Raw genomic sequence first — 144,179 nt, 5'->3', positions numbered from 1 at the left:
AGTGCAGGAAAATAGTGTTGAGCTACATCAGCCATGGTCATTGAAAGCAGGTGACTTCAGGGACTTTAATGCCGCTCCTATTTCTTACATTATTTTGAAAATGTCTGATATCCTTTTATCCTTTTGCAAATGTTTCTGGGCCCTGGTAAAATCAAACCTGAATACTGTGTAAATTTAGTCACCTCAGGAAGGATACATTTGCGACAGAGGTTGCAGTACCACACTAGATTGGAAAAAGGAGGGAGAATAATAATCAAATGTACAGAATATGTCTGTAATTAGCGGAATTCAGAAGTTATATAATTAAAATGCAAGAAAGCAACCAGAAAGCACGGGAAATACTCAGCAGGTCAGGCAGTATCTGAGGAGAGAGAAACAGAGGTAATGTCTCAGCTCATTGATCTTTAATCAGGACTGAAAAAAAATCAGAATAAAGCAGGTTTGGGTGGATAAATGGGAGAAAGGGTGGGGGGGTAGAGAACAAATACAAGGTCCGTGGCAGTGCAGAGGAGGTTGAAATGATAAACATGCAATGGTGTGCCTTGGAAGAGGATGGTAACAGTACATGTAGTGAAACAAAACGCCAGTCTAGAGAAATGGAAACAGAAGGAAATGCTCATTGTCTGAAATTGTTAACCCATCGTTGACTGTGGTGTGCCCAATTGGAATAGAGATGCTGTCCCTCAGGCCTACTTTGGGATTTGTTGGAGAAGTGTCGAAGGCTACCCACTGAGAGGTTTGAGTGGGGGTGGAGTTGAAACTTAGAATGATTGGTGACTGAAAGTCAGCGTCACTCCATGCTTCTTACCCTGTCCTCTTTGTTTTTACAATCCATGAGATTTGTCACTCTTTGCTCTTCCATTTCCTCATTTCTGTATGTGACCGTTGACTCCTGCAATCCAACCTCAACAATCAACACGTGCATTTGAGTGGCAGTGCCACAAAAAACCCCATCAAACCTCAGGGTCACAGACTCAAGGAAAACACAAGGCACATCAGGCCATTTTGTGTTCTTGTGTTCTTATTTGTTAGTGTCAGTTGAAAAAGCACCCTTCAGCTTTAAAGCTGATTTTAACTTTTCAAATACACACCAAAGTACTGGTTCAGTGTGATGAAAGTCTACCGCCACCCCCTTTCAGACAGTGAGTTCCAGACACCCACCATCTTCTGGGTGAAAACATTTATGTCACATCCCCACTAAAACATCTACCTGTATCTTTAACTCTCTGCCTCCCTGGATTTTGACACTCCAGCTAAGGAACAAAGATCCTTCTTAGTTATGCTATCTGGATTCTTGAACATTTTTGATTATGGAACCCATCAGTCCTTCGGGAGAAGCAGAATTTCACATGCACTGGTCTTTTGGTGATCATAATGTGGTCTCCTCTAAACTGGAGAAGCCATTCACAGATTGGACAACCGGTTTATGCAGCACATGTTCAAAGGTGACCTTGAACTGCTAGTGGTGTGTTGCTTTATTTGTCCAATGCACACTCACTCTGACCTCTCTGTCTGTGGCCTCCTGCACTGTTACAATGAAGCACAACTCCAAGATGAGGAGCAACTCTGCCTTGTCACATTGCAGCCCTCCTGTGGCAACACACTGTCCCTGCAATGTCTGTAAATAGCACGTCATCCAAGTATTGAATCAGTAGAAACTCTTCTAAATTCTGAGCTGCTTGTTGGCATGGAATATAGATGTGCTATTATGGAACCCTTCTGGTCAACATAGCAAGGTGTACTGAAACCAAACAAGAAGTCAAGCAGCATCTGCGGAAAGAGAAAAGAGTCAACATTTCATGACCTTTCCTCAGTAGTGGAGAAAGAGTGGAGCGTTTACAGTTTAATAGCAGAGCTGGAGCAGGAGTGAGATGTCAGAAAAAAGAAAATGTGGAGACGGTTAAGAAAGATCAGATGTTGAGAAGTGTGAGTACTAACTGTTGGTGAGGCATTTTAAACAAATAAGTGAGAATGCGATAGAGCATGATGATGGGAAACGATGAAGGAGCAATCTACCTGAAGTCTGAAGATTTAATGTTCATTTCCAGAAGGTTGCAAAATGTTATTCCTCTATTGGACCTCATTATGCAGTGGAGGGTGTCAGACGGAAAGGTCAGAATTGGGGTAAAATGGAGAATTTTAATGGCGAGCAACTGCAAGCTCAGGGTCACCCCTGCAGACTGATCACAGGTTCTCCACAAAGCAGTCAGCCTATCTTTGCCCATTTTTGCCCAATGAAGAGGAGACCACACTGTGCACATTGAGAACAGTACACTGGATCAGAGGTGTGAGTGAATCACTGCTTCGCCCGGAAAGAAGGGTTCTGGGACACTGGGAAAGGAAGGGGTGAAAGGAAAGCTGTGGCACCTCCTCTGATTGTGGATGAGGAACAGGGAGTGATGGGACAGCCGACACATGAGATTTGGTCGGATTCTCTTCTAGGATCCCTGATTGATCTTTCCCGCACCATCCTTTTTAATAGTGCGTTCCACATCATATCACTCTGCATAGTAATGTTTTCCCTATCTTTTGCCTGTTATATTAAGTCTGTCTCACTTGATCCTAGAAACATCTGACAATGGGAGTAACTATTTCTATTTACCCCATATGCACCCCGCTTCATCTAGCTGGGTTCATATGGGATAAATAGAAAGCTGTTCTGCTTCAATCAGACATGACAATACCATTCAGTGGCATTTGCATTGGTTTTCCCAGGAGGCTGCATGAAGTTGTAAAGAGATATGAGGGGAGGCGGGACAATCAAATAAGCCCAAAGAACCTCAAGTGAAGTCATTAACTTGAGTTGAATCTGATACCTGTATAACTACACTTTGTTGATAGAAAAATGGGTTGGGGTTGAAATTCCTCTCAGGCAGTTGCTCCATTGTGGCACAGTGCAGAGAACTAAAACTGACTGTCTAGGACCACACTTGAATGGAAACAGGTTTTGTTTTGCAGAATCTCTTTATTTGTACTGATGCTTAAAACTTTTTGCAGAAGCGTCTGATAATGGTGAAGAGAGCAGCACGGAAACATCAGGTAATTAAGTTTTGTGCTGGACTCGCTGGGCATATAGCCATGTGCTTGGTTTGCTACACTCCAGGCATGGCATGCTTACATTTAATGGTCCAGATTTCATAATAGTAAAAGCACAATAAAAACATAAGAAATAAAAACTGGTTGAAGATGTAGGCTCCTGATATTCATTAAGGTCCTGCCACTTCTGAAATCTAACACATCCCAGTGCAGAGGTGGTTCACCAGGATCCTGCCTGGATCAGAGGGTAATAGTTCTAAGAAGAATCAAATCCAAATATGCTTCAATTCTCATCAACTGTCATTTTCTTCAGTTAACTAACAGAAGGCAGGTAGAAGTTTTGAGAATAAAGTCTGTAGCTTAATAAAGATGTTTAAATAAAGTTATTATCAACACCTGAAGACAGCTTCTCTCTGCATGTTTTTAAAATGTTCGGCTCAAATGCAGATGTCATCATGGCTCATGAAATATAAACAGAAAATGTTGGAAACACTCAGCAGGTCATGCTGCATTTGTGGGGAGAGAGAAACAGAGGTAATCTTTCAGGCTGATCACTCTTTATGGTAACTGAAAAAGGGAGGACAAGTTTGTTTTAAGTTGTGGAGGAAGAAGATTGGGGAAGATCTGGATAGGACAAAGAGAGTTTCAGTGATAGGATGAGGTCAAGATTGCCAAGGGAGTGGGTTGGAGGGGTCCTCCAGTCAAATGGGCTTAATGGGGACAGTTAGTGAGTGATATTAGGAAGTGTAATGTGCTTTCCTTTGTCTCTGTTTCATGTTCCTTTGTTCATCTTCTCAGTATTTTCTTTTAAGATTTCCTCAATCTATTTTTAGTTTTCATTTGGTTTGTGGTGGTTGAAACAAGATGCTGAGCTGATAGCCTTAGTTGTTTCAGTATGGTAATCTGTGCTGGGTACATTATAAGGCATGCGATGTTTCTCACATCTCACGGTGAACCTATATTGTCTGGTGCACTGTTGTACTGGGGTAGCAGGTTGGCAGAACCATTGTCTCTGAGCAGACACTATCTCTGTTGAAGTCCTGAAACGCAGTGCTGAAGAACTTCAGTTACAAATCCATAACCTTGTCAGCCACATCTGAGAAGAGATGAATACTCCAGATGTGCTATAGTCATAACCACTTTCATGACATGGGCAAGGTCCAACAGTGATATCTATGGGGGGTGGGGGGGAATATCCCTGCTGCCTTCCAGGGAAAGCCATCACCAGAGACCTCCAGTGCAGAATGCAGAAGAGCTACTCTCTCAATTGTAACGTTGATTTGTCTATTGAGAAGCAGAGTGGACATTACCTTCACATGCAACAAGTATGAGAGAAATACATGGAGCGGCATGACCATGTGTTTTTTTTCAATCTAAAGTCTTTGATTCCATCAGTCAGGAGCAATTGTGGAGCAACCTCCTAAAATTCAGTGACCCTTTTCTCCTCTCATCTTAATCCTGTGCCCTCTAGTGCTTCATTCCCCTACCCCTGGGAAACTAAAGCAGTCATCTATGTGTAGGTCCTCAATGAGTATCTCTCCTCTGTTTCTACCTATGTTATTATAGATTGAATCGAGTTGTGAATGATGTTGGTTGAATCAGGTGTGTTTTTCCTGTAGTTTGGGAATTACATGTTTAGGCCAAGAATGTCAATAGGATGAATAATAATAATAATAATAAATTTTATTTGTCATATGTAGGTTGGTAGAATTGGCTCAACATGAAATGTTCATACTGTTTTCATGACTTCGAACTGTTCTTGGTCCACAAAACTCAACCTCATAATTCTGCTCTACCTTGTCTTGCGGCTGTTAAGGGAATCCAAGTACTGTATGTGGACTAAGAGAATGGTGAATGGTTGGAAGGGGTTTTCAATGGAGGAGCAGATCTACTCCTGTTCCTACTACCTATTTTCTTATCACAGCATTAATTTTCTTGTTGTGGCTCTAGGTCACAGTACAAACACTTCCTAAAATATCGCACATTTAGCGCATTTATATCCATATCCATATTTTATCTAGATCTATATATTTTTTAACGTAATCTATAATTTTTTTAATTTTAATCAATTTTCAAGTCTTAGCAGCACTGGAAAGGCCAGCATTTATTGCTCATCCCTAATTGCCCTTGATAAGGTGGGAGCAAGATGCCTTCTTGGAGTGCTGCAGCCCCTCTGGTGAACTTGCTACCATAGTGCAGTTTGGAGAGAATTCCAGACCCAGAGACAATGAAGGACCAGAGGTATATTTGTAATGTTAAGCTATTGAGTGACTTCGAAGGGAAACTACACTGAATGCCCAAACCCTTTTGATTTTTAAGTTAGTGAGCATGAGAAGCCTGGCTGAGCAATTGGAGTACATTTTAGTGGATGGTACACATTGTAGTCGCTGTGCCATTGATGGAGGTAAATGGTGTTAAGGATGGTGGGTGGGTGCCATTTCAGGTGTGCTGCTTTGTCCTTGATGGTGTCCAACTACTTGCTGCATTCATCAATACAAGTGCCAAGTACTCCATCTCACTCCTGACGTGCCCTGCAGATGGAGGGAAGGCTTTGGAGTGTCGGGAGATGATTCACGCGCCACAGGATAGCCAGCCTCTGACCTCCAGTTGTTGCCACAGTATTTCCAATTGAGTTTTTGGTCAATGGTGATCACCAGGGTGTTAATTGGCAATATGATGATGTTGAACATCAAGTATAATACACCTGGGAGCAGTCAGTATCCCAGCTGAGATTCCTGTTGTGTGGAGTAATGGGCTGTCGACTACTTAATGAAGCCTTTCCCAACAAGCATCAACGTAATTATCTGAGCTCATTTCTCATAACCACTCATACATGATCACTTTCTCTGACAATTAACCGTTGCATTGTTTTTCCAACTGATTTGAAAATATTGCACTGCAAATGTGCACATGATTAACCGATAATTTTTAATACCAAATAACAAATTATTATTATTGTTTCAGATAGAGAAGCAGACAGATATCCTGAGAAAGAAAGGCGCCCGGATAAAAGCAGAAAGAGAGATCCAACAAGAGGTAAAGAATATTTATGGGGTTATGGAACCAGTTCATTTTCTTCTCATTGATACAGAAAATTAAAAATTGTTGAAAGGAAAGAGACAGAACTGACATCTAATTAACTATTGAACTGCAGTGTAAAAGGAAATACACTTTGAGCAGAAAACCATTGACTGGACATTAGGTACAGATGGTTCTTACAATCATCAAGTTCGTACTAGTTTGCAAGAGGACTGGGAACAGTTTCTCTCTATCTACTCTGTCCATATCTTCCTGACTAAAGCCTCTCTGTAAATCCCTTCACAACCTCCTCTGTTCTAAGGTTAACAGCACTAGCTGTTTCAGTCCATCCACAGAACTAACGTCCCTCACTCCAGAATCATTCTAGGACTTAGGTACCAGAACAACATTTAAAAGACATTTGGATAACTTCATAGATAGGAATGGTTCAAAGGGATATGGGCCAAGGACCAGAACCAGGGGTCACAGTGTAAGAATAATGGGTGGGCCATTTAGGACTGAGATGCGGAAAAACCTTTTCACCCAGAGAGTTGTGAATCTGTGGAATTCTCCGCCACAAAAAGCAGTGGAGGCCAATTCACTGGATGTTTTCCAGAGAGAGTTAGATATTGCTCTTAGGGCTAATGGAATCAAGGGATATGGGAAGAAAGCAGGGGTACTTATTTTGGATGATCAGCCATGATCATATTGAATGGTGGTGCTGGCTCGAAGGGCCGGAAGACCTACTCCTGCACCTATTTTCTATGTTTCTATGTTTCACTCTAGAGCTTTCACATGTTTCCCAAAGTGTAGTGTTCAAAAGGGGACAAAATACTTTAGATGGACACAAACCAATATTTTCCAAACAATTCTCCAATTAAATGTTATAATCCCAACTCATTCATGACAAAGGATCCTGTGGCAGTCAAATGAATCATGATGACAACACACATAAAGGTCGACGATGCAAGTGGCTTGCTAGGCTTGGTCAGAACTCTGTGAGTCAGCTACTTTTATATACGTCTGGAGTCACATGTCTGACCTAAAACAAGTCTGTGATTTCATGGTTTCATTACTGATATTGGTTTCTCTAATTCCAGATATATTTAATTAATAAACCATAAAGTTCCCAGTTGTTATGTTCTGTATTGATCAATAAGATAGATATTAATCCAGTCACATAACCGTTAGCTTCCATGACAGTATGACTGTCTTTGGATTTTGAAATGTGGACTACCCCAATCAGAATAAGGGAAGATTCTGCTAAGGCAGTTTCTTAAATTAGGTTATAATGTTTGGCACTTGAGAAACAGGCAATATTTTAAAGCAACAATTTATAATTCTCACAAAGTATATTTCATTAAGCAAAAGTCTTATATGAGAAAAGTGATCCATCTGTGGCCATCTGAGAAGAATAAAGATGGTATCAAGCTAAAATAATTATTTACATCATTGTCAGAAAGGAATAGATTGGCAAAAAAATAAGTTGAGTTCCTTCAAAGTGGAGACCTGGAAATTTCTTCTCACAACACTAGTGGACAATTGAGTGTAGTTTATTAACTGACAATGACCAGTCTGCCCATGGCCAGATCCCAGGGGAGCAATTCCATTAGTCCAACTCCCATTACTTCCCTGTACCCCTGCAACCTCTTCTCATTCTCTCCTCCTAGGTTCCTTGCCCACTCCTTCATCAATGGACAACATGCAGCAGTCAATGAACCTAACGCTACATCTTTGGGATGTGGGAGGAGACCAGAATGCATGGGGGGAAACTTGCTCACTGACAGAACAGCCATCTTTCACTCGTGCTGATTGTTCTGAAACTGTGCTTTGTTAATGGTCCAGATATACTCTCAGGTTGTGCTCTAGCCCACTATGCTTTAGTCCCCAGTCCCCAAAGTTCCTATCTTGAGTCCAACTCTTTTTGTGATATTTGGTCCTTGTCAAATGAATAATTAAATATAAAATGGATTTGTTTCGAGCCTGGAGGAATCCAATTTCTAATATTCTTAACTGAAAGACAATCTTTGACACACATTTATTCAACATAGAATGACACTACTTGAGATTGTTTGGTATGTTTCAATCAAAATTCATTGAACAACTGAGATTTTTCTTGAAATAGAACTATACATCCAATTATTTATATTAACCAATTCTTTATATTAATCAGTTGTACATTAAGTTGTAATGAAGATGAATAATAGAAAATAATTGAAACTATTTACAGAAATACAGCCACAAGCAACAGAAAATGCTATTTGGCCTGAGAGAGGTAAAAAACATGTGGTGTTTGCTTGGCGTTGCTTTGTTTGGTGTGTAAATTGTACAGTGGTTAAAGGGAATCATTTAAAAGAATGTTCATCTGTGCCCATATTACTGTAAGCAATACAGGCAATGGGCATGATATTGCCCAATCCTAGTTACTCCTGGGAAGGTGGTGATGAGCTATCTTCTTGAACCACTCAGGTCCTTCTGATGAATGCACTCCCACTGTGCTATTGAGAGAGAGTGCTGGTTTACTAGAACCAACAATAATGAAGAATCGGCAATATAATTCTAAATGGGGATGGTTGCAACAAGGAAGGGGGAGTGGGGGGGGGGGGGGAGAGGGGAGAATCTTCATTTAGTGCTACACCATCCACCCTGCACCTGTCTTCTTGGTGGTAGAGTTGTGGGTTTGGAAGATGTTGTTGGAGTAGCCTCGGGAAGTAAATATACCGTATGGATTTGGAACTGGCTTATTGATAGAAGAGGGTTGTGATGGAAGGGCAATGTTTAGGCTGGACATCTGTGACCAGTGAAGTTCCACAGGGATAGACACAAATTGCTGGAGCAACCCAGAGGATCAGGCAGGATCTCTGGAGAAAAATAATAGTTGAAGTTTTGGGTGGTAACCCTTCATCACTCCCATAGGGTATGTTCTGGTACCTCTGGTGTTTGTGATATATAAATGACTTGGATGTAAAAGTAGATGGGTTGTTTAGTAAGTTTGCAGGTGACACCAAGTTTGTTAGGGATATGGGCTGTGAGGAAGGCTGTCTGAGTATAGAACAGGATATAGATCAGTGACAGAAATGGGTGGAGAAATGCCACGTGAAGCAAATGTGAGGTATTGCACTTTGGGAGGTAGAATATAGGGCAAATTATATAAATTAATGGCAAGAATCTTAACAGCATTAATGCACAGAGGGATGTTCCCATACTTTATCTGTCTAATGATACTACAGCCTGTCACAAAACAGATTTGCCAAATAGTTGAAGAAGCTTTATAACTGATGATATATGACACCTTTTACAGGAGCGCAAGCTCGAAGAACAGAAAATGTGCCTCGCCAAAAACCCAGAGGTAAGAGGGGCCTGTGATATGACGTGAACTTTGTCAAGCAGTAAGCAGGACAGAATTGGATAGGAATTCAAAAAAATCAAGTGAAGTTCTGATTTTCATTTAAAATAAAACATTGAAGGCAAACTGACCCATTGAATGATGCGTTGAATGAACATCGGTAACTTCGGTTTCAGTAGGTTCTAGTGCTCAGTAGCTACAGCTTGGTGGATGCTGTTGATAGCAACTCCTTGCATCAATATTGCACCATTCAATTCTCACTTTTTAAGGGTTAAAATGAGGTGCCATTCAAAGCCTTTGGTGCAACGAATACTTCATCCATTGCAGCTTTCATCTATAGTTTAGAGATACAGCATGGAAACAGGCCCTTCGGCCCACCGGGTCCGTGTCCACCAACGATCCCCGCACATTAACACGATCCTACACACACTAGGGACAATTTTTACATTTACCAAGCCAATTAACCTACACACCTGTACGTCTTTGGAGTGTGGGAGGAAACCGAAGATCTCGGAGAAAACCCACGCAGGTCACGGGGAGAACGTACAAACTCCGTACAGACGGCGCCCGTAGTCAGGATCGAACCTGAGTCTCCGGCGCTGCATTCGCTTTAAGGCAGCAACTCTACTGCTGCGCCACTGTGCAATGTTCAGGTTAATGACACCACTGTCCAATATCATGTTGGTCAGGGTACCTTATCAAACCAATATTCCAAAAGATAAGAAGAATATCTTTATAGAATGAGCATTAAGGAATGTTCTGCTTTGGAATATTCTAAATTAAAGATCAATCTTTAGGCTATCGTTGAGGTATGTTCCAATAATGGACAAACTGCAAAGAATGGTCAATACACCATGCCCATATTGTTATTGTACCTGCTCACCATTGTTGAGGCAGATATAATCACAACATTTAAAAGACATTTGGATGGGTACACAGATAGGAAGGTATTAGGGATATGGGCCAAACACAGGCAAAGGTAATCATCTTAGGTGGAGCATCTTAGTCAGCATGGATGAGTTGGGCCGAAGTTGACTCTCTGAATATGGCACCTTGAATCAGAAGCTATATTTCAATTCAGCACAGATAAAGTTTGGGGATGGAACATAAACATATTTGGCTCTGTTGACAGTCTGTCACAGAACTAATTTGGAAAATAGTTAAAGAACTATATAACAGATATTAATTAAAACATTTAACAGGAACACACGCACGGAGAACAGAAACTGCCTCTAGCCCCAGACAAAGAGGTAAGAGAAACCTGTGATATTCATTGTAAGTTTCCCTCTTCGGGACGTAAGCTGGACAGTAGTGACTGTAAAAGGGAATTAGACAGGACATTATAAGACAATAAGTTGATCTTTAAGATTTTCATACCATGAGAGTGTTAAGCATTTAACAAACTCGTTCAATATTGATTTGATGTCAACTGAATTTTGAACCCATATAACTAAGTATTGTAAACACATCTTCAGGATAAAAAACACTGTGCAATTGAAGATTGACATACAGTCAATTCTCGTTAATGCAACATAATCCATTACACCTTGCATATGTCACATTATTGAATTTGACAGACTGTCGAATTTTACAATCTCAGAGGTAACTGACATCATGTCGACTGACGTGACAAGTGGGGAAATTTTGAAAACATCAGATTCTCCTTCATACATATTTGTCTTGGAAAATCTCATGCAGCCACCAATGCTCTAACACGTGCTTCTATCGTTTTCCCTGACACTAATTCTTAAATCCCAGTGCCTCCTGTATTTATCCGGTACCTCGCTTATATCAAATTCCCGGTAATTCTCCAAGCACCATCACTTTACGCATTTTGTTGCCTGTTTCCCTGACCTATTTCTCAATTATTGGTTTGCGTTGATTTGCTCGTTACAGTCTGTGGGGCTCAAAACGGAGACCCAATGTGATCTGTTCTGTGCAGCGCAGCATAGGACACCGCGTTGCTCTCCTGCAGAGGGCGATATTGAGCAGAACTGCTTACCCAGCCAGACAACCAGATTTAATGCATGGCCACTGCAAATCCAATCGCAGTAGATGATGTCCTTCTCTGATAAACAGAATATAATGGGGTATTCAATATCTTCACTTACTTAATGCGGGTACTGCAATGTATCAGCCAGTGGTACATTGAGAAATAGTGTTTCCTCACATTTCAAACCTATTGCTGAATAATGCTTTTTGAAATTTCTGACCAGATGTATTCAAGAGAGAGTTAGATATAGCTCTTAGGGCTAACGGAATCAAGGGATGTGGGGAGAAAGCAGGAACGGGTACTGATTTTGGATGATCAGCCATGATCATATTGAATGGCGGTGCTGGCTCGAAGTGCCAAATGGCCTACTCCTGCAGCTAATTTCTATGTTTCTATGTATCTATGGTTGACATGGGTGTCACAGTCTCGCAGCTGGTAGAGCTGCTATATCACTGTGCCAGAGACACAGGTTCAGTCCTGACCTCAGGTGCTGTCTGCGCGGAATTTACACGATCTCCCTGTGACCACGTGGGTCTCCTTTGGGTGCTCCGGTTTCCTCCCATATCCAAAAATATGTAGGTTTATAGGTTAATTGGCCTCTGTAAATTGCTCCCGGTATGTAGGCAGTGGGAAAGTGGGATAACATAGAACTAGTGTGAACGGGTGATTCATGGTCGGTGTGAACCCGATGGGCCAATTGGTCTGTTTCCATGCTGTATCTCTAAACTAAACTAAAAAATTGAACATCCTCTGGACCTTTTTTGATCCCCCATTACAACTCTTCTATTGTATAATTTCTCCTGCTTTCCACTCGAACTGCACATTTCCAGCTACTCTTCTTCCTCACTTATTCCATTCCACAATATCTTATGCTCGACCTCTGTATTAGACTCTTGTTAGCATCCACTCCCCAGCACAAACTTACAAAAATCTTCTACAAATCTCTCCTCAAACATGATAACTGTTTACTGAACTTAGAACATACGTTGAGGACGGCACAGTGGCGCAGTGTGGTAGAGCTGCTGCCTCACAGTGCCAGAGACCTGGGTTTGATCCTGATTATGGGTGCTGTCTGTGCAAAGTTTGTACGTTCTCCCCGTGACAGCATGGGTTTTCTCCTGGTGTTCCAGTTTCCTCCCATATTCCAAAGATGTGCAGGGTTGAAAGTTATTTGGCTTCTGTAAATTACTGCCAGTGTGTAGGATGCGAAAGTGGGATAACTCAGAACTAGTGTAAGGTGATCAATGGTCGGCATGGACTCAGAAAGCCAAAGGGTCTGTTTCCATTCTGTATCTCGAAATGCTAAATGATAAAACATAGAAGAGTACAGGTCCTTCAGCCCACAATGTCTGTACCACACATGATGCCAGATTAAACTAATTTCTTTGCCTGCACATGATCTACAAAAAGGTTCTCACTATCGACCCTATCAATGCTTCTCATGATTTGATATACTTCTGTCAGCTCTCCCCATGCCCTCCGTCACTGCAAAGAAAACAATTTTAAAAGTCCAACAACTCCTTATGGTTAAAACACTCCATTCACGCAGCATTCTGGTAAACCTTTTCTCCACCCTTTCCAAAGCCTCAGCATCCTTCCTGTAAGATGGCGATTAGAACTGCACGTAATACTCCAAAGGCAGCCAAACCAAAGTCCTACAAAGCTGCAACATGATTTCCTGACTTTTATTCTCGATGCCACGGCTGATGAAGGCAAGCAAACTATATGCCTTCTTATCTACTCTATCTCCTTATGTTGCCGCTTTCAAGGAGCTATGGACTTGGACCCCATAATCACTCTGTACATCATTGCTGTGAGGGTCTTGCCATTAACCATAAACCTTCCCCTTACATTCGACCTCCCAAAGTGCAACACCTTACACTTGCGCGGAATGAACTCCATCTGCTTTTTCTCCGCCTAAATCTGTAGCAGATCCATGTCCTGCTGTATAGTTTGACGACCTTCCCTGCATTTAGGTTCAAGTTGTTCTATACAATCACGAACAATAGAGGTCCCAGCACAGATCCCCATAATCCCTACTGGTCCCAGACTTCCAGCCAGTATAACACCCTTACACCACAACCCACTGTCTTCTATGAGTAAGCCAATGCTGTGTACAAATCACCAAGTCACTGTGGACCCTACACATTTTAATCTTCTGGATCAGCCTACCATGTAGGACTTTGTAAAATATGACCGGCACATTTTCAAAGCCATGCTGACTGTCCCTAATTAGCTTATTCCACTGCAAATGTGAAAACAAAATTTATCCCAACAAATCCTCTCCATTGGCTCTCTCTCTCTCTCTCTCTCTCTCTCTCTCTCTCTCTCTCTCTCTCTCTCTCTCTCTCTCTCTCTCTCTCTCTCTCTCTCTCTCTCTCTCTCTCTCTCTCTCTCTCTCTCTCTCTCTCTCTCTCTCTCTCTCTCTCTCTCTCTCTCTCTCTCTCTCTCTCTCTCTCTCTCTCTCTCTCTCTCTCTCTCTCTCTCTCTCTCTCTCTCTCTCTCTCTCTCTCTCTCTCTCTCTCTCTCTCTCTCTCTCTCTCTCTCTCTCTCTCTCTCTCTCTCTCTCTCTCTCTCTCTCACCTGCGCAAGATATTACACGCTGAAATCTTCAGGAAGCCCACCATCTCTATCCATGGATTCCTCTTCCCCAATGGTCTCTGCTCAAGGAAAAAGGGAAATTTTATTTTCCATAAGGAGAAAGAATCATTGACACACCCAATCCAATGATGAGAAGCAAGCTGGGAAATAGGGACAGATCATCACCTGCAATTGTCCTGGAAGAGAGCAAGCAGAGCTGTCCGTGGCTGCAATTCTGCCCACAGTTGCCAGTATTCTGACACCACTGATTGAGAAACCTTTGGATATGTTGCTCTCAGGAGAGATGTGGATGAGAGTGCACCTCCGTGAACTCGATATGATCCTTTCTCATCCTTCTCCCCCTCTACCTTCTTAGCCCCCAGCAATGTCTATCTGTCCTGGAGGACACACCGTGGGACCTTCATAAAAATGCAGAGAGGCATTAAAAATATTGCAGATGCCATACATCCACAATTAATACCAACTACTGGTTATACTCAACTGGTCAGACAGTAACTGTGGATAAACAGAATCAGCAGTGAAACCTTTTTTCTTTCTCTACAGATACTTCCTGACCCTCAGCATTTTTGTTTGCACAACATGGAGATAATAACCTCACTCACTCCACTGGGGCAGATTCCAGTGACCCTCCTGAGAGCCCCAACAGTCTCCAAGGTCCAGTGTCACGACTTGAGAAGCTCCGTGACTAAATAGTGCCTGAAGTGAATAGAGCACTGAGTGATTACCATGCCCTTGTGAGGGGAAGGGTGGGTGCAAGCAATGATCTTAAAACAACAGAGAATGACCCAGATTCCGCTGGAGGATAGCATACTTCCTATGCTCTGAACATTCCAGTATGTATTATTACCAGGAGCGCCACCTTCAATATCTCAACAGTGCAATCAATACAAAATGAATAGATTTCTGTAAATGAGGCCTCAAATCATTAAAAGGAATTCAGTGGTGCTGAAGACTATGCATCTCAATGTTTTGGCTGCTCTGCTCTGGAATATTCTGATTTGGAGAGCCATTCTTGAGGCAAGTTTATAGATAGAGAAACTTCATCAAATAATCCATTTATCCACCTGACCAGAGGCTATCTTCCAAGCACACTGAGATGACCTCTGAGTTAATAAAATACAGCATTTAGTTTATCAAATGATGTGTATACTGTCACAGGTACTAATTCACAGAATAGTTCAGAGGCTAAATAACAGAAAATGATTGAAAACTTTTCACAGGATTGCAACCACAAGAATCAGAAGCCGTCACTAGCCCCAGGCAGAAAGGTAAGACAAGTCTGTAATACTTATTTCTAGGCCTCTCCGTGCGGCTTGCAAGTTGTGCACCAGGGTATGTGAAGGGGAAATGGACAGGCTATTTGCAAGAAAACTAAATGAGGGTTCTGATCTTCCATCTTGAAGATCAATGAAGCTTTGAACTAACTGATGGAAGAGCATCTGGTGAGTTCTCACCTAGCAGAAAATACTTGTAGCCCTGCAGCATCTGGGAACACCATCCTGCCAGTCTCCAAAATACTTGCTCGTATGTACAGCATGTGCGGAGTATGTAACTCAAGAGTAACTCAGAGTATGTTTCGCATGTAACTCAAACTTTGTTCACATTGATGGAAACGCCTTTACACTTTCACAGGTGATTGCTGAAACAGGAGATGTTTGGTGATTCCATAATCAGATAAGGCTATACTCCTGGTTTGGTCTTCTGCCTCTGTGGAGGTGCAGGTCCTCCCCAGCTTACAAATACTCTACGAATATAGGTGGATTCACCGGCTGCTGCAGGGTTCAGGCATCTTCTGCTGGGTGGAAACTCAGTTCGCAGCCACATTTCCGACTTGCAGACTTTTGAGGTCACAAACTTGTTCTCAGGAACAGAATCCTGTCTTAACATGGAAGGACCAGTACCTGAACTGCTCTTGCTTTAATGGTCTGGTGACAATTTGGGGTATGGTCACTTTGTCAACAACCCAGCCCCAAAATAACGAGAACATTACAATTAAATATGAAAGGCAACATCAAAAGTCTCAGGAATCAAAATTATTTGCTGGTAAGAGCATCGTGCACAGATGACAAGACCCCTTCTGGCCCAACAGCTAAGGAATCAAAGACTTGAGGTGAGCTTGTCAAGGACACACATGTCCCGACAGTCCATTAAGCGCAGACCAGAGTCACATGGTCATAGAGTCATACAGCACAGGAACAGCCCTTCCGGCCCAACCTGTCCGTGCCAACCAAGATGTCCCTTCTAAGCTCGTCCCATTGGCCCATGTCACTCTAAAACTTTCCTATCCATTTCCTGTGAGGTAATAAATTTGTCCCCTCCCTACCTTTCCATCCCACCCATTTATGTCCTCATCATGTCCCATGACAGCACACAAAAGAGAAGGATGGCACCAATCATCTTGAGTGTCCTTGACAGTATTTAGAAGTCCAATGAAAATGATAGAAGAAGTACATTTCCTGCCACACCACTCAGCCTGTCCCATCGTGGCAGCCCACGGGACCCTCTGTGACCCCAGCATCCATCTCACAATCCACACAGCTGGAGTGGAAGCCATAGAGTTATAGTCAATGAGCCATGCAGCAAGGAAACAGGCCGCTCAGTCCAACTTGCCCATGCCAGCCAAGATGACACATCCACATTAGTTGTAGCTGCCCGTGGTTGCCCCATATCCCTCTGAACCTTCCCTATCCGTGTATCTGTCCAAGTGTCTTTAAAATGTTATTATAGTACCTACCTCCCAAGTACCTCCTCTGGCAGCTCATTCCGTATACATACCAGCCTCTATGTGAAAATAATGCCCCTCAGGTTCCCATTAAATCTTTCCCCTCCAACCTTAAGCCAACATTCTCCATCTTGATTTTCCTACTCTGGGTAAAAGATTATTTGCATCTACCCTATCTATTCCCCTGATGATCTTGTACAAATACCAAAAGATCTTCCCACAGTTTTCTGCACTCCAAGGAACAAATTCCTCGCCTGTCCAACCTATCCCTTGAAGCCCCTCAAGTCCTGGCAACACCATCGTAAATCTTTTCTACACTCTTTCCAGCTTAAAAACATACTTCCTACAGCAGGGTAATCAAAACTGAACACAATACTTCAAATGCAGAAATTGAGTCATCCCCCATCCCAAGGGACTGCCTGAGAGAAAGAGGCTGTTGGGAACACAGCAGAGCACTTTGTGCCCTGCAAACTTCTAGAGACATCACTGTGACAGTGGGTAATGTTGTTGATGTTGTCCAAGGACCATCTTCCCATTCTCAGATTGCACTCTTGGATCTTTCATATCCATTCAGGACAGAAGGCCTGGATAGAGTGGATGTGGAGAAGATGATTCCTCTTGTGGGTCAGAGCCTCAGAATAAAAGGACGTTCCTTTAGGAAGGAGATGAGGAGGAATTTCTTTAGTCAAGAGGGTGGTGAATCTGGAGAATTCATTGCCACAGAAGGCTGTGGAGGCCATCAATGGATATTTTTAAGGCCGAGATAAATAGATTCTTAATTAGTATGCATGTCAGGGCCATGGGGAGAAGGCAGGAGCTTGGGGTTGAGAGGGGAAGGTAGATCAGCCATGATTGAATTATGTAGTAAACGATGGGCCAAATGGCCTAAATCTGCTCCTATCACATGAACATTGCAGGGCCTTGAAGCTTCTGAATTTTACTGTTGCTTTTCATTTGAGAATGCAAAATGCCATGTATTCATTTATTGCTTTTGAATACATATATTAATACTGGTGACTAGAGAAAAGAAATAGTGGTCGATTAATTTTATTTCACCCCTTGGCTGCAGTAAACAGTTCAAAGGGACATGATCAAACATTCCTTACAGTACGTGTAAGAAGGAGTAACTCAGCGGTACAGGCCACATCTCTGGTGAGAAGGAATGTTTGGGGTCGAGACCTTTCTTCAGACGTGTGGTGGTCCTGAGTTCAGGGAGATTCAGGAATCTAGTAATCAAGAGGGGTTCCAAGTTTGAGATGATTGACGGATTCCAGGTTTGAGAGGATCAATGGGACAAGGGGCCTGCAAGGACTGTTATGTTCTGCCAGGTAAAATTTGAGGTTAAATTCACAAAACAAAATCATGGAAAATGATTGAATTTTTACAGGAATGCAGCCGAGCAGAAAAGAAAGTGCTGATATCTTAAATCAGGCAGGTAAGAGAGACTGCAATATTTACTTTTAATGTATGTAGGTTCGAAGAATAAGGGATTTGAATAAAATAATAAACCCCAATTTTCTCTGCAGATCAGGCGACATCTGTGGAGAGAGAGAAAGGGAGCTAACATGTCAGGATATTTTTCAGACTAGGCATAAGTGTTCGCTGAAACAGTCTAAACTTGTTCTTGTCGATCCACAGGAGGCCACATTGGGAGCACTGAATGCTATGTCCTGCATTTGGGCAGCACAGTGCCACAGCAGTAGAGTTACTGCCTTACAGCACCAGAGACCCGTGTTTGATCCTGATCACGGGTGCTTTCTGTAAGGAGTTTGTACGTTCTCCCTGTAACGGCATCGGTTTTCCCCAGGTGCTCTGGTTCCTTCCCTCATTCCAAAGATGTGCAGGTTTCTAGGTTAATTGGCTTAGATAAATTGTCCCTAGTGTGTAGGATAGAACTAGTGCATGGGTGATTGCTGTTCGGCGTGGACTCGGTCAAAGTGCTTGTCTCCATGCTGTATTTCTAAACTAGACTAAACTAATCTAAACTACTCCAACTCTCCAATTTTAAATAATTCTTCCCCTACACCTCTGGTTTCCCTGTGTCCCCCTCCCCTCCCCTCCCCCCTTTCCATCCATTTATCCATTTTCTCATGATTCCCCTTGATTCTGCTCCTTGTGCTGTCCCTAGCTGAATACATGGGCTGGGAAAATTCTTCTCTTCTTTGATTCACTGAGCAATGTCTGAAACAAACATTGAACTTTGTTTTCTCAGCACCATCACCTCAGATAAAAAAGGTATCCCAGTCATCATTGAACAAGTTTCTTAATGCTGGTATGAATGCAAACTAAACAGCAATATCGACTCTCACTAAATGATCAGAGGCCATTCAGCCCAACATATCAATTGCAACCTCGTTGTGAAGGTCTCCAATTTGTTGCACTCAACTCCCACACTCTGTTCAGCTGTTTATCCAATGCATGATTACTTAATCTCTATCAATTACCCCTCTTCCCAACTGTCAGGCAGAGCAGTCCACATTTCTACACTCCCCCCTGTGTAGGAAGGAACTGCAGATACTGGCTTACACCGAAGAGAGACTTCCCCCTCCTCTTTTACTCCCATGTCTGTTTCGCCTATAGCACCTGTACCCTGGAATATTAAGCTGCCAGTCCTGTCCCTCCCTTAGCCAGGTGTCCCTAATGCCCATAATATCCCAATCGCATGTAGCTATCCATGCCCTGAGTTCACCCGCCTTTCATGTCAGTTGTCTCACATTGAAATTCATGTAATTTAATCCAACACTCCTTCCTTAATCCCTGCCCTGCTCCTGCCTATCCTGTCTACTGAACTTGCTGCCATCGCATTCTCACCTGCATTGGAAACTGTCCTCCTACAAAAATTGGTTTAAGCCTTCCTGAGGAGCACTTGCAAGCCTGCCCGCCAAGATATCATTTCCCCTCCAGTTCAGGTGTAGCCATTCCCACTTGTACACATCACCACTGCCCCAGAAGAAATCTCAATGGTCCAAAAAATATAATCCTTGCCCCCTGCACCAACAGTTCAGCCACAAATTCACCTATCCTAACCTCCTTTTCCTACCCTCACTTGCACGGGGCACTGGAAATAATCCAAAGATCACTACCCTTCAGGTCCTGCTTTTTAACCTTTTCCAAACTCCCCATATTCACTCGGCAGAACCTCAGCCCTTCTTCTACCTATATCATTTGCGTCATTGCGTACACGACTTCTAGCTAATCATTCTCCCCCTTGAGAATGCTCGACAGCCGCTCTGAATCATCCCTGATCTTGGCATCATGGAGGCAACACACCATCCTGGAGTTTCGTTTGGTGCCACGGAATCTCCTGTCTGTCCCGCTAACCAGCGGGTCTCCGATCACTATGGCTCTCTCTGACTTTTCCCTTCCCCAATGTGTCTGAGAGTCAGAACCCAACACCACAGCCTGACTGCAGCTGCTGCTGATCTCCCTTGACCAGTCATCCCCCCAACAATGTCCACAGAGGCATGTCCACAGGGGCACGCCTATGATACGGATATGGTTGGCAGGCCCTTAGGGTTGAGGATGCTCCCACTCACGTGGGTGCTATGGTGACTGATGAGGTCAATGTGGGACTCACAGATTCTGCCACTGCTGGAGAGTGGTGGCAGGTTGTTGCATGTGGGGCTGTGTGAATGATGGATGGGGTAATATTTGGGGAAACTGTCCGTGGGAGGATGAGGGGTGAAATGTATCTTGGCTGGGATGGGGTGGGTGGGAGGGACGGTGGTTTTGATGGGCATGAGTCCGTGTGCATCAGCTGATCCAAAACCCCAGCTGCTACACTGTGCCTGCACTGTACTCAAGGCAGAACGGCAGTGCTGCTGCCGACTGCAGCCGTTCAGAGCTGATCATCTGTGTGGTCTCTGCCACAGAGTCACAAAGTCATACAGCATAGAAACAAGCCATTCAGCACAACTCATTCATGCAACTCATCCATGCCTGTCCATGCTAGTCCATAGAGTCCTGGAGTCATGCTGCACCAATAAAGGCCAATGCCATCTCATCCCCTCTCCTGGTTCAGGGGAACCTCAAGCTGGACAATGACCGTTCACTTGCTACTCAGAGAAATCGGTCTTGGAAGAACCTGCACTTCCACAGATATCCCCCTCCTCTGTGCTTTTCATGCCCTTTACCCAAAGTTAATAACATCTGAAACAAACATGTTTCTCACAGTAACTGGGCAGCTGGGCTTTCAGAAGTCAGCTTCACTATTTGTAAATGTGGTAAGGTGTAGCTGAGCACTTGCTGGTTAGCATGTATTTGGTGGGCTGAAGGACCTGTTTCTATGTTGTATGACAATGATTCTGTCACATTATAGGCTTGGGAAGGGACAGGTTTCAGATCAACTGGCTCATCAGCTCCTCAGCAAGCCCCACCCACGCAATCCCAGCCACCACACCTCTGCTTCACACACATTTCTAAATGTTGCCTCCTTGACTCCCTCTCCCCTTCCTCCCATTCATCATTTAAAGCTCGTGAGAAGGTGCAAGGATCCCAACCCTCACCCTAACAGTGACCCCCGATCCCTGACCCCTACTGCCATGCTGTCTTTCATCACTGGGTGGAACATGGAGTCCACCTCCTCCACAACACGGCTGAGAGGGGGTCACGTTGTGCTTTCCCAGAGTGTGCAGAGCAACTATTGAACAATGCAGAGCTGCCACTTTAGCATCCAATCTTTCTCCCCAGGCTTCGCCACACCATCTAAAAGAACACTTCACCTTATGTTTATTGAATTGTCATTTGAACCCCGCAGCCAGGTATAACCTCACTCTACCTGATTTCTGCTTCTGTTTCCTGGGGATATGTAATCAGCCAGTTCAGTGCTTTCTAAAGCCCATCCAGCAAGGGCTGCCTATCTCTGTCGCAGGCACTTCAGTGTCTCAGGCAACACTTGGCTCTTGTCATACTGCACTGAGAGAGGCAGGAATAGGTCTGCACCCGTCGTGTGAAATTAGCTCAGCAAAACACACCCTCTTGTTATCTAGATTAATTTTCTATCAAAATCAATGAAGACAGTTGGCATAATGTAGTAAATGAGTAGCACAGAGATGCAGCAGATAGAGCTGCTGCCACGTAGCTCCAGAGACCTGGGTTCAATCCAGATCTCTGTGTGGAGTTTGCACATTCTCCCTGTGACTGTGCAGGTTTCCTTTGGTCTGCTTTCCTGCCACCGCCCAAAGACGTGTGGATCAATCAGTTAATTGGCTGGTGTAAAATGCAGGGGCTGCCAGTTTATCAACCAGGTTCTTCCACACCATCTGGGACCACACATCGCCTTTTGTCTATTGAGTGTTCCCACTGCCAGGTGTGGCCTCACTGGACCCGATTACTGCTTCTGTTTCCTGGATATATGTCCGTTGGACCGGCAATCAGTGTCCGCCTAGCACGTAGATGGGTGGTAGAATCTGGGAAGAGTTGGCGGGAATGTGGGGAGAATAAAAGTGGGATCAGTGTCGAATTAGTTTTGATAGGTGGTCAACAGCCAGCATGGACTGAAGAACCCGATTCCGTGCTGTGAGTTATGACTCTATGACTTTAAAGTGCCAAGAAACTCAACAAGTCAGGCAGCATCTGTGGTGAGAAGAACAGAGTTCAGGTTCCAGGTCAATGCCCATTCATTAGGACAGGACAGGCAAAGTGAGAAAACACGTCTTCTAAGTTGCTGAAGAAGACAGAGGTGGAGGGACCGTGTTTGAGAGGGAGAGAGGCATCCATTCTCCACCGCTTAAAGCCCACTTCTCCAAGTCAGATCAGCTCATCGACCTGACCCCCTGACTCTCTCCACGGACACTGCCTGACTTGCCGAGTGTTTCTGCCAGTCTTTGTTTTCATTTCATATTTAAAGCAGTAATTTGTTATTCAGTTGACACAGTGAGAAATGGCCGACACTTCATCATGAGTTCTTTTCACCCTCATCGATCTAATTAAAATGATACAATCATCATGTGCCCCAGTATTGCCTCACACTGTTTCCTAATTGCCTCTGGTGGAATCTCTTGCAGGAAAACATTCTAAGAAGAAACCCCAAGCATCAACATTCGACAAATCCGATCAGAAAGGTTTGTCCTGCTCAGCATTTAACTTCCAAGTTTTCCACATTTGACCAAGGCATTTGCCAGAGTGTTCATTATTCCAAGTATTTACCATTTCATGAATCGCAGAATGTGGTCCGGGGTCAATATAAAGAGAATTTAAACAACTGCGGGTAACTCAGTGGGTCAGGCAGCATCTCTGGCGAACATGAACTGGTGCCGTTTTGGGCTTGGACCTTTCTTCAGACTAATTGCAATGGGAGGGTGGGGAGAGAGGGGTGGGGGGTGGGGGGGTGGGTGGCAAGAAAAAAATACGAAAGCGAGGAAGAGCAGGACAGAGCATGGCCGTAATAGGTGAACACAGGTGAGGGCAGACTGTTGGACAAAAATCAGAGAGAAAAAAATAGAGGCGAGCCCAAAAGGATGAAGAATTGCAAATTGCAAAGCTTGAGGATAGAAAAGTTGCAAATTGTGAAGGGGAGAAATTTGCAGGTTGAGCTGGTGGTAAGGAAGGCAAATGCAATGCTTGCATTCATTTCGAGGGGACTAGAATTTGAAAGCAAGGATGTAATGCCGAGGCTTTATAAGTAGACACTGGTAAGACCACATTTGGAATATTGTGAGCAGTTTTGGGCACCATATCTGAGGAAGGATATGCTGGCATTGTAGAGAGTCCAGAAGTGGTTTAGGAGAATGATCCCGGGGATGGTTAGGTTAACATATGAGGAACGTGTAATGGCTCTGGGCACTAGAGTTTAGAAGGATGAAGAGGGGATTTCATTGAATAAGGCCTCGATATAATGAATGTGGAAAGGGTGTTTCCAGTAGTGGGGGAGTAGGGCACAGCCTCAGAATAAAATGACACACCTTTAGAATGGAGATTAGGAGCAAGGGTGTCAGAGGTTATGGGGGAAAGCAGGAGAATGGGGTTGAGATGGAAAAATAGATGAGCCTCGATGGTAAGGCAAAGTAGACCCGATGGGCCAAATAGCCTAATTCTGCTCCTATTTTTTCTGGTCATACGGTCTAATTACCCCAATGTCTGTTGCCAGAGACAACTAGTGGATTTGTGAAGGGTAGATCATGCCTGACAATCCTTGTTAAATTTTCATTAGTTTTAATTAATGAAGTAGAATGGGTTAATGTTTAATATTTCTGATGTTATTTTGTGGGCAAAGATGTTGTGACAACTTTTGAGAAAATCTTTCAGAAGAAATTGGAAGCTAAAGTTGAAGCTCACAGACTGAGGGTGGATTATTGACCTGGCAAGGAAACTGGTTAAGCAGCAGGAGGAATCATGAATTGGGTATTGGCAGGATGTTACTGATGAGGTCCCGCATGGTTCCTTATCGAGTTCCAATTAATTACCATACTGATAAATGTTAACGATGGGATAGAAACTACCTTTCCAATTCTGCTGTTGGCACTGGGAGAGCCGGCACTGGTGAGTGGTGCAGATGGAACCTCTAAATTGCAAGATAATGTTGAGAGAATAAGTGCAGCTAGTAGAGCTGATCCTCCCAGAAACCTGGATTTGATTCCCACTTCTGGTGCTGGCTGTGTGGTGGCATGTTTTCCCTGTGAAACCATTTGGATTTTGCAAGGTGTCCTTGTTTGCTCCAGTATATCAATGGTCAATGGTGAATAGTGCTTTATTGTCAGTGGAATTCTTGTTTTCCATACAGTTCAGTAAAGTACTGCCATAGCCATGCACAATCTGCAATTAGCAAATGTAAAGTCATGGTCCACTGAGACCACCTGCAAGAAGCGCCAGGTTTTGGTGCCATTTTCAAAGTCTAGGTGTAGGTGTTATGAGCGGCGCCCGATCCAGGCAGCCCTAGGCTGCTGCTGGGCCTCCAGCCCTCGCCTGCCTTAGACGTCTGGATTGCCCAGTGACCCTCTCCTCACTCATCCATCTTTGTGTCCCGGAGGCGCCTCCTGCATCCAACCTTGAGGACACAGAAGTCCAGACCTCGATTCCCTCTCTTACCAGCCTTGCTCCTCAAGTCCGCCATTGCCTGCTCTCTTCTCTCCAGTCCCTGGTCTTCAGGGGACAAGCAGGGGCCGGCTCGGCAACTTCCCCCTAAAGGCCACGGCTCACCAGGTCTTTGTGAGTTTGTGTAAAGATTTTAAGAACTCTACCTTCAGGCATTGAACACAAGCGTTGTAGAGCAGCCATCTTGCTCAAAGACAATAGGGTTGGTAGATTCATTGTAAATTGTCCCTAATGTGAGGATTCCCCCAGAATTGTTGACACTAATATGGGGAGAATACATTACAGGGAAAATTGGTGGAGAATGAAATTGGCTTGTGAGCCAACATAGACTCAATGAAAGAAAATGACATCCTTCTGTATCATAAGGAGATACAATATAAATAGTTGCAACTATGGTGAGTTGATTTCATTGTGGGCAAAGATGAAAAGGCATTTGTTGTTGGAATTCCTGGAGAATTAGGAATTGTTATAAATCTTATGAAAAGATGTAAAAAGTAAACAATGGGGCGATGAAATGTGGCCTTCAAGTCCAGGAGGCAGGAAGACATATGAAGAGAAATTATGGTCACTTCTGAAGATTGTCGGCAGCTTCCGCTTTGCTCCTTGGGAGGAGACAGTGGTCCAGGAGGGTTGTTTTGCCCGAATATACCTAGACCCCAAGGTTTAAATTATGAAAGTGAAATTACCCAAACTGAAATTGAAGGAAAACAATTGCAGATCCTTGGAATTTGAAATCAAAAGAGAAACTTCTGGAAACACTCGGCAGTTCAGGCAGCTGCGGTGAGGAGAGCACAGGGTCGACATTTCAGGAAAATTACCCTTCATGAGATCATCAACATTTTTTCCTTTTGTCACATACAACTGGAATTTAGAAAGTTGCTGGGAGTTTACATTGTAACTTTCAGGGAACTGTTGGATTATATCGAGAGAAACTATTTCTGCCACTGTCCCAAATATTTATTGGAGACTTCCTAACCAAAGACATTCAGGGATGTGGGGGGAAAGCAAATGTGTGGGGTAAGTGGAGAGACCAGTCATGGATGGTCAAACAGTCTCAAGGAGGTAAACAGCTCACTCTTTTTCCCACGTTCCCATCCAGAGTTGTTTGGTTCCAAAGACTTCCTTAATGCCAAGAACTGACAAGCGCACCTCACCATTACAACTGTTCTTATTTGTTCATGTTTGTGCCAAGATTGCAATGATACTGCAGGGTGAATGAGCCCAACAGGACATCCACGACCAGGTTATTGACCAACTGGGAATCTGCCTGCATTCACAATGCATCACAGTGAGTCCGTATTCGTACAAAGACCAGAACAACTTACAAAGTGGTGGTATGCACCAGGGTCTCACATAAAGCCATACAGCATGGAAACAGGCCCTTCGGCCCAGCTTTCCTGTACCGTCTAAGGTGCCCCATCCATACTAGTCCCACCTGCACTCATTTGGCCCATAATCCTTGAAACCTTTCCTATCCATGTACCTGTTCAAATGTCTTTTAAATGTTGTTATAGTTTCTGCCTGTAGTGTAAATGGATGATTGATCTTTGGCGAGGACTCAGTGGGCCAAAGAGCCAGTTTTCATGCTGTATCTCCAAACTAAACTAAACTAACTAAACGTGGATGCATTGCATTATTTCCACGGTCTTCCCAGGATTTGGTTTAGTTTATTGTCAAGTGTACCGAGGTACAGTGAAAAGCTTTCGTTGCGAGCCATGCAGAAAGACTATCTGTGATTACAATCAAGCCATCCACAGCATAGAGGTACAGGATAAAGGAATAACATTTAGTGCAAGACAAAGTCCAGTCCAATTGAAGATTGTCCGAGGGTCTCCAATGAGGTAGATGGTAGCTCAAGACCGCCGACTTTGAACAGTGTTAAAATTAACGAACCTTCCCCTCAAGTACAAGACGCAGAATTGCTCAGCGTAAATTCTAAAGCTGTATAAATATCTCTTTCACAGGAGAAGATGTTTTTACACCAGAAGATGAGGGTGTCTCGGGCCAAGCGAAGAAAGCAGGTTGGTGCAAGCGTGTGCTCACCTGGTACACCTTCACAAGTCTGAGCAATAGCAATGGAATTTGGTATTATGAGCAACATTCCTGAGAGCATATCTGGAATGCCAGAGATATGGTGTTTGCATTGTTCCACAGTAGTCTGTCAGTTTGTACATTGCCAGATGTGAGTGTATCAATTTGTACACTGCTCCCTGGTAATGGGTCAGTTTGTACACTGCTCCCTGGGAGTGTGGTAGTTTGTACAGTGCTCTGTGCGAGTGTGTCACTTTGCATATGGCTATCTGGGAGTATGTCTATTTGTACACTGCTATCTGTAAGTGCGTCAGTTGGTACACTGCTGACTATGAGTGTGTCAATTTGCACACTCCTATCTGTGAGTTTGTCAGTTTATACATTGCTATCTGTGAGTGGGACAATTTTTGCATACTTCTCTCTGAGAGTATTCAGTTTGTACTCTGGAAGCTGGTATGGCAGTTATCAAAGTGCTATCTGGCAGTGTATCAGTATGTACATTCTCTCTGTGAGTGTGTCACTTTTCACACTCCTATGTGGGAGTGTGTCTGTTTAAACATTACTATTTGCAATGACTCCGTTTCTACACTGCCGTTTGGAGTGTGTCAATTTGTACATTGCTATATGGGAGTGAGTCGGAATGTATACAGCTTCCTGGAAATGATTAGGAAGGAACTGCTGATGCTGGTTTATACCGAAGATAAAAAAGCTGGAGAAACTCAGTGGGTCAGAGAGCATCTCTGAAGAAAAGAAGCACGTGATGTTTCGGGTCAGAACCCTTCTTCAAACCCAACCCGAAAGAACAGGTGACGTTTCGGGTCGGGTCTGAAGAAGAGTTCTGACCCGAAACGTCAATTGTTCCTTTTCTTCAAAGAGGCTGCCTGGCCCGGTGAGTTACTCCAGCATTTTGTATCTATCCTGTCTGTGAAAATCAGAGTAGAAAGTCAGCAAATTGAAGGAACTTTGGGAAGGTAGAGGTTATAACCATGTCTGAAAGAAAAGGCAGGTATGAAGTATTGAAACTGATGGGCTGAAATATGTTTTCCTGCAATGCAAGGAGTATTGTGGGTAAAGCAGATGAACTTAGAGCCTGGATCAGTGCTTGGACTTATGTTGTTGCAAGAACCACTAGCAGTTCAATATTCCAGGGTTTTGATGTTTCAGTATGTCTGGAGAGGAAGGTTAAAAAAAAGTGCGTGGAGTTGCTTTACTAATCTGGGAGGACTGGATGGTGCGTCCACTGAGGCAATATTGGTAGAACTCAACAATAAGAAAGGTGAACTCACTAGCAGAATTGTACCAGAGCCTCCCAATAGCCAACAGGCGATAGAGGAACAGATATGTACAAAGACTCACTAGATTTGGGAGTGGTTCCAGTGCACTGGAAAATTGCCAATGTTACTCCACTGTTCAAGAAGGGAGCAACGCAAAAGAGAGGAAACTATTGCCTGACTTCAGAGGTTGCTAAGATTTTAGTATAATAACGATTGAATTTTTTGAGGAGTGAGAAAGAAGATTGATAAAGGTAGGGTGGTGGATGTTGGAAACATGGATTTTAGTAAGACATTTGATAACGTGCTTCATGGCAGGCATATCCAGAAGATTAAGATGCACGTGATTCATGATGACTTGGTTGTATGGATTCAGAACTGGCTTATTCGTAGAAGACAGAGGGTGTGATGGAAGGTAGATATTATGGTTCGAGGTCTGTGACCAGTGGAATTCTGCAGGGATCTTTGCTGGAACCTCTGTGAGATATATGAATGACTTGGATGTAAATATAGATAGTGTGGCGCGTCAAAAGAGGCCCGAAATAAAGCCAAGGAGCCGGGTATTTCGGGAGGTTTGGTTTTATTACAGTTATCAGACCGGTCAAGTCTGCTGGAATGACTTTGCGCCCAAAACCTCGTCCTTATATCCATAGCAAAGGACCGCCCCCCTGGACTGGTCCCTTCCCGTGCTGAGCGGTCGGTAGGGGTATGGCCCGACCCTTGGGAGCCGCCACAGGACCCCCCCCCAGAACCGGAGGCACGAAACGCACTGGTGGTCGCACAACCCGACCGGACCGCGTATGAAAATCGGTCTACAGAGGGGCCGGCGGAGGCACAGTTGGAGGGACAGGTGGTGGGACCCACAAAGGGGGGCGACCTCGTGGGCGAGGCTGGGCAACCCGCACCGGTTGGTCAATGTCCAAGTGGGCCAGCTTCAAGCGGTCAATTGACACGGCCTCCGGCCGGCCCCCCATGTCCAAGACAAAGGTTGTCTGTCCGTGCTCCAGCACCCGGTACGGGCCCTCATAGGGCCTCTGGAGTGGCGTCCGGTGGGCGTCACGGCGCAGGAACACAAAGGCGCAGTCCCGGAGGGCCGATGACACGTAAGGGCGGAATGTCCCATGGCGGGACGTCGGCACCGGTGCGAGCTTGCCAACTCGCTCTCAGAGGCGCTGTAGGGTGGATGAGGGCGGTTCCTCTCACCCCGGCAACGAGGGCACGAACTCCCCGGGCACCGTGAGCGGGAACCCGTATATGAGCTCCACTGATGATGAGGCCAGGTCCTCCTTGGGCGCAGTCCGGATGCCCAGCCAGACCCATGGTAGCTCGTCCATCCAGTCGGGGCCGGAGAGTCGCGCCTTCAGCGCTGTCTTCAGCTGCCGGTGGAACCTCTCCACCAGGCCGTTTACCTGCGGGTGATAGGCCGTGGTGTGGTGCAGCCGCACGCCCAACAGGTGGGCCATGGCCGACCACAGCTCAGAGGTGAACTGTGGCCCCCGGTCCGAAGAGATGACCCAAAAGCGAGCAATCCAGTGCGCGGCCAACGCTCGAGCGCATGTAGCTGTGGCTGTGTCGGCCAGCGGTATGGCCTCCGGCCACCGCGTGAAGCGGTCCACCACCGTGAGGAGGTGTGTGATGCCCCGGGACGGCGGGAGAGGGCCCACAATGTCCACGTGTAGGTGGTCGAAACGCCGGCAGGGTAGACCGATCTCCTGGAGTGGCGCCCGGACGTGGCGTTGAATCTTCGCCGTCTGGCCGATGGCTCCCAAGGGTCGGGCCATACCACTACCGACCCCTCGGCACGGGAAGGGACCGGTCCAGGGGTGCGGTCTTTTGCTACGGATATAAGGACGAGGTTTTGGGCGCAAAGTCATTCCAGTAGACTTGACCGGTCTGATAACTGTAATAAAACCAAACCTCCCGAATTACCCAGCTCCTCGCCTTTATTTCGGACCTCTTTCGACGCGCCACAATAGGTTGGTAAGTTTGCTGACAACATCATAAATTGGAGGAGTTGTGGACATTGAGAATGCTGTCAGAGGATACTACAGAAATGGGTGGAGAAACGGCAGATTGGGGTTTAACCCATGCATGTGTATGGATGTGCACTTTAAGATTTGAATGTATTGGGAGAGTATACAGTTAATGGCAAAACACTTAACAGCATTGAAATGTGGAGCATCTTGGAATCATAGCTCACTGAAGGTGGCAGCACAAGTGGATAGGGTGGTAAAGAAAGCATATGATATGCATGCCTTCATTGCTAGGAGCATTAAATGTAAGTCAGAATGCTTATAGAAATGCTTCAGTTAGTATGCTGGAAAATGTAAGCTTTCCTGCTGTATGTGGGTCTGTATTTTTCAAATTTTCTGAACTGGAATTAATTATTCATTCACAGCCAAACAACCATCCCCACCAAATGAAGAGAATAAATCATTCCAAAGTGAAGATGCAGGTTTGCTATATTACATTGGATTCCTGTATCTTGTACCAGAGCCTCCCAAAGTTTTGACTAGTTGCAAGTGGTAGTCCCTTACATCCCTTGTTTGAGTTCAGTCTGAACAAAACCCATGGTATTCTGTAAGCTATCTATAAGTCTAGCTGTTCAAGCAAACATCCCCAGGATATCACATGGGTCAGTTACAAATAGTACAGAGCAACATTCAGAGTATTGTGTTAAGTTCTGGGAACCATGTTATAGGAAAGATGTTGTCGAGTTGGAAAAGGTACAGAGAAGATTTACGAGGATGTTGCCAGGACCAGAGGGTCTGAGCTATAGGGAGAGGTTTAGGCTGGGACTTTATTTCCTGGAGCGCAGGAGGATAAGGGGTGATCTTGTAGACGTGTATAAAATCATGAGAGGAATAGATTGGGTAGATGCACAATCTCGCCCAGAGAAGGTGAATCGAGGACCAAAGGACATAGGTTTAAGGTGAAAGGGAAAAGATTTAATAGGGATCTGAGGGGTAACCTTTTCACACAATGGGTGGTGGGTGTATGGAACAAGCTGCCAGAGGAGGTAATTGAGCTTGGGACTATCCCAACGTTTATGAAGCAGTTAGACAGGTACATGGATAGGGCAGATTTGGTGGGATATGGACCAAACGTAGGCAGGTGGGACTAGTGTAGGCCGGTGTGGGCAAGTTGGGCCGAAGGGCCTGTTTCAACACTATCACTCTATGACTCTATGACTAACATCCAACAGTCTCAGTCATGAGTGAAAGGATCAAGTAGGTTTTCAGAGGAACAAAAGGAGTAGTGCAGAGGGAGCACAGTGGTTGTATAGGGAGCATCAACAGTTAGACTGAGGAATGAAGGGCAAATTTCCAACAGTGACCTAGAGTGATAAAGATGATAATGGGCCTCCCACTATTGTGCAAGTCAAGATGCCTTGTGCTGCCACTATGATTCAAATGTCAAGTGTGCTGTTGATATTATGCCATATTAACTATTACAATCTCTGACCAACACTCACCTCACCTCACCACCTGCACCTCCCCAATCACATCCCCACCTCACTTAGAGGGGACATGAGAAATGGTCTCAAAACTCTGAGCTTTTTAGTTTGCAACAGAAGTAGCCAAGAGTTATTATAAAGTTCAGGCAATGATCCGAGACTTCACTTAAGCTTAGTGTTTAGTTTAGTTTAAAGATACAGCGTGGAAACAGGCCCTTCAGGCCCACCAAGTCCGCGCCAACCAGCGATCCTCGCACACTAACACTGTCCTACACACAAGAGGGACATTAGCATTTATACCAAGCCTATTAACTTACAATCCTGTATGTCATTGGGGTGTGGGAGGAAATCCATAGCTTCCTGGAAAAAAACAGATGTAGGTCACGGGGAGAACGTACAAACTCCATACTGACAGCACCCACTGTCAGGATCGAACCCGGGTCTGTAGTGCTGTAGGGCAGAGCAACTCTGTCACTGCCCCACCGTGCCACTCTTTAACTTAACTGATGGGGTTAGAATAGCAAGGGGAAAGATATCAAAGCAGAAAACTCTGAAAATCCCGCAGTGGAGAGAGAAAAAGGGATACAGTTTCAAGTTGAAGACACAGAGCAGGAGGTAATGAGCGGCAACAGTGCTGTCTGAAAGAGTGGAGTAAAGGTGTGTCTGGGGGAGCTGTGAATGGGTCATCTACTGTACAAGTGATGGCTCCTACTGATTGTCGCCGGAAGCTGGCATCCTTTTCAGGACGGACAATGACAGTGATGTAACATTTGAAACATGGACTCGAAAGAAGAAGAAGATGAGTGAAATCTGAAACACCGGAAGAGTAGAAAGAAGTCCTGGATATTGAAAACTGGACAAAGCTGTAATGGCTGAATGTTGGAAATTGTTGAGCTCACTGAGGGCTGTGACGTGTCTAGTCATAAGTTGACATGTTGCTCCTCGAGTTCATGTTGACCTCCATTGGAACAAAGTCAGACGCCAAAGGCAGAGAGGTCTAAAAGAGTGTGGGATGGAGAATTAAAGTAGCAGATAACTGGAAGCATCGTCACCCCTGTGGATTGAGTGGACATGGAAATACATATAAATGAGTGATTACTACATGTAAGAATGATGTCAGTGTGTTCAACACAGGATAAATACCAGCAGACAGAATAGCCATTGGTAAGAGTGGCACAGTGAAAACAAATGAGATGTGGCAATCCAAGTGTGAAATCAAGATTAGCTTACAGCTTTCCCCACAGAATCTGGTAAAGACCTAACGCTGGCATACCATGACAGCATTAGTCAATATGTTGTCTCTTTACAATGTTTCTAATTTCAACGTCACCTCTGAAATTAAAACTTTGTGCACAAAATAAAGCAAGGAAAGAACGTGAGGATTCTGTGGCTAGTAGGCCACCTGACTTAGATTCAAAGGGTAACAGAGATGATTTGGGGAGATCAAATATAAGACAAAAATAAACATGGCAAGACCCTTAACAGCATTGATGTATAGAGGGATCGATAGCTCACAGAAAGTAGCAACACCAGTAGACAGATTGGTAAAGGAGGCAGACACAAATGCTGGAGTAACTCAGTGGGTCAAGTAGCACCCCAGAGAAAAGAAACGTGAGGTTTCGGGTCGAGACCCTTCTTCAGACTGAGAGTCAGTCAGGGGAGAGGGAAACTAGAGGTATGAAAGATTCAGAATAAATCAGAGCCGGCACCGATGACCAGGGAAAGGTGGAGATCCAAAATGGTGGCGCTGCCCTAGCAGCTGCGGCTTACCTGCGGTCCGTTTGTCTTTGTGTTTTGTGTTTTACGACATAGTTATTCCACGATTACAGAAAATGTATACATATGCTTTTAAAGAGCAAAGCTTACCTGAAACACTAGCAGAATCAACGATTATATTAATACTTAAAAAAGATAAAAATATAGAAGAACCAGGATCATATAGAGCTATTGCTTTGTTAAATACGGATCAAAAAATAATAGCGAAAACACTAGCCAGTAGACTAAGCAGGTACGTTAGTAGACTAATAAATGAGGATCAAACAGGATTTATATCTAAGAGACACTCATTCAATAATTTGAGACGTTTGCTTAACATAATGCACTCACATAAACCTCATGACCAAGAGTTATCTATCATCTCACTGGATGCAGAAAAAGCGTTTGATCAAGTAGAATGGGATTATATGATTAAAGTATTGCAAAAATTTCAATTGGGAGAGAACTTTATCGCATGGATAAAATTATTATATAACAAACCTACGGCTAGAATATTAACGAATAATATATTATCCTCGAAATTTGAACTATCAAGGGGCAATAGACAAGGATGTTCATTATCACCGTTGTTATTCGCTTTGGTAATTGAACCCCTTGCTGAAAAAATAAGAACACACTCGGATATTTATGGTTATAACACAAAATATACGAATAACAAAATATCCCTATATGCCGATGATGTACTACTATACATCACAAAACCACAAATTAGTATACCAAACATATTAAATTTAATTGAGGATTTTGGATCCTTTTCAGGATATAGAATAAATTGGAACAAAAGTGAAATTATGTCGATAAATCCAAAAGACTCAACACACCTCCGGAAATTCCCTTTTAAAATAGCTACAGAAAAATTCAAATATTTGGGAATTGAAATTACTAGAAATTACCAGGATATGTTTAAAGCCAATTATAATCCCTTACTTAAGAAATTAAATAATTTGATTAAATTCTGGAAAACACTTCCGATGTCCTTAATAGGCAGAATAAATGCTATAAAAATGATTTTCTTACCACAAATCCTATACCTATTTCAATCAATACCTATATATCTCCCTAAAAGGTTTTTCAAAAAATTGGACTCAGACATTACAAATTTTATATGGGATTATAAATCCCATAGAATACAAATAGCACACCTTAATAAACAAAAAGAGTTGGGGGGTCTAGCGCTCCCTAACTTTATGTATTATAATTGGGCAGTAAATATTAAAAATATGATTCACCTGCTGGACAATTCTGCCCATCAGGCGGCTTGGATCTTAATGGAAAAAGGGGACTGCTCCCCGAGTAATATAGGAGCGACTATCCTCTCACCAATAAATCTGAATAATAAAAATTATAATAAAAATCCAATTATACATAGCACAATTAGAACATGGAAACAAATAAAACAGAATCTAAAATTAAGAAACTTATCTCTTTTAATACCAATAGTCAATAATCCATCGTTTAAACCATCAATTATAGACAAATCATTTATACAATGGGAAAGAATGGGAATCAAATCGCTCGAAGATTTGTATGAATTGGGAAAATTACTATCATTTCAACAAATACAACTGAAATATAATTTGAAAAATAACCAATATTTTAAATATCTTCAAATTCGTGATTATCTGAAAAAATATACAAAAGATTATTATAATATGCCTTCCGACTTACTGGATGAAGCAATGAAGACAAAGGCGGAATCAGCTAATCTAATATCGTATTTATATAATATCATTTTAAACATAGCAATACCCACAACAGATGGAATTAGAAGAGACTGGGAACAAGATTTAGCTATAAAAATTTCAAAAGAGAGTTGGGATAATCATTCACTACAGGTGCATAAATGTTCGATCAACGTACGACATACGCTCATCCAATTCAAAACATTACATAGATTATATTATTCAAAAACTAAATTAAATAAAATCTTCCCGAATGTTTCACCAATTTGTGATAAATGTCTGTGTCAAGAAGCTACTATAGCGCATTCTTTTGTGTTTTGTACAAAAATCCAAAAATTCTGGTATGAAATATTTGATATTTTTTCAAAATTAATCAAAATAAAACTGGTACCAAAACCAGAATGGATCATTTTTGGAATATCGGAAGGTAACCCTGAATTAAACGTGTTTCAGAAGAATTTATTTAATTACGGGCTAATAATGGGAAAAAAGCTCATACTGAAATTCTGGAAAAATGCGCCCACACCAACAATAAAAATGTGGATATCAAATATGTTTGAAACACTACATTTGGAAGAGATGAGATTCCTCTTAGCAGGTAAAGCAGACCAATTCCAAAAGACGTGGTCTACGTTTTTGGACCTATTACAAGCATGAGGTGCAATAGTAATTTTACAAAGAAATAAATAAATAAATGGTATCAGGACCTGGTAACGGGAGGTAAAACAACAAAACAGACTTGGTTGGTAGTCCCCTTCCTGCGGAGTTTAATGTTATAATAGAGCGATTGTTTCTACCCCTTTTTTTTTTTTTTTTTTTTTTTTTTTTTTCTTTCTTTTCTAGGGTCTACTTTCTTACTTTACTTCCTTCTCTAACTTCTTTTCCAAGGGGCTTTCTTTTCCCAACACTCTCTTGCACTTCACGACTCTTGCGCACTTTCTTTCTTTACTTCTTTACTTCTATCTTTTTCTTAAAGCTCAAAAAAATGAAGCGGTATAAAAAATGTATTAAGATATATCTGTTGTATTATTGTAATTTACCGTACTTTTTTAAAAAATAAATAAATAAATAAATAAAAAATAAAAAAATTAAAAAAAATAAAAAAAAAAGAAAGTAGCAACACCAGTAGACAGATTGGTAAAGGAGGCAGACACAAATGCTGGAGTAACTCAGTGGGTCAAGTAGCACCCCAGAGAAAAGAAACGTGAGGTTTCGGGTCGAGACCCTTCTTCAGACTGAGAGTCAGTCAGGGGAGAGGGAAACTAGAGGTATGAAAGATTCAGAATAAATCAGAGCCGGCACCGATGACCAGGGAAAGGTGGAGATCCAAAATGGTGGCGCTGCCCTAGCAGCTGCGGCTTACCTGCGGTCCGTTTGTCTTTGTGTTTTGTTGTTTTTCTGTCTTAATTGTAGATGTGATGTCGTGTTTTTGTGTTTGTGTACTATGTGTGTGTGTGTGTGTGGGGGGGGGGGGAGGGGGGGGACTGTAAAATTGTAAATGTGTCCCCTCCGAACGGAGACCCGACCTTTGTTTTCTGGGTCGGGTCTCCGTTCCTGCTGTGGCCTACCATCGGCCCAACTCCTGGAGCTGGCGGCCTCCAGGGCTCTGGTTCGCAGACCGGACTCAACATCAGCGGAGCCGACCGGACTCACCATCAGCGGAACCGGCCGTCCTCAGAGGCTGCGGGAGCGGCTGCGACTCGCCTTAGGCTCGGGCCGCGTGGATGCCGACATCGGGAGCTCCGGCAGCGGCAGCGTGTTCGCCCGCCCTGGATCGCGGGGCTTGGGTCGGCCAGCCGCGGACATTTCACCGTCCGGCGCGGCCTGAAATAGGCCGCGGGATTTTTCTCTGCTCAGCGGGGGCTTCAGTGTCGGGAGCCACGACCGCCCCGACGTGCAGCAACAGCGGCAGTGACAGCGTGTTCGCCCGCACCGGATCGGGGGGCTTGGGTTGGCCCGCTGCGGACCCTTCGCCGTCCGGCGCGGCCTGGAACGTGGCAACGACACCAGCCTGGTCGCGGGGGAAGACGGCAGGGGAGGGGAAAAGACATTCTGGCCTTCCATTACAGTGAGGAGGGGACTGGAGGAGACTCACTGTGATGGATATTTCTTTTTTTTGTGTGTTGGTTGGGGTTGTGTAATTTGCTTGTTTTATTGCTTTTATTGTTGGACTGTGGGTGACTAAATTTCGTCCAAAAAACTTGTTTTTTGGATGACAAATAAAGATATCTTGAATCTTGAATCTTGAGCCCACAATGGTCCATTGGCAGCTGCGGAAGAGGTGATAACGAAGAGATATATGGATGCGAACAGTGGAACCGGCTGCACCACTAGGGTCGGGGAGGGGCAGAGAGAGAGAATGCAGGGACTACCTAAAATTAGAGAAATCAATATTTGTACCACAAGGTTGTAAGCTGCCCAAGCAAAATATCAGGTGCTGTTCCTCCAATTTCCATGTGGCATCACTCTGACAGTGGAGGAGGCCCAGGACAGAAAAGTCAATGTGGGAATGGGAAACCATGCAACTGGGCGAATGCGTAGGCCAAGGCGGACTGAGCGTCGGTGTTCAACGAAATGATCACCCAGTTTACCGACATATAGGAGTCCCACTGAGAACAATGGACACAGTAGATGAGGTTGGAGGAGGTGCAAGTGAACCTCAACCTCACCTGAAAGGACTGACGGGGTCCCTAGATGAAGTCGAGGGGGAAGGTATAGGGACAGGTGTTGCATCTCCTGTGGTTGCAGGGAAAAGTACCTCGGGATGGGGGTGGTGTGGGTGGGAAGGGATGAGTGAACCAGGGAGTTGAGGTGGGAACGGTCTCTGCAGAAAGCAGAAAGGGATGGAGATGGAAAAATTAGAAAATTGGTAGGATTCCTTTGGAGGAGGTGAAAATGTCGGAGGATTATGTGCTATATGCGATGGCTGATGGGGTGAAAGGTGAGGACTAGGAGGACTCTGTCTCTGTTGCGATTGGGGGAGGGGAAGCAAGAGCGGAGCTATGGGATACCGAGGGCAAGTTGGGCAGAAGGGCCTGTTTCCACACTGTATGACTATGACTTTATGTAGAGGAGACAGAAGAGATTGCAGATCCTGGAGCAAGAGATAAACTGTTGGAGGAACTTAGCGGGTCAGGCAAAATCTGAGAGGGGAAATAGACTGACAATATTGTGGGGTTGATCCTTCTTCACACTGCAGGATTATGGTAGGACTGGAGTAAATGAGGGCTCGATGGTGGGCTTATTCATGCCATGAGAGCCGATAAACTTTGGAACATGAGTCAGCTCTAGTTTTTAGTTTAGTTTAGTTTAGTTTAGAGATACAGCGCAGAAACAGGCCCTTCAATCCATCAAGTTCGTACCGACCAGCAATCCCCACACATTAACACTATCCTACACAAACTAGGGACAATTTACATTAATACCAAGCCAATTAACGTACAAACCTGTTTGTCTTTGGAGTGTGGAAGGAAACCGAAGGTCTGAGAAAACCTACCCGATCACGGGGAGAATGTACAAACTCAGTACAGACAGCACCCGTCGTCAGGATCGAACCTGGGTCTCTGGCGTTGTCAGCGCTGTAAGGCAGCAACGCTACCGCTGCGCCACCATGCCTCCCTTGCATCCAACACCTGTTATCTTCACCCAGACTGACCTCTGTTGCAGAAACATAAGGTTGGACAAATTTCGATTATTTTCTCTGAAGCATCAGAGGTTGAGGGGAGACCTGATAGAAATATATGAAATGATGAGAAGCATAGATAGTGTATACTGTCAGAAAATTTGTCCCGGGGAGAAAATGTCAAAGACTAAAGGGCATAAGTTCAGAGGATGAAAGTTTAAAGGAGATGTAAATGGCAAGCGTTATACATAATGGTGGGTACATGGGACACACTGCCAGGGGTGGTGGTGGATACAATGCTGACGTTTAAGATACAATGGTAACACATTGTTATGCAGGAAATTGGGAATGAAGGGATATGGATCATGTGCAAGCAGAGATGATTAGTTGAACTTGGCATCATGTTTGGCTTGGACATTGTGGCCCAAAGCGATTGTTCTGTGTTCTGTCTCGTTCCTGTTGCTTCTGAATCAGTGAGGAGAGTGAGCCTTGGCTGACACTTAAGGTGCACCAGAGATGTTAATGACAGTCATACAGCGTAGAAACATAGAAACAGAAAAATAGGTGCAGGAGTAGGCCAATCGGCCCTTCGAGCCAGCACCGCCATTCATATGATCACGGCTGATCTAAACCCATTACCCCATTCCTGCTTTTTCTCTTGATTCCTGGATCTAAATCTAACTCTCTCTTGAAAACATCCAGTGAATTGGCCTCCACTGCCTTTTGTGGCTGAGAATTCCAGATTCACAACTTTCGGGGTGGAAAAAAATTTCCTCACCTCAGTCGTAATTGGCCTACCTGAAACAAACCAGTTGGCCCAAACTGTTCACGCGAACCAAGATGCTCCATCAACACTAATCCCATGTTATGTTGTCTCCCTCCAAACCTTTCTTATCCATGTACTTGTCCAAATGACTTTTAAGTGCTGTTACAGTACCTGATCGATTCCCCTCATAATCTTCTACACCTCTATAAGTTCTGCACCCCTGATCATCCTGCGCTCCAAGAAATAAAGTCCTAGCCTGCCCAACCTCTCCCTTTAGCTCAGGCCTACAATCCTGGCAGCATCCTCACAAATGTTCTCTGCAATCTTTCCAGCTTAACAACATTTTTTCCATTGATAGACACAATGAGATGGAGTAATTCAGCGGGTCAGCCAGCAGGGTCTGGAGAAAAGGAATAGGTGATGTTTCGGGTTGAGATCTTTCTTTAGACTTTTCTATAGCAGGGTGACCAAAACTGAACACAATACTCCAAATGTGGACCCACCAACGTCTTGTAGATCTGTAACATAACATTCTAACTTTTATCCGAAATGCTCTGACTGATGGCCAATGTGCCAAAATCCTTCTTGACCACCTTATCGACCTGCGACGCCATTATCAAGGAACTTTGTACCTGCACTCCAATATCCTTCTGCTCTACAACACTCCCCGGACCCCTGCCATTCGCGGTGAAGGTCCTGCTCTGATTTACCTTCCCAAAATGCAACACTTTGCACTTATCCAGATTAAACTCAATTAACTATTCCTCATCCTACTTGCCCAATGATGAACATGCTTCTGTAATTTTTTATCTTTGCTATCTACTATACCATCTATTTTAGTGCCATCTGCAAACTGACTAATCATACCTTGTTTATTCTTATCTAAATCATTGAAATAAACCATAAGCAGCAATGGGCCCAACATCAATACTTGAGGCTAACCACTAGTCACCAGCCTCCAGTCCACCATCACCATCTGCTTACTTCCATAAAGTCCATTTTTCATCCAGTTGTCTGGCTCTCCCTGAATCCTCCTTGGAATGAACATCAGATGCTGTTGGAATTTATCTTCCTCCAAACGTGACACACATCTGCCTTCAGGGTGGCACGGTGGCACAGCGGTAAAGTTGCTGCGTTACAGCATCAGAGACCTGTTTTTTTAATCCTGATTACGGGTGCTGTCTGTACAGAGTTTGTACGTTCTCCCCGTGAGCTGCGTGGGTTCTCTCCGGGAGTTCTGGTTTCCTCCCACATTCCAAAGACGTACAGGTTTGTAGGTTAATTGGCTTGATATGATTGTAAATTATTCCTCGTGTTTGTCGGATAGTGTTAGTGAGCAGGGATCGCTGGTCAGCGCGGACTCGGTGGGCCGAAAGGCCTGTTTCTCTAAACTAAACTAAACTAAGATATGTCTGCATGTGACATGTATTTGTAAGTACTCTTAGTGAAGAATAGAAAACTTGATGATGATGCAAATTCTCCACAGGTAGCAAAGCAGCAGGAAAAGTGGCTGAACCTTCCCTGGAAAGCAAGGACCAAAAAGGTTTGGTATATTGAGTTGTCATAGGTTTCGGCCATGTGGAACAGTGGTAGTCTTGGCTCTCCTAGTGGGGGAGTCTAACACTAGAGAGGTGTGAAATTAGAATTAGCGCCTGGGCATTGAAGATGGATATCAGGAAATATTATGCACAGCCTGAGTGGGGAAATCTGGAACACTTGCCTCCCAAATGCTGCCGGAAAAATGCCTGTGGAAAATCCCAAACCTAAGGTTGATGGAATGGTGTTAGTTAAGGGTCATGGAACCATGGAATTGAAAAATTGATCAGCCAGTATCTAACTGAATACTGGAACAGGCATGATGTATAGCTTCTTGGATCACTGACCATACATTTGTGGGTGCATTGACGTTACACGCACATAAGGAGGGCATTTGGTTTAATGAGTCTGTGGCAGCCGAACAAGAACTAACAAGTCTACTTCTTGTTCTATTCTCTTATGGGAATCCAGTTACTTTTGAGGTATAAGATATTGAAAAATTGTTCATCATTAAAAATAACACGACGGGGACCTTACTGATTGAGGTAGAAGCTTATAGCACAGTGACTGCACTTCTTTCTGAGGCTGTTGACATGGAGAGTGACAGACTCTCTAGAACTTCCCACACAGATATTGTTGCCACAACATGGACAGCAGCCAATCACCTCACAACCCAAAGTGGTTCAGCCGGTTAATACAACTATTACCGCATATTACAATTCTCTTTAACAATGAAAAACAGAAGATAAAACATCCACAAAAACTTTTTCCTTTGGGTTGATGTCTTCCAGTGACTCGGGCCAGCAAACAATTCCTCATGACCTGGTCCTAACTCTCCCTGGGACCTGATACTCAGCTGTGGTGTTCACACTTTCAGGATTAGTAGCACATTCTCTGGTACCTCTGGGAGCTTGTTCTGAAGTGCTGCTTATTCCTAGGATGCTTTCTTCTTTTGCATTTCACATGGTCTGCATGTGGTGAGTTTCAAGTAATTCCTAGACTTCATCCTGACCATCTCCCTGAGTGGAGACACGTCTTTGGCAGTTCTGTTGAAGCAGTGTGTCCTCTCCCACACTACTTTGCACAGGTAGTTTCCCTCATCCAAAAACAATGCCTGCGTATTCACCTGTCATTTGCAAAAAGGAATTAGTGACCTTTATTGAGGCAATCTTCTAAATCTAACCGTGTCTATCTTTATCAGTTTCCCAGGCTGTAACACATACCAGTTGTAGGTGTGACATCCTTCTGGATTACCACAATGAAGGCCACATCATAGCTCCCTTGATTCTTTAGGTTTGTCACCATCTCTGAGCACCATTACAGTCTTATACTTGACAACATTCAGTGCACTGCCTTGAACTAGATGACTTGCTTCAGGAGAACGTAACACCTTGCTCTCAAGCCTAGTTGAAACGTCACTTATTGTCCTTCTTCCTACACCTTGGTGGGTTGGAGATGTTCATTCCTCTGAATTTCCTTCATTTGGCACCAGGCACATTGTGCACAAATGATGCTCTGAATTGAACCTTCTCTTTTGCTGTGGGCTCACCAAGTCCACTCTGCTGTTTGTCGGAGTCATTGTTCGGCCCACATTGTGCACACTCCTTTCCATGCACGGATCTTTCTCTCTCAGTCACTCATGCTGCTGCACACAGTGCTTGCAACATTTATGCCACCACAATGACCAAATAAAAATATATTCATCTGAAACGTTAACCTGCAGGTCCTGCCTGACCTGCAGTGGGTTTTCTGTTTACCTTTTTGATTTCTAGCTGTTTTTCTCCTTTGCTCTGGTATTTGTGTCCAGTACTGTAAGCAGCTTCCTGTTGCTAATTGAATGCAAGGGCTGCAACGACTCAGATTGCAAGATCAGGAAATTCATCCCAGAATATGAGTGGTCCATTCAAGAGTCTGATAAGGGTAATAAAAATCTGACGGTGTCATGACAAAACTGATTTGGTTCAATCTAAAACCAAGGTCTTAAATCTACACAAAGAAATCTATGAAGGTGCGAAACATGATAGATTGGAAAACGTTATGGAAAGCTGTGATCGTAAAGGAGCAGTGGCTAACATGTAAAGAGTTAAGACGTAATTTAAAGCAAATGTATATATCTCATCATCTATACGTGCTCAGAGATGGCAACGTTTTGTCAGGATGTTAGACTAGTCCTTCTCAAGGTCAGTATACTTGGTGGCATAACCAGGTGTAGCGGCCAGCTTCTCATCTATATCAATTAGCTCCCAAGCTGCCACTTGCATAGACCGGGTCAGCGATAAGCATAACTCAAACAAATAATAACAGACATCCTCCTTGGCGTTTAATAGTTAGTCTTCTTTATTTGAAGGTGCAATAAACATATCGGCATATCTCTTGTCATCGACTGGTTATTGATTTGCTAGGTAAAATTCTATATCTTACCACAGTCTATGCGATCGATACGAATTGCCAGATATAACTTTGTGGTTTGTATTAATCTTTTGCTAATAAATCTTTTGGCGGAGCGCTGGCTGAGCCTCTGTCAGCATCTCCTTGGGTCACACACACTCTCCCTGGTACCCAAACTGCCTGCAATCTAGCTCCGCCCAGCCCCTACGTAAGCATCGCATTAACTCTATGGTGTCCAAACTACAGCAGGATACAAGGTAATGATATTAATAAGCAAAAATAACTAATAAATGCAAAATGGCTCCTACACACCGGCCCCTAATTGTTATAAGTGTATAGCGCAACAATTACTAATACAAAAAAAAGGAGGAGCCAAAGAAAAAAAACTTCATATGTAATCAAAGCATGCACTATACATTGGCATCTAATCTATTACAGTAGTTAATCAACAAAATCATCAGTCCATGTTAAGTCAAGTATCAGCTTCCACTAGCAGACATATCTTGGTTATCGGTCTTTCCAAGATATTGTTCTTAGTCTGCAGCCGATCGGTGCGCAAGTGCCCACATGCGTCCGGTACAGTCTCCAATATTTTGCCCATCAGCCAGGAGCATTATAATCTACCACCGGAACAATATCACCTGCGACAAAGCTTCTTTTCACCTTAGACCACCGTTGCTGTTCTTGGATCAAAGGCAAATATTCTTGTACCCATCGTTCCCAAAAAAGATCCGCCATGTATTGTATTTGTCTCCATCTACGTCTGATGTACGAATCTTCTTTGACAAACAGACCAGGTGACAATATTGGCTTGCCTTTTAGTTGAAGAAGGTGGTTTGGTGTAATGTGCCTCCGAGTGATACTTTGGCCATTCCCTCTCTGGTTTACGGAGAAATATCTGGCCCTTGAATCCATCTCTCGCAGCTTAAAAATCGGTTAATCCTCTTGAAGCTGCATCAGCAGGATTTTCCTTTGTGCTAACATATCTCCATTGCGATACGTCAGCAACATCCCTCAAGACAGCGATTCTGTTAGCTACAAACGTCTGAAAGCGTTTGTTTTAGTTGTTCATGTATTTAAGCACTGTTGTTCTATCAGTCCAGAAAACTGATTTGTCTAGCTGAAGTTGTAATACTTTTTGCAGCATTACATTGACTTTAACAGCTTAAGACTGCAGCTGTAAGTTCCATTCTGGGAATCGTCATCTGTTTTAATGGTGCCACTCTGGCCTTACCCATTACAAATGCAACGCACTTTCTTACTGTGATTTTCCAGTCTCAGATATGAAACAGTGCCGTAACCACTTTCACTTGTGTCTGAGAAGTGGTGTAGCTGTACATTTCTGATTTGACCAAGGTCGGTAGGCTTCATGCACCAGTCCACCTCAAACTCTTCAATCTTGTTAAGATCTGTCAGCCATCCTGTCCACTTCTGATGGAAAGTTTGGGGTTTATCGTCATCCCAACCAAGCTTCTCCTTGCAGAGTTCCTGCATAATCAACTTAGCAGGCAGAGTAAATGGTGCCAAAAATCCTAGAGGATCGTAAATAGAGCCAACTACTAACAGGATGCCACGTCTGTTTGCATGGTCGTTCCTGTACAGCAATTTTGAACTTGAACCCATTGGTTTCCACGCACCAGTACAATCCTAGTGCTCTCTCCATCGGCAGATTGTCCTAATCCAAGTCCAACTCCTTGATCTCTTTAGCTCTACTTGCTTGAGGAATGGATGCTAGTACAGCACGGCTATTACTGATCCATTTGCATAGCGTAAATCCTCCCATTTGGCAGATGTCCGTCAGGTCTTTTACCATCCGGACTGCTTCTAGTTCCGAAGACATGGACTTCAAACAGTCATCCACATAGAAGTTTTCTTCACCATATCTATCACCTCTTCCGAAAATTGTGCTCTGTTGTCCTCAGCAGTTTGCACAACTTGGTGACGACACGGCTCCGAAAAGATGTACCTCCATCCGGTATTCCACAAGATCTTGCTGCACATCACTATCAGGCCACCACAGAAATCGCAGATAGTCAACATGCTTTTCCGATACCTTGAACTGATGAAACATTGCTTTAATATCCGCCATCAAAGCAACCAGCTCTTGTCTGAATCTGATGAGAACTCCAATGAGTGAATTAGTTAGGTCTGGACCTTGTGGCAGCTGGCAGTTAAGTGATGTCACTTTAAAGACTGCCGCACAGTCAAAGACCACTCTTAAGGTTCCTTTCTTCGAGTGATACACCCCGTGATGAGTGATGTACCAGAGTTTCCCATTGTAGCTCTTCACTTGCACTGGTATGATCGAGAAGATGCAAGTTTCTTCACCGGCCCCGATATGTCCACACATCGGAGAAAGAGGAGTGGCGTCACTCTGGCTCGCCTTTTCCTTGGCTGGTTGCTCAGGTTTCCCTTCTTTGTCCTTAGAGTTCAAAATGAAGTATCTCAGGGTGCTCTCCTTTGCATACAGCACAACTCAAACAATTCTTGCAATTTCTGCTCATATGACCTTTCAAATATCCAAAACAAATTCTATTCTCTTTTATAAATTCTCTTCTCTCCTTTAGTTGCTTCTTTTTGATCTGCCGACACTTCTCCAGTGTGTGACCCCTCATGTTGCAGAACAGACAAGGATCTTGTGCTTGCCGATAGGTGAGTCAGCTTTCTCTCCTTTAGTTGGCAGCCATAACAAAACTGCTTTTGGTCGTCCTTGGCTTCTCTCTTGACTTACCGAAGGTAGGACCTTTAGCAGCTGCTGGTGTTTTAGCCTCATCAATATTCCCATAAAGTGGATCCGTCAGTACCTCCACTTGTACCTTTATGAAGTTTTCCAAGTCCGGAAATGTAGGCGAATGTTTCTCGGTTCTTTGGATTTCATATGACCAATCTCTCCACCTTTCTCTGAGCTTGTAAGGCAGCTTTCGAAGAATGGTCATCATATTGGAATGAACGTTCATTTCATCCATGTATTTAAGCTGCTGCATTGCATTGCAACAACCTTTGAGGAATAATGAAACGCTTGTAAAGCCTTTATATCACCTGGCTTGATGGTTGGCCAGGCCAATGCTCTGGTTATATAAGCAGGTGCAATCTTCTGCTCATGGCCAAAATGTTCTTCAAGCAATCTTCTTGCCTCCTTATAGCTCTAGTCGGGATGCAAATGTTGACAGCTACAAACTAATTCTCTGGCTAGTCCTCTTGTGTATTGTTCCAGAAAATGATAACGATCACTTTCATCGTCAGTCTTCCTTTCTACTCCTCTCTCAAATGCCTTGATAAAATGTTGACATTGCAAGGGATCACCATCATACATAGGAATGTCTCTTGCTGGTAGGGTAGAAGAAAGATTTTGTTTAGCCAGAAGTTCGGTCGCTAAATTTTGCTTCCGTAATAGCTCACATAAATAACGTTGGTCTCCATCATGACGTTCCGGGGATTTATTTCGAGCACGTCCCTGCTCATCCCTTGGTTCATGAAACCCTGTCGTCCGTCCTTGAAGAGGGTGTGGGGTAAAGTGTGCCGTACCACTAGCTTTAACTAATGGTCTCCAGGTTGTTTGCTTTGGTCTAACAACCTGTGGCTCCCATTCATGCCAGGGTTCAGTCATGGATGGTTCCCGTCCAACTGGCAACTGGCTTAGGACAGCTCCTCGTCCTGGATAAGAAGTCATCCTATCGGATACTATCAAGCTGCTTCTTGATCTTGGAGCGCTAAGTACACTGAGTTTTGTCTTGGCTGCTGCCATTTTAGACTCCAGCTCCAATCGTTCTTTCTCTCTTTTTAATTGATCACTCCTCTTCTTGTAATTTAATTGTCTTCTCATCTGTTCTTCTTCTTCTTGCAATTGTTTTCTCTCCGTTCTTCTTCTTCTTCTTCTTCTTTCTGTTCTTCCTCCATTTGGCCCTTCTAGCTTCTCAATCTTGTGCTTCTGTGCCATGAACGCAGCTTTGTTCAGCAAGAACAGCCAGTTCCACCTCAGCCTCCTTACATACAGAAAGCGTCGAAGATGCACGAGATTTGATGCTCAACTTAGAGGTCGAAATATTTGAAGCACTATGTCCAGGTTTGATGGAGTCTGCGTCATCACCACCCTTGCATAAGGCGCCCTCAACATTGGAGGGTGCGGCCTCATGACCTTCTTTGCTTAGCCATCCAACATCTTGGATAAATCCATCGAAATGTTCGTCCACCTGCCGTATCCATTTCTCATGCTTATCCTGTTCTTCTGGTGCTAACTGTAGCTCTCTCAATGTTCCATGGATACTGTAGATTTCGTCCTTGAGGTGGTTAAGTTGACCCAGATTGAGCTCCACCTCTGCCTTCTTTCCTGATTTTATTAGCTCTTTGATGCTTTCCGTGGTCTTCACAGCCATCTTATATTTACGTTTCTTCAGCTTCTCATTATTTTCATAAGCCATGTACTTGCCAATCTGAGTAAACTTACTGGCCCTTTTTGTCACTTTAGGCCGTGTTCCACTATCGCCACCTTGTGACTGAACATCGGATTTAATTTCAGACATTCTGATATTGTTAACATAAGCCAGATATGTTTTATTTTCCACTCTCTCTGAGGTATGTCAACAAGACTTGGTAACCAGGGACTCCCAAGGTCGTTGCTACGCTATCTGCATTTCAAGCTCTTGATCATTCGAAAGTAGCCTTTGTTTTCTCATTCAGAAAAACCAATTTAAAGCAGACTACGATTTCTGCAGATTTTTCCCACAGTCACTTTTCAAGAGCTTATTCTCTTCAAATAAGTCTTAGAGACAGATATAATGCTTCAGCTTTTGGCAATAAATCTCTCACTGGTCAGTAAGCTCTCGTAGCCTTCGTCTCTTGCGAAGACAAGCTTTCTGAACTTTCCGAAGAGTAAATTCCAATAAATCGTTCCAGCTTAGGCAGATTTCACGATGAATCACTCCAGTTCAGATAAGACCTCACACTTCGTCTCTTGCGAAGGCAAGTTCTCTGAACTTTCCAAAGAGGTGGATTCAAGCTGATCGCTTCAGCTAAGAAGGAATTTTACGCGACGTAGCGGCCAGCTTCTCATCTATATCAATTAGCTCCCAAGCTGCCACTTGCCTAGACCGGGTCAGCGATAAGCGTAACTCAAACAAATAATAACAGAGATCCTCCTTGGCGTTTAATAGTTAGTCTTCTTTATTTGAATGTGCAATAAACATATTGGCATATCTCTTGTCATCGACTGGTTATTAATTTGCTAGGTAAAATTCCATATCTTACCACAGTCTATGCGATCGATACGAATTGCCAGATATAACTTTGTGGTTTGTATTAATCTTGGCTAATAAATCTTTTGGCGGAGCCTCTGGCTGACCCTCTGTCAGCACCTCCTTGGCTCACACACACTCTCCCTGGTACCCAAACTGCCCGCTCCGCCCAGCCCCTACGTAAGCATCGCATTAACTCTATAGTGTCCAAACTACAGCAGGATACAAGGTAATGATATTAATAAGCAAAAATAACTAATAAATGCAAAATAGCTCATACACCAAGTCTAGAAGTGTATAGCTGCAACAATTGAGAGAACAGGTGAATTCAGTATACAATAGGACTGAGAGTGTAGCTATTCATTTTGGCTGTGTGGGAGAGAAAGGTAGAGGAGGAATGTTTTCAGACAGACTTATGTTAGATCAGCTAAGGAAAGCTAATGATTGGGAAATGAAGGTGGACTTGGGATGAAAGCTTGTTGTTCTGTAGGAAATAATAAGTACTAGTTTGAGGCCAGATATAGTGTTATGGTCAGTTAGTCAGTTAATAATGTATTTTATAGAACTGATGGTGCCTTGGGAAAACAGTGGATGAGGCTTATGAAAGGAAAACGTTTAGATAGGTAGATTTGACAGCAGAGGTTGAGCAGCGAGGATGGAGAGCAAGAGTAGGTTCGGTGGAGGTGGGTTGTAGCGGTTTCATAGCGCGGTCAACCACGTCGCTATTTGGAGAGCTAGGAATTCGCAGACAGGGTTTGCATCATTCTGTAAAGGAGATGTCAGCGGCAGCAGAGCAAAGTAGTAGGTGGATTTGGTGGAGAAGAAAGGAAGTGCGTAACGCGCAGTAAGTGTATTGCTTCTGGTTTTATATGTGAGGTTGATATTAGTGGCGTTATGATTGTTTGATGGAGGGTTAGGATTAGTGTAAGAGTGTTTAGCATTTGTTTGAGTGTTCAATCGATCGTCTGTAGTTTATTTTACTTAGTGGATATTACATGGTTAGCTGCTTAGTAGTACATACTGGTAGCATAACTGGTGAGAGCAGGTATCGAGGTGGGGTGGTTCTGGACATCTGAACTAACTGTTGAGCCCTTCCGAAGTGTTGTGAGCCTAACTCAACGGAACGCCAGTGAAGGAGGATTTACATGCCTAGTTTTTGTTGTCCCATCGTTTAACTGTGTAAAGGCATTTTAGATTCTCAGGTGACATTGGGCAGGGTTTTTATCTTGTGTGTTTCTAAACATGTCGATAGCTTATTACTGAATATGAGGTTAGTTATTGTCCTATAGAATAAGTGTGTATAGTTAGTTTAGATAGTATTTTGGCTTTGGACTTGTTTTTTATTAGTTGAGCGCATATCATGGTGTTACAGCACATACTGTAATTAAGGCAAATAAACCCAATTCAAAAGGTGGATCAGACATTGCTATTAGAAGTTAGAGAGATCAATACATCCTAGAAAAAAAGGTGGAGTTTGCTGAAAATAACAGCAGTAAACCTGAGGATTGGAAAACTCTCAGAATTCAGTAGGGGGTCAACTTATTGATAAGGATTGTTAAATATAAAACCAGACTGAGGCAGGAAAAATTATATTGGGGAATAAAGAAATTACATCAAATTTTAACAAATATTTGTGTAGGAAATAGTGGAGTCACAAGTAGGTCGCAATTGAAAGATGAGCTGAAAACCATTAGTATCAAATAAATTAATTACACTGGGAATAGATACATCCCTCGGATCTGATGACCATTGTAGGGATTTGAAGAGGTGCCCGTGGAGAGAGTGGGTTCACTTGTTGTCATCTTCCTAAATTCAACATGAATCGTGAGCAGTTTCAACAGAATGGAAGGCAGGAAGTGTCACTGCATTATTTAAGAAATGAAGAAAAAAGAATACAAGGAGCTATAGTGCATTTAGAGAAAAATAGGAACTCCGACCACTGAGCCTGAATTTAGTAGGAAAAAAACCTTTGGAACCTGTTGTTAAGAAAATGGGTACCTGGGCACTTAGAAAATAATAATAGGATTTGGCAGAGCCAATCTAGATTTAAGAAAGGAACGTCAGGTTTGACAAATTCTGAGATTGCAGCTCACAAAATAAATAACATGAACATACATACAGTGCATTCAGAAAGTATTCAGACCCCTTCACTTTTTCCACATTTTGTTACATTACAGCCTTATTTTAAAATTGATTAAATTCTTTTTTTTTCATCAATTTACACACAATACCCCATAATAAAAAAGCGAAAACAGGTGTTTAGAAATTTTTGCAAAGCAATTAAAAAGAAATAACTGAAATATCACATTTACATAAGTATTCAGACCCTTTACTCAGTACTTTGTTGAGGCACCTTTGGCAGTGATTACAGCTTCAATTCTTCCTGGGTATGACACTACAAGCTTGGCACACCTATATATGGGTAATTTCTCCCATTCTTCTCTGCAGATCCTCTCAAGCTCTGTCAAGTTGGATTGGGAGCGTCGATGCACATCTATTTTCAGGTTCCGCCATAGATCCTCAATCGGGTTCAAGTCTGGGCTCTGGCTGGGCCACTCAAAGACATTCACAGTCTTGTCATGAAGCCACTCCTGCATTGTCTTGGCTGTGTGCTTAGAGTCATTGTTCTGTTGGAAGGAGAACCTCCACCTCAGTCTGAGGTCCAGCACGCTCTGCGGCAGGTTTTCATCATGGATCTCTCTGTACTTTGCTCTGTTCATCTTTCCCTCGATCCTGACTAGTCTCCCAGTTCGTGCCACTGAAAAACATCCTCTCAGCATGATGCTGCCACCACCATTCTTCACCGTAGGTATGGTGCCAGGTTTCCTCCAGACGTGATGCTTGGCATTCAGGCCAAAGAGTTCAATCTTGGTTTCATCAGACCAGGGAATCTTGCTTCTCATGGTCTGAGAGTCCTTTAGGTGCCTTTGGGCAAACTCCAAGCAGGTTGTCATGTGCCTTTTACTGAGAAGTGGCTTCCGTCTGGCCACTCTGCCATAAAGGTCTGATTGATGGAGTGCTGCAGATATAGTTGTCCTTCTGGAAGATTCGCCCATCTCCAAAGAGGAACTCTGGAGCTCTTTCAGAGTGACCATCGGGTTCTTGGTCACCTCCCTGACCAAGGCCCTTCTCCCCGATTGCTTAGTTTGGCTGGGTGGTCAGCTCTATGAAGAGTCCTGGTGGTTCCAAAGTTCTTCCATTGAAGAATGACGGAGGCCACCTACAATGCTGCAGAAATTGTTTTATACCCTTGCGCAGATCTGTGTCTTGACACAATCCTGTCTTGGAAATCTACGGACAATTCTTTCGTCTTCATGGCTTGGTTTTTGCTCTGACATGCACTGTCAACTGTGGGACCTTATATAGACAGGTGTGTGCCTTTCCAAATTACGTCCAATCAATTTAATTTACCACTGGTGGTCTCCAATCAAGTTGTAGAAACATCTCAAGAATAATCAATGGAAACAGGATGAACCTAAGCTCAATTTTGAGTGTCATAGCAAAGGGTCTGAATACTTATGTAAATGTGATATTTCATTTATTTATTTTTAATTACTTTGCAAAAAATTCTAAACACCTGTTTTCTGGGGTATTGTGTGTAGAATGATGATTAAAAAAAAGATCTATTCCATTTTTAAATAAGGCTGTAACGTAATAAAATGTGGAAAAAGTGAAGGGGTCTGAATACTTTCTGAATGCACTGTATATGCATGAAGGTAGCAGTGGTGAATGTGGATTTTCAAAAGGCATTGGTATTGGTATATTTTATTATAGTCAAGTCTCAAGATACAGTGAAAAACTTTGTTTTGCATGTTATCCAATCTGATCATACATCTGTACATCAGGTAGTGCAAAGGAGCAAATAAACAAATAGGCACAAATTACTGGAGTTTTTTTTGTAAACCAGCATCTGCAGTTCCTTCTTTTTCGAAAATAAACAAAGTTTATCTCCAATCAATAGAGTTTTATTGGACATTGATTTGGACATAAATGTGGGTGGGTTGGTTAGTAAATTTGCAAATGGCACCAAGATTGCTGGGGATGCAGACTACGAGGAAGGCTAAAGATCAACGACATAAATGGGCAGAGAAATGGCAGATGGAGTTTAATCTGAGCAAGTGAGAGGTGTGTTGCACTTTGGGAGGTGCATGTAAGGGGAAAATATACAATTACTGGCGTGTTCCTTAAAAGCACTGACATGCAGAGGGATCTTGGGATCCAAGTCCATAAATCCCTGACAGTGCCAACACGAGTAGATAGAGTGGTAAAAAATGCATATGGTATGCTTGCTTGATTTCATAGGTCAGGGCATTGAGTATAAGAGTCAGGAAATCATGAGTATTGTGTGCAGATCTGGTCACCCCATTACAGGAAGGATGTGGAGGCTTTGGAAAGAGTGCAGAGTGATGCATAGATTATGGGATATTATCTGCAGGGAGAGATTGGAGAGAGACCAGATAGAGGTATATAAAATTATGAGAATAGATAGGGTAGACATTCAGAACCATTTTTCCAGGATGTGAAAAATCAAATACTGGAAGGAATCATTTTAACATGAGAGTGGCAATGTTTAAAGGAGAGGTGCAGGGCAAACTTTTTACACAGAGAGTGATGAGTGCCCGGATCGTGGTGCCATGGTTGGTGATTGAGGCAGATACAATAGTGGCATTTAAGAGACTTTTGTATAGGCATATGGATATGCAGATAATGGAGGGATATGGATTATGTGTAGGTAGATAAGAAATGTTCACCACAAACTTTGTGGGCCAAAGAGCCGGTTCTTGTGTTGTACTGTTCTATGTTCTATGTTTTAGAGTACAAAATATAAAGGTTTTACTACAGAGAAAGTGTAGATTAAAGAAAGTGCAAGGGCCACAAAGAGGTTGATTTAAAAAATTGGAAATTCATCGCGAGCCCATGACAGGTCCATTCAAGAGTCTGATAACAGCAAGAAAGAAGCTGTAGTACATTGAGTCGGGTGGTACATTCTTTCAAGATTTTGTATCTTCTGCGCAACGGGATACAGAAGAAGAGACACCAGAGTGTCCTTGACCAGGGTGTACTCTGGTGTATGTTGGCTGTTTTTCAGAGACAGCAATAAGTATAGTTGGAGTCATCATAACAAGCTGTGATGCATCATATGAGGACATTTTCTATGGTGTTGCTGTAGAAATTGTAAGAAGCCATTCAGGTGCCACATAAAAGATTACTCAAAAGAATTCTACTGCGTGGTATTGAGGAAATATACTGGCAATCATTGAGGACTGGTGAACAGAATAAAGCAGAGAGCAAGAGTAAAGGAATTATTTTCAGATTGAGAGGCAGTTGCAGGGATCTGCACAAGGGCCAGTTGCTCACAACCTCTATCATTAATTGGACAAGAGAACCTGCGGTAATGTGTTCACATTCACTACTGACATTGAGCTAGCTGGATGTTTCCTCTATTCAGGGCATTCAGAATCAAGGGTAACCATCTCAAACTAAGGACCTGGCCATTAAGGACAGATGAGAATGAATCCAAAATTCTCTGTCCATGGGGTGCGGAAGGTTATTCATTGAATATATTTAATGTCGAGTCATAGGATCATACAGCACGGAAACAGGCACATTATCCCATCTCATCCATGCTGACCGAGATGATCAGCTACGACGGTCCCATTTCCTTGCATTTGAACAATACCCTTCTAAAACGCTCCTGTCCACATACCTGTCCAAATGACTTTTAAATGCTGTTATTGTAGCTGCTTCAACCACTTCCTCTGGAAGCCCGTTGCATATACCCACCACCCTCTGTGTGAAAGAGTTGTCCCTCAGATTCCTATTAAATCTTTCCCCTCTTACCTTAAACCTACGCCGTCGACTTTTAGACTCCTGGGGAAAAAAGACTGTGCACTCACCCTATCCATGCACCAGAGATCAATAGACTTTTGGATATTAGGAGAATCAAGGGATTTGAATAAAGAACATGCAAGTAGCGTTGTGCTAAAAAGCCAGCGTCAATTTTATCGAGTGGCAGCGTAGGCAAGATGAAGTGAATGGCCTTCTGTGGCTTCCCTTTCCTTTATTCTTATGTTCTTTGACTTGAATCCTTTCTGGGAGAGCCCAATGTTGATACTGGGGTGACCAGGACAAGAAAGGCACTCCAGTGAAGATCACTAATGATGCTGACTGCTTAGCACGTAACTAAAGCTGTACCTTGGTACACGTGACAATAAACTAACTAACTATTCACTCCAGCTATGAAGTAAAAAGAACAGTCAAGATTGGGGTGGAAGTTGATTGGAAACTATCAGAATAGTATTGTTGCCCTGAGCTTCTCATTCCCTGATTTTACTGACAGCTAATAGCCTTGAAAATAATTAGTGTCCAAGTGATTGATCTGACCATCTCAGTAGGCATAGGTACGTTATTTAAATGGATCCCCCTGAAGGCTCATATTAGCCTGCATCAATGGTTTCTCCATGAATCCTCCACAGACAGATCAGACATGTCCAGGGATGCTATCCCCTACCATGGGGAATAAAGCTTCCACCAAGGCTTTTGGAACAGTGGATACCATACACCTGATGGTCAATCGTCATGGCAGAGAGAAATAATGGTACGTTGGAAACTCATTGTAATGACTGGAATTGAGTGGCACAGTGACACAGCTGGTAGAACTGCTGCCTTGCAGCTCCAATGACTCGGTTTCAATCCTGACTTCTGGTATTGTGTGTGTAGTTTAAACATTCTCCTTTTGACTAGATGAGATTCTCCCAGGTGCCGTGGTTTCCTCTCACTTCCCAAAAAACATTTAGGTCGGTAGGTTATTTAGAATCATAGAGTCATATAGCATAGAAACAGGCATTTTGGCCCAGCTTACCCATGCCACCAAAGTTGTCCCATCTACACTAGCCCCACCTGTACACATTTGACCCATATCCATCTAAACCTTTCCTATCCATGTACATGTAAAAATGTATTTTAAATGTTGTTATGGTACTTGCCTCAACTACATCCTCTGGCAGCTCATTCCATAATTCCATGTGTGAAAAAGTTGCTCCTCAGGTTCCTATTAAATCTGTACCCTCTCACCTTGAACCTATGGTTCTTGATTCCCCTACCCCGGGTAAAAGACTGTGCATTTACCCTATCTATTCCCCTCATGGTTTTATATATGATCACCCCTCATTTTTCTGCACATTTAGGAATAAAGTCCTGGCCTCCACAATATGTCTCCACAGCTCAGGCCTTAAGGTCCTGGCAAAATCCTCATAAATCTTCTCTGCATTCTTTCCAGCTTAACAACATCTTTCCTACAACAGGGTGACCAAAACTGAACACAATACTTCAAATGTGGCCTCACCAACATCTTGTAACATAATATCCCACTTTCTATACTCAATTGGTAGACACAAAATGCTTGAGTAAATCAGGGGACAGGTAGCATCTCTGGAGAGAAGGAATGAGTGATGTTTCGGGTTGAGACCCTTCTTCAGACCCCTCTTCAGACCCTTCTATACTCAATACTCTGACTGATGAAGAGAATTTTTTACCAGAATGTTGCCTGCATTAGGGGGTATTTGCTACAGGTTGGACAGACTTAGATGGTTGTGGGGAGACCTGATAGAATAGAAGTATACAAAATTATGAGAGAATAGATAGGGTAGATAATACTAGAGTGTATAACAATCAAATACTAGAGGGCATAGTTTTAAGGTGAGAGCGCAAAATTTAAAGGAGATGTGTGGAACGATCTTTTTACACAGAGGGTGGTGAGTGCCTGTCACCCATTGCCAGCATTAATGGTTGAAACAGATACAATAGTGGCATTGAACAGGCATTTGGATAGTCATATGGATATGCAGGGAATGGAGAGATATGGAGTATGTATAGGTAGGCAAGAGATTGGGATGATGTTTGGCAGACATTGTGGGCCGAAGGGCCTGTTCTTGTGCCGTAATATTCTATGTGCCGAAAGCCTTCTTGACCACCCTATCTACCTGTAATGCCACTTTCAAGGAACAATGTACCTACACTCCTAGATCCCTCTGCTCTACAACACTCCCCTGAACCCTGCCATGAACTGTGAAGGTCCTGCCCTGTTTTGACTTGCCAAAATGCAATACCTCACACTTATCTGCATTAACCTCCATTAATAATTCCTCATCCTATTTTCCCAACTGATCAAGATCCTGCTGTGATTTTGGATTACCATCTTTGTAATCTACAAAAGCATCTACTTTAATGTCATTTGCTAACTTACCAATTCCACCTTGTACATTCTCATCCCAACCGTTGATTTAAACCACAAACAGCCATGGGCCCAGCAGCGTTCGCTGAGGCAGACCACTAGTTACATGTCTCCAGTCTGAAAAACAACCTTCCACCATCACCCTCTGCTACCTTCCATGAAGCCAATTCTCTATCCAGTTGGTAGGCTCTCCCTCTCCCTGAATCCCATTCATTATAACATTCCAGAGCGGCCTACCATGTGGAACTATATCAAATGTACACTAAAGTCCATATAGACAACAACTATGGCATGTCCCTCATTGACCTTTTTGGTTACTAATTTGGCGACTGTAAATTGCCCCTGATGTGCGTAAGTGGCAGAATTTGAGGGAGTTTATTAAAAATTGAGGGGAATAAAACAGTATGTAGTGTTAGATTAGTCCCAATGGTAGTTGATGGCTGCCACACACTCAGAGGGCTGAAGTGCCTAATTTGACAAATCAGCCAAGGACCTTTATGTGGAAAATATTTTTTTAAGTGTTCTCTTATTTTGTGCTGCTGATGCAATGTCACAAAGATACACTGCAACTGAAAAACATTATCTTGATATTGCAGATGTTGCCTCTGGTCAAAAATATAAGCTAAAAGAAATTAAAGGTGGGTATTGTGGAGGTAGGGCTGCTCTCTTCTTCATTTGTGCGGCTTGAGCTCCATGTTACATCAATGAGAACTTTATATTTGCTCAGAGAAGCAAGTTAAACTGCAGAGGCTGGAAACCTGAAACAAAAACAGAAAATGCACTTGGCAGGTGTGATAGCATCTGTGGAGACAGAAGAACAGTTAATGTTTCCAGTCTAGTTTTGACGAAGGGTCCCAACCTGAAACGTTAACCATTTCTCTTTCCACAAGTGCTGCCTGACTTGCTGCGTATTTCCAGCACTTTCTGTTCTTGGTTCAAGCATTTTTTTCCTGCAAAATAATTAGAACATTGAACAATCTAAATTACATGTTTGGCACAAGAAACCTTTATTTGGCCCAGTTGAAACCATTCAAATTAAAATCACTGTGGAATTTTACTTGAAAAAAACCCAGCCAACATGAGCGATACAGCGCAGAGGCTTAGGAGATGGACTCACTCTATTTTGGCATGCCCAGCATGTGCAAACACACAAATGGAGCCCTGTACAAATATAGGGGATCTATTAGAGTATTTGTGTATTGTATATTGTGGTTTGCATTGAGAACCATGGACTAGAATAACAGTTTGGCCATTCCAATTGGGTGTGGAATGGAAAGCTCACAACTGTATCAAGCTGCCTACAATGTCAGTGGCTCCATTCACAGTTAAATGTAGGATGCCAGAGGAGGCAGAAAATTCAAGGGATAATCCTGATGTGGCCACAGAATCATTGAGCATGGAAACAAGCTCTCCGTGCTGAACAAGATACCAATGTACGCCAGTTCCGTTTGCCCATATTTGACCAATATTCCTCTAAATATTTCCTATCTATATACCTGTGCAAATATCTTTTAAATACTATTATCTAACCTGCCTCAACCATTTTTTCTGGCAGGTCATTCCACATACCCACCAACCTTGGTGTGAAAAAAAGGGCTGTATTAAAGAAAAGGGATAACAAGTAATTTATGTCCATTACTGTAAGCATTAAATACTGAGGCCAGCAAATGCTGTATGCAAAACGCTGACATCTCCCCCTGTTGTCCCTTTAACTAATATCTCATTGCCCCCTAGTTTTTGTGTGAATGTTGAATAAAGGTGATTGGACATATTTCACGAGTGGTAAAACATCTCCCTAAAAAGATTGCTAGTATAGTTTAATCCAAGTTAATTCACTTAATTGCAAAATTTGTACATGAAAAATAGGTGCTGATGGATCTAATCTTTGGGCTAGAGTTTGCTTCGCATCACTTCAGTGAATACTTTGTTGGCAAGCTCTTCGAGACTTAATTCTAACCATGTTAGGAAGACCTATTTTAACTGAATATGTGTATACTGTTAAATCGCCTACGATGTTTGCATATTTTACTCAACCTGTCACAGAAGGAGGGGAGGCCATTCATTCCATTGAGCACACGCCAGCTCTTTGTGCAGCAATCCAACCTTTCCCATTCCCTGTTCTAACCTGTGATGCAGCTTGATTATTCCCCTCAATTGCAGATCCAATTTCCATTTAAATCATTGATCATATCCACTTCTACTGCCCTTGTGAGTTCCAGGTCACTAAAACAATTCTTCCTCCTATCGCCAATTCCCCAGAACCCCACCTGCATCCTACAGTCCTTGCACCAGCAGCCTATAAAAACAGCTTTCCTTTGACTTACCTATCTAAAATCACCTTAATTTTGTCCAACTCAGCCTCCTTCCCTCCAAGGAGAACATCCTCAACTTCTCCCACTTAATCTTGTTTCTTAAAAGGTCCCTAACCTTACTCTCTGCAGGAATGTACCTCACCTTTACCTGAAACATCTCCTCCAAAAACATTTAATCTCCATTTATACTTCTTATCAATTTTTAGTTCTGTTATGACCTGGCTGGATCCCCCACCCCCTTATCTCTCTTCCAATTCCAAAGATTCAGATTGTTCCTTGAACTTCTCCATTGCTAATTCAAACCTTGATATGATGATCACCCTTCCAATTGGCCACCTCAGTCGCCAGCACCAGACCCAATCTTGCTTTAAATTTATTCCACGTGATTTTGTCAAATCTTTGAAATATCTTTTCATGCTGATACTCTCAGTAAACATCATTTACGATAAACTTCATTTATCTCATTCTTCTAACATCCAAATTTTCAAAATGTATGTAAGGAGATATAAAGTGCCAAGAGGCACAAAAGAAGTGTGCAAGATTAAAAACTACTTTCAGTGTGAAATCAGTACTGTTCCCTCTGTGTGGCACAGTGACTCTGGCTAACAGAGCTGCTGCCTCACTACTCCAGCAACCTGGATCTGATCTTAACTTTCAGTGTTGTCTATATGGAGTTGGCATATTCTCCCTGCAACTCTGTGAGTTTCCTTTGAGTGTTCCAGTTTCTTCCCACAATTCAAAGATGTGTGGGTTGGTAGGTGAATTGGCCACTGTATATTACTCCTAGTGTGTAACTGAGTGGTAGAATCTGGGGAGAGTTGATAAGAATGTGTGAAGTATAATGTGTGAAGGATTACTGTAAAAATTGATGCTTGAGTGTACAGACACAATGGGCCAAAGTACCTGTTTCCAGGCTGTATCACTCCATGGCTCATGAATATAGTTTGCAGGAAATTCAACAATGAGTGAATGTGCACCAATAGACAGCAGCCTTGTGGTTTTTATATCTGGAACTGGAGCTCTTTTGAAAGATTTCGAATAAAGATACTCATTGCCAATCCAAGAAAATGTCAAGTCAATGTACTCTGTTATGATCAGTGTTTCCATGCTACAAAAGGATTCAAAATATCTCAGGAGAAGTTGGCAGCAAGCTTTCACACTGATATCGAAACTGCAACAAAGAGCATTTGGTTCAAGGGTTCCATTTCAGTTATAGTCCATGAACCTCGTCACACATTAAATACCATTCCTATAACTTACAAAGATCCCAGTGCAAAACAACAAGAAAGATCATTGCAAGTGAATACGTTTCTCAGCTGACTGGCAGCTTCTTGGGGAGAGCCACAACAAACAAGGCAGAACAGTATTTAGTTCGGTCCCAGCCTGTCACACCAAGACTGTGTGCATTCCCAGTGTGAATACAGTGCCCAGTGGTGGTTATTGGTAGAGATGAGATGATAGCACAGGCTCACAACATCCTCACTTGCATGGCCTTAATGAAATATAAATGGGGCTGTACTGCAAATAGTGGTGAGCACTACAAGGTAGGGCATTTTGGATTGATGTCAGTTTGCTCTATACACATTGTTCCCTGCGCTTTGTTCCATCTTGTACTTGAGTTAGACGTTTGTATTTATGTACAGTATTCTCTGATCTGAATGGACAGCATGCAAAACAAAGCTTTTCACTGCAGCTCGGTACATGTGACAATAATAAACCTGAACCTAAACCTTACAGTAGTCAAACATGGCAACTACACAAATTACACAGGAACGTAATAGTGGGACATTTGAGCTAGATGCTGTGATTGGGGCGAGAGATTTCTTGGAATGGATGACCTGGACAGAACAGTCTTTCCGCCTGCTACTCACCTTGTGAACTAAATCAATGGAATATTCCCATTCAACGTTGATTCTTTACTTACTATTAATTGATTGGGAAGCATAAAGTACTGGGGAACAATGCAGGTGCACTGCCAGTGATGCCAACAAGGAGATTAATGCTCCTGCTAATTAATGCATTTACGCTCATTCAGCAGAGTAGCAGTAGGAAAGGCACCTCAACAGCACGACGAAAAGGGATCATTAAACACCTTCAGGAAAAGCAGCAGGTGACTTCTTCAGATGATGATGTAATTTACAGAAAATAGAACATAGAACAGCACAAGACAGAAACAGGCTCTTTGGCCCCCTTGTCTGTGCCAAACGTCTTGCTAAACTAAACTAATCTCATCTGCATGTACCTGATCCATACGCCTCCATTCCTTGCAAAATGCAACTATCGTGTCTGCCTCCACCTCCACCCAGGCACCTACTTGTGTAAAAACTTGTCTTGCACATCTCCTTCAAACTATGCCCCTTTCACCTTAAAGCTATGCCCTTTCATCTTTGACAATTCCACCCTATCTATGCCTCATAATTCTATATCCTTCTATCAGATCTCCTCTCAGCCTCTAATGCTCGAGAAAACAATCCAGGTTTGTCCAACTTCGAGCTAATCCCTCCAATCCAGGTGGTATTCTGATAAACCTACAGCCTCCCAAAACCCTTCATATTCTCCCTGTAATGGGGCGACCAGAACTGTATGCAATATTCCAAATTTGGCCGAACCAAATCCCATAAAGCTGCATCGTGACCTCCTGACTCATGCCCCAGCCAATGAAGGCAAGCAAACCATATTTACCACACTTTCCTTTGATGTGTTGGAATGCATTTGCCATTTTTGACCACCATTTCAGTCCTTTGATACCCTACTGAGGTCTCCAGCCCTTGCTTACATTTAACTAAACAGACAATATTTGTACCCACATCATTTTCAATCATTGCACTTGTTTACTTCCAAATTATTGATATTCAAGTGACCTGGTGCTGCAGCCTGACGTACTCACACATAAAACCTTCCCATCACTTAAACATTCAATAATTACTGAAGATAGACACAAAAAGCTGGAGTAACTCAGCGGGACAAGCAGCATCTCGGGAGAGAAGGAATGGGTGACGTTTCGGGTCAAGACCTTTCTTCAATAATTACCCTTTTCTTCTCTGTAATGAGATACCTTTTAATCCAATGCTATATTATCAGCTTCCTATGGCCATTTGCCTTTCTACATACCTTTGAACTTTGCAGGCACCTTACTAAAAATACATATTGTCTTCATGAAATGTCATTCCATTATCTCCCTTCCTTATTACTTGTCAAACTTGGATTGTTTTCTCTGGAACGGCAGAGGTTGAAGGGTTGATAGATATTGGAATAGTTAGTTTAAGAAAAACCTGGCTGTTCAAGATGTCTCCTGTTACTGAACATGGTGGTTTGTGGCTGCTGATAATAATTAATTAATAATGCCTGCATTTCAATCAGCACCCATGGAGTCACAGCACAATCAGCACCCATAGATTCACAGCACAATCAGCACCCATGGAGTCACAGCACAATCAGCACCCATAGATTCACAGCACAATCAGCACCCATGGAGTCACAGCACAATCAGCATCCATAGATTCACAGCACAATCAGCACCCAAAGATTCACAGCACAATCAGCACCCATAGATTCACAGCACAATCAGCACCCATAGATTCACAGCACAATCAGCACCCATAGATTCACAGCACAATCAGCACTCATAGATTCACAGCACAATCAGCACCCAAAGATTCACAGCCATAAAGTCTTGGGCATCTTGCTCACCACGATGTCCCATCCAAGCTAGTCCCATTTGCTTGTATCTCCCATATCCCTCTAAGCCTTTCCTTTCCATGTACCTGTCCAAATAACTTTTAAATCTTACCTGCCTTAACTACTTCATCTGGCAGCTTGTTCGATATCCCACCACCCTGTGTGTGAAAACAAATCCTCATATTATTATTATATCTTTCCCCACTCATCTTAAATCTATGCCCATAAGTTCTTGATTCCACCTTCCAGGGAAAAAGGCTATGCATTTATCTGTCTATTCACCTCATGATGTTATACACCTCCATACAACCGCCCTTCAGTCTCCTGCGCTCCAATGAATAAAGTCCTAGCCTGCCCAACCTCTCCCGATAGCTCAGGCCCTCAAATCCTGGCCATATCCTCATAAATCTATCTTGCAGCAAAACCAACACAATATCAAGTGCAGCCTCATCAACATCTTGTAAATCTGTAACATAACATCTTAACTTATATACTTAATTCCAACTGACAAAACCAGTGTGCTAAAGCCTTCAATACCACCTTATCTATTGCCATGCCGCTTTAAGAGAACTATCCACATGTACTCCTTGGTCCCACTACTTTACAACACTCCCCAAGTTCCCAATGTGCGGCAATTCTCAAAATATAACACCTTACACTTGCCCAGCTGATCAAAATCCTATAGATTTAATTTACAATCGTAACTCTACCTCTTTTCATCCTCTGTCAAATCAGCGCCAGATAAATATCCAGAGTTAAAGATGCGTGGCCATTGAAGTCACATTATTCTAAAACAGTTAGCAAAGCAGATAAGGTTGTAGTAGAAGTACAAGCCAAAGGAACCTGAGAGACTGAGAGGTTTAGGGAATGAATCTGCTACCAAGTTGACGTTAGTAAATCATCCACATAACAAAGTCATTACTTTATTTTTCAGATGACATGTACAACCTGAAGTCCATGAAAATGAACTTGAAAGAATTTGAGGCCCTTGATGCGTATGCCTGCAAGGCAAGTATCAAAGAGAAATGAGGGGAGGGGTGCTTTACTTTCAGACTCTGCTCTGGTCAAATGGTAAATGAAATGTCAGTAGATACCCTGTTCCTGGAATGCTGCAACGTTTTCAGTGGCTAACTGCAGACTTGTTTGCCACTCTGCCCCAGAAATTCCAGTAGAGATGAGCTTGCAGCACGTTGTTTAGTTGGCCTTGTCTCCCTTGCTTCCTTGACTGCCACAGAGTGCCTGAACCACATCAGGTCAGTCCAGAGCCAGGCTTGGGTCAGGAACTTCAGTGGATCAGAACTAAGGTCAGTTGCCAGTGATTAAGAGCCACGTTTGGGCAGAGGAGCACATGGAACATGGAAAGGTTTCCCCTTAGGCTCCTATTAAATCTTGCCCCTCTCATCTTAAACCTATGTCCTCTGGTCCTTGATTACCCTACTCTAAGTATAAGACTCTGCATTCATCATATCTATTCTCCTAATGATTTTATACACTCCTATAAGATCACCCTTCACCTGTACTCCAGGGTATAAAGTCCTAGCCTTCCCAACGTCTCCCTATAGCATAAATTCTTAGGTCATGACAACAACCTTGTAAATCTTCCCTGAGGTCATCATGAGATCATCAAGCTGCTGCTCTAGTTTCCTAATGCAGTAAGAGGCTGCAGCTATGAACTTTGACCCCAAGATTCCTTTATACATCACCACTGTTTAGGGTCTTGCCCTGACATTCGACCTGCTAAAGTGCGACACCTCCTACTTGCTCAGATTAAACTCCATCTGCTATTTCTCTGCCCATATCTTTAACTGATCTGAACCTCGCTGTAAACTAGCCTTCCTCATTCTCCGCAACTCTACCAAATTTGGTGTCATCTTCAAACTTACTGATTGCCAACACAACCCAACAAATTCCAAAACAGCCTGCACTTGACTCAAAGAAGTGTCTCCCATCATATTCCAATAAACCGGGATGACCCCTCACCATTGGCTAACCCTCTGGTTTCGGCCGATTCTCTACATATCTACACTTGGGCTTGTCACAACCTCACTGTTTTTCCCCAGACCAATTTAATTATCAGGACTGTCTTCTTATATCACACAACAGTTGTCACTAATACTGCCCTCTTGTGGCTGCGAATGAGCCATGCAGAGAGCAGAGCTGCAAATGTACAAGGTGTTTATTCTCCTTGACCAGCAGGCATATCATTCCCAATCTCGTTGTACCCCTGGGTACAATGACAATAAAGATATATTGTATTGTATTGTATTGTATTGTATCTGGAAGGTTCTCTGAGAAAATCTCTGGAGAATCGCTCTCTGAACTGAAAATACATAGTAGTGTTATGCCCTTTAAGCACAAAGATAACAGCAGGTGATTAAATAGAGTTGCAATAGTTAGAATTTCATTGTTTACTTCAACACATTGGGTGGTGAAGGCACTGGCACTGTAGGGTTACACCTTTACAATGGGAGTGTGTTTAAACTGACACCTTTGCTTTTTAAAAACTATATTGAGAGGTGAATCTTTCTGCAGACGTTAGTGTGTATTGTGCAGGTATCGGTCCTAGGTTGAAGAGTAATTTTCCACGGTAACTCCTGAAGGATGTCCCAAGCTTAGCAATCCCCAACGCCCTCATTACCCCACCAGCACCCAAGGTTTCACACGCTTTGACATCGTCAGCAAGCTTCACTGCCCAGTCCAGGTAGGGCTGAAGAGATGGCACCTGATCTCCTCCTCAAACTGTTGAAGTGCTGCTGAGATAGGACTGTTTGTGGAAGGAGGGACCACTGAGTGGTGATATTGTTGCCTGTCCGGGGAAAGACAGTGGTTGATTCTGAGGAAAACTGCAGGATGATGTGATACTAACAAGTTGTTGAGGACATTACTACTTATAGATTCTGACAGCATCACCATATCTAGGAATGGTGGCTAAACTCACCGATCCATCCACACTTACAATCCCCATTGACCCACATCCCCAACCCATCCCCATCCCCACCCATTGTCCTCCATCATACCCTCCTCCCTTCCTTCTGCTACCCCTCCTCTCTCCCCAATGCTGTGATAATGGAAGGCTCACACATGAGTTTTAGACGAGTGCTTTGGGAGTGAGGGATGACAGAAATCGACTGGTTTAGTTGAGAGGAGGAGCTCTGTTTACATTTGTGGCAAATGGTTGTCAGTAATCAGAGAGGCCAGACTTAGAACCGCTGCCTCGCAGCACCAGAGACTCCAATTCAATCCTAACCTCGGGTGCTGTCTGTGCGGAGTTTCCATGTCCTCCATATGACCACATGGGTTTCCTCCCACATTCCAAAGACATGTAGGTTTGTAGGTTAATTGACGCTGTAAATCATCACTAATGTGCAGGGAGTGGATGAGAAAGTGGGATAACATACATGTAGTATGAATGGTTGATCAATGGTGGGCATAGACTCAGTGGGCTGAAGGGCCTATATCCATGCTGGATCTCTAACCTAAACGAAAATTCTGGTGACTAGCAAAAAACAAGTTGATGTGTGGATCTAGGGAGAAGCTGAAAATACTGAACTTATTTCTTCTGCACATATCAAATACTTGCAATTGGAGCTCATTGACATGAAAAGCTTCCACAGATGGCATTATTTATTCACCATTAACCATCTCCTGAATTAACAGGTAATACCAAAGAATTCTGTGGAAGCCCTGGTACAGAATTTGTTGCAGTATGCAAGCACGGATCTGGAGAAAATTCGAGCAATATGGATGTGGGTCTGTTGTCATATTGGTAAATCTGCAGTTAAATTATCTTAACAGTTCTGCAAATAAGTTATTTGTAATAGAAATGAAATGTGCCTGAACTATCTTTATAACCACGGTAAATGCCATCAATCTACATCTCTTTGCTGGATCCCCAGAAGTGAACTCAGTGGCTTTACCTCTGGGCTTCTTCCCTTCGAGTATGTCTCAGAAGGGGATGTGCTCAGCCAGCTGTGTAACTGTCTGCCAGCACCAATTTGCCTTGGGTCCATGCACCACAAGAGTCCAATCTCTGAATTACTAAAGTTGTACTTTATCGACTGGTGCAGCAGTAGAGTTGCTGCCTCACTGTCCCAGAGAGCCAGGTTCAATTCTGACTTTGGCTGCTATCTGCGCGCAGTTTGTACGTTCTCCATGTGACTGCGTGGGTTTTCTCTCGATGCTCTGGTTTCCTCCCATATTTCAAAGACATGCAGGTTTGTAGGTTAATTTGGCTTGTGTAATTGCCCGAAGTGTGTAGGACATAGAACTAGTATACAGATGATTGATGGTTGGACTCGATAGGCCAAAGGGCCTGTTTCTGCATTCATCGGCAGTCACTCAAAGCGAGTATGACTGTCCCCTCCACTTTGGAGGACGCCTGTGTGTGACTTTGTTTAACGTGGGGAGACTGGTGCACAGACAGCCACCACACGGTCCTTGACAGATCTGGGTCAGGACCCATTGGCACGGACTCCAAGACGACCGGGAACCCTTCTCTGCTGCAGCATTCATCCGCCTTCCCAGCCATTGTGATGCTCCACTAAAGTCACCCACCATCCTCCTCCTGTTCCACTGTTGAGGTCTTGGTTGGATTGCTCTTTGTCAGGGACCTCTTCCTCGACCTTACCGCCATGGGTGACTCTACCAGGAGCATAGCTCCAGACAGCATCGTTCTCAGGATCTCAGGACCACACAAGCTTCTCCACCACGACAAGGTGACAATCCACGGAGAATTTCCGCATTGTACCTCTAAACTAAACTAAAACCAAGAGTAAAATATTCTTTATGGTCAGAGGGTCATACAGCACAGAAACGGGTCCACCAATTCCTGGTCATCCATCAAATACCCATCTACACTAATCCCATTTCCCAGTGCTTAGGCTGTAGCCTTCTATGGCTTAGCGATTGAAGCATTTATCCAGATCCACTTTAAATGTTAGACCTCAGAAGTGTTAACAGTCAGCTAATGAGGGAATAAGGGGAAAGGGTTAACATTTCAAACGTTAAAGTGAATTTTAACCAATGGTTCAATAGTCATTTTAATGGTGTTTTTATCATCACATGTGCAAACGCACAGTGAAATTATTTTCTTACCCTCACCTCGGTGGTCATGAAATGCTTTGAGAGGCTGATCAAACATAGAAACATAGAAAATAGGTGCAGGAGTAGGCCATTCGGCCCTTCGAGCCTGCACCGCCATTCAATATGATCATGGCTGATCATCCAGCTCAGTAACCTGTACCTGCCTTCTCTCCATACCCCCTGATCCCTTTAGCCGCAAGGGCCACATCTAACTCCCTCTTAAATATAGCCAATGAACTGGCCTCAACTACCTTCTGTGGCAGAGAATTCCACAGACTCACCACTCTCTGTGTGAAGAAATGTTTTCTCATCTCGGTCCTAAAAGACTTCCCCCTTATCCTTAAGCTGTGACCCCTGGTTCTGGACTTCCCCAACATCGGGAACAATCTTCCCGCATCTAGCCTCTCCAACCCCTTAAGAATTTTATATGTTTCAATAAGATCCCCCCCTCAGTCTTCTAAATTCCAGCGAGTATAAACCTAGTCTATCCAGTCTTTCTTCATATGAAAGTTCCGCCATCCCAGGGATCAATCTGGTAAACCTTCTCTGTACTCCCTCTAAGGCTAGAATGTCTTTCCTCAGATTAGGAGACCAAAATTGTACACAATACTCCAGGTGCGGTCTCACCAAGGCCCTGTACAACTGCAGCAGAACCTCCCTGCTCCTATACTCAAATCCTCTTGCTATGAATGCTAACATACCATTCGCTTTCTTCACTGCCTGCTGCACCTGCACGCTTGCTTGCAATGACTGGTGCACCATGACACCCAGGTAACGTTGCATCTCCCCTTTTCCTAATTGGCCACCATTCAGGTAATACTCTGCTTTCCTGTTCTTTCCGCCAAAGTGGATAACCTCACATTTATCCACATTATATTGCATCTGCCATGCATTTGCCCACTCTCCTAATCTATCCAAGTCACTCTGCAGCCTCCTAGCATCCTCCTCGCAAGAACCACATCTGTGCCTTCCTCCCTCGCAATATGGACCCGCTGCAGTTCGCATACCATCCGAACAGATCCACGGATGATGCGATCTCCCAGGTTCTGAACATCGCTATCTCTCATCTTGACAGCCAGAAGGGGGGCTATGTGAGGATGCTGTTCATTGATTTTAGTTCAGCTTTCAACATAATAGTCCCCACCAGACTGGCTGAGAAGTTGCTGGAACTGGGGCTTAACACTCCCCTGTGTACCTGGGTCCTGGATTTTCTCGCTGCCAGGCCCCAAGTGGTCAAGATGGGGAGACATATCTAACCCCCTCACCCTAAACACAGGATCCCCCCAGGGTTGTGTCCTTAGCCCCCTACTGTACTCCCTGTACACACATGACTGTGTGGCCAGGTTCAGCTCCAACTCCATCATCAAGTTTGCTGACGACTGATCTCAGGTGGGCCTGATCTCCGATAACGAGGAGAAGGCTTACCGGGAGGAGGTGGCTGATCTGGCACTCTGGTGTCAGGACAATAGCCTCCTCTTGAATGTCACAAAAACTAAGGAGCTGATTGTAGACTTTAGAAGGGCTCAACATCCGAGCACATACACGCCACTGGAGATAAATAGGATTACTGTGGATAGAGTGAGCACCTTTAAATACCTGGGAGTCAACATCACAGAGGATCTGACATGGACAACACACATTGCCGCACTGGTGAGTAAGGCAAGGCAGCGCCTTTACCACCTCAGACAGTTGAGGAAATTCAGAGTATCTCTGAGGATCATTCAGTGCTTCTACTCTGGGGCTGTAGAAAGCATCTTGTCCAGAAATATCACAATCTGGTTTGGGAATAGCTCAGCCCTGGACAGGAAGGCTCTGTGGAGAGTAGTGCGTTCGGCTGAATGCACTATGGGAACTACACACGCCCCCCTGCGGGACCTATACATCAGGAGGTGCAGATCCAGAGGCAGCAACATTATGGGGGACCCCTACTACCCCAGCAACGGACTGTTCCAGCTGCTACGGTCAGGCAAACGCCTCCGCTGTCACACTGTGAAAACAGAGAGGATGAGACGGAGTATCTTCCCACAGGCCATCAGGACTGTTAACTCTCATATTACCAGGGACTAATTTAATTTACTGTATTAATTTATTTTTTGTGTTAAAAAAAAATCTATTCTGTTTTGTAGTTTTAGCACAATCCGCAGGCATTGCCACTTTCATTTCACTGCACATCTTGTATGTCTATGTGACAAATAAAGTTGACTTGACTTGACTTGACTTGACCGTCCAGAAAAACATTGCCATACCTAAGCTAATTCCCAATTAGCAATGTGTACTGAAATAGTCCACTGAGTCCGCATGCAAGAGGCACCATGTTGTGATGCCATTTTCAAAGTCCAATTTGTGCTCTAGTTCTTATGAGCGGTGCCCAGACCAGGCAAGCCCCAGGCTACTGCGGGCCTCCAGCCATCACCCATCCGCCTTGTGACCCGGGGGCACTTCCCGCAGCCAACCTTGAGGGCAAGGTAGACCAGACCCCAGTTCCCTCTCCTACCTTTGCTTCTCACACATCACATCCGTCATCGTCATCATCATCGGCTCCGTACGCCCGGTCTCTGGTCTTCAGGGTACGAGTAGGGGCCGGCTCGGTGGCAGCCGCCCTGCAGGCCGCAGTCCATCGGGTCCTTCGAGCAGGGGCTGGCTCGACAACTTCTCCCCTGCAGGCCGCAAAGTGCTGGGAGCTTCCAATACTGCAATGATGTAGTATTAACAGGTAGTCATTAATATGATGTTTGATTGTAAAGTAACATGAGTCTTCAGTGTGCTATTAAAAGTGTGTCATGCAATGAATACATCACAAGCTCTCACTAACAGCAATGCACTTAAGATCAGGACATCTAATGATGGATTACAGGGAAAGTATTGGCCTGGACTGCACATGTAGCCCTCAAACTTTTCTCAGAAATAAGAGTTGTGGGCTCCTTAACATTTTCTGTGTGGAGACGGGGGCTCAGGTTAGCAATTCATCTGAAAGACAATGGAGTCTGAGCTTGTCTCTGGGCTGGGATTTGAACTGCCAGCCTTGTGTAATACCACTGACTCAGCCACAGCTGATCAGAACTGGTGCATGTTACAGCAAATTTAAAAATAAGAGGACAGACACAAAAAGCTGGAGTAACTCAGCGGGCCAGGCAGCATCTCTGGAGAGAAGGAATGGGTGAAGTTTTGGGTCGTGACCCATCTTCAGAGGAGTACAACTTCTCCAGCCTGCTTCATAGAGTTCAATTAGATCACCCCTGAATTTCTACCTTAACACACTGAAGGGGCGTGATAGAACAGTTCACAATCCTAAATGGTTTTACCAGAGTAAATAAAGAGAAAGCATTTCCAGCAGCAGAACAGTCAGTAGCCAAAGAAAAGCAAAGAACCAATGACAACAGGATGAAGCACTGTTTTATTAGAAGCTGTGAGCTGAGCACTTGATGGGTGGTGGAACAGACATGTTTTTGGAAAGGAAAAATAAACTTTCCAGCTTGCTGTGGGGAGAAGATATGGTCATGGAAATAATTGGTTGGTTCCATCAAACAATTGTCACAATAGACTCCTTTTTTGTTAGAAAAAAACATGAGTTTCATGGTGTAAATGGCAGCAACTGGGTAACTGTTCCTCTGCTGTCTGAGGAAAATGGAGCCATGATTATGATTGAATTTATTGATCTCAGTGCTGGCTGGAAAGCGACTGACAGTTCCTCATTTCACCAGTACAGTGCAAGGCACCTAAGACTAAACGAGGTTTGAGTGGGGTGAAATTACAGCAATAGGTAACTCTCGTCAGCAGAGGGGAGGACAACAGAGTGCCGCACAGCGATAGCAACATTGCTCCCAGTGGAATGCAAATGTATCTTTTATGTAGATATTATAATATATATGATGACACCAATATTTCATAAGTGCATTTTTCATGATGTAAACAGTGCTTAATGATAACCCGTTAATCAACAAATGTGTTTTCTACTCATGTTGTGAATTGTACATTGAGAAGTCTACTCAATCAGAGGTGGCATGGTCTGGGAGGATTGTGAAGCGATTGTCCCATCGCCGTTATGGTCTCAACTTCCACTGCTTCGCCGATGATATCCAGCTCCTCATCTCCACCAAGTCAATCTCCCCCACCACACACTCTACACTGACAAACTGCATCACTGAAATAAAATCTTGGCTTCAATCAAATTTCCTCAAACTCAACTGCAACAAATCTGAAATCATCATCATTGGTCCAAAAACGCTCACCAAATCCACCCAAAACTTCATCCTCAATATTGATGGTCTCCCAGTATCCACCTCCCCTCACATCCGGAATCTTGGAATCATCTTTGATCAAACCCTCTCCTTCGACAAACACATCAAACACATCACAAAGACAGCCTTCTTCCACCTCAAAAACATTGCCCGTCTCCGTCCATGCCTCTCCTCCACAGCTGCAGAAACCCTCATCCACGCCTTCATCACCTCCCGTCTGGACTACTGCAACAGCCTCCTCTATGGCGCACCCTCAAAAATCATCAGTAAACTTCAATACATTCAAAACTCCGCTGCCCGTCTACTCACCCACACCCCGATCCGTGACCATATCACCCCCGTCCTTTACAAACTCCACTGGCTCCCCATCCCCCAGAGAATCCAGTACAAAATCCTCCTCATGACCTACAAAGCCCTCCATAACCTGGCCCCATCCTACCTGACCGACCTCCTCCACAGGCACACTCCCACCTGCACCCTCCGCTCTGCTACTGCCAATCTCCTATCCCCCCACATCCGGACCAAACTCAGATCCTGGGGGGACAGGGCTTTCTCCATCGCTGCTCCCACCCTATGGAACTCACTACCCCAAACCGTCAGAGACTCCTCCACACTCACCACATTCAAAACATCACTGAAGTCTCACCTGTTCAATACTGCCTTCAACCACTGAAGGTCACCTCACCTTCTGTCTCCTTTCTCTGTTCGTTTACTTATTTATCTATTTATTCACTTCCCTATGTTCTCTAAATCCCTGTAAAGCGTCTTTGAGTATATGAAAAGCGCTATATAAATGTAATGCATTATTATTATTATTATTATTATTATTTCAAGGGCTATTATCTCAGAATAAGCAGGAACTTTGCCTGTTTGTGGAATCTTAGTGTGTTAATTGTCTACTGTGAATGTTAACACAAAGTGCTCCCAGTTGAAAAGTAATTTATATGAATGTAAAAGTCTTGTGCATTTGCTTATTCAGTTTACCTCTGTAAATCATAGTGACAGACATGAGTGTAGTCACTTCCAAGATTAGGTTCTGAGTTTCGCTGTTTATCGTCCCATATTCCCCTACTTTCTCCATCTTTCTGAAGTCAAAGCAAAAGGTTCAGGTACCTGCTTTTTAATATTTTCAAACTTTTATTGCACTTTGCAAGTGCCGATAGTTTCTGTGAAGCCACTGATGAAGCAGAATGTAGTAGACAGTGTTTCTGTGTATTTGCAGAGTATGATGTGAAGGGATATCACCACAAGGAGCAGTTGCATTCTGGTCCCAAAGATGTTCTGAAGACTGGAAAGGCAGTGTGTTCTGGGTACTCGGGACTCTTCTGTGAAATGTGCAGGTAAGGCAGTGTTATGTCAAACTTTGTTCCTTTTCTTCAGCAGCTTCCCTTCCCAACCCTCCCCAACCCCCACCACCTTCAGCTCCAGAGCAGCAAGTTGTGGCCCTGTCCTTATCAGCCCCCCACCTTTCCACTGCGTGAACGGTCCACTCCTCCGAACCCCACATCCGAAATTTGGCACAGTACACTCCTGTTGCTCCCCCTTATCCCTATACTGGGACGGTCCACTCCTGTACCATCCCCACGTTCCAGAGATGGGATGGTCCACACCTGTTCTCCCCTGCATTCCCGAGAGGCTGCCTGACCCACTGAGTTACTCAAACATTTTGTGTTATGCCCATATTCCAATGTTTCACTTTGCAGATGTTACGTTTTTTTGTTTTTTTTAGAGATACAGCATGGAAACAGGTCCTTAGGCTCACTGAGACCCACTAATCAACGATCACCCATACACTAGTTCTATCCAACGCACTAGGGACAATTTGCAGAAGTCAATTAACCGACAAACCTGCATTTCTTTGGAATGTAGGAGGAAACCAGAGTATCTGGGGAAAAACTCAATAGCATGTGTGTGTGTGTATATATATTTTAAAATATATTTATCACTTCTTTTCTCGTTTATTATATTGTTTACAGAGTACTGTGTTTACATATTCTGTTGTGCTTTTGCTTTCATTGTTCTATCATGGCATTAAAACACTCAGTATGGCATTAAAACACTCTTGATTCTTGACTCATGATTCCTGTATCATGACAACATTCCGGCAAATGTTTGTTGCCCCCTTGCCCGAGGTATGAATCGTGTTTATTCAGGTATGGTCCTATCAGGATTCATCTAGCCGAGGCATTGCAGTCACTCTAATGAACCCCCATCTCCACGAAAGGGCAGCAGTCTGTCAGCTTCTTGAATGTCCTTTTCATCGTGATTCTATTTTACTGATTTGGGATCATGGACCCAATCTCCCACTGCATCCCATTTCATCCCATCAAGTTTCCTAATTCTAGCTTACAGCAGGAAGACGCTGTCCTTGAATCTGGTGGTACATGCTTTCTGCCTGATAGCAGAAGGAACAAGAGAATGACCTTGGTGTCAGAGGTTCTAGATTGTGTTGGCAGCTTTCCCAAGGCATAATGTGGATGGAATCGATGGGGGGAGGCTAGTTTATACTATGAACTGGGCTGTGTTCATGACTCCAATTTCTTGTGTATTTGGGCACGACATTTGCCAAACCAAGCTGTGATTATTCAGATAGGATGCTTTTTCTGATGCATTGTAGATAATTGGTAAAGATCATTGGAGATATGCTGAATTTCTTTAGTCTTAGTTTAGTTTATTTTAGTATGGAAACAAGCCTTTCGGCTCACTAGGTCTGTGCTGACCAGCCATCACCCATACACTAGTTCTATCCCACATACAAAGGACAATTTACAGAAGCCAATTAGCCTACAAACCTGCGCATCTTTGGAGTGTGGGAGGAAACCGGAACATCCACAGAAATCACATGCAACTACAGGAAGGATGTACAAAATCCATAAAGGCAGGTACATGTTTACATAAAGATTGACACAAAATGCTGGAGTAACTCAATAGGACAAGCAGCATCTCTGGAGGGTTTTCTTCTCTCCAGAGATGCTGCCTGCCTTGCTGAGTTACTCCAACATTTTGTGTCTATCTTCAGTTTAAACCAGCATCTGCAGTTCCTTCCTATACATACGTACATAGTCAGGTTCGAATGGGGGTCTCTGCTGCTGTATGGCAGCAACTCTGCCGCTGCTCCACTGTGCTGTCTTCTGAGGAAGTAATGTTCACGTGATTTCATGGCACAGCATCAATCTTATCTACAGTACATCCACAGAATGAGTTACTCTTTTTCCAGTGCCTGATCAGGAAAACTATCATGTTTAACCCCTAACGTGCCTGTAAACATGTCTTCTTCTTTGAGAGAAACCAATTATTTAGATCAAAGGCAACCTGGATCTTTTACAATTCAAATCAGCTAGACAAACTGATCTATAATCAAAGTGACCCTGTTGCTATCAAAGAAACTAACAAATATGTCGTAAGCTGGAAGCCAGACCAAGAGAAAGATATTAATCAATTTTGTTTACATTTCATCATAGAGCCCATTTGGCCTTTAAAATTGTCCTCTCCACCTGTTTTCTCCTTGGTGCATTGATATCAAGATTTAGTGAAACCTATGTCCCACTTAGGCGATTTTTTAGGAGACTATAGGCGACAAGGCTGTCGCCACATGGTCATCGGGGTGTCGCCTGTATGGTCGTGAGTAGTCTCCTCAGTCGCCCAAAGAGTCGTGCATCTTTCTGGTCGCCACTGGATTTTCAGAATGTTGAAATTTTTTCGGCGACAGTGGGTTTGACACCAATGGGCATAGCTTGACGTCTCCTGACGTAAGTGCTGTCGTAGGTTGCTGCCAGGTGATGTAGGTTGTCGCCGGTGCTGACTTCATTGAATTCCATTGGCGACTACCTACGTCAACCTACGTCAACTGGCGACAGGTACCGGCGTCAAAACCGGAGGCTAAAATGATGTGAATTGTCTTCAGTTGTCTTCAGTTGTCGCCAACAGGGTCGTAGCTTGTCGTAGCTTGTCGAGGGTGGACGTAGGTTGACTTCGGTTGTTGTAGGTTGTCGCCTGTGTGGTCATAGGTTTTCGTAGGTGCGGTGGTAGGTGGACATCCTACTCGCGACGATTGGGTTGTCAGTAGCTTGCCGTAGCTTGACGTCGACTAGATGGTAGGTTGTTGTAGTTTGTCGTAGACATTGTCGTAGGGGGGTCCAGTGACCAGTTTTTCGCCAACCTGCTATGACTATGACAGTCACCTATAAAATCACCTAAGTGGGACAGGCCCTTGAACAGTCTTTGATGCTTATAGGATCTTTGTGGAGCCATCCCCAGTATCCATAACCCTCCTGCAATCCTACACCCTTCAGCATGGCCTGTCACCCTTCATGTGCCTGATCCAATGCGCCTTTTACCCTTACCAAGCACGTTCATTTGCCCATTAATATGACTGGAGGAGATCACAGCTTATATTGCAGAAGTTAATCACAACTTGAAGTGGTTGCTGATCAAATGTGTATTAACCACCAATAAATTAGTTTTGCAGCTATACAGTGTGTTGAAATCGCAGGATACTCCAAAGGCTATAATTACGAAGTTGGGAAGAAGTTCAAAGGGGATTCAGACCATTCCTGGAATGCTGTGTTTCTGGATGGGAAGTGGCACCTCCTGGACAGTACATGGGGAGCAGGCCATGTCAACGAGACCTGCACTAAGTTCACCATGAAGTAAGTCCTGTTCTTCCTTTGTCATTTCCACATTGACAGAACACAAAATCATACAATATTACAAATTATACAATACTATACGTTTCACCAGGGCATTATATTTATACTTTCCCTTCTTTCTCTGGGGTGGTTTGTGTGTGCTGGTGTGTGGTCTGCTTTTACTGGTGGATGGTCTGTGTGCACAGGTGCACTGGTGTGCGGTCTGTGTGTACTGGTGTGTGGTCTGTGTGTGCTGTTGTGTGGTTCGTGTGTACTGGTGTGTGGTCTGTGTGCTGGGGTGTGGTCTGTGTATACTGGTGTGTGGTCTGTTTGTGCTGTTGTCTGTGTGTACAGGTGTGTGGTGTATGTGTACTAGCAAGTGGTCTGTGTGTGCTGGTGGATAGTCTGTGTGTACAGGTGTATGGTTTGTGTGTACAGGTGAATGGTCTGTGTATGCTGGTGGATGGTTTGAATGTACAGGTGAATGGTCTGTGTGTGCTGGTGTGTGGTCTGTGTGTACTGGTACGTGGTCTGTTTGTGCTGTTGTGTGGTCTGTGTGTACAGGTGTGTGGTGTGTGTGTGTACTAGCGAGTGGTCTGTGTGTGCTGTTGTGCGGTCTGTGTGTGCTGGTGTGTGTCTGTGTGTGCAGGTGTGTGGTGCATGTGTACTAGCGAGTGGTCTGTTTGTGCTGTTGTGCGGTCTGTGTGTGCAGGTGTGTGGTGCATGTGTACTAGCGAGTGGTCTGTTTACTGTTGTGTGGTCTGTGTACAGGTGTGTGGTGTATGTGTACTAGCAAGTGGTCTGTAGGTGCTGGTGTGTGGTCTGTGTGTACTGGTGTGTGGTCTGATTGTGCTGTTGTGTGGTCTGTGTGTACAGGTGTGTGGTGCATGTGTACTAGCGAGTGGTTAGATCATCTCATCACACACATGGCTCATTTACATGTTTACTTACAAATATACTCCGCTGCTCTCCCTCTTTGAGAGATTGGTCTTTTAGGTCTGGAAAACCACATCATAACTGTCCTGAGCTGCAGGGTGTTTCTCGGATTTCTGTTTTATAATTGTGCTAGAGAATCATTAGTTTTCCTTTAAAAGTGATGTGGTGAACTGTTTAATAGAAGATGTGGCCTCACTTGTAAAGAACACAGAAAGTGACTTGGCAAGCTCAGACATTCTGAACCCACCATCCAGCAAAATTAACTGGTACCATTTTGCAAGGCTTCTCCCGGATTTAATTTACATCAGCCTTAGAAATGCTGGCTTTCTATTACAGATATGTTGAATTTTATTTCTTCACACATCCGACACTCTTCATCAATAATCATTTCCCCATGGAGGAAAAGTGGCAGCTGATTTCCCCGAGGATTTCCCTCACGATATTTGAAAACATGGTGTTCAGGACAGGAGATTTCTTTGAAATGGGTCTGAAGTACATCCACCCAGACGTGCAGGTGATATCCACAGGTACAGTGACAGAATGTGACAACTTTAAACATTTTAGGGTTGTTTAATATGGACAGGAAATCATTAGAAAATAAAAGTGAATGGCAGTGTGAGAGAGACCAAGTGAGTGCAAAAGAAACAACCAGATGCAGAGAAATGCAGAGTCAGAGAGACTGAGAAAAAGAGAGACAGACGGAGACAGAGAGATGCAAAGACAAAGAGACACAGAGATAGAGCAACAGGGACACGGGGACAGAGATACACAAAAACAGAGGCACAGATACAAAGGTACAGAGAAAGAGAAACAGTCAAAAACATGGAGCCACAGCAAAACACGGTGAAACAGAGATAGAGCAGCATAGAGACAGAGGCACAGAAACTGAGGCACAGACACAGAGACAGATAGATGAGGAATCAAAGAGACACAGGGACAGTGTGGCATAGAGACACAGAAACAAGAATACTGAGATAGATGCAGAGAGACAGAGACAATAAACAGAGTGTGCCATTAAGACACAGAGACCATGGAAGACAATAACGATAAAAATACTTTAAATACTTTTGGATTCATGGTACATTGTAGGAAAGTTTTAAAGAAACATGGGCCAAATGCGAAGAAATGGGACTAGCTTAGATGGGCATCATGTACATTAGGTCGAAGGGCCTGTTTTTCATGCCGTATTACGTTATGACACAGAGAAAGGGACACAGGAAAAAAAGAGACAGAGAGACACACAAAGATATGGGGTCACAGAGACAATGGGTCACAGAGATAAAAAGACACAGATACACAGAATAGAGATACAAGATGATACACGTTGACAGGGAGACAGAGAGACTGATAGAATGTACATGGGAGAGCAAAAGTATGTACTTATTTAAGCATGAGGGAAGTTGAGACAGAAAAACAAAGTGATTCGGATTGGAAAAGACAGAGATATGTGTCGCAGTTCTGTGAATCAGAGTGAAGACAAAATCAGCATCAATGGCATTTACAAACACATCACAATATGGCACAATTGTGCCAGAGGGTCATTCAATTCATCGGAAATACAAATTAGTATTCTGTCACACCTAGAATTGGAGCAAAATTTTTTAGCCTATTCACAATAGGACAAATTGAAGAAGTTTGCTGTGATTTGCTTGAGGTGCTGGGAGTGCACAGGATCTTGCTGAAAGGTTTCCAGAATTAACAGAAAAGATTGAGGATGCTCAGGGAGTAGCCCATGAACTATGTTAATATTTCAACGCCCATTTTCAGGAAATACCATACCGCATGTTATATAAACGCAGCTTACCAATGCATCAATTGAATGACAGTCTGAGAGTAGAAAAAGACAGACGTTCGATCAGACGCATTTTAACTGCACGACTTCCCAAAGCCAATGGAATAGTCATGTTATAATAGTTTATGCACAGCTAGACTCCAGAAGCAGAAATGAAATTAATAACCAGATAATTAAAGTGATGTTAATAGAGGCATAAATATTCTGCGGGACACCTGGGAGAGCTCTTTATAACACTGCCATGTCATCTTTAATGGTGCTGAGAAGAGAGAGTCAAGCCGTTGGTGTTTTATCCAAGAAACCATTTTCTTTTCACTCAACTCCATTGGAAATGCCAGCATAGATTTTGTATTAGGTGCAAGACAAGATGACCTTGAAACAAGGGTACGAGAAAATGTCCAGGATATAACCCTGATCTTTAGCTTTAATCATCCAAATTGGGGTTTACCTGGAGCATCAAACAATCTGCTGAAGGAACAGAGTGAATCGGGCAGCAACTGTTAGGGGGAAATGGGCAGATGAAGTTTCAGGTCGGGACATTTGTTTGGACTGAAAGAGGAGAGGGGATTTGAGGGAAGGACAGAAACAGTGACAGAGGCTGGGAGTTGCTAGGTGGAGACAAAGGAATGCAGATAATGTGAAGCATGGAACTAAATTAGGAAGAAAGATGGACAGATGGGAATAGTGGGGGCAAGGGAAACAATGCCTGAATGATGAACAAGTAGAGTGGGTGGGAGAGGGAAGGGAACTGGGTGATGGAGGCTGAAAGGGGGGGATGAAAGGAAGGTAGTGTGTGAGAGGACCTGGGAACATCAGAAGTGAGGAAGGGACTGAGGGGGGAGCAAGTTACCTGAAATTGGAGAATTCAGTGTTCATGCCATTGAGTTGTGGACTACGCGGGTGAAATGTGAGGCACTGTTGGCCTAGTTTGTGCTTAGTCTCACACTCTGACAGAGGAGGAGGCAAGAGACAGATAGGTTAGTGTAGGATTGGCGGCAGGAGTTAAAGACTGGTAACCGGGAGCTCCAGATGGCCCAATGATAACAATTGGTCAAAATGGTCTAATCTAGAGCCACTGGCTTCCACAGTTATCTGGACTAAACCTTTCTTCACTCTTGCAATGATGCTATCCCCTATCAATTTCTCCATTACCTCTGCATCCACTGCCAAGATGAGGATTTCCACTCCTTCGGGCCGCCAACCTGCGATCCCTGCACATTAACACTATTCTACACACGCTAGGGCCAATTTACAACTTTACCAAGACAGTTAACCTACAAACTTGAATGTCCTTGTAGTGTGGAAGGAAACCCGAGCTCCCGGGAGAAACCCACGCAGGTCACGGGGAGAATGTATAAACTCCGTACAGACAGCACCCGTAGTCAGGATCGAACCCGCATATCTGGCGCTGCTAGGCAGCGACTCTATCGTTGCGCCACCAGAGGGAGCGACGGTGGGTGGAAGGGAGGGCGTCGAGTGCGCCGTGTGTCTATGGAGAGTTAGCGAAACACAGCGGAAAAGCAGGAATAAAACCCAGCAGAAAAACAGAAAGGAGTAGGTCAAATTGGACGCGTTTAACTGATTGTAATTGTTCGCCAACAGTGAACGGAAGAGTTATCATCAACATGGAGGGCCATTCCCCAACTTTGTTCATGTACAATCTCGACGACAGGAAGGACTGCGCTATCATCACCTTGACCAAGTACGGAATGAAGCTGGAGGTTCTGCCGCAGAGGACGGGGAACCACAAGTTAAAAGTCTACGCAAAGCTCTGGGATTCCGAAGGGGAGATGTATTCCTTTATTTGCGCCTATCTAGTCAAATGCGAGTCGATTGATGAGAACTTCAAGCTGCCAAAGGCGTTCCATAACCCCATGGGTCCCAGCTGGCTTACAGAGACCAAGGGGCTTCTGCAGCCGTCTCACCCTGAGCCCCTGATTTACTGCGACGACGGCAGGTGCGCGGTCAGGTTCATGGTCAACATGGAGCTGAGCTTCGCCAGCAAGCTCTCCTGCGATGATGTCCGGCTGTCAGACGAGATCATGAAGAGCCACGTCTTCAAGACCCAGTTCGGCAACTGGGTGGAGTTTAAGATCCAGCTCCCTCAGTGGGGGCTCTATACCTTTGCGATCTTTGCGAAGGGGAAGTCGAGCCATAGCCCCACTCACGACCACGTTTGCGAATACCTGATCTCCTGCACCAACAAGAATGTCCACTTGCCCAGCTTCCCCAAGATCTACAGCTCCTGGACGGACGGCTGCGAGCTGGTGGAGCCTCTCTCCGGCACCCTGCCTCCTCAGCAGCTGGTCAAATTCAAGCTTAAGATCCCCCACGTGAGGAATGTGCAGGTGTACGGTAGAGGAGCGTGTCCACTCAACATGACCCAGGAGGGCTACTGGGAGGGCGTTTGCAACACGGAAGACGCCAAGCACCTCAATGTGGGCGTCTCGGATAAAATGGTAGACAGCAAGTTTACATTTGCCCTTCAGTATGAAGTGGGAGTCATAAAATAACCTGACCAAGTATTACAACCTTCCATGGATAACAAAAGCGAAGCTGATCGGAATTAAAACAAAAAAAAAACAACATATAATTCATCTCAAAATCTGTTTTATGGTAATTAATATATTTTATGCTGTGGGCTTCCCTTGACTGAGGCTTCACAAGGTGTTAAGGAGACCACGTTAAAGCTCTTCATCTAATACCCGGACCTCATAGGATGATCAAAGAAGGAATAATTAGAAATTGAATTTGCCTTTTATGTCTTGAGCATGTCCAAAGACATTTCGGAGCGAATAAATTACTTTTGAAGTGTTTTTAATGCCGTACTGTGGGGAACAATGCGGCCGTTTCATTAAAGTGTGGGGATTGGCTCGGTGCTCAGTGTGCATCGTTTGAGGGGCGGCTACATGAGGAAATACTGAGCACCAGTGACCATTGAGGGGACATCTTAAGCAGGTAGAGGTCCGGGCCATACAAGGGGCCTGGACCAGAGGGGTTCGGTGAACATGGGCTGTCAGATTGAAGGAGAGGAGAGAGCTGGGAGGAACCAGGCCACAGAGGGGACTGGGCCGCGATCTGACAGAGCAGGGACTGACTGGGTGAACACGAAGGACCGTCAGAGGGGGAACAGGAGAGGGAGAGGGCAGTTGGGGGAAAGAGAGGCAGTGGGGGGATCAGAAGAACAGGAGGGTGAGTGAAGGACGGTGGGGCAACAGGAGGGAGGGTGAGGGGACGGTTGACGCAAGAGGGATGGTGAGGGAGGGGGATAGTACGCTGGACGGTCAGCTAGATGTGGACCGGCACGGGTGGTGCTTGCTGACATTGAGAACACGATGAAACCTCAACCAAGAGAACGCTGGAGTAGAAACGTGGAGCAGGCGAGCGAGCGTCGGGAGGCAGCCAGGGATATTAGGGAAGGGTAACGCTGGATTGGGGGGTATCGGAGGGAGGGATGGTCAGAAGGGGATAGGTACGGGTCAGAGGAAAGGATGGGAACAGTGAGCAAGGGGAAGGATGGTGTAGTCAGAGAAATGATAGACTGGACAGAGGGAGGAATGATAAAGACTGGACAGAGGGACGGTAATCAGGTTTCTCAAACAACTCCACGTGCACCAAATGCATGCTTTGAACTGTGATAAAACATGGAACAGCACAGCACTGAAACGGGCCGTTTGGCCCACAACATCTGTACCGAACATGATGCTTGCACATAATCCATATCCTTCCATTCCCTGCATATCCATGTGCCTATCTACGTCTCTTAAGTGCCACTATTGTATCAAACTCCACCACCACTCTAGGAGCGTTTTGCAGGCACTCTACGCCCTCTGCGTAAAATCACCTTAAAGCTATAGATTCTATGGAGTAGGTGTAGGATTCTATGGTGTAGGACATTTCCATCCTGGGGAAAAGGGTTCTGACTGTCGACCCTATCGATGTCTCTCATAATTTTATATACTTCTATCAGGTTTCCCCTCAACCTCTGGCGTTCCAGAGAAAACAATCCAAGTCTCTTTAACCTTTCCCTGTACCTAATATCCCCTAATACATGCATCATTAAAATAAACCTCCTCTGCACCCTTTCCAATCCAGTAATGAGGTGACCAGAACTGCAGGCTAAACCCCCAAATGATCCCTAACTAAATTCCTATTGATATGCATCATGACTCTCTGACTCTTATGCATATTGCCCAGCCAATTAAGGAAAGCATACCATATGCCGTCTTTACCACTCTATCTAAATGTGTTGCAACTTTCAGGGAGTTGGACCCAAAATCTGCTTTTGGGAGTAATTCGGAAGATGCGGGATCTTCTATCTCAAAAAGGAATAAAGATTCTAAGGGGGGAATGCGGTGACTGTGGCTAACAAAGGAAATAAAACTAAAAGAGAAGCCATACAATAAGGCAAAGATTAGTGGGAAGCTGTTGGATTAGCAAGCTTTTAAAAAAAACATAAATAACTAAAAGGGCAATACAGAGAGAAAAGATGAATTAGGAAGGTAAGCTAGCCAATAATATAAAAGAGAGCAAAAGTTTCTTCCAATAAAGAGTTAAAAAAGAGGCAAGCGTGGACATTGGATTGCTGGAAAATGACGCTGGAGAAGTAGTAATGGGTAATAAATAATGGCGGATGAATTGACTAAGTTTTTTGTGTCAGTCTTCACAGCAGATGACACCAGCAACGTGCCTAAAATTCAAGAAAGTCAGGGGGCAGAAGTTAGTGGAATTGCTATTACTAAGGAGAAGGTGCTTGGGAAGCTGAACGGTCTGAAGATGGCTAAGTCACCTGGACCAGTTTAGTTTAGTTGATTGTTACATGTATCGAGGTGCAGTGAAAAACTTTTGTTGTGTGTTGACCAGTCAGCAGACAACCAAATACATGATTACAGTCGAGTCATCCACAGTGTATAGATACACGATAAAGGGAATAACGTGAATAACATTTAGTGCAAGATAAAGTCCAGTAAAGTCCGATCAAAGAGTGTCTGAGGGTCTCCAATGAGGTAGATAGTAGCTCAGGACTGCACTCCAGTTGTTGGTAGGATGTTTGAGTTGCCAGATAACAGCTGGGAAGAAACTATCCCCAAATCTGGATGTGTGCGTTTTCACACTTCTATACCTCTTGCATGATGGGAAAGGGGAGAAGAGGGAGTGGCAGGGGTGCGACTCGTCCTTCATTATGTTGGTGGCCTTGCCAAGGCAGTGTGAAGTGTCAATGAGGTCAATGGAAGGGAGGTTGGTTTGTGTGATGTTTGGGCTGCATCCACAAATCTCTGCAATTTTTTGCTGTCTTTTCGAAACCATGCTGTGCTGCATCCCAATAAAATACTTTCCACGGCACATCTGTAGAAGTTGGCAAGAGTTATTGGGGACATGCCGAACATCCAGTCTTCAAAGGAAGTAGAGGCGTTGGTGTGCTTTCTTGGCCAATGCTTCAATATGGATGGTCCACAACAAGTTGCAGGTGATATTTACTCCAAGGAATTTGAAGCTTTACACCATCTCTACTTCTGCACCTCAATGCAAAGCAGGGTATGTGTGCCGCTTCGCTTCCTGAAGTTGATCACTATTTTCTTTGTCTTGCTGACATTGAGACAAAGGTTATGTAGGAAGGAACTGCAAATGCTGGTTTACACCTTCCTCTGAAGAAGGGCCTTGACCCGAAACATAACCTATTCCTTTTCTCCAGAGGTGCTGCCTGACCCGCTGAGTTATTCCAGCTTTTTGTGTCTATCTTTGAGACAAAGATTGTTGTCACAACAGGTCACGAGGTTCTCAATCTCCTTCCTGTACTCCGTCTCATCATTATTTGATATCCGGCCCACAATGGTGGAGTCATCTGTGAGTTGTAAATTGAATTGGATTTGTACTCAGCTGCACAATCGTGGGCGTACAGGGAGTAAAGAAGTGGGCTGTGAACGCATCCTTGCAGAACACCAGCATTGAGGATTGTCATAGAGGATGATTTGACCCCTATCGTCACTGCTTGGGATTGGTTAGCCAGAAAGTCGAGGATCAAGTTGCAGAGATGAATGCTAACTACAAGTTCCACAAGTTTGGTGATGAGCTTAGATGCGATAATGATGTTAAAAGCAGAGCTGCAATCTATGAATAGGTCTGACGTAGGTGTCTCCCTTATTCAGATGTTCCAGGGATGAGTGTAGGGCCTGGGAGATGGCATCATCTGTAGACCTGTTGTGGTGACAGGTGAACTGCTGTCATAGCTTGGTGGACTGGATTTAATGCCTTGATTCCCTTACTCCTAAGAGCTAAATCAAACTCTCTCTTGAAAACATTCAGTGAATTGGCTTCCACTGCCTTCTGTGGCAGCGAATTCCACTGATTCACAACTCTCTGGGTGAAAAGAAATTTCCTCATCTCAGTCCTAAATGGCTTACCCCTTATTCTTAAACTGTGACCCCTGATTCTGGACTCCCCCAACATCAGGAACATTTTTCCTGCATCTACCCTGTTAATCCTCGAAGAATTTTATGTTTCTATAAAATCCCCTCTCATACTTCTAAATTCCAGCGAATACAAACCCAGTCGACTCATTCTTTCATCATATGTCAGTCCCGCCATCCCAGGAATTAATCTGGTGAACCTACGTTGCACCCCCTCAATAGCAATAATGTCCTTCCTCAAATTAGACCAAAATTGCATACAATACTCCAGGTTCAGTCTCACCAGAGCCCTGTACAACTACAGTAGGACCTCCTTGCTCCTAAACTCAAATCCTCTCGCAATGAAGGCCAACATGCCATTAGCTTTCTTCACTGCCTGCTGTACCTGCATGCTTACTTTCAGTGACTGATGCACAAGCACACCCAGGTCTCGTTGCACCTCCCCTTCTCCTAACCTAACCATTCAGATAATAATCTGCCTTCCTGTTCTTGCCACCAAAGTGGATAACCTCACATTTATCCACATTATACTGCATCTGCCATGCTTCTGCCCACTCACCCAACTTATCCAAGTCACCCTGCAGCCTCATAGCATCCTCCTCGCAGCTCACACTGCCACCCAGCTTTGTGTCATCCGCAAACTTAAGAGATGTTACATTTAATTCCCTAGTCTAAATCGTTAATATATATTGTAAACAACTGGGGTCCCAGCACCGAGCCTTGCGGCACCCCACTAGTCACTGCCTGCCATTCTGAAAAGGACCCATTAATTGCAACTCTTTACTTCCTGTCTACCAACCAGTTCTCTATCCATGTCAATACCCTACCCCCAATACCGTGCTCTAATTTTGCACACTAATCTCTTGTGTGGGACCTTGTCCAGACACACCACATCCACTGGCTCTCCCTTATCCATTCTACTTGTTACATCCTCAAAAAATTCCAAAAGATTAGTCAAGCATGATTTCCCCTTCATAAATCCGTGCTGACTTTGATCAATCCTGTCACTGCTTTCCAAATGCGCTGCCATCTTTAATAATCGACTCCAGCATCTTCCCCACTACTGATGTAAAGCTAACTGGTCTATAATTCCCGGTTTTCTCTCCCTCCTTTCTTAAAAAGTGGAGTTACATTGGCTACCCTCCAGTCCACAGGAACTGATCCAGAGTCGAGAGAAATCAAAGTCACACAGCATGGAAACAGTCCCTTCGTCCCAACTTGGGCACGCATGCCCAACATGCCCCATCTACACTAGTCCCACTAAGAAGATCTGAAGAAGAGTACCGACCCAAAACGTCACCTATCATTTTTCTCTGGAGATGCTGCCTGATCAGCTGTTACTCCAGCATTTTATGTCTATCTACAATGGTTCACGAGGTTAATTCCCGGAAAGGCGGGACGGTTGTACGTTTAAAGACTGGAGCGACAGGGCTTGTATATTCTGGAATTTAGAAGGATGAGAGGGGATCTTAATGAAACATATAAGATTATTAAGGGATTGGACACGATAGAGGCAGGAAACATGTTCCCGATGTTGGGAGAGTCCCGAACCAGGGGCCACAGTTTAAGAATAAGGGGTAGGCCATTTAGAACGGAGATGAGGAAAAAAAAATTCAGTCAGAAACTTGTAAATCTGTGGAATTCACTGCCTCAGAAGGCAGTGGACGCCAATTCCCTGAAATCATTCAAGAGAGAGCTAGATAGAGCTCTTAATGATAGCAGAGTCAGGGGGTATGGGGAGAAGGCAGGAACGGGGTACTGATTGAGAATGATCAGCCATGATCACATTGAATGGTGGTGCTGGCTCGAAGGGCCGAATGGCCTACTCCCGCACCAATAGTTTTTAAAAAACGGCGACCCAGGACGTTCATCTTCGACAGTGACTACGACAACCAAAGTCAACCTACCTCCACCCTTGACAAGCTACGACCCTGTCAGGTCACAACTGATGACAACGGTAGCCATTTCACGTAATGTTGGCGCCAAAGGGGCGTGGGTAGGGTCTCCAATCATTCTGCATCATGACTTCCAGGAAGCAATATATAAGGCCATTTGGAACAGAGATGAGGAAAAACCTTTTCACTCAAAGAGTTGTGAAGCTGTGGAATTCTCTGCCTCAGAAGGCAGTGGAGGCCAATTCTCTGGATGCTTTCAAGAGAGAGTTAGATAGAGCTCTTAATGATAGCAGAGTCAGGGGATATGGGGAGAAGGCAGGAACGGGGTACTGATTGTGCATGATCAGCCATGATCACGATGAATGGCGGTGCTGGCTCAAAGGGGCGAATGGCCTACTCCTGCACCTATTGTCTATTGTCTATCCATGTACCTGTCCAAATGTTTCTTAAATGTTGTGACAGTACCTGCCTCAACTACCTCCTCTGGCAATCATTCCATATACCTACCACCGTTTTGGGTAAAAAAGTTGTCCCTCGGGTTCCTATTACATCTTTCACCCTCACCTTAAACCTATATCCTCTGGTTCTTGATTCCCCTACTTTGGGTAAAAGACTCTGTGCATTTACCCTATCTATTCCTCGCATGATCTTATACATCTTTATAAAATCACCCATCATCTTCCTCTGCTCCAAGTCCTGGCCTTCTCAACCTCTCCTTATAGCTCAGGCCCTTGAGTCCTGGCAATATCCTTGTAAATCTTCTCTGCACCCTTTCCAGCTTAATATCTTCCCTATAACAGGGTGAGCAAAACTGAACACAGTACTCTAAATGTGACCTCACTAACGTCTTCTACATTCCGACTCAATACTTTGACTGATCAACGGCAATGTGCCGAAAACTTTTTTGACCACCCTATCTACCTGTGACGCCACATTCAAGGAACTATGTACCTGCACTCATAAATTCCTCTGCTCTACAACACTCCCCAGAGCCCAGCCATTCACTGTGTAGGTCCTGCCCTGGTTTGAGTTCCCAAAATGCAGCACCTCGCACTTCTCTGTATTAAACTCCACCATCTATTCCTCAGTCCATTTGCCCAACCAATCAAGATCCTGCTGCAATTTCTGACAATCATCTTCACTATACACAATACCGCTCACTTTAGTGTCATCTACAAACTTACTAATCATGCCTTGTATGTCATTAATATCGATGACAAACAGCAATGGGCCCAGCATTGAACCATGAGGCACACCATGAGTCACAGGCCTCCCATTCAGAAAACAACTTTCCACCATCACCCTCTGCTTCTTGCTTTGAATCTTGCAAATTATTTTCAAATCACACACCGCCCTGACTTATCATCGTTCCTCCAACATTGACGGCTCCACATCTTGGAACTTCCTTTCCTGGGCTGCACAATGGCACAGCGGTAGAGCTGCTGCTTCACAGCACCAGAGACCCGGGTTTGATTCTAACCACGGTTGCTGTCTGTGCGTGAGCATGGTTCCTGGAGTTTGTACGTTCTCTCTGTACCGTTGGGGGTTTCTCTGGATGCTCTGGTTTCCTTCCACATTCCAAAAGACGTGCGGGTTTGTAGGTTAATTGGCTTCTGGAAATTGCCCCTAATGTCTAGGAGCGAAACTGGGATAACAGATAGGTCGGCATGGACTCTGCCTGAAGGGCCTGTTTCCACGCTATGTCTAAAACTAAAGACTAAACTACAGTGTGGAAGGACTTTCACCAGAGGGACCGCCACAGTTCAGGAGCACAGATCACCACCAAAACCACAAGGCAATTAAGGAATTAATTATAAATGCTGGCATTTGAAAAATTCATTTATATCAAACAAATACAAAAACGATCATAAGTCTGGTTTTTCAAGGCAGCTGCTCATCATCATCAAGGCTAGTTAAGAGATTTGTAATTGAGCAGATGCAGATCTCCCACGACTGATCCAAGGTTAAGATTCCTGTCAGGAGAAAATACCTGTCAACACGTCTGTGCAATGGTCAGCAAATACAATATAATGAGATCAGCAAAATTAAAATGTTGTCATTTTATACAGTTGCAGTAATACAGCATGGAAATGGGCCATTTATCCCACCACATCCACACAGATCATTAAACACTCTTTGCACTAATCCTACATTAATCCCCATTTTTCTTCTCTCTCATTCCCATCGACTGGCAACTCCCTCCTGTCTTCCAATTCACCTTCCACCCACAAGGACAATTTACAGCGGCCAATTCACTTTGTCATACAGGAGGTAACAAGGTTACCAGGAGGAAAACCAAATGGTCACAGTGAAAATACCCTAACTCTACAAAGACATTAAAAAAAAATAGAATCAGAGTTGACACTCTAGAAATGTAGACAATCCCCCCCCACCATCCCCCAAAGATGCTTCTCACTTGCCGAGTTCCTCCTGCAGTTTGAAGTGGTGGAAGAACTCAGCAGGTCAGGCCACATCTGTGGAGGGAAATACAGGGACGTTGTTTGGGTCGAGACCCTTCTTTAACCGTGTCCGTTTCTAGCACTCCAGCACTTTGTTTTGCTTGATCCCAGCATCTGCACTCTCTTAAGCAAAAAAGGCAAAGTGCTGGAGTAACTCAGCGGGTCAGTCAGCATCTCTGGAGAACCCCGATAGGTGAAGTTTCGGGTCGGGACTGTTCTTCAGACTACATCGTGCTCAAAGTTCCAGCATCTGCAGTTCCTTGTGTCTGAAGTCTTTTGTGACTTCACAAAGACAGCACCCAAGGTCAAGATAGAATATGGGGTTGTGGAGCTGTGAGATAGCAGTGCTGGTCAGTGCTCCACTCTACCTCACTTGGCATGGTGAGAATTTTAAAACTAATCAAATATCAGTCAAACATCAGATGAACGTTACATTATTGTAAAAGTGCTGTTCCTTACCAAACAAGCAGGAAAATGTTTCTTCAATTCTATATAAGGTTTATTGATAAATCTTATGTAAATAAATAAAAACACATTTGCATTAGTTTCTAGTCAAATCCAACTGCATCGATACTTTTGGTGTACAATACTGATTCTGCAAAAATATTTAACATGACTGAGTGGGACCTGAGACAGGCAATAGATACAACGATCTAAAGGCAATATAAAGTACAGACCACTGTTTCCTTCCTTTACTGGCAGCAAAGAACGGTATCAGAAGGACCTGGAGATCTATTCTGTTAACCAATCTTCATTCAATTCACAACAATGTAGCAAATAAATTGCGCCATGATTTTATATATAAAACATTCTGCAAATATCCCTTGTAGTTTGGGTTTTCTGGTTACATAACACCAACCAGATATCATCATCCTATGCTCAGTGTTGTCTGTGGTCATCCAATACTTCCACAATTATGGCTTGCAGCTTTGACAGATCAAAGGCTTACCCCTCGGTCTCGCACAATTCCCTGTAAATGGATACATTTAGGCATGGATTTAGGAAACTGCATAGGGGGTTTGAAGCACATCTGCAAATGTACACTTGCACCCGAAAGCTAGTCTCACCTTTCTGGTATAATTTTGGGAAGCGAAAACAAAAAGCAATCATTATGAAACCAGGACATGGACAATGATGGCAAATTTAAACTCTAATATACGAGGTTTAGTGCAAGGAAACAAATGGGACAATCAAGTAGGCACGGCAATCTACACAATAGCTCCAAGTTACCCATTATCACATCAAGCAATTTCCGTTATATGTAGCCCGTAAGTTGTCCTTTGGTCAGGAGATCACACAAATTTGTCAACAGTTCTTTCACTTTCTAATTTGAGCTCTTCGATATGCATGTCCAGTTGTTTTAAGAGGTGTTGTGACCTTTTATCCTCCTCTTCAAGAAACTTGGCTGCTATCGATGTATTGGGAGATTCAATGGCTGGGCTCTGAAATAAGAGCAAAAGAGGTTTCACTAAGGTAGGCAAATCAGAGGGAATGTGAATTGATTTATATCACGTGTACACAACCACTAATTGAAGCCCTTAACAGTGGAAGACGTTTACATCAAAATGTGTTCTTCTCCTGCAAAACCAAATGCCCCAATGGAGATGCACCTTTCTACTTCTGGAATGATGGGACAAGATGGTTCAAGGAGAACTACCAGTTTACAGAAATTTAGTCTTCGAAAGTTATTCAAGTAAAGCATGCATTAGGAAATTTTAACTGCAGGAGTCATAAATGTATTCAAACACTGTACGTGGACAGATTATGCAATTGTAATCTAAGGGTTAAACAGACTGTCTCAGCAAAAATGGAGCTGTCAGCTACCAGCAATATACATGCTTTTCAGCTAAATCATTAGCACTGCCTGTCAATCAAAAGCAGACTGGCTTAGAAAAACAATGAAATATTTGGGGAAAAGTTTGGACTAATTTAGAGCCAGTAAATCACAAGGCGACCTGCAAGGTCATTTAGATTAACTGTTACTTTCTCAGAGACATTGGCTCCTGATAGAATAAATAACTCTTGTTTTTGACACTCAGGAGGATAGCTAGTTTTAAAACATAGTCAACTTTTGTTCCTTGACCAAGCTTTTGGAGCGGCACCTGGGCACACTGGTTCTTCTGATGAAGGCTCTTGACCCCGAAAGTCACCCATTCCTTCTCTCCAGAGATGCTGCCTGACCCGCTGAGTTACTCCAGCATTTTATGTCTATCTCTGGTTCTTCCAAAAATCTCAAATCCAAGCTTTTAAACAGAAGGTACAGCTTTCAGGCTGAAGGACATGTGAGACTCAGTATTTATTTGCTATTTATATTGTAGTGTACTTGTGTTTTTATTGTTGCTTTAACTGAAGTTGTATTGCTATACTATTGCTATTTTCTCATTGCTTGGTTATTGCTTTAATATATTTGTACTTTAAATTTTATATTGTCTGAGTGTTTTTCCTCCATCATTGATCTGATTCCTTGAAACCTGTTAGTATTCCATTACAGTGATTCAGAAACATGAGGCAGAACTGAAGGGAAATTTGTATGTTATGTAAAGGTAAGGTTTGATGCCGGGGCTTTTCTTTCCAAGAGGTCTGTGACAGCAGGTATTAGTTGTTGGATCACATAACCCACTGCAAAGCTTCAGAGGGAAGCCGAACAAATTTCCAGACTCAACCACAGTAAATATTGAGGTATAACTCACAGCAGTGTTATCATCTGAAATGAACATCTTTTACAATGACCTGTAAGGCAAATGCAATGTTAGCATTCATTTCGAGAGGACTAGAATATACAAGTAATGCTGGGGCTGTTTAAGACACTGGTCAGTGCCTTATTTGGAACATAGTGAGCAGCTTTAGGCCCATATCTGAAGAAGGATGTGTTGGCGTTGGAGAAGGCCCACAGGAGGTTTACGGAATGATCCCAGGGATAATTGTTTTAACGTATACAGGCCCTGGACCTGTATTCGTTGAAGTTTAGAAAGATATGGGGGGATCTCATTGAAACCTACTGAGTAATAAAAGGCTTAGAGTAATAAAGTAGCTGTGGAGAGGATGTTTCCAGTAGTGGGAGAGTCGAGGTCCAGAGTGCACTGCCACAGAATAAAATGACATACCTTTAGAATGGAGATAAGGAGCACAGAACAGTGTTTGTGCTGCACATGATGGCAAGTTAAACTCATCTCATCTGTCTGTACATGATCCATATCCCTCTATTCACTGCATTTCCATGAGCCTATCTAAAAGCCTTTTAAATGCCATTATCATGCTGGCTCACACTATGGTTCCACAGCCCTGCACTGCCTGCAACTACCTTTTCCCAAAACCCAGCACTGCCCTGGCAGACCCATTGTTTCTGCCTGCTCCTGCCCCACAAAACCTATCTCCAAATACCTTAATTCCATTCTATCCCTCCATATCCAGTCCCTTCTGCCCTACATCCATTTCACCTCACAATCCCTTCAACTTTTCAATAACCTCCATTCCCTCTATCCCACACCAGGAAAGTCTCAAGACCCTCCGGTCCTTCCATGAACAGACCCCCAATCAATTTTCCTCTAATTTCTCTTCTACCTGTCAGAACTTGTCCTCACCCTGAACAACTCTCTCTCTCACTTTAGAAACATAGAAACATAGAAACTTTCTCCAAGTTAAAGGTGTAGCTATGGTGTAGCTATGAGCACTTGCACGGGCCCCAACTATGTCTGCCATTTATATACCGTATACTTTGACAGCCTTCTTCATGGTCTGAAACCCCAGCAATCTTGGTGTCACCTGAAAACTTACTAAAGTCGTTAAGCTTTGTACATTTCTATGATTCGACGGCCCTTGTCAGCACTGATATAACAGATATAGCACGTTATATTAAATCCAGAAACCAAGTTAATCGCACTAACAGTCGAATAACTAAGATGTTGTTGACCTCCGATCAAGCAATTAAAATATGACCCATTCTACATCTTGATCCAGTTGATGTGAAATGCAAGGTATTTCATTCAGGACAGGATTAATGCAACCTAGGAAAACTTAATATTATTTTTTAATTAAGATCTGATAAACCCAGTTACTATAGAATTATTTCGACTGTAATAGGCCATGCAGTATCAAGCCAGTGAGGGAATTTGCTTGAGCAACTCATGTTCTTTCTTTGTGACCCTTTGTGTATGGAAATGTTTTTATTAAACCTGCTTCCAGGCAAAGCATTCCAGATCATTATTTTTGGGGAGCACATTTTCCACAACTCCACTTGCTTTTTCTGACAATGTTTATCATCTAGCCAACAGAATTAGGTTTCAGTCAAAGCTCATAATTAAATTAACAGGTGTACACAATTCCTGAATATGGAAATTTACTTTTATCACTCTGAATCAAAATGTTTTATACTGAGAAAAGTACAACTAAATCAGCTTACCAGAGGCAGAAGTTGATCATTATGAAGTGAACGGAGAGACTGCACCGATGCACTGTCAGAAAAATCTGCTTCATTCTTCTCTGCAGACAAGGTGATGTAAGAGGTGATAGCTTGAAGAGATTCAGACGGTGAATCCCTTTGCTGAGCGTCACTATAGTCACTCTCCCCAGCCTGGCCTGAGCAGTCTGTTAAGTTGCTAGAGTCGGACTTGGACAGTGGATGCGCACTCTGTCTTGGCCTCTTGACCTCTTGGGAATTCGCAGTCATCTCCGCGAGTCGGTTCTGAAGATCCTGCAACTCCTCCTTATGTTTAAGCTGGAGCTCTCCCACTCGCCTGCAAAAGTTAACAAGAATTTACAGGCTTGAATTCATACAGGGAAGGGTTTATGTGCTGAGAATTGAAAAGCATAAATTGTTCCATGGGCACTGTAGGAGTCAGTCAACAATTCCATATCTTCTTTTCCGGAGAAAATTGGTCAGGTTATTAAATAAAAAATGATATCTGTCATCCTGTCCCATGTTTTAGATTTTTTTTTTAGATTTAGAGATACAGCGCGGAAACAGGCCCTTCGGCCCACCGAGTCCGCGCCGTCCAGCGATCCCCGCACATTAACACTATCCTACACACACTAGGGACAATTTTTACATTTACCCAGTTAATTAACCTACATACCTGTACGTCTTTGGAGTGTGGGAGGAAACCGAAGATCTCGGAGAAAACCCACGCAGGTCACGGGGAGAACGTACAAACTCCGTACAGACGGCACCCGTAGTCAGGATCGAACCTGAGTCTCCGGCGCTGCATTCGCTGTAAGGCAGCAACTCTACCGCTGCGCCACTGTGCCGCCCACTGTGCCGCCCACGATTCATCTGCCTCAGGAAGTCACTTGGTTGTATCAAACAATGGTACTTCACAGCATTCGGAATATATTGCCATGAACAAAACACCAGTGCAATCGGTGCTAAAAAGGTTGTTACAGTATTATGTATAGAGAATTACCAGGAACCTGGTTGAGGGCTTCACCTTCCACTACTCCTGCAGCAGTGTAATGGTTAAAGTGGTCTCCTAATGTATGGTTGGGTATGGGTGAGGCACCAAAACACTGTGCACATCTCCAGGAGGATTGGTGCTGGACAAGTGCAGCTGCTGATGCTGTAATTTGAGGTTTGAATGCGGGCTGGCCGGAGCAACAAGTGCAGCCATTGTTGGGGACTGCCACTGCCTGCTCCACATTTGGCAAACTAGCTGGATTCTATAGTGTCTCACACCACCTCTCTGTTTATGACACAGGTGCTGTCTCTCGTTTTCTCTTTGTTTAGCTGAACAGCTCTCCTTAGCCCAGGGATTTAGTTAAGTTTAGGGATACAACATGGAAACAGGTCCTTCAGCCCACTGAGTCTGCGCCAACCAGCAATCACCCTTACACACCAGGGACTATTTTCAAATGCCAATTAATCTACAAATCTGCACTTCTTTGGAATGTGGAGGAAACTGGAGCACGTGCAAACTCCGTACATACAGCACCCATAGTCAGGATCAAACCTCGGTCTCTGGCGCTGTAAGGCAGCAACTCTATCACTGTGCCACACCCTACGACCCCTCTGCGACCACAGGCTAAATGTCATCACTGGATTCTGCCTCCATTAGGTCTCATGGTACCAGGTCAAAGGTGGACAAGGAAACATCCTCCTGATTTCCACCTAGCTTCCTTCAGCAGCCGATGAATCAGTGCTCTTCAATGTTGAGCAACACTTGGAAGTAGAACTGAATGTAGCAGCATAAGGGATGCACTTACTTTACATACTGAACTTCTTCTGCACTGAACTACCTGGGGCAGGTATACCTGCCGACATCGATCATGGCGGTGAGCACTACAAAACCCCTGTGGAGACTAATTCCCACCTTCACACTGAGGATACCCTCCATTGTATTGTGTGGCACTACAAACTTGCTAAATGAGACACTGGAATTTAGAAGGATGAGAGGAGATCTTATCGAAACGTATAAGATTATTAAGGGGTTGGACACGTTAGAGGCAGGAAACATGTTCCCAATGTTGGGGGAGTCCAGAACAAGGGGCCACAGTTTAAGAATAAGGGGTAGGCCATTTAGAACTGAGATGAGGAAAAACTTTTTCAGTCAGAGTTGTGAATCTGTGGAATTCCCTGCCTCACAAGGCAGTGGAGGCCAATTCTCAGAATGCATTCAAGAGAGAGCTAGATAGAGCTCTTAAGGCCAATTCTCCGAATGCATTCAAGAGAGAGCTAGATGGAGCTCTCAAGGATAGCGGAGTCAGGGGGTATGGGGAGAAGGCAGGAACGGGGTACTGATTGAGAATGATCAGCCATGATCACATTGAATGGCGGTGCTGGCTCGAAGGGCCGAATGGCCTCCTCCTGCACCTATTGTCTAATAGAGCTGCTTTCATTTAAGAAAGAATGCAAGGAAAATCCTGAGTCTTATATCAGTAGTAAGTTATTGGAGGTAATTCTAGGTGTCAGGATCTACCTGCACTTGGAAAGGCAAGGATAAATTAGATAGTCAACATGACTTTGTGCGGGATTGAGGTAGAACTGTCTTTCATACTGGAGGTTTGTCATAAGTGATGTCTCACAGGGATTGGTGCTGGCTCCACTGCTTTTTGTATTTTTACTAACAATTTGAACGTGAATATAGCTGGCATAGTTAGTAAGTTTGCAAATGACACTGACATTGGTGGTATAGTGGACAGCAATGAAGGTTATCTATGCTTACTATGGGATCTTGATCAACTAGGCCAACGGGCCGAAAACGGCAGAATAGGTTTAATTAAAAGCGAGGTAATTGCTAAAGATGATGCAAATATCTCTGCAAGAGATTCTGCAATTTCCTCCCTAGCTTCCCACAAGGTTTAAGGGGGCACTTGGTCCTTGGGATTTATCTACCTTTAAAACTGCCAATCATAACTCATCTGCCTCGATTGCTTAGCTTCCATGATCCTCTCCCCAGTAAAAAACGATGAGAAATATTCATTTAATATCTCCCCACCTCTTGTGGCTCCACAGAAACACAGCCATGCTGATATTTAAGGAGATCTCTTCTTCCCCTAGCCACCCTTTTGCTTTTGGTATACCCCTAGAATCTCTAGGTTTCTTTTACCTTCCCTGTTGATCTATTTTGCCCACCTGGTTGACTTCTTCAGTGTACTCCTGCACTTCTTCTAATCGCAGAAAGATTTGCTTGATCATGACTGCCTAAATCTGATGTATACCTCCTTTCTCCTGAGCAGAGCCTCAACATCTCTCATGAACCAGGGCTCTTAAACTTGCCTGCCTTGTCCTTCAGAGCAACCAGAACATGCTGCCCTATACTCCCGTTATCAGACAATTCTTGTGCTATTTAGTGCACATGCAGTTTTGTGTTGCAACTCGAACCAGGTTGGCATTACTTTCCTTGATGTGCCTGATAACATTTCTGGCATGCTCTGCTATACTCGTCACAGAGTTCCCTGGCTTGGCAGAAAGGGCAAAGGTCTGAGGATATGCTGGGAATCGAGGCTGCAGTGGAACAAAATGCTGCTGCTCATATGCATTACCTTATAATTGTCTAGTCTTGAATCCCTCTCATTTTGTACAGTGACAATGCCATACAACATAACGCAGAATACCCTCACTGTAAACGTGTACAACTGCCTTTATATTATCTGTACAGGAGCATCTGTGGCATGCAATGATGCTATCAAAGAGATTCCCTCAGCTGCGGGCTTCGTCGATCAGTAGGCGGTAGTTTCACCAGCAATTCCGTACCTGTCCTCCACATCTCTGATATCTGTCAGCTTGTTCTGTATCTGAAGTAGAAGCAGCTCGTATCTATCCTGCGCCACTTTCACTGACATCTCCAGTTTGTTTCTCACGTCAGCAAGTTCTTGCTGGAGCCATTGGTTTTCCTGCTCCAATTGCGTCAAAGATGAAAAGTAGCCATCCTGAAGGTCCACCAGCGAACAATTCTGCTGAAAAAAGTGATGTTAGTCAGTGCCTCCAGAAGTGATGAGGGAAGAGGTAAAGTAATATACTTTTCATTCAGTTCAAGTGTTAGCGTCGTGGTCTGGACTTTTTTAGCCACACCTTTGCTCCGCTCAATCCTTTCCTCATCCAACACTTACACAAGGGCAGATGAATTTGTGGCTGAGGAGTTAGTGCAGGGGACAGGGAACCTAGTTTTAACCCTCCTTGAGTAGCACTAGCAAACCACCCTACACGGATATTGGTGTCCCTCCAGTTTGGGTGCAATGCTCCTCTTGTGCAATTCACCTCTGCCCCAGAAGAGATCCCAATGGTCCAAAAATCTTTTAGATTTGGTGTTGCTGATACTTGCTGTTGCTTTTAGATAGGCACATGGAAGTGCAGAGAATAGAGGGATATGGATCATGTACAGGCACATGATATCTGTTTAATTTGGCATCATGTTCAGCACAAACAATGTAGGTAAAGGACCTGTTCCTGTGCTATACTGTTCTAGAACTTCAGGAAGGGAAAAGGAGGAATCCATGAACTTGTCTTCATCAACAGAACAGCATTGGAAAGAGTCAACTGTTTCATGTTTTCCTGGGTATGCATATCTCTGAACGTCTATCTTGGGGGCAGCACAATGAAGGAATCAAAAAGAATAGTCATCAACACCTCTACTTTTATAGAAGATTGAGGAGATTTGGTATATCAACAAATATTTGATCTGAATAGTAAATTACAATAGGGGACAAGGGATACTGACTGGTTGCATTAGGTAACTCAAATGCCCAGGAATGAAGGAGGCTGCACAATGGGATAGACATTGCCCGTTCCATCACGGGTACTGATCTTTCTACCATCAAAGCATCTACAGGGGGCACTGCCTCAAAAAGGCATTTAATATCATCAAATACCCTCGGCTCCCCTGGCCATGCTCTCATCTCGCTACAACCATAGGGAAGAAGGTACAGAAGCCAGAAAACCATGGTCCAGGTTCAAAACAGCTTCTATCAAGCAATTATCAGGCTCTTGAACACTGCATAACACTAACTATAACTATACCTCAGCAACAATGACTTTGTTTTAGTTGGACAACAGACCCGTCGTTTTGCACTTTTCTGGTCCGATTACCTAGTATCAATGATTTCTAATTTATTGTATTATTGATTATTATTTATTTATTTGTGTGTTACCAAGTTAGTGTTCCAGTAAATTTGCAGCAAGTTAAGAATTTCATTGTCATATGACAATTAAACAATCTTGACCTTATTTTGTTCATCTTTAGACTTTAGAGATACAGCGCGGAAAAAGGCCCTTCAACCCACCAAGTCCGCGCCAACAACCGATCACCCCGTATACTAACACTATCCTACACACTTGTGACAATTTACCATTTTACCGAACCCAATTAACCTACAAACCTGAACGTCTTTGGAATGTGGGAGGAAACCAGAGCACCCGGAGAAAACCACGTGGTCAGATGGAATGTTCAAACTCGATACAGATGGCACTCGTAGTCAGGATTGAACCGAGTCTCTGCACAGTAAGGCAGTAACTCTACCACTGTGCAACCCTAAATCTGCTAATCCGTTAATAAAATCTGTTCATAAAGATTGGAGTGCAGAAGGTGTGCCACTTTAGTTCATGCAGCAATAGTACAGCCACAGAAGGAAATGCTTGCTTCCCTTGTGAGGTCTTAAGCCACCTATCAATCCTCCCAAACAGGAGGCGCAAGAAATTGCAGATGCAGGAATCTGTTACTAAAAGAGGAAAACAGCTGGAGAAACTCAACCGTTTTGTCTAAACGAAGGGTCTCGATCCGAAACATTAACTGTTTATTTCCCTGCATCTACCTGACCTGCTGAGTTCCACTAGCTGCTTTATTTTTATTGTCATCTTTGTACCTGGGGGTGGTTTCTTTCTTTCCCCTTTCTTTTCAACCCCCCCCACCCTGAAACCTAGCTAAACTCGCACCTGTTTCGCCCCCTTCTCTTCCACTTGTACTGTTTACAATGAATGCACAATTTTCAACTTCTCTATACCTGAGCTTAACAATTCGCAACTCTTTATCCTCTCTATACCTGTCTCCTCATCTCCGGCCTCTGTCCAGCAGAAGGACTGCAGAAACTTAAGCGGCATCTCAATATCTTGCTCTTAAGGGAAGAGGCGGCCCCATCTCCTGCTCCCTATGTTTTACATCCCAAATAAGAGTCTGAATACATGATACCCATGTGCAAACCCCCCCGGCCAGGCTTGTGCCCTACCTTCGTACAAAGTGGATCTCACTAATGACGGAATCTCTGGAAACTCAAAGAAAATTGGTAACGTTTTTAATATGGTTCACCCAAAAGCCTTACCTACTGAAGAAGGATGATGGAAAATTAGGCCAATCGAGTAAAGGCAACTTTACGGTTGCGTTAGCAGAGGCAGTACTAAGTTTAGGGTATTGGTTAGATTGCAAGGCTTAGCTAGCTGGAGCAACTATCAAAAGTGTAAGATAGAGAATTCACACCAAAACACTTGGCAATATTTTATGGCATCCATTTGTAGAAGAAATGGAGAAATTGGCTGTTCGGCAAAGCAAAACAATTCCCAGCTCTTTGGCAGATAAAACTAACTCTTGCGGAGATATACAAGAATCAAATACTACAAGGAAATATTGTGAATGTGAAAAATCTGCATAAAATCATTTAAAAAAAAGCTGGTTACCAAGCTCATGGAACTGGGTCTCTGCACATCCCTCTGCAAATGGATCCTCGACTTCCACATCCACATACCACAGTCTGTTCGAATTAACAGAAATACTTCTTCCTCATTAACAATCAGTGCAGGAACACCTCAAGGCTGTGTGTTCAGCCCCCTGCTCTCCTCACTCTATACTCATGACTGTGTAGCCGGACACAGTGCGAACTCCATCTTCAATTTCACTGACGACACCACCGTTGTTGGATGAATTACAGATGGTGATGAGTCAGAGTATAGAAGTGAGATTGACCGATTGACCAAATGGTGCCAGCACAACAACCTGGCTCTCAATATCAGTAAAACCAATGAACTGATTGTGGACTTTGGAAGAGGAAGGATGAGGACCCACAATCCTATTTATATCAATGGGACGATGGTGGAGAGAGTCAAAAACTTTAAATTCCTGGGCGTGCATATTTCCGAAGATCTTTCCTGGACCCAGCACACTGATGCAATTATAAATAAAGCACATCAATGCCTCTACTTCCTGAGAAGATTATGGAGATTCGGTATCTCAGAGAGGATTCTCTTGAACCTCTACAGGTGTACCATAGAGAGCATATTGACTGGTTGCATCACGGCCTGGTTCGGCAACTTGAACGCCCAGGAGCGGAAAAGACTGCAAATGTTGTGAACACTCTCCAGTCCATCACCGGCTCTGACCTCCCGACCATCAAAGGGATTTTTCGGAGTCGCTGCCTCAAAAAGGCAGCCAGCAGCATCAGAGACCCACACCATCTTGGTCACACACTCATTTCACCCCTGTCATCGGGAAGAAGGTACAGGAGCCTGAAAACTATAACTTCCAGGTTCAGGAACAGCTTCTTCCCAAAAGCCATCAGGCTATTAAACACTACAACCTCAAATCGCTGAACTACAATAGACTATTATTATTATTGCACAACTATTGTTTGTTTTTTTAGTATATGTATATGTGTGCATATGTGTGTGTGTGTGTGTGTGTATACGTGTGTGTGTGTGTGTGTGTGTATACGTGTGTGTGTGTGTGTACTTATGAATATGTGTATATACACACACTGAACTTTTTTTTCTCTCTCGTTTATCATATTGTTTACAGTGTACTATGTTTACATATTCTGTCGTGGTGCAGCAAGTAAGAATTTCATTGTTCTATCGGGGACATATGACAATAAAACACTCTTGACTCTTAATCTATTCCTCAAGAGATCAAATCCTTTTGCCCAGATTATTGAGGGAAAGGACTAAATACCTGTTTGCCAAAATCACAGATCTGGCTGACTATTTTAGTCAACACACCCAGAATAACTGTGTTTACAACTATAACACCTCAAGACCATCAAAACATGCAAGAAGATGATCAAAAACACAAGAATATTGGAACAGGAGAGGCCACCAGGTCCCTCACGCCGGCCTCACAATATAATCACAACTGATATACACCTCTTCAAATCCTCCTCCGTGCCAGTTCGCCATTAACTCAACAACTTGGATAAAGTTTTAAACCGTGCTTTAAAGGGTTACAGGGAAGGAACTTGAGGGCATTAATAGCTGAAAGCATTCTGCTCAAATTCTAGTAATTTAAAATGGAAATCAGACACCGGAAAATGTTTAGCTTGGCACTAATCCCCACCTCCCAGTCAAACCTCTCAAAAGCTATTTTGAAGGCCGATGCCCACTTCTGCTCTTAATTTGTATGTTCTGTAAACAGATTTTCTTTATGCAGGTCCACCACCAATTTTACAGCAAGTGGTGGTCCAGCACCTCCTTTAATCCGGACAAAAATACAAGAGCACTCTTGAAATCCCCACCAGACGTCCCGATGAACATGTGGCGCCTAGTTTGGGTGAGGCAACCAATCTCTAACTCATCGGGATTTCCACGCCAATCGAAGGGTTGAATCTACCCCAAGGATGATACAATAAAAGGTTGGATAGCAGTAAAAGGATAAGTCCAAGTCAGCATGGATTTATGAAAGGGAAATTATGCTTGGCTAATCCTCTGGAAATTTTTGAGGATGTGACAAGTAAAATGGATGAAGGGGAGCCAGTGGATGTAGTGTATCTAGACTTACAGAAAGCCTTTGATAAGGTCCCGCACGGGAGATTGGTGACCAAAATTAGAGCACATGGTATTGGGGGTAGGGTGTTGACATGGATAGAAAATTGGTTGGCAGACAGGAAGCAAAGAGTAGGAGTAAACGGGTCCTTTTCAGAATGGCAGGCAGTGGCGAGTGGAGTGCCGCAAGGCTCAGTGTTGGGGTCGCAACTCTTTACCATATATATTAATGATTTGGAAGAGGGAATTAGAAGCAACACTAGCAAGTTTGCGGATGACACAAAGCTGGGTGGCAATGTAAACTGTGAAGAGGATGTTAGGAGGTTGCAGGGTCACCTGGACAGGTTGAGTGAGTGGGCAGATGCGTGGCAGATGCAGTTTAATGTAGATAAGTGTGAGGTTATTCACTTTGGAAGTAAGAATAGAAAGGCAGATTATTATCTGAATGGTGTCAAGTTAGGAGGAGGGGGAGTTCAACGAGATCTGGGTGTCCTAGTGCATCAGTCAATGAAAGGAAGCATGCAGGTACAGCAGGCAGTGAAGAAAGCCAATGGAATGTTGGCCTTCATAACAAGAGGAGTTGAGTATAGGAGCAAAGAGGTCCTTCTACAGTTGTACCGGGCCCTGGTGAGACCGCACCTGGAATACTGTGTGCAGTTTTGGTCTCCAAATTTGAGGAAGGATATTCTTGCTATGAAGGGCGTGCAGCGTAGGTTCACTAGGTTAATTCCTGGAATGGCGGGACTGTCGTATGTTGAAAGGCTGGAGCGATTGGGCATGTATACACTGGAATCTTATTGAAACATATAAGATAATTAGGGGATTGGACACATTAGAGGCAGGAAACATGTTCCCAATGTTGTGGGAGTCCAGAACAAGGGGCCACAGTTTAAGAATAAGCGGTAGGCTATTTAGAACGGAGATGAGGAAGAACTTTTTCAGTCAGAGTGGTGAAGGTGTGGAATTCTCTGCCTCAGAAGGCAGTGGAGGCCAGTTCGTTGGATGTTTTCAAGAGAGAGCTGGATAGAGCTCTTAAGGATAGCGGAGTGAGGGGGTATGGGGAGAAGGCAGGAACGGGGTACTGATTGAGAGTGATCAGCCATGATCGCATTGAATGGCGGTGCTGGCTCGAAGGGCTGAATGGCCTACTCCTGCACCTATTGTCTATTGTCTATTGTCTAATGTTGGCCTTCATAACAAGAGGATTTCAGTATAGGAGTAGAGGTTCTTCTGCAGTTGAATAGGGCCCTGGTAAGACCATATCTGGAGTATTGTGTACAGTTTTGGTCTCCTAATTTGAGGAAGGACATCCTTGTAATTGAGGCAGTGCAGCGTAGGTTCACGAGATTGATCCCTGGGATGGCGGGACTGACATATGAGGAAAGATTGAAAAGACTAGGCTTGTATTCACTGAGTTTAGAAGGATGAGAGGGGATCTTATAGAAACATATAAAATTATAAAAGGACTCGACAAGCTAGATGCAGGGAAAAATGTTCCCAATGTTGGGCGAGTCTAGAAACAGAGGCCACAGTCTTAGAATAAAAGGGAGGCCATTTAAAACTGAGGCGAGAAAAAACTTTTTCACCCAGAGAGTTGTGAATTTGTGGAATTCTCTGCGACAAAGGGCAGTGGAAGCCAAATCATTGGACGGATTTAAGAGAGAGTTAGATAGAGCTCTAGGGGCTAGTGGAATCAAGGGATATGGGGAGAAGGCAGGCACGGGGTATTGATTGGGGACAATCAGCCATGATCACAGTGAATGGCGGTGCTGGCTCGAAGGGCCGAATGGCCTCCTCCTGCACCTATTTTCTATGTTTCTATGTTTAAAAGCAAAATCTTATGTAAAGGTTAACGTAACACATTTTTCTCCAATCCCGACTGCCTTATTGCATCTTTCCAGATTATTGAAGGAAAGGATTAAATGCCTCTTTGCCAAAATCACAGTTCTGGCTGATACTTTAGTTAACACACCCAGAATAACTGTGTTTATAATTATAATCGCAACCGATCAACAGGTCAAATTTGCCAGCTGCGGCCAGGGCTCTGGAACTCTGGCAGATCCGTTCCCATAACCGACTTCCGCAGCTAACTTTGTAGGCCAGTATCTCAGCCCCCCACCAAGGCCGTGATCTCTGTTGGCCCGGCAAAACGGATAACACGGCAAGGCTCTGGAACCAAAGGTGCAGGAAAATCGGTGGGGACCTGTACATGAAATTTACCAACATCATACAACTCGTACATAGAAATAAATGAATAATAACAGAAAATACTGAAAACACTTTGCAAGTCATAGGTTCATAGAATTATGCAGTATAGAAGCTGGCCCTTTGGCCCAACTAGTCTAAGCCAACCACACTATGCCCATCTAAACTAGTTTCATTTGCTGGCGTTTGGCCCACATCCTTCCAAACCTTTTCTATACTTGTTCTTGCCCAAATGTCTTTTAAATTTCATCATTGTACCTGCCTCCACACTTCCTCCAGCAGCTCATTTCATATACCCACCATCTTATGTGTGGAAACATTGCCTCTCAGATCGCCTTGAAATCTGTTCCTCCACACCTTAATCATGTGTCGTCAAACTTTAGAGGCCCCTAGTCTGGGAAATACACTCTCTATCCTATCCACCTCCATGGAGTCTTCAGCAAGAACCATGATCTGTTGCTCCATACACAAATGCTGCCTGACTTGTTAAATGTTTCCAGCATTTTCTGCATGTGTAGTTTTTTTAACAAATAATTGATGTTAATTAAAAAAACCTTAATTTCTTTTGCCTTCCTGTCAGTTTTCTCCATTTCACTTCGAAGCTGATGCTCCATGTCGGAGGTGGCTGCACTCATTACTGCAATGGCGACATCACGTTGGTGTAGCTCGGTGGTCAGCTGCGAAATCTCCAGTTTCATTCCCTTCAACTCAGAGTGATGTTGCTGCTCAACCAGGTTCATCTGGTCTCTCAGCTGTGGCAGGAATAAACCACCGTGTCAATAGAATACCAACTTCGACTGCTGCATTGAAAGTAATTTCCTTTGTAATACAAAAACATTTCCAAGATGGAACCACTGGGGAGGAACCAATATCCCAGCAGGCAGGTTTGCTAGTCATGGAGTCGTACAGCACAAAAACAGGCCCTTTGGCCCAGCTTGCCCATAATGACCTTGGTACCCCATGTACACTAGTACCACCAGCTCATGCTTGGCGCACATCCTTAAACCTTTCCTATCCATGTACCTGCCCAAATGTATTTTAAATATTATTATAATTTCTGCCTCAACTGGTTAATCGGCTTCTGTAAAAACTGTAAATTGTCTCTCGTGTGTAGGATTGTGCTGATGTGATCAGGGGTGATCACTGGTCGGCACTGACTTGGTTAGCCAAAGGGCATGTTTCCTCTCTGTATTTGTAAAGTCTAAAGTAGTCTAAAGCTTATAATATTTTTAACAAACACAACTATTTTCACGTGCCTTCCTTTTCTGGTCAAACTATAGGCATATCAGCAGAACCCTTCACCAATTGCTGATCTACTGACTGTTCTCCCACTGGCTGCCCCCCTTGCTGAAGAGGACTTTGTATATTTTTCATTCAAAGGAACATGGGCTTTGCAGACTGAACCAGCATTTAATTGTCCATCCCAAATTGCCCTGGAAAATATCAACAAAGACCCACACCACCCTAGCCATACTCTCATCTTGCTGCTACCTTTGTGAAGAAGGTACAGGAGTCTGATAACCGTGACCTCCAAGTACACGAACAGCTTCTACCCAGCAACCATAAGATTCATGCACAACCCTAACCACAACCATACCTCAGCAATGATCTACAATTGGCTTTATTTTATGTTACCGTACCTACTTCAGTTTTGCACTATCAAGGTCTGGTTGTCCAATATTAACTTATTGTATTGTTGCGTATTGTATATTATTGTTGCGTTATTGCGTAATATGCTTGTAAAGCTGCAGCAAATAAGAATTTAATTGGAGAACGTAGAACAGTGCAGCCCTGGAACGGGCCCTTCGGCCCAGACGTTTTGTGCTGAACATGATGCCTAGCTGAACTGATCTCATCTGTTTTTATTCCCTGCATTTCCATGTGCCTATTTAAAAACCTCTTAAACGCCACTATCACATGTACCTCCACCACCATCCCTGGCAATGTGTTCCAGGTCCCCCACCACCCTGTGTAAACATCTTGTCTCTCACATCTCCATTAAACTTTCTCCCTATCACCTAATAATTACGCCTTCTAGTGTTGGACATTTCGACTCTGGTAAAAAGGTTCTTACTGTCCACCCTATGCCTCTCATCATTTCATATACTTCTATCAAGTCTCCCCTCAACCTCCGACATCCCAGAGAAAACAATCCAAGTCTATACAACCCCTTCTTAGTCCAGGCAGCATTCTGATAAACCTCCTCTGCACCCTCTCCAAAGCTTCCTCATTTTTCCTGTAAAGGGGCAACCAGAACTGTACGCATCACTCCAAATGACCTATAGAGCCGTATCATGACTTCCTGACTCTTATATTCAATGCCCCCAGCAATGAAGGCAGGCATGCCATATGCCTTCTTTACCACAGTATCTACTTGTGCTGCTACCTTTAGTGAGCTATGAACTTGGACTCCAACATCCTTCATGCTGTTAAGAGTCGCCATTAACTGTGTACTCTTTCCTCACATTCAACCACCCAAAGTGAAACACCTTGCACTTGCTAAGATTGAACTGTATCTACCATTTCTCAGCCCATTTCTACAGCTGATCGATACCCTGCTGTATCTTCTGCCTGTCTGCAATTCCTTTTGTCCACATTGTCTGCAACAATTTTAGTTGTGTCTCCTAACTTACTCACAAACCCATCTATATTTACATCTGGGTCATTAATATATATATCACAAACAGCGAAGTCCCAGCACAGATACCTGTGGAATTCCGCTTGTCAGACAGGATATCTACCTCGCACCACCACCCACTGTCTTCCATGAATAAGCCAGTTCCGAATCCATACGACCAAGTCATCGTGAATCCTGGACATCTTAAATCTTCTGGATTAGTCTACCATGAGTGACATTATCAAAAACCTTACTAAAATCCATGTATACAACATCCACCACCCTACCTTCATCAATTATCTCTGTCACCTCCTCAATAAACTCAATCAATTTAGTGAGACAGGGCGTGCCTCGTACAAAGCCATACCGGCTACCCCTAATTAGCCCATTCTCTTTCAAATGGCAATAAATCCTATCTCAAAAAATTATTTCCAATAGTTTCCCTACCACTGACCGCCTATAGTTCGCTGGATTCTCTCTATTTCCTAATAAAGGAACAACATTGGCCGCTCTCCAGTCCTCCGTGGCCTTGTCTGTGGCGACAGAAAAAAACAAAGATCCTCATCAAGGTCACTGCAATCTCCTCTCTTGCCTCCCTCAATATGGTGAATATGACCATTAAACACTCTTGACTATGCTCCTACAATACTTTTGCTTCATTTTTACAAATTCCTAAAGGCACAAGATTTCTTTTTTACATTTTCAATTTTACGTGTATTTTTTGCACTGCCTGCCGGTGGCCAAGGATTTGTGACTTAAGTTGAGCTGACTTTCCACAAGGACTACTACCGCCGTTAGTCTCCATTCTACTGTTAACTGTTCTATCGAGGAATCAGCAGGATTAGCAATTTGCAGAGTTAGGGCCAAACGAAGTGTGAAAACGATTCACCACTTTAGGTGAAATTTCATGGAACTGGTATATGAGTGGACATCTTACTATACTCGCCAGAGTAAAACCATTTTTACTGTGTGCAGGGTCACTGGGCTCGCACAGCTTGTCGACTGTCATGTGAACTCTTGAGAAGTTAACGGAGATAAAAAATGAAAAAAATGGGAAGGATGGGAAATCAAGAAGTTATCAGAGAAAAAAGTTACATTAATTTAGATCGAACCAAATAGAAAATCACGTTCCTACAACCCATTAAGTACTTTCAAAGCAGCATTGTGATAACATTACCAGAGGCTTAATTGTGAAATGACTCCAAGAACAAGATGAACCCATTTGGAACAGGTTATGCAATATATTTGAACAAAGTAAGAAACATGACTAAAGAAACAATATGGTGAATTAAAAAAACAAATATATATTTTTAACAAATAAATCAATTAACTCACTAATAGGTGAATGAAGACATGCACAGTGTACACTTTGTACCTTCTTAACATCTGATTTGCATTTACTGTGCTCCTCTTCTATCTGTTTCAGCTCCTCATGTTTTTTGAAAACTTCTTTTGCAGAATCTAAACTAATGAAAGGGTTTTTATTGCAAGATGGTTTTGAAACGACATCTACTTTGATAAAAGTAACCAAATTAATATTTCCTCAAAGCAACATCTTACACCACAAACTACCAATGTAATTATTTCAAACGCTATGGTTACAAGTGCATGCCTGCTTTAGATGTATGTTCACCTTCAGTGATCTGACCTCCCTGATTCCAATGGAAAGTCATGAATTCCACATCTAAAGATGTGGTATGAGAACAAAGGAGTATGTCACCTTTGATGGAGAATCTTGAGACCGTATTAAAGAAGGAATCAATTGAAAGGGTTTTAGAGTGTTATATGAGGAATTCACCATGGATATATATATATAAAGGTCATGGGGGAAGGACAAGAGGGTGGTACAGAATGCTGCTAGTCGAGCTGAAGCTATTTGTGCAGAATTGCACATTCTCCATGACCACAAGGGTTTTCCCTGGGTTCTCCAGTTTCCTCCCACATCCCAAAGCCATGCCGGTTAGTATATTAATTAATTGGCCACTGTAAATTGGTCCGTGCAGTGGGAAGGGTAGATTCTGAGAGTTGTTGGGAACGTGGGGAGAATGCAATGAAAAGTAATCAGGGAATGCTGAGCCGAATGGCCTCCTCTTACATCATATGGAAATATTGAAGAGATGATTTGATGATCAAGCCTTTGTTACATCTGGAAAATGTATGCTGGTCATAGCCATGGTACAAAAATCACATTCAGTTTGGCGAGACCTTTATTTATGAGCATGTAGGCTTTCTGGAAAGAAATGTGAAGAGAGCAGGTTCAGTCTGTTGCCTGAATTGGTGGTGCAACATAGGCGGGATGAGATCAAAGAACGATAAAGCTTGGTTTTCTAGTTCTTTTCACAATCTGGGCATCGTCAGCATTGCAAGGCCCCCAAAACCTTTGAAATGGTGGTGGTGAGCCACTGCCTTAACCTGCAATGTAAGAGTGCGGAAAGCAGTGGAGCAGTTAGGGATGTGGGCAATAGTCGTTGAGATGAAAGGTAGCAGGAATAACGAAAAGGGAGACGACAGTTGAATAGACGACAGTTGAATAGAGACAGATCAAGTGTGATGAACATTTAATGCTCTAGGAAGCTAATCCCACTCTGCTCCAGATACTGGAGAACATCCCAGTAGAACAGTTAGGCATCCCAAACAAGAGTGAAAAGACTGAAAGATAATAGTGTTGAGGGCAGGTCCCAGTCTGAAACAGTTTATCTCTCCACAAAGAGATTACACCACCTGGTGAGTGATTCTGTTTAACAAAGCTATTACATATTTTTTTGCATCAAATGTTAATTACAAAGTCAAGGATAAACTTCAATTCCTCATTCATGAATCATGCAACGATTATACTACAGATCATAACTTCCAGCCTCACTACGAAAGTCCGCGCACAAGTAACATGATTACCAGGGTTCCCTACAAACAGAAAGCAAAAGTATTGCATATAAATGATAATACTGTGGCGACTCCCAAGGGTCAGGCCCCTCCCACATCAAACCACATTCGGCACGGTGACGGACAGGTCTGGGGACGGCCCCCAGTTACGGGTATAAGTAGCAGGGGATTTTGGTGCGAGAGCAGTCTTCAGTCTCACTGAAGTGGAGAGTAGTGTGCTGCTAGAAATAAAAGCCTTTACGGAATTTGCCTGGCTCCTCGCCTTCATTCTGGGCCCATTCCGCGCACCCGCTACACTGGTGACTCTCCACGCTCCGTTACCATATGATGGAGCCGATCAAGAGGCTTGCCGGGCCGTCCAACGCACAGCCCGCCATGCCGCCCGCCTCACCAGCCGACCAGGCCCAGCTCAACGTGGCTGCGTTGAAATTGCCCTCCTTCTGGACCGCCCAGCCTCGCGTCTGGTTTCAACAAGCGGAGGCCCAATTCGAGCTGCGGGGCATTACCGTGGACGCCACCAGGTATTATTACGTGGTCGGCCCCCTGGACCAGGAAGCAGACGGCTGCGTCGTCTCTTACCTGCGCGCCCCCCCGGCCGACGACAAGTACCGTGGCCTTAAACAGCTCCTGCTCCATACCTACAGGCTTACCCACATGGAGCGCGTGGCCAGGATCCTCAGGATGGATGGCCGTGGCGACAGGCAGCCGTCAGCCCTACTGAACGAAATGCTCACGCTGCTGGAGGGGCACGCGCCGTGCATCCTGTTCGAATACACTTTCCTGCAGCAGCTGCCGGATGACATCCGCCCGCAGCTCGCCGAGGCCTCTTTCGTCAATCCCCGAGCACTCGGCAGGCACGCCGACACGCTATGGATGGCGCGACGGAGGGACGTGAATGCGCTGGCCGGTAGCCCCACAGCGCCCGAGTTCGTTCATGAGGGCAGGGGAGCCGTGGATGGAGTTACGGCCGCTCCCCAAAGGTCCGGGCGACCGCCCTTCGTGCCTGCCACGTGTTCGTCCTCCACACCCCTGCCCCAGCAGGTTCAGGGCACTCCCGGCAGGGGGCGCTGGTGCTTTTTCCACCAGCGCTGGGGCGCTGCAGCCCGTCAGTGCTGCCAGCACTGCACGTATCCGGGAAACGCCAGGGCCGGTCACCAGTAGTCGTTGCGACGACCGGCCTGATTCACCGCCTCTTCGCCTGGGATCGGTGATCCGGGAGCTGCTTCCTGGTCGACACCGGGGCGGAGCTGAGCGTCCTCCACCCTACAGCGTTGGACATCCACTCCGGTAGTTGGGGGCCACGCTCACCGCCACGAGCGGCAGCCCCATTCAGTCCTACGGGGTTCGCACAGTCCTGCTCATCTTCGGGGCCTGCCATCTCACCTGGCCCTATGCCATCGCGGACGTCTCGCAACCGTTGTTGGGTGCGGACCTCCTCCGGGCTCACTCCCTCCTTGTAGATGTCCAGCGGGAGCGCCTGATCCACTCCGCGACGCTCGAGCCCATCTCCCTGCGCTCGGTCGTACCGGCAGCGCCGCCTCGGCACCCAGTGTCGGCGGTCGACAATCAATACGCACAGGTGCTGGCAGACTTCCCCGGTATTCTGACTCACCAGTTCTGCACCACGAGTCCCAAGCACGGGGTGAGTCACAATATCCAAACCACCGCCCCCCCGCTCCATGCCCGTGCACGCTGACTCCCGCCCGACAGACTCCGCATCACCCGGGAGGAGTTTTGCACCATGGAGTCCCTGTTGATCGTCCGGCGTTCCGACAGCCCGTGGGCTTCCCCGCTCCACATGGTCCCCAAAGCGAGCGGCGGTTGGCGGCCATGTGGTGACTACCGGCGGCTTAACGACGTGACCGGTATCCCGTCCCCTATATCCAGGACTTCAATGCACACCTGGCAAGGGCCAAATTCTTCTCGAAGGTGGACCTGGTGCGGGGATATCATCAAATCCCCAAAACAATACAATTAAATATCTACAGGCTCTCGGAAAAGAGCCTGGAAAGGAAACTAATTTTTATATTGAAAAAGCAAACACACAAGATGAGCCAAATGACACCATTTTGTGCTACAGATTTTATGATTCAAGCACATATAAAATATTTCCACTCAAAACTGGAAAATGAGTAATAGCTTTGACTGTCAGCTTCGTGTTCTTGCCATGATAGTCCTCAAACCCGCTGGGTGCTTATCTCTGCTGAAGGACTGTAACTTCGACAATGAGATTCCGCTCACCTTGAAAGCTTCCATGGAGTGGAACTGCTTCCTGGAGCTCAGCTTGGCTGTTGGAAATATTGCTGTACTGTTGCTTCAAGCTTTCTGATGACCTGCTGGAAATCAGAGTACAACAGAATTGTTTTTGAAAAGGGGTCTGTTGAGAAATATATTTAATGCACTTCTGCAACTAATAAATTAACTGATGTAAGCAAGATTTGATCATGTGTATGAGGAAAGAAGCAAAGTCATAACATTTCTCATCAATACTGAAATACACACATGAACTGCCTTAGTAAGAATCTAGTATCGAAACTGAGCCTCTGCTCATCCCGATGCAATCGGATCCTCGACTTCCACATCGCCAGTGGTGTGCCTCAGGGTTCAGTGCTGGGCCCGTTGCTGTTAACTATATCAACTCGCTGTACCCAAAATGGCGGCGCTGCCCTGGCAGCTGCGGCTTACCTGCGGTCCGTTTGTCTTTGTGTTTTTGTTGTTTTTTTGGTCTTAATTGTAGATGTGATGTCGTGTTTTTGTGGTTGTGTACTATGTGTGTGCGTGGGGGGGAGGGGGCAACTGTAAAATTGTAAATTTGTCCCTTCCGAACGGAGACCTGACCTTTGTTTTCTGGGTCGGGTCTCCGTTCCTGCTGCGGCCTACCATCGGCCCAACTCCTGGAGCTGGCGGCCTCCAGGGCTCTGGTTCGCAGAGCCCGCGGGCCGGACTCACCATCAGCGGAGCCGACCGTCCTCGGAGGCTGCGGGAGCGGCTGCGACTCGCCTTAGGCTTGGGCCGCGTGGATGCCGACATCGGGAGCTCCGGTAGCGGCAGCGTGTTCGTCCGCCCCAGATCGCGGGGCTTGGGTCGGCCCGACGCGGACATTTCACCGTCCGGCGTGGCCTGAAATAGGCCGCGGGATATTTCTCTGCTCGGCGGGGGCTTCAATGTCGGGAGCCATGACCGCCCGACGTGCAGTGGCAGCGTGTTCGCCCGCCCCGGATCGCGGGGCTTGGGTCGGCCCGCTGCGGACCTTTCACCGTCCGGCGCGGCCTGGAACGTGGCAACGACACCAGCCTGACCGCGGGAGAAGACGGCAGGGGAAGCGAAAAGACATTCTGGCTTTCCATCACAGTGAGGAGGGGACTGGAGGAGACTCACTGTGAAGGATGTTTCTTTTTTTTGTGTTGGTTGGGGTTGTGTAATTTGCTTATTTTACTGCTTTTATTGTTGGACTGTGAGTGACTAAATTTCGTCCAAAAAAAACTGTTTTTTGGATGACAAATAAAGATATCCTGAATCCTGAATCCTGAACAATTTTCATGTGGTTGGTATTGGGGATATGAAGATGGTTCTCAAAATTTGCAACATGATCGTGATCGGTTGGACAACTGGGCTGAGGAACGTTTGATGGATTTTCTTACAGAGAAATGTGAGTAGTTGCATCTTGGGAGCACTAACATGGGCTCTGGGGAGTGTTGTAAAGCAGAGGGATCTGGTAATACAGGTACATAGTTTGTTGAAAGTCACAGGTAGATAGGATGGTCAAAAAGGCTATTGGCACATTGGCCTTCATCAGTCAAAGCATTCATTATAGAAGTTGGGAGGTCATGTTGCAGTTGTTTTAGACATTGGTGAGGCCACATTTTGAGTATTGTGTTCAGTTTTGGGCACCATTTTATAGGAAGGATATTGTCAAGGTTGAAAGGGTGCAGATTTATGAGGATGTTGCCAGGACTCGAGGGCTGAGTAATAGGGAGGTTGAGCAGGCAATGACTCTATTCCTTAGAGAGCAGGAGGATGAGGGGTGATCTTATGGAGAATTATGACATAACAGAATTATGATCGGGTAGACGCATAGGCTCTTGTCCGGAGTAGGAGAATCAAAAACCAGAGGATATAGGTTTAAGATGAGGGAAGATTTAATAGGAACCCGAGGGGTAACTTTTTCACACAAAAGGTGGAGGGTACATGGAACAAGCTGCCGCAGTAGGTCGTTGAGGCAGGTACAATGCGACGTTTAAGAGTCATTTGGACAGGTACATGGATAGGACAGATTTAGAGGGATATGGGCCAAACGCAGGCAGGTGGGACTATAGATGGGACATGTCAGCCGGTATGGGCAAGTTGGGCCGAAGGACCTGCTTCCACGCTGTAAGACTTTATGATCCTAAGATGTGATTAAGATACTAATTATACTCTAAATGTGGCCCCACCAATGTCTTGTACAACTGTAACACAACCTCACTATTTGTAAACTCAATACTCTGACTGATAAAGACTAATGTGCCGAAAGCATTCTTGACCACCCAATCTATCTGTGATGCCACTTTCAAGGAAATGATCCCTCTGCTCTAAAACACTCCCCAAACCATGCCATTCACTGTGTATGTCCTGCCCTGGTTGGACTTCCTACAATGCAACACCTTGCACTTCTCTGTATTAAACTCCATCAACCATTCCCCAGCCCACCTGCTCAACCAATCAAGATCCTGCTGCAATTTTTGTCAATCATCTTCACTATCTACAATACCACCCATTTTAGTGTCATCAGCAAACTTACTAATCATTATGGATGACAAACAGCAATGAGCACCGAACATTGAGGCATATCACCAGTCACAGACTTCCAACAACCTTCCACCATCACCCACTGCTTCTTTCCATAAAGCCAATGTTATATCTAGTCTGCTAGGTCTCCTTGAATCTCATGCGATCCAACCTTCTAGAGCAGCTTACCGTGCAGAACCTTGTCAAATGTCTTGCTAAAATCCATATATATCAATACGACTCAGCCCTCATCAAGCCTCACAGATCCAAGGATCCTGGCTTGATTCATGGTGGAGGATTAGCTTCTCTGCTATCCATATCTGCTCACACATTAGAATTCACATTGCTCAACTCACTTTAGTAGATACAGACAGCCTAACAACACTTGATTACCTGATCATTTTCTCTTGGGCCTGCAGCAATTCATTACACCTGGCCAGTTCCTTACACAGCCACTTCTGTTGGAGATCTTTACTCTGAATGATGTCTGCTTGATCTTGCAGTCTTTTGTTCAGTTCCTCATTTTCCTTGATTGATTTCTAATAAGGAATGAGAATGCAAAATCTATACAAGATCATGAGATCATAAGAAACAGGAGCTGGAGTAGGCCACCTGGTCTTCAATCATGCCCCACCATTCATTTAGACCATGGCTGATCTACCACCTCAGCACTAATTTGATTGCATCATCATATTTGTAGTGGCCAGCTTCTCGTCTATATCAATTAGCTCCCAAGCTGCCACTTGCATAGACCGGGTCAGCGATAAGCGTAATGACTCAAACAATAATAACAGAGATCCTCCTAGACATTTAATACTTAGTCTTCTTTATTTGAAGGTGCGATAAACATATTGTCATATCTCTTGTCATCGACTGGTTATTAATTGCTAGGTAAAATTCCATATCTTACCAGTCTATGCGATCGTTACTGGTTGCCAGATATAACTTCGACACAGTTTGTATTAATCTTCTTGCTAATAAAACTTACAGGCGATTACATCATGGCTAATAAATCTTTTGGTGGAGCTTCTAGCTGACCCTCTGTCAGCACCTCCCAGCTCACACACTCTGTGCCAGCACGTACCCAACTGCCCGTACTCTGGCTCCACCCAGCCCCTACGTAAGCTTTGCATTAACTCTATAGTGTCCAAACTACAGCAGAATACAAGGTAATGATATCAATAAGCAAAAATAACTAATAACTGCAAAATGGCTCCTACAATATTGCTTGATTCCGTTAATACCCATAGATTATCAAGCAGAATTAATGCAACTGAGCCTCCAGAGGATGGAGATACTTCTGGAGGTTCACTGCCCTTAATGAAGATATTTATTTTCATTTCAGTCCTTAATAGGCAGCGCTTGTTCAGAGACTGTACCGTCTTCTCCTCGACTCCTCAGCCAGGATAACATTGTTCTTGCACCTCACCTGCTAAGGTGAACAATTTGCCAAGATTTGATTGGATCCTCTCTCATTCTTCTAAACTCTAGAGAATACAGTCCCAGTCAACTCAATCTCTTATAAAACAGCAAACCTGCCATCTCTGCAACCAGTCTAGTGAATAAAACAAACACTGAGCATTTAAAGTAAGAGATCAATGATAATGCATTAACATTTAATGAAATGTCACATAACCTTTTGAAAGTATCAACCATTTTCCAGTTGTATAATCATACATGATCATGCCAATTTAAAGCAGAGTAAAGAGGAGGCAACACTCAGCATCCTACTGGGAAATGAGGCATGGCAAGTGACTGAAGTGCCAGAGGTGAGTAATTCTATTAGTTTTTAAATAGATATGTAAAAAGATAGTACAGGTATGTAGGTTAATTGGCTGGGTAAATGTAAAAATCGTACAGGTATGTAGGTTAATTGGCTGGGTAAATGTAAATGTAAATGTAAATGTAAAAATCGTCCCTAGTGGGTGTAGGATAGTGTTAATGTACGGGGATCACTGGGCGGCGCGGACTTGGTGGGCCGAAAAGGCCTGTTTCCGGCTGTATATATATGATATGATAATATGATAGGACTGGTCCACAAATTCAATAGACAATAGACAATAGGTGCAGGAGGAGGCCATTCTGCCCTTCGAGCCAGCACCGCCATTCAATGTGATCATGGCTGATCATTCTTAATCAGTACCCCGTTCCTGCCTTCTCCCCATACCCCATGACTCCGCTATCCTTAAGAGCTCTATTGTATTGTATTCAAGTCCGAATTTTAGGGCAAGGCAAATTTTGAATGCATGAGACAGGAACTTGCAAAGAAAGGGAGAAGGTTCAGGGATGTGGGGCAGCACAGCAGCGCAGCATTAAGAGTTGCTGCCTTACAGCGCCAGAGACTCGTGTTCGATCCTGACTACAGGTTTGATCCTGACTACAATACTGTACGGAGTTTGTACGTTCCCCCTGTGACCATGTGGGTTCACTCCGGGTGCTCCAGCTTCCTCCCACCCTCCAAAGACGTACAGGTTTGGAGATTAATTAGCTTTGGTAAAAAAAAATTGTAAATTGTCCCTAGTACGAAGAATAGTGCTAGCGTATGGAGTGATTGCTTTCGGCGTGGACTCAGTGAGCCCTCGAGCCTGGTTCCGAATTGCATCTCTAAACTCCAAAATCTAAAGGATGTCTGGTAAGTGGGAGGCCCAAGGGCACAGGTATATAGTTCCCAGAAAAGGGCGACACAGATAGACACAGTGGTGTTTGGCACACTTGCCTTCATCGGTCAGGCTACCGAGCATAAGAGTTGCAAAGTCATGTTTAACTGTACAAGAGGTTGGCGAGTATTGATTGCAACCCTCTTCGCCCAGCTATAGGAAGAATGTGATTCAGTTGAAAAGGAAGCAGAAAAGATTCACAAGAATGTTAATGGCTGGAGGGCTTGAGCTATAACACAAGGCTGGATAGGCTCAAATGGAGGTCAAACACGGGCAAATGGGATTAGCATATACGGGCATTTTGATAGGCGTTGACAAGGTGAGCTGAAGGGCCTGCTTGTGTGCTCCATGACTCCATACCACAAATAATAAGAAAAATAAGAACAATTGAAAACCAACTGAAGCACCCCATAATCCCTGAGAAAGGCCTTGACATAAAATTTGACCTATGCTTGATTTTCATTATGCCTTTAATGCATAAAGTAAGATGACACAAAACAGTAATACACTATTGGGCCCAAAACACCTGTCATTTTGGCTCTATCATTTTAATATTTTATTTAATCACTCCCAGATTCAATGGTCTTTCCTAGGAAGGTATTTCATAACACATGCTGCACTGAAGCAAAAACGCCGGCCTTTGGACCAGTGGCAGGAGAATGCTTATGTGGAGCACTCCCCACATTAGTAAGCGCATAAGTGGGGAGTGTTCTTAGTTACAGGCCAAACGCTCTCAAAGAGAAATACAGCCAGTGTAGAAAATGGACACGTGGCACAAAAATGATCTGGGATAGTCGAGCTGCTGGCAGCCAAAATATATCTCACCTCAAAGCATCAGAGTAATATACTCGTCTGCTCTGTGATCCCATTCATTCAGTCGAGCTCCATTTTCCTATTTATCTTAACTATACTTGCCTAACCAAAATCCAGTCTTGATATTGCCATTTTCAAATCCATCACTTTACTCTCCTTTATAAACCGTATCAATGTTCACCCATCTGATAATGAGTCAAAAGACGAAACAAAATTAAGAAAAAAGTACAACTGGATATTGAAACTTACACCACCAAATGACAGAATAAAATATATAATCTCTGTATTGTTAATGATCTTGTTCTTCATTGTTTTTAGTACTTATTGCTGTAGTAAAATCTGATCTAACAGAAAATGCATAAATTATAAATGGTTTAAAAAAAACACACATAGAGTGCTAAAGTACCTCAGCGGGTCAGGCAGCATCTCCAGGAATGCTGCCTGACCCGCCATGTTACTCCAGCACCTTGTCTTTTATTGTAAACCAGCACCTGCAGTTCCTTGTTTCTAGATTCTAAATTATGAATGATGCTCTTATTATGTGGCACAAAGTCAGAAGTGTAAAAGGAACACTAACACTGTGATAGTCTTTTATCTTACAATTTAATTTACTTAATACAGGTCCACCGCTGATTTTCTGGCACTGGTGGTCCGGCACCTCCTTTAATCGGGACAAAATTACAGGGGCGCATTGAAATCTCGCCCAGAAGTCCCCCTGAAAATGTGCTGCCTAGGCCAGGTGAGGCTGCCATCAGGACTTCCACACCAATTGATGCGTCACACTTGCCCCCTGCGGCCTGGGCTCTGGAACTCCACCCAAGCTGGAACCGGCAGACTTCAGGTACCATGATGGACTACGTGCCCCAATCAGCATCAATGATGCCGAAGTGGAAATGGTTGAGAGCATCAATATTACCAACGATCTGGCGTTGACCAACCACATTGATGTGACACCCAAGGAAAGAGGCACACGAACGCTTGTACTTCTTCAGAAGACTGAGGAAACTTGGCATGTCTCCAGTGACCCTTACAAACTTCTATAGATGCACCATAAAAAGCGTTACATATGCGTGGAGCGAGAACAACCACATATAAAATGTGGGTTTACTCAGTCACGGCAAATGGGAAGTGCGCGAGCGAGATCTGGCGGAGAACAAGTACATGAGCGCGGGCGGACCCCGAACGAGTAATGCGCAAATGACCCGCTCTTATTGGACACCGATACCAACGGACTGTGTGATAGACTAAGCGTGCGCGCATACACGGGGCTGCGGCGCCTGCGTTCTCAATATGGTTCATCCCTCCCTCCCGAGGAGGGGACTGCAGGGAAAAGAGAAAAAAAACACAATCAACTGTACGTAGAAAAACAGTGAAATGACTCCCAGTTATATGGCACCAGTCAACCGGCCGACGCACCTTTGTAGACTGCCCCAAGGGAATATCTTCTATCTCTCTATCTTCTCGATCACCTGTCTCTTCCCTGGGTGTTTCATTAGTTCTCTGGCGTACATGGTCTAGATCAGTGCTTCTTAAACATTCACCCTTGAGTCTTTATCACAAAATTTCATTCACCCTCAACTACATTTTCTTATGTTTTTTGGTATTTTTTGACTTATTCTCCCTTGTGTATAATTTTATATATATTAAGTCATTCACCCTTCATGCACCCCTCTAGTTTATTTCACCCCTGGGTGAACCATTCACCAATTTAAGAAGCGCTGGTCTAAATGTTGCCCAACAATTCTTCCATCTGAGAGTGTTAGTTCAGCCACTTGACTGTTACAATGCCAGATGTACTTGCCAGCTTTCTTCATGCGCGAGTCAAGTGTAGACTTTGTCCTCAGTGCTAAATGTTCACGGCCAGGTGTGTGAATCATAGTTCTACTTCAAGGCCTTTTGATGTTGCATATACATTCCTGGATGGTCAGCTGTAGAAGTTCTAATCTGGCACACAAAGGGCGTTTGAACATTAATTCCGTGGGGGGGGTGTGCCGTTAATTCATTTAGAGTAGTTCGATAATGGAAAAGGAAATTACTTAATTTCGTCAAGTCACCTTGGTTTTGTTTCTTGAGGCCCCGTTTCACGGTTTCCATTGCACGCTCAGCAAGCCCATTTGATGCTGTGTGATATGGTGCTGTTGTCAGGTGCCTAATACCATTCTTCTCCACAAACTCCTTGAATTCTAAGCTTGTGAAAGCTGGGCCGTTGTCAGCCATAATCATTTCCGGAATGCCAAATGCAGCAAAGATGAACCGATTGTAATGTGTAACTAGCCCTAGGAAAGAGCACGACTGTGCAAAGTTCTGTGGGCATGGGGCCTCTTTTATGGCTTTGATCTTGTGGTCCTGGGAATGGACACTTGTCTTATCAACTCGAAAGCCTAGGTAACCGACTGAGTCAGCCAGAACCGTGTATTTTTCACTCTTTAGTGTAAAGCCGGCTTCCTCTTGGCGAGAAGTGCCCTGTCCAATGTTTCAAGATGGCGTGCCTCTGATGTACCGGTTACCAATATGTCATCAAGGTAAGCACACACATAAGGGATATCCTTAACTACGTTATCAATAAGCACTGGAATATACCAGGGGCAGAACTCACTCCAAATGGTAGCCATTGATCGCAAAATAGGTCCGGTGTATGTTGATTGTTGTAACGTCCCGCGACTCTTCGTCCTGCGTGACTTGATTTATAGGCATGTTTGAGGTCTAACAATGAGAACTGATGGGAGGGGGTTCTCCTGAGAGGGATGCATATGTCTTCTATTTGTGGTAGGAGATACGTGTTCAATTATATTGCAGTGTTGATGGTAAAGTTATAGTGACCGCAAATGCAAACGGATCCGTCGGACTTAAGGACTGGCACAATCGGAGCTGCTCACACCGAGTGCTGTGCATACTCTCGGGTTGCATCACAACTTGGTTTGGGAACAGTTCTGCCTAAGAAAGCAAGCACTTGCAGAGAGTAGTAGATGTAGCCGAGTCCATCGCACACACCAGATCTCCCACCATTGACTCCATCTACACATCACACTGCATCACAAATGCAGCCAACATAATCAAAGATTTGTCCCACCCTGGTGCTTCCTCCTTCTTCCTGTTCAAATCTGGCAAAGGTCACTTCAGTTTGAAAGCATGCACCACCAGACTAGGAACAGCTTCATCCCCTCTGTTGTCAGGCTTCTGTACAGTCCTTCCATAAGCTAGGGTACTGTCTGATTCACCACCCCATTGTGGACAATGGACTTTGTCTGTGGTACTAATGGACTGAAATTCTGAGAATTATGTTTTACACTCTGCACCTTCCTCTTTGCTCTATCAATTGTACTTGAGCTTGACTTAATTGTCTTTATGTATAGTGTTATCTGGTTTGATTGTACATATTGGTGCCCTCCATAATGTTTGGGACAAAGACCATAATTTATTTATTTGTCTCTGTACTCCAGAATTTGAGATTTATAATAGGAAAAAAAATCACATATGGTTAAAGTGCACATTGTCAGATTTTAATAAAGGATATGTTTATACATTTAGGTTTCACCATATAGAAATTACAGCAGTGTTTATACATAGTTCCCCCATTTCAGGGCACCATAATGTTTGGTACAGAGTAATGTCATGTAAATGAAAGTGATCATGTTTAGTATTTTGTTGCATATCCTATGCATGCAATGACTGCTTGAAGTCTGTGATTCATGGACATCACCAGTTGCTGGGTATCTTCTCTGGTGATGCTCTGCCATGCCTGTATTGCAGCCATCTTTAGCTTATGCTTGTTTTGGAGGCTAGTCCCCTTCAGTTTTCTCTTCAGCATATAAAAGGCATGCTCAATTGGGTTCTGATTGGGTGATTGACTTGGCCACTCAAGAATTTACCATTTTTTAGCTTTGAAAAACGCCTTTATTGCTTTTGCAGTATGTTTGGGATCATTGTCTTGCTGTAGAATGAACTGCCGGCCAATGAGTTTTGAGGCATTTGTTTGAACTTGAGCAGATAGGATGTGTCTATACACTTCAGAATTCATTATGCTACTACTATGAGCAGTTGTATCATCAATGAAGATAAGTGAGCCAGTACCTTCAGCAGCCATACATGCCCAGGCCATAACACGCCCAGGCTATAACACGCCCACCACCGTGTTTCACAGATGAGGTGGTATGCTTTGGATCTTAGGCAATTCCTTCTCTCCTCCATACTTTGCTCTTGTCATCACTCTGATATGTTATGTTCAGGCCTCCGCTGGAGGACTCTGCAATTTTAGTCAGTATCCTATAGGAAGGATGTGAAAGCATTGGAAATGGTACAGAGAATATTAACCAGGATATCAGGGGCACAAGAGACTGCAGATGCTACAATGTCGAGAAAAAAGAAAGTGCTGGAAGATCTCAAGGGGTCAGACCCTTGGAAGGAATGAACAAGCAAAATTGTAGGTCAGGATCTTTTGCAGATTGTTTGGAGTAGGTAAAGAAAGTTGAAAACCAGAAGGGGAGGGGGGGCAGGACAAAGCTTGGGAAATGATAGGTACATCTATGTTTGGGGGGGGGGGGGGAGGAAGAGAAAGAGATGCTTCACCAGTCACCAACCAAGTCTTGTACCTGCACAGCTTTGACTGTTTTGACAGAAGTTTTCTATCCAGCACCGCCACCTGCTGCTGGTAACAAAACTCTTGCTTTTCCCAGTCCAGTGACCTTTCCCTGAAACTCCTATAAACTGAACTACTATTTGTGAGTTTCTATGTTATTTAAATAATCCCAAAATACCACAATGAATAACCCAAGAAAATCACGTCAGTCTAAAGAAGCGTCCCGACCCCAAAAGTCACCTATCCCTCCAGCCCCTCTGCGGCTCCGGTTTCAACATACCAGGAGCATGGAGAACCAGCTGGGAACAGACATCGCGACCTCCTCAATTCACTGTCGCACCGAACACCACAGCCCCACCCGGCGCAGATATGCCCCGCAAAGAGTGGGTCGTCCTGAACCGGCTCCGCACAGGGGTCGGCCGGTTCAATGCCAACATGCATCGTTGGGGGTTGCGTTCATCAGTAGCCAGCGTGTGGGGAGCAGACCAGCAAACAGCGCAGCACGTCATTTTCGACTGCACTGTTCTCCGTCCCCCTGGTGGAGGGGTAGACCTCAAGGCCCTCGACAACAGCACGTTGCACTGGCTACAGCGCCTGGAGGGTGGTACATAATTTCTGCTGCCTCAAACGCAAGAATACCTATCCATGTTCTTCAAGGATGCTGCCTGACCCGCTGAGTTACTCCAGCACTGTGTGTCCTTCCCAATATATTAGATCAGCGTTGGAGCCTCACCATCAAATTCGACCAGTCTTTCAATACTAATCCTTAAGCGTTTTCGATGCTTCATGAAATTGGATCTAAACTTGAAAGGTTTCATTGTTGCATCTTTTGGAAGTATCATCTTTCAAATGGCTCATTAAACCAAGGCAGTCATGCCTCCCAGGTGAGTATAAAAGAATTCCATTATTCACTGCTTCAAGAACAGCAGGGAGCTTTTCAATATTTATCCCTCAGTCAACAGCTAAAGACAGACTACCTGATCATTATACTGCAATCTGTGGAACCTTGCTGAGTGCAAATCAGCAGCTGTAATTTTTTATTACCGCAATATGCATCTGGAAATTCAATTATGCAATGTTGCTTTTGCCCATTTTAAGCAATTGGAAATCAGTCTTTGCTGAATGGAACTGTGATAATGACAAATGTATCTCCGGCAAGGTAAGAGGTTGAAAAAAGTTTCCCGCAATCCTTTCACCACCCCTCACATAAAACAAACTAGAGAACATTAACACAAACTTTAAAAACACACTAAAAATAACAAAAAAGATGAAAAGACAGACTGTTGGCGAGGCTGCCATCGCTGACGGCGCCACCCCAGTGGATTATGTCCATTATCCAAGTCCACCAACAGGATTCGTACTGTCAAGAAAGATTGGGCCTGGAATCCTGCAGCATTCATTCCAAACCCAATGGCATCAACAACACAAGTATTAAAAAACTACCTATTACCTCATACAACTAAAAATGTTGCTGACAACTTGACCATGTTTCAAATCTGAGTTGTATTGCTGGATATCACATCAGGAAATTTTCACGTATTGTTCCTTGAAAGTGGTCTCACAGGTAGATAGGGTGGTCAAGAAGATATAATGGCACATTGGCCTTCATCAGTCAATTGAGTATAGAGGTTGGTCGCTTGTTACAGTTGAACAAGACATTGGTGAGGCCACATTTAGACTATTACTCAACCAAGTGGACCCGTTGGGCCCAAAGCTCTCCTGCATTGGTGCAGCACCCTCTCCTCCCAATGTTAGCAAGATCAAGGAGCTAGTTGTTCATTTCAGGAAGGAAAAGCAGAGGATACTTGGACCCTTCTTCATTGACAAGATAGGAGTGGAGAGGGTTAACAGATTCAAGTTCCTGGGCATCCACATCTCTGAAGATCTGCTCAACACACTAATGCAATAAAAATAAAGCTCATCAACGCCTCTACGTTTCGTTTCGTTTAGCTTAGTTTAGTTTAGAGATACAGTGAGGAAACAGGCCCACCGAGTCCACACCAACCAACGATCCCCGCACATTAACACTATCCTACACACACACTAGCGACAATTTACACTTACACAGAGCCAATTAACCTACAAACCTGTGCATCTTTGGAGCGTGGGAGGAAACCGAAGATCTCGGAGAAAACCCACGCGATCACGGGGAGAATGCACAAACTCCGTACAGACAGCACCCATCGTCGGGATCGAACCCGGGTTTCTGGCGCTGCAAAGCAGCAACTCTACCACTGCCCATACGTCCTTGGAGGATTGTGGAGAAGTGGCACATCACCAAAAACTTTATTCCCAACTGCTGTAGTCTGCTAGCATTCATTCTTAAGTTCCTTACCTGTATGCTCATGATTATAGGTCCAAATTCACCTCTAGCACAGAGTCATACAGTATGGAAACAGGCCCTTTGGCCCAACTTGCCCACACCGACCAACATGCTTCATCTACACTAGTCCCCCCTGCCTGCGTTTGTCCCATATCCTCTCAACCTATCCTATCCATGTACCTGTCCAAATTATTTTTAAATGTTGCGATACTATCTGCCTCACAAGACTGAGGCTAGTTATCGACTTAAGGAAGCATGATGAAGTACGTGCCACAATCAGCATTAATGGTGGCAAAGTGGAAATCGTTGAGAGTTACTAACAATCTGTCGTGGACCGACCACATTGTTGTGACAGCCGAGAAGGTACACCAACACCTCTACTTACTCAGGAAACAGGAAATTTGGCATGTCTCCAATGACATACAAACTTCTTTAAATGCACTATAGGACCCATGCTGTTGGGCTGCATCACAATTAGTTTTGGGAATTGCTCTGCCCAAGACCGTAAGAAGTTGCACAGAGGCGTAGATGCATCCCAGTCTGTCACATAAACCAGACCCCCCATCATTTACTCCATCTGAACCACGCTGCCTCAGAAAAGCAGCCATCCCAGCCGTTCCTCCTTCTCCTTGCTTTGGTCCAACAGAAGATACAGAAGCTTGAAAGCACGCACCACTACACAGTTTCTTCCCCTCAGTTATCAGATGATGAATGGTCCTTCCAGAAGCCTAGGTACTGTCCAATTCCCATTCTACCTCATTGTGGGCATTGGACATTGTCAATGGAACTGATGTGCTAAAATGCTGCGAACTATATCCTGCTCCCCGTTTCTTCCCTTTTGCTCTTTTGTACTTGAGTTTGACGTGAATGCATTTACGTATAGTATTATGATCTGATTGGATAGTATGCAAAACAAAGCTTTTCACAGTACCTTGGTACACTTACAATAATAAGGAATGACTGGGATGGCTGCTTTTCTGAGGCAGCATGGTACATTTACAATAATAAACTTAAACTATTACAGAAGAGAGCATATCGCATCACGGCCTGGTTTAGTAATGTGAAAGCCCAGGAAAGGAGGAAGCTGCACAAAGTGGGAGACATTGCCCAGTCAATCAAAAAAACAGATACCACCATCAAAGCCCCTCGCCACAAAAGACTTTCATCTCACCATTATCAGAGAGAAGGTACATAAGCCTGAAAATCGAGACCACCAGGTTCAAGATCAGCTTCTTCCCAGCAATCATCAGACCAAGGAACTGATTGTGGACTTTGGAAGAGGAAGAACGAGGATCCACAAATCTGTCCTCATTAAAAGGAGTCAAAAGCTTCAAATTACTGGGCATGTACATTTCTGACGATCTGTCCAAGACCCAGCACATTGTTGCAATCATAAATAAAGTCCATCAATGCCTCTACTTCCTTCAAAGATTGAGATTTGGCATGTCAACGATTACTCTCTTGAACTTCTACAGGTATCCAATGAAACATGTGGTCAAGCTAAATTCATTAAACAAGCAAATCACAAAAGATTACAAAGAGGAATTACCCAAAATGTAAGAAGATGGAAAATGTCACCGGTTGATGATAGATTTTAGAGGAAGTGATGTAAATAGAAAGGAGAAACAAATTGGCTCTGCTGATACGACAGAATGAATTACGGTGCAAAATGCTTGTGCAGAAGACTGGTTCAGATGCCCCACATCCGAGGTTAAAATTTATCTCATTAACTTTGATTAATTTTATTTAAAATTAAAATTAATGTAATAATTCATTTTATTAATGAATTATATCACATTTATGCATTTACCTTGGTGCAAACCTTAATTCCATCAAGTCAAGAACAGATCATGATGAAAATATATTGTGTACTCATCGAAACTTAACGTGTTTGAACATTACTGAATCATTAAGAAATACTTAACAATCTAAATGTCCAAATCAAACTATCACACCTTCACACATGGTTATTTACCTCAACCTTTTTATTCAGCCTGTTGAGTTCAGACATGCTCTCCTTCCTGTCTTTCCTGTCCTTCATGTCCTCTCTTGTTTCCTTGAATTGCCGTCTCTGCAACTTCTCGTAGCTTTTCTTCAATTTCTCAATCTTAAAGTATGAAAGTTTAATTCAAGATTTGATTATTTTGAGGAAATATCTATTTCCCACTTCTGAAGAGTACTTGTTATTACACACATCTAATTGGCGGTGTGATGGACTAGCTCAGCACAAAACATTTATAAACACAGCACATAAGCAGAGCTAGGGCAAGTTACCTGCTCATGGTTTTTTGGCATTGATGTACATCTGAGCAAGCATTGGAGCATATGTGGGTACTGATGGCCTTAACATCACAACCAGCTTTGTGGTGGGTACAGATGGCATTAACATCATCATCAACCTTGCCATGGGTACAAGTGACAATAAATTATGGTGGAAAATGGGTGGAATTTAATCTCTTTTCTAGATTTGGGGTGGATAAAAATAAGATAAAAAGCCTTAATGTTCCAGATGCCACCAGCAAAGTCAAACAGCAGAAGTAGGTTGATGCTAAGCTAGGACAAGACAAGTTCCGTGTAGTCCAAGCGAGATCAGGATCAGGTCCAAGACAGAGCCAATGGTTCATTTCAAGGGTCTCGACCCAAAACGTCACCCATTCCTTCTCTCCAGAGAAGCTGCCTGCCCCACTGAGTTATTCCAGCTTTTTGGGTCTATTTTCAGAGTATAGCAATGGGTAGTGAATTTGATAAAGGAGAGAAATGGTCTCGGAGAAAACAGGAACGGGAGATTTATATTTAAGCATAAAGTTAGCTATTTTTGTAAACTAAAAATTCTATCTTTGATATTACCTCTTCTTGAAATATGTTGAGCTGCGATTCATACTGCACTACCATATCGTGTTGAGTTTTCTCACCGTCTTGTAAGTGTTGTCGCAACAGGTCCACCTGAATGACAGAAAAACTGTGTAAAGATAATCAAATAATCACACATTCAGCGACATATTTCAAAGAAGGCAGTTCATTTTTTACCTAGTCTCGCCACCTCAGCTGTTGCAATGAACATCAGCCAAATTTGCTATCCTCTTTAGCTCCCTGCCATTGGAAGCCAGTCAATTCTATTCAGTGCTATATCAAGAAATTGCTTTAAGCAGTGGATGCAGAAAAAGCTGAGGTCAGGGTGGATGTCAGACACTGACATCAGAGCTCAAGGTGTTCAAGTACGATTGCCACACCAGTTAATTACTGACCCATCAGTTTCTTCTCAATTAGAATAGCGGAGCTTGCAAACAACTGTGTTATCAAGCAGAAATTCTTCACCATTAATCAATTTTCGTTTGACAAGACCACGTGCTTCTTCCTAATATGTCATTACAGCCAAGGCCAAAAAAACTGAATTCCATTGCAGGGTGAGTGATATCAAGGCTGCATTTGACCAAGTACGAGATCAAGTAACTGGAGTCAAAGGAAATTGAGTGGAAATTCCTTGTCAGGCTTGATTCCAGAGTCACAGGAACGGGAATAGTAAATGGTTGTAGGTCAACTCAACAATAGGATACAGCTCTAACTCGCTCTAACGCTCCCACAGCTCCGGGCCTCACTCAGAGCCCACACCTGCAACGGATCCCAACTATACTTTATCCGACACTGCCTGACCCGCTGAGTTACTCCAGCATTTTGTGATACAATAGGATACAGCTGCTGTATTTCTCAGCGTATTATCTAAGCTACAACCAGCTTGTGAATTTATAAATTGAATTAGATTTGGACATGGCTGTACAGTCATGGGTGTACAAGTAAAGAAGGGGGCTGAAAACACATCCTTGTGGAGTGTCAGTGTTGAGGATTATCATAGAAGATGATTTGTCCTCTCTCCTCACTGATTGCGGTCTGATGGTCAGGAAGTCGAGGATTCATTTGCAGAGATGAGTGTTGACTCTAAGTCCCGCAAGTTTGGTGATGAGCTTAGAAGATATAATGGTATTATAGGCAGAGCTGTCAGCTAAGAATAGGAGTCTGACATAGATGTCTCTCTTATCCAGGTATCACAGGGATGAGTGAAGGGCCTAGCAGATGGCATAATCCGTGGACCTGTTGGGACAGTAGGCGAACTGCAGTGGGTCAAGGCTGCTTGGTAGACTGAATTTAAGGTGTTCCATAACTAGCTTCTCAAAGCAAATCATGATGGTGGATGTTAAGGCCATTGGACGGTCGTTAATTAAGCATGAGATCTTGTTTTTCTTCGGCACTGGGATGATGGTGGTCTTCTTGAAGCAGGTGGGTACTTCAGAACGGAGTAGGGAGAGAGAGGTTAAAGATGTTCGTAAATAATCCCGCTAGTTGGCCCACGCAGCTACTCATGACACAGCCAGGAACTCCACCTGGACCAGTTGCGTTCCATGGGTTCACCCTCAAGAAGGCCGATCTATCCTCTGCAACAGTGACCCTGGGAAGAGGCACATGAGTAAAGGTACGAGTGTCATCACCCCATTAGCCTTCTGATCAAAGCGAGCATAGAAAGCATTCAGTTCATCAGGTATTTTGCACTATCACCACTGGTGTTACCTGACCTCGCTTTGCAGCCAGTTATCGTATTCAAACTGTGCCACATTCTGCATGTGTCCGAGTGATTATACTGGGACTCAAGTTTGTCCCGGTATTGTCTCTTGACGTCCTTGATGGCTTTGCGGAGATCATTGCGAGCACTTCTTGTATCACTCGGGAACGTTTGACTTGTATGCAACGGACCCTGCCTTCACCTGTGAATGTACCTTGCGGTTCATCCATAGTTTCCGATTTGGGAACACTAAGATTGTCTTTGTCGGCAAACAGTCTTCCACGCACTTGCTGATGAAGTCAGTTACAGCAGTGGTGTACTCATTCAGGTTAGCTGCAGAATCCCTCACGTGGTATGGTGCTTTACTTGCCGGATGTCATCTGTGTCCGCTGACCACCATTTAATAACTCTCTATACCGGATCCTTTTGCTTCAATTTTTGCTTGTAGGCAGGGAGCAGAAACACAGCTAGGTGATCAGATTTCCTGAAATGTGGGTGGGGTAAAGAGTGGTAGGCATTTTGTATTGATGTGTAGCAGTGGTCGAGGGTGTTCTGGCCCCTGGTGGGACCAGAGACATGCTGGTAATACTTTGGTAGAGGTTGGCTTGATTAAAGTCTCCAGCTACAACGACCTGTTGGAGTGTTCTGTCTCAAGGCTAGTGATTGTGTAGTTCTTTCAGAGCAAGCTTGACAGCCATATGGGGGGGGGGGGGGGGATGTAGACTGCGGTCAGGATAGCTGAGGTGAATTTCCTCAGCAGGTAGTAGGGACAGTAAAATATTCACAGTCAAATATTCCAGGTCCGGGGAAGCATGAACTCGACAGGATTGCCACATCTGTGCACCACAAGGTATTGATTAGAAGGCAGACACTGCCGCCTCTAACCCCGCCCGAAGACAATGCACGATTCATCCGGTGAGGGAGAAGCCCTTGGGCTGATTGGCAGCCGGGAATGTTAGATGTGAGCCATGTCTCTGTGAAACAGAGCACACAGTAGTCTCTCACCTCTAAGGTAAATCATTCTAGTTTTAAGTTTATCCAGTTTGTTTTCCAAACTGTACATTAGCCAGTAGAATGCTAGGTAGGGGGGGTCTTAAATCCCCATTGTTTTAACCTTACTCGTAGTGCAGCAGGCTTACCCATTTCCTCCAGTAGGTGGCAGCACTGAACCAAAGAGTTGTGGGGGGAGTGGTCTCTGCGGAAGGTGCAAAGGGGTGGAGGTGGGAAGATATGATTAGTGGTGAGATCACATTGGAGGTGATGGAAATTTCAAAGGATGACGAGTTGGATGCAGAGGCTGGTGGGGTGAGGACGAGGGGAACTCTGTCCATGTTGCATCTGGGGGAAGAGGAAGCGGGAGCAGAACTCCGGGACGTCAAAGAGACACGAGGTAGGAATCCATCTACGTCAGTCTATGACTTGACAGTCAGAACCTTTTTCCCCATGGCAGAAATGGCTAAGACTAAAGGCCATAGATTTAACATGAGAGGGACAAAGGGTGAGAAGAGCCAAGGGCCGAGATGTGCAGGACGTTTTTTTTACACCTAAACATGGGTAGCTGGAACACGGAATTGGTGGTAGAGACAGACATGATCGGGGCATTTAAGAGGCTTTTAGATTGGCACATGGATATACAGGGAATGGATAATGATCATATGCAGGTAGAAGAAATTTGTTTAATGGCATCATGTTCAATATGGATATTGTGGGCCGAAGGGTTCTTTTTGTGCTGTACAGTTCTATGTCTACATCAAATGGTGGATCGGAGGCAAAAAACACCGATACCATAAACGTACCGGGCAATGATTATCTTCAATGTGATAGGGTTGAATCACGGCATTGTCAAGCTGTTACTATTTCCAACCTGGAGGTCTAAAACTCATCATATAAGAAATAGAAACAGGAATCAGCCATGTGACGCTTTGAACCTGCTCTGCATTCCAGAAGATGGCTGAAATGACCTAGGGCTCAAACGTACTTTCCACTTGTTCTCCATAACCTTTGATTCTTGCATAAACTTTAGATTTCTACTGAACCATATGCAAAAAAGGAATTTCCCTGGACCTAACTACATTTGACAATAAAGCAGCATTGAACCAAAAATATGTTCAGTTCAATTTGGAACTATGAATATGATTCAGCCTCCACAGCTCACTGGGACAGAGAATTACAAACATAATGATTTTCTCTCTCTCCTTTCCCTTAAATGTATGATCAGATGTGATCTGTAGTAAATGATTTAACTATTCTCTAACTGCCTGCTCGAGTGCAGCAAGGTTCAAAGATTGCACTTAAGATAACTACCAATACTCTCATTTTGAAATGAATAAACTCATTCCTTCAAAAAGTGAATAGTTGGGAGATTTTATCATCTTGTATATTTTTTTCACTATTGTTCCAAATCCACGTTCCTTTCTCTCTTTAGATATGTGATTTGATACAGAATTCAGTTTATTCTGCAATCCTTAACTTATCAGTTCCTTCATCACCGAGTTCCCACATGCCCTGTTGTCCTTGAGTGTGAAGTTAGGCAATAACAATGGCACTGGAAAGTACACAACCCACATGCATAATACTAATAAATTGGCTGTTACCTGCAATTTAACTCGTAATTTATTTGAATTGCACAAAATTACATTTTGCTCCAAACATCTCATAAAGAATGGCTGTAATGTGAAGGTATTTATTTCACAAAATGCTGGAGTAACTCAGCAGGTCAGGTAGCATCTGAGGAGAGAAGGAATGGGTGACGTTTCGGGTCGAGGCCCTTCTTCAGCTGTAATGTGAAGCATTACTGCCACCTAGAGGTTGAATTGAGCCTTCAGTACAATCGTCAGCCATGACAAACTTAACCTTGGTTACATATTCAAAATGAAAATCAAATGCAACTTTTAAGGTGAATCCAAACACATCACAAGCAGTACTACATTGCGTTAGATTTCAGTGGTTTTGGCAAGCTACATGGATCTGCAGTTGTGATAAAGCATATATTAATGTTAGGTTACCATCAGAGACTTAAGGTACACTTTTAACTCGTAAATTGGAAAATATTAAATTAAATGCAAATAAACATTTAAGGTGAAATTTCCTTTCAGATTCTCTTTTCAAGGTCAACATTATCTCATTGGGATCACCTCTGGCAGATATACCTCCCATTACCAGATCTGGCCCAGAGACACTGATCTGAAACTGATGAGCACTGTTACTCTGGCTCAGAGACTCAGTCAGTCAGACCTCAGTCATGGTCAGAGTAAACTATCAGATTCAGATCAAGTGTCCATCGGATTCAGATCACGTTTTGTCACATACACCAAAATGCAATGAAATTCCTTGTGTGCATGAAGCTTGTGCATGTGATAATTAATCCTCCACTTTTAAAATCACATACACTATTTCTTACACCACATGGAATATTATATGGATCATTGTGGACTGATACCTGCAGTCAACTGCTAAATGTGCACGATCACAGTGAGTTTTTCCTCCTACCTCTGTCCGTTTTTGGTCTAGCAGTAGCTGAATGGCACCAAGCTCCTGTTCTCGAACCTTTAGCCTGGTTTCCACTGATTGGAACTGTGCTTCCCATTCTGCCTTTTTATGAGCCATCATGATGTCAATCTGTTTCATCAGTTCTTGTAATTCAGCTTCACAGGTGGTGAGGACGCTGCTGCAATTCAAGTGAAAACCAAGGGAACTCAGAGAGAAATACATTTTTAGATTTGCCTGCAGATTTCATTTTTAACACATACGGCTTTTAGCACAGCACTAATGACTGCATAATATTTTACACTCGCCCTTTAGATTTTGGCTTGTTCAGAGGAATAGTTTATGGACAATAACCGTTCTGATTGGCTATTTCTCACATCTTCACTGTAACTGTCATCTGTCCCACTGGTATCAGAACAAAGTGGTTGACTATAAGTCCCACTATGCCAAGTTACAAAACTATATGATCCAGCAACGAGCAGACCAACATTCTTTGGAGAAGAGAATCTGCTTCTCCTCTGGTCTGCCTTACATGTAATCCAGGTCCCAAACTAAGTACAGTAAAACTCCGATAATATGGTATCCAATTGTTCAAAAATCCCAATGTTTGGTATCTAATTCACTTTATAGTACTTTTAGTCCTCATTACCAGTTCAGTTCAATTGCTGGCTCTTCAGGTCCTAGAGGAAACTCCGACCACGCAAGCCCGCTAGAATCACCCACTTATCAAGAAAACCTAAAAATTGATGCCTGTTTGAGCTGAATTCAAGCGACAGTGAATTCACCTGAAATGGAATAGCTGGAGCCACTCTTCAGCTCAATATCACTATATTAACAGCAGCAGCATCTAAATGCAAATAAGCTGCAAATGTTGGTAGTCTGGGGGTGGGAGAAGTATGGAGAGTAAAATGCTAGAAATACTGGACAAATTCGACAACATTTGTGGAGAGAAACTGGGTTAACGTTTTAGTTAAATTACCTTTTACCAAAACTGTTCTCATCTGAAAAAAATAGCTGCTTCTCTCCTCATTGAGGCCGTCTGATCTGCTGAGTATTTCCAGCGTTCTATTTAAACTGGCTATGATGGCGCTGGTCTGTGGCAACATTTTGGCAACAACATAACAGCAAAGGATGAACTACAACACTTCTGAACTTATTTGGATCACAGAAACAGCACAAATCAGTGCTATAACTGATAGGCTGCTCGTCCATTTAAATGGATTAGCGCTACTGCGATTTCTCAATGGCAACAGAGCAACCACTTGTAAAGGATTCCCTGAGTGCTGGGGATTCTCCCAGCTCGTTGAGAATTGCAGGTACACTGCCAGGAAGGCATCCATTGTGACCAGAAACGTGGTTGATTACAAAAAGTGGTGAACACTGCCCGCTCCATCACCGGTACTGAACTCCCAATCATCGAAGGAATCAACAAGAAGCGCTGTCTCAAAATGGCAACCAGCATCATCAGGACCCACACCTACCCTGGCCGCAGTCTCATTTCACTCCTGCCATCGGGAAGAAGGTAAAGGAGTCTGAAAACTGTAACATCCAGGCTCAGGAACAGCTTCTTCCCAACAACCAACACTATGAACTCCAACTAAACTCCGAACTCTGAACTGCTTGGGTTGCACAAGGGACAATTATCTATGAGTACTGTGCTTACAATCTGTTGTACTGCTGCTGCGTAAGAATTTCATTGTTTTGGGCATAAGCCACTAAAGCACACGCTTGACACCCGTGTATGACCAAGATGGTACACTAGTTAAACTCACAACTTTCCTCACTACTCTTCTTGATAACTTTGTAGCTTCGTCTTAATTTTCTCACGCTTGAACTTTACCACAATTCCAAAGATTGCACTCTCTATTGAGACGCTGGTATACTGAGGAAACCATAAATTGGACCAGCTCTTTGAACAAGCTCTTTTCCCAGAGCTTTGTAAAACTGCATCTTAGCAAATGCTATCAGTTTAAAGAAAAATCCAATGCAAGTATGCTGACATTTGTAGGTATGTGCAGTAACTGTACACCAATGCAGTTTAGATGTTTACCATTCTTTCAAAGAAGCCATTGAATCCCCAATCATCACATTTTCTAAACATAAAGGACCACCATGCCCGCCAGATTATTTATTTCTGCTTACCCATCATGGCCAAGGTGTTGCACTGCTTCCAACAGAGCCTCCATTTCCTCCCAGCTTCAGAGCGACAACTTTTAAGACAAAGTATTGGAAACATTAAAAATATTAATTTTTCACTTAAAATGTATCTGTCACAACTGGTTAAACTTGTAGTCTTACATTTATCACAATTCCTGTATTATGAGTCACCTTACTCTCATCTATTTTTCCTGTGAAATCATCTGTGGTTAAAGTGCACATTGTCAGATTTTAATAAAGGCCATTTTTATACATTTTGGTTTCACCTTGTAGAAATTACAGCAGTGTTTATACAGAGTCTCTCCCCCTCCCTTTTCAGGGCACCACAATGTTTGGGACACAGCAAAGTCATGTAAATTAAAGTAGTCATGTTTAGTATTTTGTTGCATATCTCATAATATACTTTTTCTCTTAATATACTTTATTAGCCAAGTATGTTTTGCAACATACGAGGAATTTCATTTGCCAGTCAAAACAATAAAAAGCAGAACACACAAAATACATTTTAACATGAACATCCACCACAGTAACCTCCGCATTCCTCACTGTGATGGAAGGCGGAAAAAATTCAGTCTCTCCCTATTTAGTCCTCCAGCGGTCGTGGGCCTCGAGCCTTCCGTTGACGGGACGATCTTACGCCCGTAGCCAGCGACGGGCCTTCCTCATCGGGGCGATCAAGTTCCTGCATCGGGGGGGAAATCTCAGCTCCCATGTACTGGGCGATCGGACCCGGGTCGGGGCTTGTCGAACTTCGTGCAGCTTGGAGCTCCCGACTTCGGTCTCAACCCGAGACTGCGGGCTCCTTGATATTAAAGTCCACAGGCCACGGTTGGAGCGTCGATCCAGGCAATGAATCGCACGCTCAGATGGTAAGTCCACGCCCCGTGGGGGCTCAAAGTCAGTCCCGGGCAAGGCCTCCAGCTGCACGAAGTTAGGCCGTAGAGCGACCAGAGATACGATCCAGAAAACAATTGCATCTCCGGCAAGGTAAGAGATTGAAAAATAGTTTCCCCCGACCCCCCACCCCCCACATAAAACAAACCAGAAAACGTACTTTTAAAAAATAACAAAAAAAAGGACGAGAAAGACAGGCAAACTACTGCCATCGAAGCGCCACCCGGTGGAATATCCTTTGCATGCAGTGACTGCTTGAAGTCTGCGATTCATGGACTTCACCAGGTGCTGGGAGTCTTCTCTGGTGATGCTTTACCAGGCCTGTAGTGCAGCCATCTTTAGCTTATGCTTGTTTTGGGAGCTAGTCCCCTTCAGTTTTCTCTTCAAAGCGGATAAAAGGCATGCTCAATTGGGTTCAGATCAGGTGATTAACCTGGCCATTCAAGAATTGACCAGTTTTTAGCTTTGAAAAACTCCCTTGTTGCTTTAGCAGTATGTTTGGGATCATTGTCTCGCTGTAGAATGAACTGCCGGCCAATGTGTTTTGAGACATTTGTTTGAACTTGAGCAGATCTGAAGTGTATGGGCACATCCTAATTCATTATGCAACTACCATCAGCAGTTGTATCATCAATGAAAATAAGTGAGCCAGTACCTTCAGTAGCCAAACATGCCCAGGCCATAACAGCCCCACCACTGTGTTTCACAGATGAGGTGGTATGCTTTGGATCTTGGGCAGTTCCTTCTCTCCTCCATACTTTGCTCTTGCCGTCACTCTGATATGTTAATCTTCGTCTCATCTGTCCACAAGACCGTTTTCCAGAACTGTGGTTGCTCTTTTAAGTACTTCTTGGCAAACTGTAACCTGGCCATCCTATTATTGCAGCTAACTAGTGGTTTGCATCTTGCAGTGTAGCCTCTGTATTTCTGTTCATGAAGTCTTCTGCGGACAGTGGTCATTGACAAATCCACACCTGACTCCTGAAGAGCGTTTCTGATCTGTCGGACAGGTGTTTGGGGATTATTTATTATAGAGAGAATTCTTCTGTCATCAGCTGTAGAGGTCTTCCTTGGCCTGCCAGTCCCTTTGCAATTAGTAAGCTCACCAGTGCTCTCTTTCTTCTTAATGATGTTCCAAATAGTTGATTTTGGTAAGCCGTAGGTTTGGCTGATGTCTCTAACAGTTTTATTCTTGTTTCTCAGTCTCATAATGGCTTCGACTTTCATTGGCACAACTTTGGTCCTCATGTTGATAAACAGCAATCAAAGTTTTCAAAGGTGATGGAAAGACTGGAGGAAAGACTAGGTGCTGAGAGCTCTCTTATACCTGTATTAAGGAGGCATTAAAACACACCTGAGCAATTACAAATACCTGTGAAGCCATGTGTCCCAAACATTATGGTGCCCTGAAATGGTGGGACTATGTATAAACACAGCTGTAATTTCTACAAGGCGAAACCAAAATGTATAAAAATACCCTTTAATAAAATCTGACAATGTGTACTTTAACCAAATTTGATTTTTACTATTACAAATCTCAAATTGTGGAGCACAGAGGCAAATAAATAAACGATGGGTCTTTGTCCCAAACATTATGGAGGGCACTGTAGTTTCAACTCTAGGACTCTCCTTCCTAATTGATTTTAATGCCCTAATGCGCTGTTAAATCTATGGAAACATGCACAGTCTAGACCAGAGAGTGGAATCAATTGGATGGGTGCAGAGCACCATTGGTCAAAAGGCATAATACAATTTTCTCAATTAAACTACATTTTAAAATGTCCTACCAAAAAATGGTTGTTTTGTTTCAATTAATATTTGATGTAGTATACCTGGACTTCAGTAAAGACATTGACAAGGTCCCAGAATTGAAGGCAATTGACAAAGCTGAGTTGTTAGTTTGGTAACAAGAGGCAGGTAGTGAAGATCAGAGGCCGTTTTTGCAAAAGGAAGCACATGCCCTGTGGTGCACTGCAGGAATCAGAGTCAAGACCCAGGCTCTTTGTTATTATGCATTCACCATTTGGAAGTGAAAATTGATGCAAAGAAAATTGATCAATTGAAAATTGATGGCTCTCTTGATGAGCTGGAAAGATGGGCAGAGGAATGACAGATGAAAATTAAATCTGAAAAATGAGATAATGCAGTCTAGCAGTAATAAGGACACACATAATAAATAGTAGGACCCCATGAAATACCGAGAACAGGGTGATCTTTGTGCAAAGTCCAAAGATCGCTGACGGCAGAAGCACAGGTATATAAGTAGGTTAAGCATAAGGGATATTTGACTTTGTGAGTCATTCATGGAATTAAAGAGCAGGATGCTGGATTTTTTTCAGTTAAGAAGGAAGAGGAGAAACCAAATTGGCTGTTTTTTTTCTTGCAGTGAAGTAGACTGAGAGAGACTTGATAGAGGTAGACAGAATCATGAAGGGCATAGATGGGGTAGATAGTGAAAAACATTTCTCCTTAAGAGATTTCTTCAACCGATGTTTAGGTTTAAGGTAGGGGATTCAGAGGAAATTTGAGGAAGAATTTATTTTCACCACAGAAAGCTACAAGGTGAACACTGGAAAATGATATCAGTTTGCAAGGTATTTGATGCTATTAGTTCACGATCTGCCAAAACCCATCCTAAGGCCTTTATTTCACACATTGTAGCTGATTTTAGAATAATGAGTTGGTTGCTAAAATACAACCAACCCAGTTCGAAAACAGAAACCATTTTCTCAAACAAAACTGGAATTAACGCAATTAGCTTCACTATATCCCACACTGTCCTACTAATCCTGATCAATGCCCTATTTCACTCTTGCAGAACATTCTGTAGGGAATGGTATCTGAAGAATGGCTCTAACCCAAAAGGTCATCTGTCCAATTTCTTCCACATATGTTGCCTGTCTCATTGAGTTTTTCCAGCAATTTGAGGACAATGCCAGTTTAAATATATAAGATACTTGAATGTGCCTTGACAAGGTAGATGGGGAGAGAATGTTTCCTCTTGTGGGTGAATTTAGGGCTTATTCTCCTTTCTAGTGTCTCCCAATCTCAATATCTATTCAGTTAATATGGACTCCAAAAGAGTATTTGTATCAAACGCATGGATTCCATTAAGAAGCATATTGCAAGACAACTAGGATATATTATATACACTCTGTCCCTTCAGCCAAGATATTAATCTATGCTAAAGTCTTGTTGCTATTTCCAATTATAAAGTCATAGTCATGCTTAACATTCACCTCCCCTCTCCCCACCATTCTGGCTAATTACAAAGTCAATATTGCTTCCATCACTATGGAATTGCTCCACTCTCTTCAAGGTAACCACACTGCAGACGTTTAAACATATTCACAAGAAAATTAATTATCTAATAAAGATTTGTTCAATTATATTATTGATCCAAGCTCTGGTAAGCATATTATTGCACACGTTTTGTTACCTCAATCATACTGAACAGATCCGTCACTGAGTCCCTGGTGTATGTGCTGAGACAACACACGAAACAAAGGATAAATCAATATTGCACATAGAAGGCACGCAAAGAGTAAGAAGAAAGAAAGAAAGCAAAGAAAAGACACTAAAATGAGGAAGAAAATCATTTGAGGTAAATTGTTTGAAATGAAAGTTATTTTTGGGTTAATGGTCACAATCAGCTTTGTTTCCGTTTCAATGACATCACTCCACTTTTACATTCAACACAAAAACCCGCAACAAAATTGCAGGTTAATTTTATAAATTAAATGTCTGAACACCTGCAGAGTATGGAATAGGGTCAGAATGCCAGAAAATAGGAAGTTTTATAGCTATATGACGAATAAGCTTCATGGATCTTTGATCTTCATTGACCTCTTCACAAGAGCTAAGCAGACAGGCAGACAAGCAAAGTGAAACTCTGCTGCACCAGGCAATCTCCACCGCACACCCTGAAACAACCCCAATGTCCCCACCAACATCCCAAACAATCCCTCCCTCACTTAACAACCACAGCCTCTTGATGAGCCCTTGCCAGAACACCCCCTCCACATTTCACCTCAACCAATGTTTCTTCTTCCCCCACTGCCGTCTCTTACCCTCACTCATCTCCTTTCCCTCTGCCCCAATCGTCTCCAATCCTAGCTCCAGCGACTCCCTTCTTTACCCCTGCCTGTCACCACCCATCCCCCACCTGTCTCATTGCCACCAATCTCCAACTCTCCCCCTTGGCCATTCAATTCCATTGACTCCCACTCCTCCTCTCACTCCCTCCACTCCTCAGCTATCCCCTCGCCCTTCATTCTCCCCATCTCTCCCCATCTCTACCGTTCCCATACCGCTACAATTCCCCTCTCTCACCCCACTGTCCATTCCTTTATTCCCATGCCTCCAACCGTCCCCTGCATCTCCCCCTTCCTCTCACCCACCCAATCAATTCTCCTACTCACCCCTCCCTTCATCCCTATACCCTCCGTTTTTCCCCTCTTCCCATCTCTCTCATCCTCCTCACCTACCCCTCCCTCTCACCCTTACTTTTTCCCATTCATCCCCCTCCCTCTTGTCTCTCTCCTCACACCACCCTCTCCATCTCTTCCCTCACACTCCCCCCATCTCTCCGCCCTCGACCCTCCCGTCACCCCCATTCCCGTCCTTGCCTCTCACCTCTCTTCCCTTCCCATCTCTCTCTCCCAATTCACCCCCCCCCCGACTAACCAGTGTCCCTCTCACCTACCCGTCCGCCACCGCTCCCCAGTGCTTCACTCCTCTCCCCTCCTCTCTTCACCCTCCCTGTCCCTCCTTCTCTCGTCCTCTATCCCTCCCTCTCCCCAACTCCTTCTCCCACTATCCCTCCCCTCCACATTTCTATCTCTATCTCTACCCCTCCCCTCTCTAGCTCTCCTCCCCCCTCCTCCTCTCTAGCTCTCCCCTCCTCCAGCTCTCCTCCCCTCCTCTCCCTCCTCTCCCCTCCCCTCCTCCCCCTCTCTAGTTCTCCCCCCCTCCAGCTCTCCTCCCCCTCTAACTCCCCCCCCTCCTCCTCACCCCTCCTCCTGCTCGCCTCCTCCTCTCCTCCCCTCCTCCTCCTCTTTCCCGCCCTCTATCTCTATCCCACCCTCTATCTCTATCCCACCCTCTATCTCTATCCCACCCTCTATCTCTATCCCACCCTCTATCTCTATCCCACCCTCTATCTCTATCCCGCCCTCTATCTCTAGCCCGCCCTCTATCTCTATCCCACCCTCTATCTCTATCCCGCCCTCTATCTCTATCCCGCCCTCTATCTCTATCCCCCTGTCTTCCCCCCTCTCCCTTTATCCCCCCTCCCCGCGCCCTCCATCAGCCCCTACCGAACATCCCTCCTGTCCCGCCATCCGAATACGGATCCTAGTGCGGCTGCGCACGTCTTCGCTGCGTCGGCGCGGGAGCGGGAGCGGCGCCCCCTGCTGGCGACGTTGGCCTCACGCACCAACGGTCATGCGGAGCAACAGGGCCGTGCTCGGGGACAGGACGGGGCTCGGGGGGGGGAGAGAGGGGGAGGGAGAGGTGGAGAGGACGGTGCTCGGGGAGGGACGGGCGGAGGAAGGGATAGAGCTCGGGCCAGGGGGGCAGGGCTGGGTATCTTTGCCGGGGATAGAGCTGGGCTTGGCGGGGGAAGGGCAGGACGAAAGGAGGAGACGGGAACAGTCAGGGCCGAGGGTGGGGACTGGGCTCGCTGAGAGCGCGGGGTCAGGGTTGGGGATTGGAGCAGGAGATCGGGCTGGACGGGGGAGGGTGGCGACGGGAACAGACAGACTTGGTCAGAGGGGCTGGAGAAAGGGACGGGGACAGATGTAGTGAAAGGGACAAGGGACAGGATTGGGAGAGGGGTCAAGGCTAAGGTGACAAGTTTGGGAGAGGTGACAGGGAAAGGACGGAGGGAACACATGGTGGGGCTGGGGAGGGGAAAAGGACAGCTGGGAGGACAGACTGGGATGGTGGGAACTAGAGAGTGGGCAGAGGGAGGGTCAAAGCACAGGGTACTCGCAGTTGTGGCGATGTTTTGGCAAGTCCGTTGAAATTCTGACTTATAAATAACTGCAGATGCTGGTACAAATCGAAGGTATTTATTCACAAAATGCTGGAGTAACTCAGCAGGTCAGGCAGCATCTCAGGAGAGAAGGAATGGGTGACGTTTCGGGTCGAGAATGCTGGAGTAACTCAGCAGGTCAGGCAGCATCTCAGGATGTCTGCCCAATCCTTTAAGAAAGGTCTCGACCCGAAACGTCACCCATTCATTCTCTCCTGAGATGCTGCCTGGCCTGCTGAGTTACTCCAGCAGTTTGTGATACCTTCGAAATTCGGACTTCCTTCAGTTTGAGCACCAGTCCGCCGTTGTATTTCCTCCTGGTCTTGCAGAGGATGCATTTTGCTTGACATGATTGTTTTGTACTTTCGGCCATTCAGTAGCTCTGCTGGTGACTTCATGTCAGCACTCAGTGGTGTTTGGAGTGACAACAAGGCAAGATTCCTTTGTCTCTCGTCATTTGATGAACATTTCCTTCACTGGACCTGTCTTTCTATGAACCCATATTCTGCTGCTAACTCTTTGAATTCTTTTGCAGAAAGCTGGGTCTCATCATCACAAATTATGTCTGAGGTATCCCTTGCTCAGCAAACAGGATCCATATTGCTGTAAATATTGTTCATAGAAACATAGGAAAATAGGTGCAGGAGTAGGCCATTCAGCTTTTCGAGCCAGCACCGCCATTCGATATGATCATGGGTGATCATCTAATATCAGTACCTCGTTCCTGCTTTTTCCCCATATCCCTCAATTCCGATAGCCCTAAGAGCTAAATCTAACTCTCTCTTGAAAACATCCAGTGAATTGGCCTCCACTGCCTTCTGTGGCAGAGAATTCCACAGATTCACAACTTTGGGTGAAGAAGTTTTTCCTCATCTCAGTC

General features: G+C 44.0%; 2 protein-coding genes across 4 annotated transcripts; one reads left to right on the top strand and one right to left on the bottom strand.

The window, feature by feature from the left end:
- Positions 1–49,162: 49,162 nt before the first annotated feature.
- ky (kyphoscoliosis peptidase) lies at positions 49,163–81,919 on the top strand. The gene is made up of 10 exons (XM_078409783.1): positions 49,163–49,175; positions 50,956–51,011; positions 54,848–54,908; positions 57,337–57,378; positions 63,665–63,738; positions 66,388–66,496; positions 73,273–73,390; positions 76,511–76,699; positions 77,951–78,141; positions 81,009–81,919. The coding sequence occupies exons 1-10, from the start codon at positions 49,163–49,165 to the stop codon at positions 81,917–81,919; spliced, it is 1,764 nt and encodes a 587-aa protein (XP_078265909.1).
- A 7,621-nt stretch (positions 81,920–89,540) lies between these two features.
- cep63 (centrosomal protein 63) lies at positions 89,541–142,629 on the bottom strand. Of its 3 annotated transcripts, none has more exons than XM_078409923.1 (12): positions 142,581–142,629; positions 136,354–136,421; positions 134,215–134,392; positions 129,021–129,116; positions 128,149–128,280; positions 116,198–116,343; positions 113,279–113,373; positions 109,533–109,618; positions 106,095–106,292; positions 98,353–98,555; positions 94,567–94,900; positions 89,541–91,609 (listed from the first exon to the last, which is right to left on the bottom strand). In XM_078409923.1, the coding sequence occupies exons 2-12, from the start codon at positions 136,395–136,397 to the stop codon at positions 91,460–91,462; spliced, it is 1,662 nt and encodes a 553-aa protein (XP_078266049.1). In that variant the 5' UTR covers positions 136,398–136,421; positions 142,581–142,629; the 3' UTR covers positions 89,541–91,459. The 3 variants fall into 3 exon arrangements, with proteins under 3 accessions (XP_078266049.1, XP_078266051.1, XP_078266050.1); XM_078409925.1 differs by having other exon boundaries at positions 98,353–98,552; XM_078409924.1 differs by lacking the exon at positions 142,581–142,629 and adding an exon at positions 141,333–141,461.
- Between the last annotated feature and the right edge of the window lie 1,550 nt (positions 142,630–144,179).

This window comes from Rhinoraja longicauda, chromosome 13, assembly GCF_053455715.1.
Source record: "Rhinoraja longicauda isolate Sanriku21f chromosome 13, sRhiLon1.1, whole genome shotgun sequence".
NCBI classification, from domain to species: Eukaryota; Metazoa; Chordata; class Chondrichthyes; order Rajiformes; family Arhynchobatidae; genus Rhinoraja; species Rhinoraja longicauda.
This window is presented reverse-complemented; position numbering and strand designations above follow the sequence as displayed.

Excerpts from the sequence above, each read along its gene's own strand:
- ky (XM_078409783.1), top strand. Across the intron at positions 54,909-57,336 it reads GACCATCTCAGTAGGCATAG|ATGTTGCCTCTGGTCAAAAA; the intron begins GTACGTTATTTA and ends TTGATATTGCAG. Across the intron at positions 76,700-77,950 it reads TGCACTAAGTTCACCATGAA|ATATGTTGAATTTTATTTCT; the intron begins GTAAGTCCTGTT and ends TTTCTATTACAG.
- cep63 (XM_078409923.1), bottom strand. The coding sequence starts at position 136,397 with ATGGAGGCTCTGTTGGAAGCAGTGCAACACCTTGGCCATGATGG. Across the intron at positions 109,619-113,278 it reads ACTCCATGGAAGCTTTCAAG|ATTCTGCAAAAGAAGTTTTC; the intron begins GTGAGCGGAATC and ends TCATTAGTTTAG. Across the intron at positions 94,901-98,352 it reads ATCAGAGATGTGGAGGACAG|GCGAGTGGGAGAGCTCCAGC; the intron begins GTACGGAATTGC and ends TAACTTTTGCAG.